This window comes from Macaca mulatta, chromosome 4 (assembly GCF_049350105.2).
Source record: "Macaca mulatta isolate MMU2019108-1 chromosome 4, T2T-MMU8v2.0, whole genome shotgun sequence".
Lineage (NCBI taxonomy): Eukaryota > Metazoa > Chordata > Mammalia > Primates > Cercopithecidae > Macaca > Macaca mulatta.
The window spans coordinates 59,181,959-59,326,137 of NC_133409.1; positions in this window are offsets into that span (position 1 = coordinate 59,181,959).

The following is a 144,179-nucleotide window of genomic DNA, read 5'->3' on the forward strand; positions in this document are numbered from 1 at the left end:
CTTGGAAATCATCTCACAGAGTTACAGCTTTCCCCTCAAGAAGCCTTTCGCTAAGACAGTTCCTGTGGAATTGGCAAAGTGATATTTGGAAGCCCATAAAGGGCTATGGTGAAAAAGGAAATATCTTCAGATGAAATCTGGAAAGAAGCTTTCTGAGAAACTGCTTAGTGTTCTGTTAATTCATCTCACAGAGTTACATCTGTATTTCGTGGATCTCTTTGCTAGCCTTATTTCTGTGGAATCTGAGAACAGATATTTCGAATCCCTTTGGAGACTATAGGGCCAAAGGAAATATCCTCGGATAACAAAGAGAAAGAAGCTTTCTGAGAAACTTCTTTGTGTTCTGTGAAATCATCTCGCAGAGTTACAGCTTTCCCCTCAAGAAGCCTTTCGCTAAGACAGTTCCTGTGGAATTGGCAAAGTGATATTTGGAAGCCCATATAGGGCAATGGTGAAAAAGGAAATATCCTCAGATGAAATCTGGAAAGAAGCTTTCTGAGAAACTGCTTAGTGTTCTGTTAATTCATCTCACAGAGTTACATCTGTATTTCGTGGATCTCTTTGCTAGCCTTATTTCTGTGGAATCTGAGAACAGATATTTCGAATCCCTTTCGAGACTATAGGGCCAAAGGAAATATCCTCCCATAACAAAGAGAAAGAAGCTTTCTGAGAAACTTCTTTGTGTTCTGTGAAATCATCTCCCAGAGTTACAGCTTTCCCCTCAAGAAGCCTTTTGCTAAGACAGTTCTTGTGGAATTGGCAAAGTGATATTTGGAAGCCCATAGAGGGCTATGGTGAAAAAGGAAATATCCTCAAATGAAATCTGGAAAGAAGCTTTCTGAGAAACTGCTTAGTGATCTGTTAATTCATCTCACAGAGTTACATCTGTATTTGGTGGATCTCTTTGCTAGCCTTATTTCTGTGGAATCTGAGAACAGTTATTTCGGATCCCTTTGGAGACTATAGGGCCAAAGGAAATATCCTCCGATAACAAAGAGAAAGAAGCTTTCTGAGAAACTTCTTTGTGTTCTGTGAAATCATCTCACAGAGTTACAGCTTTCCCCTCAAGAAGCCTTTCGCTAAGACAGTTCTTGTGGAATTGGCAAAGTGATATTTGGAAGCCCATAGAGGGCTATGGTGAAAAAGGAAATATCCTCAAATGAAATCTGGAAAGAAGCTTTCTGAGAAACTGCTTGGTGTTCTGTTAATTCATGTCACAGAGTTACATCTTTTTTTTCTTGGATCTCTTTGCTACCTTTATTTCTGTGGAATCTGAAAACAGATATTTCGGATCCCTTTGGAGACTATAGGGCCAAAGGAAATATCCTCCGATAACAAAGAGAAAGAAGCTTTCTGAGAAACTTCTTTGTGTTCTGTGAAATCATCTCACAGAGTTACAGCTTTCCCCTCAAGAAGCCTTTCGCTAAGACAGTTCCTGTGGAATTGGCAAAGTGATATTTGGAAGCCCATAAAGGGCTATGGTGAAAAAGGAAATATCTTCAGATGAAATCTGGAAAGAAGCTTTCTGAGAAACTGCTTAGTGTTCTGTTAATTCATCTCACAGAGTTACATCTGTATTTCGTGGATCTCTTTGCTAGCCTTATTTCTGTGGAATCTGAGAACAGATATTTCGGATCCCTTTGGAGACTATAGGGCCAAAGGAAATATCCTCCGATAACAAAGAGACAGAAGCTTTCTGAGAAACTTATTTGAGTTCGGTGAAATCATCTCACAGAGTTACAGCTTTCCCCCCAAGAAGCCTTTCGCTAAGACAGTTCTTGTGGAATTGGCAAAGTGATATTTGGAAGCCCATAGAGTGCTATGCTGAAAAAGGAAATATCCTCAGATGAAATCTGGAAAGAAGCTTTCTGAGAAACTGGTTAGTATTCTGTGAATTCAGCTCACAGAGTTACATCTGTATTTCGTGGATCTCTTTGCTAGCCTTATTTCTGTGGAATCTGAGAACAGATATTTCGGATCCCTTTGGAGACTATAGTGCCAAAGGAAATATCCTCCGATAACAAAGAGAAAGAAGCTTTCTCAGAAACTTCTTTGTGTTCTGTGAAATCATCTCACAGAGTTACAGCTTTCCCCTCAAGAAGCCTTTCGCTAAGACAGTTCCTGTGGAATTGGCAAAGTGATATTTGGAAGCCCATAGAGGGCTATGGTGAAAAAGGAAATATCCTCAGATGAAATCTGGAAAGAAGCTATCTGAGAAACTGCTTAGTGTTCTGTTAATTCATCTCACAGAGTTACATCTGTATTTCGTGGATCTCTTTGCTAGCCTTATTTCTGTGGAATCTGAGAACAGATATTTCGGATCCCTTTGGAGACTATAGGGCCAAAGGAAATATCCTCCGATAACAAAGAGACAGAAGCTTTCTGAGAAACTTCTTTGAGTTCTGTGAAATCATCTCACAGAGTTACAGCTTTCCTCTCAAGAAGCCTTTCGCTAAGACAGTTCTTGTGGAATTGGCAAAGTGATATTTGGAAGCCTATAGAGGGCTATGGTGAAAAAGGAAATATCCTAGATGAAATCTGGAAAGAAGCTTTCTGAGAAAGTGGTTAGTGTTCTGTTAATTCAGCTCACAGAGTTACATCTGTATTTCGTGGATCTCTTTGCTAGCCTTATTTCTGTGGAATCTGAGAACAGATATTTCGGATCCCTTTGGAGACTATAGGGCCAAAGGAAATATCCTCCGATAACAAAGAGAAAGAAGCTTTCTGAGAAACTTCTTTGTGTTCTGTGAAATCATCTCACAGAGTTACAGCTTTCTCCTCAAGAAGCCTTTCGCTAAGACTGTTCCTGTGGAATTGGCAAAGTGATATTTGGAAGCCCATAAAGGGCTATGGTGAAAAAGGAAATATCTTCAGATGAAATCTGGAAAGAAGCTTTCTGAGAAACTGCTTAGTGTTCTGTTAATTCATCTCACAGAGTTACATCTGTATTTCGTGGATCTCTTTGCTAGCCTTATTTCTGTGGAATCTGAGAACAGATATTTCGGATCCCTTTGGAGACTATAGGGCCAAAGGAAATATCCTCCGATAACAAAGAGAAAGAAGCTTTCTGAGAAACCTCTTTGTGTTCTTGGAAATCATCTCACAGAGTTACAGCTTTCCCCTCAAGAAGCCTTTCGCTAAGACAGTTCCTGTGGAATTGGCAAAGTGATATTTGGAAGCCCATAAAGGGCTATGGTGAAAAAGGAAATATCTTCAGATGAAATCTGGAAAGAAGCTATCTGAGAAACTGCTTAGTGTTCTGTTAATTCATCTCACAGAGTTACATCTGTATTTCGTGGATCTCTTTGCTTGCCTTATTTCTGTGGAATCTGAGAACAGATATTTCGGATCCCTTTGGAGACTATAGGGCCAAAGGAAATATCCTCCGATAACAAAGAGACAGAAGCTTTCTGAGAAACTTCTTTGAGTTCTGTGAAATCATCTCACAGAGTTACAGCTTTCCCCTCAAGAAGCCTTTCGCTAAGACTGTTCCTGTGGAATTGGCAAAGTGATATTTGGAAGCCCATAGAGGGCTATGGTGAAAAAGGAAATATCCTCAGATGAAATCTGGAAAGAAGCTTTCTGAGAAACTGCTTAGTGTTCCGTTAATTCATCTCACAGAGTTACATCTGTATTTCGTGGATCTCTTTGCTAGCCTTATTTCTGTGGAATCTGAGAACAGATATTTCGGATCCCTTTGGAGACTATAGGGCCAAAGGAAATATGCTCCGATAACAAAGAGAAAGAAGCTTTCTGAGAAACCTCTTTGTGTTCTTGGAAATCATCTCACAGAGTTACAGCTTTCCCCTCAAGAAGCCTTTCGCTAAGACAGTTCCTGTGGAATTGGCAAAGTGATATTTGGAAGCCCATAAAGGGCTATGGTGAAAAAGGAAATATCTTCAGATGAAATCTGGAAAGAAGCTTTCTGAGAAACTGCTTAGTGTTCTGTTAATTCATCTCACAGAGTTACATCTGTATTTCGTGGATCTCTTTGCTAGCCTTATTTCTGTGGAATCTGAGAACAGATATTTCGGATCCCTTTGGAGACTATAGGGCCAAAGGAAATATCCTCCGATAACAAAGAGACAGAAGCTTTCTGAGAAACTTATTTGAGTTCGGTGAAATCATCTCACAGAGTTACAGCTTTCCCCCCAAGAAGCCTTTCGCTAAGACAGTTCTTGTGGAATTGGCAAAGTGATATTTGGAAGCCCATAGAGTGCTATGCTGAAAAAGGAAATATCCTCAGATGAAATCTGGAAAGAAGCTTTCTGAGAAACTGGTTAGTATTCTGTGAATTCAGCTCACAGAGTTACATCTGTATTTCGTGGATCTCTTTGCTAGCCTTATTTCTGTGGAATCTGAGAACAGATATTTCGGATCCCTTTGGAGACTATAGGGCCAAAGGAAATATCCTCCGATAACAAAGAGAAAGAAGCTTTCTCAGAAACTTCTTTGTGTTCTGTGAAATCATCTCACAGAGTTACAGCTTTCCCCTCAAGAAGCCTTTCGCTAAGACAGTTCCTGTGGAATTGGCAAAGTGATATTTGGAAGCCCATAGAGGGCTATGGTGAAAAAGGAAATATCCTCAGATGAAATCTGGAAAGAAGCTATCTGAGAAACTGCTTAGTGTTCTGTTAATTCATCTCACAGAGTTACATCTGTATTTCGTGGATCTCTTTGCTAGCCTTATTTCTGTGGAATCTGAGAACAGATATTTCGGATCCCTTTGGAGACTATAGGGCCAAAGGAAATATCCTCCGATAACAAAGAGAAAGAAGCTTTCTGAGAAACTTCTTTGTGTTCTGTGAAATCATCTCACAGAGTTACAGCTTTCTCCTCAAGAAGCCTTTCGCTAAGACTGTTCCTGTGGAATTGGCAAAGTGATATTTGGAAGCCCATAAAGGGCTATGGTGAAAAAGGAAATATCTTCAGATGAAATCTGGAAAGAAGCTTTCTGAGAAACTGCTTAGTGTTCTGTTAATTCATCTCACAGAGTTACATCTGTATTTCGTGGATCTCTTTACTAGCCTTATTTCTGTGGAATCTGAGAACAGGTATTTCGAATCCCTTTGGAGACTATAGGGCCAAAGGAAATATCCTCGGATAACAAAGAGAAAGAAGCTTTCTGAGAAACTTCTTTGTGTTCTGTGAAATCATCTCGCAGAGTTACAGCTTTCCCCTCAAGAAGCCTTTGGCTAAGGCAGTTCTTGTGGAATTGGCAAAGTGATATTTGGAAGCCCATAGAGGGCTATGGTGAAAAAGGAAATATCCTCAGATGAAATCTGGAAAGAAGCTTTCTGAGAAACTGGTTAGTATTCTGTTAATTCAGCTCACAGAGTTACATCTGTATTTCGTGGATCTCTTTGCTAGCCTTATTTCTGTGGAATCTGAGAACAGATATTTCGGATCCCTTTGGAGACTATAGGGCCAAAGGAAATATCCTCCGATAACAAAGAGAAAGAAGCTTTTTCAAAAACTTCTTTGTGTTCTGTGAAATCGTCTCACAGAGTTACAGCTTTCCCCTCAAGAAGCCTTTCGCTAAGACAGTTCCTGTGGAATTGGCAAAGTGATATTTGGAAGCCCATATAGGGCAATGGTGAAAAAGGAAATATCCTCAGATGAAATCTGGAAAGGAGCTTTCTGAGAAACTGCTTAGTGTTCTGTTAATTCATCTCACAGAGTTACATCTGTATTTCGTGGATCTCTTTGCTAGCCTTATTTCTGTGGAATCTGAGAACAGATATTTCGAATCCCTTTCGAGACTATAGGGCGAAAGGAAATATCCTAATATAACAAAGAGAAAGAAGCTTTCTGAGAAACTTCTTTGTGTTCTGTGAAATCATCTCACAGAGTTACAGCTTTCCCCTCAAGAAGCCTTTCGCTAAGACAGTTCTTGTGGAATTGGCAAAGTGATATTTGGAAGCCCATAGAGGGCTATGGTGAAAAAGGAAATATCCTCAAATGAAATCTGGAAAGAAGCTTTCTGAGAAACTGCTTAGTGATCTGTTAATTCATCTCACAGAGTTACCTCTGTATTTGGTGGATCTCTTTGCTAGCCTTATTTCTGTGGAATCTGAGAACAGTTATTTCGGATCCCTTTGGAGACTATACGGCCAAAGGAAATATCCTCCGATAACAAAGAGAAAGAAGCTTTCTGAGAAACTTCTTTGTGTTCTGTGAAATCATCTCACAGAGTTACAGCTTTCCCCTCAAGAAGCCTTTCGCTAAGACAGTTCTTGTGGGATTGGCAAAGTGATATTTGGAAGCCCATAGAGGGCTATGGTGAAAAAGGAAATATCCTCAAATGAAATCTGGAAAGAAGCTTTCTGAGAAACTGCTTGGTGTTCTGTTAATTCATCTCACAGAGTTACATCTTTTTTTTCTTGGATCTCTTTGCTACCTTTATTTCTGTGGAATCTGAAAACAGATATTTCGGATCCCTTTGGAGACTATAGGGCCAAAGGAAATATCCTCCGATAACAAAGAGAAAGAAGCTTTCTGAGAAACTTCTTTGTGTTCTGTGAAATCATCTCACAGAGTTACAGCTTTCCCCTCAAGAAGCCTTTCGCTAAGACAGTTCCTGTGGAATTGGCAAAGTGATATTTGGAAGCCCATAGAGGGCTATGGTGAAAAAGGAAATATCCTCAGATGAAATCTGGAAAGAAGCTTTCTGAGAAACTGCTTAGTGTTCCGTTAATTCATCTCACAGAGTTACATCTGTATTTCGTGGATCTCTTTGCTAGCCTTATTTCTGTGGAATCTGAGAACAGATATTTCGGATCCCTTTGGAGACTATAGGGCCAAAGGAAATATCCTCCGATAACAAAGAGAAAGAAGCTTTCTGAGAAACCTCTTTGTGTTCTTGGAAACCATCTCACAGAGTTACAGCTTTCCCCTCAAGAAGCCTTTCGCTAAGACAGTTCCTGTGGAATTGGCAAAGTGATATTTGGAAGCCCATAAAGGGCTATGGTGAAAAAGGAAATATCTTCAGATGAAATCTGGAAAGAAGCTTTCTGAGAAACTGCTTAGTGTTCTGTTAATTCATCTCACAGAGTTACATCTGTATTTCGTGGATCTCTTTGCTAGCCTTATTTCTGTGGAATCTGAGAACAGATATTTCGAATCCCTTTGGAGACTATAGGGCCAAAGGAAATATCCTCGGATAACAAAGAGAAAGAAGCTTTCTGAGAAACTTCTTTGTGTTCTGTGAAATCATCTCGCAGAGTTACAGCTTTCCCCTCAAGAAGCCTTTCGCTAAGACAGTTCCTGTGGAATTGGCAAAGTGATATTTGGAAGCCCATATAGGGCAATGGTGAAAAAGGAAATATCCTCAGATGAAATCTGGAAAGAAGCTTTCTGAGAAACTGCTTAGTGTTCTGTTAATTCATCTCACAGAGTTACATCTGTATTTCGTGGATCTCTTTGCTAGCCTTATTTCTGTGGAATCTGAGAACAGATATTTCGAATCCCTTTCGAGACTATAGGGCCAAAGGAAATATCCTCCCATAACAAAGAGAAAGAAGCTTTCTGAGAAACTTCTTTGTGTTCTGTGAAATCATCTCCCAGAGTTACAGCTTTCCCCTCAAGAAGCCTTTTGCTAAGACAGTTCTTGTGGAATTGGCAAAGTGATATTTGGAAGCCCATAGAGGGCTATGGTGAAAAAGGAAATATCCTCAAATGAAATCTGGAAAGAAGCTTTCTGAGAAACTGCTTAGTGATCTGTTAATTCATCTCACAGAGTTACATCTGTATTTGGTGGATCTCTTTGCTAGCCTTATTTCTGTGGAATCTGAGAACAGTTATTTCGGATCCCTTTGGAGACTATAGGGCCAAAGGAAATATCCTCCGATAACAAAGAGAAAGAAGCTTTCTGAGAAACTTCTTTGTGTTCTGTGAAATCATCTCACAGAGTTACAGCTTTCCCCTCAAGAAGCCTTTCGCTAAGACAGTTCTTGTGGAATTGGCAAAGTGATATTTGGAAGCCCATAGAGGGCTATGGTGAAAAAGGAAATATCCTCAAATGAAATCTGGAAAGAAGCTTTCTGAGAAACTGCTTGGTGTTCTGTTAATTCATCTCACAGAGTTACATCTTTTTTTTCTTGGATCTCTTTGCTACCTTTATTTCTGTGGAATCTGAAAACAGATATTTCGGATCCCTTTGGAGACTATAGGGCCAAAGGAAATATCCTCCGATAACAAAGAGAAAGAAGCTTTCTGAGAAACTTCTTTGTGTTCTGTGAAATCATCTCACAGAGTTACAGCTTTCCCCTCAAGAAGCCTTTCGCTAAGACAGTTCCTGTGGAATTGGCAAAGTGATATTTGGAAGCCCATAAAGGGCTATGGTGAAAAAGGAAATATCTTCAGATGAAATCTGGAAAGAAGCTTTCTGAGAAACTGCTTAGTGTTCTGTTAATTCATCTCACAGAGTTACATCTGTATTTCGTGGATCTCTTTGCTAGCCTTATTTCTGTGGAATCTGAGAACAGATATTTCGGATCCCTTTGGAGACTATAGGGCCAAAGGAAATATCCTCCGATAACAAAGAGACAGAAGCTTTCTGAGAAACTTATTTGAGTTCGGTGAAATCATCTCACAGAGTTACAGCTTTCCCCCCAAGAAGCCTTTCGCTAAGACAGTTCTTGTGGAATTGGCAAAGTGATATTTGGAAGCCCATAGAGTGCTATGCTGAAAAAGGAAATATCCTCAGATGAAATCTGGAAAGAAGCTTTCTGAGAAACTGGTTAGTATTCTGTGAATTCAGCTCACAGAGTTACATCTGTATTTCGTGGATCTCTTTGCTAGCCTTATTTCTGTGGAATCTGAGAACAGATATTTCGGATCCCTTTGGAGACTATAGTGCCAAAGGAAATATCCTCCGATAACAAAGAGAAAGAAGCTTTCTCAGAAACTTCTTTGTGTTCTGTGAAATCATCTCACAGAGTTACAGCTTTCCCCTCAAGAAGCCTTTCGCTAAGACAGTTCCTGTGGAATTGGCAAAGTGATATTTGGAAGCCCATAGAGGGCTATGGTGAAAAAGGAAATATCCTCAGATGAAATCTGGAAAGAAGCTATCTGAGAAACTGCTTAGTGTTCTGTTAATTCATCTCACAGAGTTACATCTGTATTTCGTGGATCTCTTTGCTAGCCTTATTTCTGTGGAATCTGAGAACAGATATTTCGGATCCCTTTGGAGACTATAGGGCCAAAGGAAATATCCTCCGATAACAAAGAGACAGAAGCTTTCTGAGAAACTTCTTTGAGTTCTGTGAAATCATCTCACAGAGTTACAGCTTTCCTCTCAAGAAGCCTTTCGCTAAGACAGTTCTTGTGGAATTGGCAAAGTGATATTTGGAAGCCTATAGAGGGCTATGGTGAAAAAGGAAATATCCTAGATGAAATCTGGAAAGAAGCTTTCTGAGAAAGTGGTTAGTGTTCTGTTAATTCAGCTCACAGAGTTACATCTGTATTTCGTGGATCTCTTTGCTAGCCTTATTTCTGTGGAATCTGAGAACAGATATTTCGGATCCCTTTGGAGACTATAGGGCCAAAGGAAATATCCTCCGATAACAAAGAGAAAGAAGCTTTCTGAGAAACTTCTTTGTGTTCTGTGAAATCATCTCACAGAGTTACAGCTTTCTCCTCAAGAAGCCTTTCGCTAAGACTGTTCCTGTGGAATTGGCAAAGTGATATTTGGAAGCCCATAAAGGGCTATGGTGAAAAAGGAAATATCTTCAGATGAAATCTGGAAAGAAGCTTTCTGAGAAACTGCTTAGTGTTCTGTTAATTCATCTCACAGAGTTACATCTGTATTTCGTGGATCTCTTTGCTAGCCTTATTTCTGTGGAATCTGAGAACAGATATTTCGGATCCCTTTGGAGACTATAGGGCCAAAGGAAATATCCTCCGATAACAAAGAGAAAGAAGCTTTCTGAGAAACCTCTTTGTGTTCTTGGAAATCATCTCACAGAGTTACAGCTTTCCCCTCAAGAAGCCTTTCGCTAAGACAGTTCCTGTGGAATTGGCAAAGTGATATTTGGAAGCCCATAAAGGGCTATGGTGAAAAAGGAAATATCTTCAGATGAAATCTGGAAAGAAGCTTTCTGAGAAACTGCTTAGTGTTCTGTTAATTCATCTCACAGAGTTACATCTGTATTTCGTGGATCTCTTTGCTAGCCTTATTTCTGTGGAATCTGAGAACAGATATTTCGAATCCCTTTGGAGACTATAGGGCCAAAGGAAATATCCTCGGATAACAAAGAGAAAGAAGCTTTCTGAGAAACTTCTTTGTGTTCTGTGAAATCATCTCGCAGAGTTACAGCTTTCCCCTCAAGAAGCCTTTCGCTAAGACAGTTCCTGTGGAATTGGCAAAGTGATATTTGGAAGCCCATATAGGGCAATGGTGAAAAAGGAAATATCCTCAGATGAAATCTGGAAAGAAGCTTTCTGAGAAACTGCTTAGTGTTCTGTTAATTCATCTCACAGAGTTACATCTGTATTTCGTGGATCTCTTTGCTAGCCTTATTTCTGTGGAATCTGAGAACAGATATTTCGAATCCCTTACGAGACTATAGGGCCAAAGGAAATATCCTCCCATAACAAAGAGAAAGAAGCTTTCTGAGAAACTTCTTTGTGTTCTGTGAAATCATCTCCCAGAGTTACAGCTTTCCCCTCAAGAAGCCTTTTGCTAAGACAGTTCTTGTGGAATTGGCAAAGTGATATTTGGAAGCCCATAGAGGGCTATGGTGAAAAAGGAAATATCCTCAAATGAAATCTGGAAAGAAGCTTTCTGAGAAACTGCTTAGTGATCTGTTAATTCATCTCACAGAGTTACATCTGTATTTGGTGGATCTCTTTGCTAGCCTTATTTCTGTGGAATCTGAGAACAGTTATTTCGGATCCCTTTGGAGACTATAGGGCCAAAGGAAATATACTCCGATAACAAAGAGAAAGAAGCTTTCTGAGAAACTTCTTTGTGTTCTGTGAAATCATCTCACAGAGTTACAGCTTTCCCCTCAAGAAGCCTTTCGCTAAGACAGTTCTTGTGGAATTGGCAAAGTGATATTTGGAAGCCCATAGAGGGCTATGGTGAAAAAGGAAATATCCTCAAATGAAATCTGGAAAGAAGCTTTCTGAGAAACTGCTTGGTGTTCTGTTAATTCATCTCACAGAGTTACATCTTTTTTTTCTTGGATCTCTTTGCTACCTTTATTTCTGTGGAATCTGAAAACAGATATTTCGGATCCCTTTGGAGACTATAGGGCCAAAGGAAATATCCTCCGATAACAAAGAGAAAGAAGCTTTCTGAGAAACTTCTTTGTGTTCTGTGAAATCATCTCACAGAGTTACAGCTTTCCCCTCAAGAAGCCTTTCGCTAAGACAGTTCCTGTGGAATTGGCAAAGTGATATTTGGAAGCCCATAAAGGGCTATGGTGAAAAAGGAAATATCTTCAGATGAAATCTGGAAAGAAGCTTTCTGAGAAACTGCTTAGTGTTCTGTTAATTCATCTCACAGAGTTACATCTGTATTTCGTGGATCTCTTTGCTAGCCTTATTTCTGTGGAATCTGAGAACAGATATTTCGGATCCCTTTGGAGACTATAGGGCCAAAGGAAATATCCTCCGATAACAAAGAGACAGAAGCTTTCTGAGAAACTTATTTGAGTTCGGTGAAATCATCTCACAGAGTTACAGCTTTCCCCCCAAGAAGCCTTTCGCTAAGACAGTTCTTGTGGAATTGGCAAAGTGATATTTGGAAGCCCATAGAGTGCTATGCTGAAAAAGGAAATATCCTCAGATGAAATCTGGAAAGAAGCTTTCTGAGAAACTGGTTAGTATTCTGTGAATTCAGCTCACAGAGTTACATCTGTATTTCGTGGATCTCTTTGCTAGCCTTATTTCTGTGGAATCTGAGAACAGATATTTCGGATCCCTTTGGAGACTATAGGGCCAAAGGAAATATCCTCCGATAACAAAGAGAAAGAAGCTTTCTCAGAAACTTCTTTGTGTTCTGTGAAATCATCTCACAGAGTTACAGCTTTCCCCTCAAGAAGCCTTTCGCTAAGACAGTTCCTGTGGAATTGGCAAAGTGATATTTGGAAGCCCATAGAGGGCTATGGTGAAAAAGGAAATATCCTCAGATGAAATCTGGAAAGAAGCTATCTGAGAAACTGCTTAGTGTTCTGTTAATTCATCTCACAGAGTTACATCTGTATTTCGTGGATCTCTTTGCTAGCCTTATTTCTGTGGAATCTGAGAACAGATATTTCGGATCCCTTTGGAGACTATAGGGCCAAAGGAAATATCCTCCGATAACAAAGAGACAGAAGCTTTCTGAGAAACTTCTTTGAGTTCTGTGAAATCATCTCACAGAGTTACAGCTTTCCTCTCAAGAAGCCTTTCGCTAAGACAGTTCTTGTGGAATTGGCAAAGTGATATTTGGAAGCCCATATAGGGCAATGGTGAAAAAGGAAATATCCTCAGATGAAATCTGGAAAGGAGCTTTCTGAGAAACTGCTTAGTGTTCTGTTAATTCATCTCACAGAGTTACATCTGTATTTCGTGGATCTCTTTGCTAGCCTTATTTCTGTGGAATCTGAGAACAGATATTTCGAATCCCTTTCGAGACTATAGGGCGAAAGGAAATATCCTACCATAACAAAGAGAAAGAAGCTTTCTGAGAAACTTCTTTGTGTTCTGTGAAATCATCTCACAGAGTTACAGCTTTCCCCTCAAGAAGCCTTTCGCTAAGACAGTTCTTGTGGAATTGGCAAAGTGATATTTGGAAGCCCATAGAGGGCTATGGTGAATAAGGAAATATCCTCAAATGAAATCTGGAAAGAAGCTTTCTGAGAAACTGCTTAGTGATCTGTTAATTCATCTCACAGAGTTACATCTGTATTTGGTGGATCTCTTTGCTAGCCTTATTTCTGTGGAATCTGAGAACAGTTATTTCGGATCCCTTTGGAGACTATAGGGCCAAAGGAAATATCCTCCGATAACAAAGAGAAAGAAGCTTTCTGAGAAACTTCTTTGTGTTCTGTGAAATCATCTCACAGAGTTACAGCTTTCCCCTCAAGAAGCCTTTCGCTAAGACAGTTCTTGTGGAATTGGCAAAGTGATATTTGGAAGCCCATAGAGGGCTATGGTGAAAAAGGAAATATCCTCAAATGAAATCTGGAAAGAAGCTTTCTGAGAAACTGCTTGGTGTTCTGTTAATTCATCTCACAGAGTTACATCTTTTTTTTCTTGGATCTCTTTGCTACCTTTATTTCTGTGGAATCTGAAAACAGATATTTCGGATCCCTTTGGAGACTATAGGGCCAAAGGAAATATCCTCCGATAACAAAGAGAAAGAAGCTTTCTGAGAAACTTCTTTGTGTTCTGTGAAATCATCTCACAGAGTTACAGCTTTCCCCTCAAGAAGCCTTTCGCTAAGACAGTTCCTGTGGAATTGGCAAAGTGATATTTGGAAGCCCATAGAGGGCTATGGTGAAAAAGGAAATATCCTCAGATGAAATCTGGAAAGAAGCTTTCTGAGAAACTGCTTAGTGTTCCGTTAATTCATCTCATAGAGTTACATCTGTATTTCGTGGATCTCTTTGCTAGCCTTATTTCTGTGGAATCTGAGAACAGATATTTCGGATCCCTTTGGAGACTATAGGGCCAAAGGAAATATCCTCCGATAACAAAGAGAAAGAAGCTTTCTGAGAAACTTCTTTGTGTTCTGTGAAATCATCTCACAGAGTTACAGCTTTCCCCTCAAGAAGCCTTTCGCTAAGACAGTTCCTGTGGAATTGGCAAAGTGATATTTGGAAGCCCATAGAGGGCTATGGTGAAAAAGGAAATATCCTCAGATGAAATCTGGAAAGAAGCTTTCTGAGAAACTGCTTAGTGTTCCGTTAATTCATCTCACAGAGTTACATCTGTATTTCGTGGATCTCTTTGCTAGCCTTATTTCTGTGGAATCTGAGAACAGATATTTCGGATCCCTTTGGAGACTATAGGGCCAAAGGAAATATCCTCCGATAACAAAGAGAAAGAAGCTTTCTGAGAAACCTCTTTGTGTTCTTGGAAATCATCTCACAGAGTTACAGCTTTCCCCTCAAGAAGCCTTTCGCTAAGACAGTTCCTGTGGAATTGGCAAAGTGATATTTGGAAGCCCATAAAGGGCTATGGTGAAAAAGGAAATATCTTCAGATGAAATCTGGAAAGAAGCTTTCTGAGAAACTGCTTAGTGATCTGTTAATTCATCTCACAGAGTTACATCTGTATTTCGTGGATCTCTTTGCTAGCCTTATTTCTGTGGAATCTGAGAACAGATATTTCGAATCCCTTTGGAGACTATAGGGCCAAAGGAAATATCCTCGGATAACAAAGAGAAAGAAGCTTTCTGAGAAACTTCTTTGTGTTCTGTGAAATCATCTCGTAGAGTTACAGCTTTCCCCTCAAGAAGCCTTTCGCTAAGACAGTTCTTGTGGAATTGGCAAAGTGATATTTGGAAGCCCTTAGAGGGCTATGATGAAAAAGGAAATATCCTCAGATGAAATCTGGAAAGAAGCTTTCTGAGAAACTGCTTAGTGTTCTGTTAATTCATCTCACAGAGTTACATCTGTATTTGGTGGATCTCTTTGCTAGCCTTATTTCTGTGGAATCTGAGAACAGATATTTCGGATCCCTTTGGAGACTATAGGGCCAAAGGAAATATCCTCCGATAACAAAGAGAAAGAAGCTTTCTGAGAAACTTCTTTGTGTTCTGGGAAATCATCTCACAGAGTTACAGCTTTCCCCCCAAGAAGCCTTTCGCTAAGACAGTTCTTGTGGAATTGGCAAAGTGATATTTGGAAGCCCATAGAGGGCTATGGTGAAAAAGGAAATATCCTCAGATGAAATCTGGAAAGAAGCTTTCTGAGAAACTGGTTAGTATTCTGTGAATTCAGCTCACAGAGTTACATCTGTATTTCGTGGATCTCTTTGCTAGCCTTATTTCTGTGGAATCTGAGAACAGATATTTCGGATCCCTTTGGAGACTATAGGGCCAAAGGAAATATCCTCCGATAACAAAGAGAAAGAAGCTTTCTGAGAAACTTCTTTGTGTTCTGGGAAATCATCTCACAGAGTTACAGCTTTCCCCCCAAGAAGCCTTTCGCTAAGACAGTTCCTGTGGAATTGGCAAAGTGATATTTGGAAGCCCATAGAGGGCTATGGTGAAAAAGGAAATATCCTCAGATGAAATCTGGAAAGAAGCTTTCTGAGAAACTGGTTAGTATTCTGTGAATTCAGCTCACAGAGTTACATCTGTATTTCGTGGATCTCTTTGCTAGCCTTATTTCTGTGGAATCTGAGAACAGATATTTCGGATCCCTTTGGAGACTATAGGGCCAAAGGAAATATCCTCCGATAACAAAGAGACAGAAGCTTTCTGAGAAACTTCTTTGAGTTCTGTGAAATCATCTCACAGAGTTACAGCTTTCCTCTCAAGAATCCTTTCGCTAAGACAGTTCTTGTGGAATTGGCAAAGTGATATTTGGAAGCCTATAGAGGGCTATGGTGAAAAAGGAAATATCCTAGATGAAATCTGGAAAGAAGCTTTCTGAGAAACTGGTTTGTGTTCTGTTAATTCAGCTCACAGAGTTACATCTGTATTTCGTGGATCTCTTTGCTAGCCTTATTTCTGTGGAATCTGAGAACAGATATTTCGGATCCCTTTGGAGACTATAGGGCCAAAGGAAATATCCTCCGATAACAAAGAGAAAGAAGCTTTCTCAGAAACTTCTTTGTGTTCTGTGAAATCATCTCACAGAGTTACAGCTTTCCCCTCAAGAAGCCTTTCGCTAAGACAGTTCCTGTGGAATTGGCAAAGTGATATTTGGAAGCCCATAGAGGGCTATGGTGAAAAAGGAAATATCCTCAGATGAAATCTGGAAAGAAGCTATCTGAGAAACTGCTTAGTGTTCTGTTAATTCATCTCACAGAGTTACATCTGTATTTCGTGGATCTCTTTCCTAGCCTTATTTCTGTGGAATCTGAGAACAGATATTTCGGATCCCTTTGGAGACTATAGGGCCAAAGGAAATATCCTCCGATAACAAAGAGACAGAAGCTTTCTGAGAAACTTCTTTGAGTTCTGTGAAATCATCTCACAGAGTTACAGCTTTCCTCTCAAGAATCCTTTCGCTAAGACAGTTCTTGTGGAATTGGCAAAGTGATATTTGGAAGCCTATAGAGGGCTACGGTGAAAAAGGAAATATCCTAGATGAAATCTGGAAAGAAGCTTTCTGAGAAACTGGTTTGTGTTCTGTTAATTCAGCTCACAGAGTTACATCTGTATTTCGTGGATCTCTTTGCTAGCCTTATTTCTGTGGAATCTGAGAACAGATATTTCGGATCCCTTTGGAGACTATAGGGCCAAAGGAAATATCCTCCGATAACAAAGAGAAAGAAGCTTTCTGAGAAACTTCTTTGAGTTCTGTGAAATCATCTCACAGAGTTACAGCTTTCCCCTCAAGAAGCCTTTCGCTAAGAGTGTTCCTGTGGAATTGGCAAAGTGATATTTGGAAGCCCATAAAGGGCTATGGTGAAAAAGGAAATATCTTCAGATGAAATCTGGAAAGAAGCTTTCTGAGAAACTGCTTAGTGTTCTGTTAATTCATCTCACAGAGTTACATCTGTATTTCGTGGATCTCTTTGCTAGCCTTATTTCTGTGGAATCTGAGAACAGATATTTCGAATCCCTTTGGAGACTATAGGGCCAAAGGAAATATCCTCCCATAACAAAGAGAAAGAAGCTTTCTGAGAATCTTCTTTGTGTTCTGTGAAATCATCTCGCAGAGTTACAGCTTTCCCCTCAAGAAGCCTTTCGCTAAGACAGTTCTTGTGGAATTGGCAAAGTGATATTTGGAAGCCCATAGAGGGCTATGGTGAAAAAGGAAATATCCTCAGATGAAATCTGGAAAGAAGCTTTCTGAGAAACTGGTTAGTATTCTGTTAATTCAGCTCACAGAGTTACATCTGTATTTCGTGGATCTCTTTGCTAGCCTTATTTCTGTGGAATCTGAGAACAGATATTTCGGATCCCTTTGGAGACTATAGGGCCAAAGGAAATATCCTCCGATAACAAAGAGAAAGAAGCTTTCTCAGAAACTTCTTTGTGTTCTGTGAAATCATCTCACAGAGTTACAGCTTTCCCCTCAAGAAGCCTTTCGCTAAGACAGTTCCTGTGGAATTGGCAAAGTGATATTTGGAAGCCCATAGAGGGCTATGGTGAAAAAGGAAATATAATCAGATGAAATCTGGAAAGAAGCTATCTGAGAAACTGCTTAATGTTCTGTTAATTCATCTCACAGAGTTACATCTGTATTTCGTGGATCTCTTTGCTAGCCTTATTTCTGTGGAATCTGAGAACAGATATTTCGGATCCCTTTGGAGACTATAGGGCCAAAGGAAATATCCTCCGATAACAAAGAGACAGAAGCTTTCTGAGAAACTTCTTTGAGTTCTGTGAAATCATCTCACAGAGTTACAGCTTTCCCCTCAAGAAGCCTTTCGCTAAGACAGTTCTTGTGGAGTTGGCAAAGTGATATTTGGAAGCCTATAGAGGGCTATGGTGAAAAAGGAAATATCCTCAGATGAAATCTGGAAAGAAGCTTTCTGAGAAACTGGTTAGTGTTCTGTTAATTCAGCTCACAGAGTTACATCTGTATTTCGTGGATCTCTTTGCTAGCCTTATTTCTGTGGAATCTGAGAACAGATATTTCGGATCCCTTTGAAGACTATAGGGCCAAAGGAAATATCCTCCGATAACAAAGAGAAAGAAGCTTTCTCAGAAACTTCTTTGTGTTCTGTGAAATCATCTCACAGAGTTACAGCTTTCCCCTCAAGAAGCCTTTCGCTATGACTGTTCCTGTGGAATTGGCAATGTGATATTTGGAAGCCCATATAGGGCTATGGTGAAAAAGGAAATATCCTCAGATGAAATCTGGAAAGAAGCTTTCTGAGAAACTGCTTAGTGTTCTGTTAATTCATCTCACAGAGTTACATCTGTATTTCGTGGGTCTCTTTGCTAGCCTTATTTCTGTGGAATCTGAGAACAGATATATCGGATCCCTTTGGAGACTATTGGGCCAAAGGAAATATCCTCCCATAACAAAGAGAAAGAAGCTTTCTGAGAAACTTCTTTGTGTTCTGTGAAATCATCTCACAGAGTTACAGCTTTCCCCTCAAGAAGCCTTTCGTTAAGACAGTTCCTGTGGAATTGGCAAAGTGATATTTGGAAGCCCTTAGAGGGCTATGGTGAAAAAGGAAATATCCTAAGATGAAATCTGGAAAGAAGCTATCTGAGAAACTGCTTAGTGTTCTGTTAATTCATCTCACAGAGTTACATCTGTATTTCGTGGATCTCTTTGCTAGCCTTATTTCTGTGGAATCTCAGAACAGATATTTCGGATCCCTTTGGAGACTATAGGGCCAAAGGAAATATCCTCCGATAACAAGGAGAAAGAAGCTTTCTGAGAAACTTCTTTGTGTTCTGTGAAATCATCTCACAGAGTTACAGCTTTCCCCTCAAGAAGCCTTTCGCTAAGACAGTTCCTGTGGAATTGGCAAAGTGATATTTGGAAGCCCATAAAGGGCTATGGTGAAAAAGGAAATACCTTCAGATGAAATCTGGAAAGAAGCTTTCTGAGAAACTGCTTAGTGTTCTGTTAATTCATCTCACAGAGTTACATCTGTATTTCGTGGATCTCTTTGCTAGCCTTATTTCTGTGGAATCTGAGAACAGATATTTCGAATCCCTTTGGAGAGTATAGGGCCAAAGGAAATATCCTCCCATAACAAAGACAAAGAAACTTTCTGAGAAACTTCTTTGTGTTCTGTGAAATCATCTCACAGAGTTACAGCTTTCCCCTCAAGAAGCCTTTCGCTAAGACAGTTCCTGTGGAATTGGCAAAGTGATATTTGGAAGCCCATAGAGGGCTATGGTGAAAAAGGAAATATCCTCAAATGAAATCTGGAAAGAAGCTTTCTGAGAAACTGCTTAGTGTTCTGTTAATTCATCTCACAGAGTTACATCTGTATTTGGTCGATCTCTTTGCTAGCCTTATTTCTGTGGAATCTGAGAACAGTTATTTCGGATCCCTTTGGAGACTATAGGGCCAAAGGAAATATCCTCCGATAACAAAGAGAAAGAAGCTTTCTGAGAAACTTCTTTGTGTTCTGTGAAATCATCTCACAGAGTTACAGCTTTCCCCTCGAGAAGCCTTTCGCTAAGACAGTTCCTGTGGAATTGGCAAAGTGATATTTGGAAGCCCATAGAGGACTATGGTGAAAAAACAAATATCCTCAGATGAAATCAGGAAAGAAGCTTTCTGAGAAACTGCTTAGTGTTCTGTTAATTCATCTCACAGAGTTACATCTGTATTTCGTGGATCTCTTTGCTAGCCTTATTTCTGTGGAATCTGAGAAGAGATATTTCGGTTCCCTTTGGAGACTATAGGGCCAAAGGAAATATCCTCCGATAACAAAGAGACAGAAGCTTTCTGAGAAACTTCTTTGAGTTCTGTGAAATCATCTCACAGAGTTACAGCTTTACCCTCAAGAAGCCTTTCATGAAGACAGTTCTTGTGGAATTGGCAAAGTGATATTTGGAAGCCCATAGAGGGCTATGGTTAAAAAGGAAATATCCTCAGATGAAATCTGGAAAGAAGCTTTCTGAGAAACTGCTTAGTGTTCTGTTAATTCAGCTCACAGAGTTACATCTGTATTTCGTGGGTCTCTTTGCTAGCCTTATTTCTGTGGAATCTGAGAACAGATATTTCGGATCCCTTTGGAGACTATTGGGCCAAAGAAAATATCCTCCGATAACAAAGAGAAAGAAGCTTTCTGAGAAACTTCTTTGTGTTCTGTGAAATCATCTCACAGAGTTACAGCTTTCCCCTCAAGAAGCCTTTCGCTAAGACAGTTCCTGTGGAATTGGCAGAGTGATATTTGGAAGCCCATAGAGGGCTATGGTGAAAAAGGAAATATCCACAGATGAAATCTGGAAAGAAGCTATCTGACAAACTGCTTAGTGTTCTGTTAATTCATCTCACAGAGTTACATCTGTATTTCGTGGATCTCTTTGCTAGCCTTATTTCTGTGGAATCTCAGAACAGATATTTCGGATCCCTTTGGAGACTATAGGGCCAAAGGAAATATCCTCCGATAACAAAGAGAAATAAGCTTTCTGAGAAACTTCTTTGTGTTCTGTGAAATCATCTCACAGAGTTACAGCTTTCCCCTCAAGAAGCCTTTCGCTAAGACAGTTCCTGTGGAATTGGAAAAGTGATATTTGGAAGCCCATAAAGGGCTATGGTGAAAAAGGAAATATCTTCAGATGAAATCTGGAAAGAAGCTTTCTGAGAAACTGCTTAGTGTTCTGTTAATTCATCTCACAGAGTTACATCTGTATTTCGTGGATCTCTTTGCTAGCCTTATTTCTGTGGAATCTGAGAACAGATATTTCGAATCCCTTTGGAGACTATAGGGCCAAAGGAAATATCCTCGGGTAACAAAGAGAAAGAAGCTTTCTGAGAAACTTCTTTGTGTTCTGTGAAATCATCTCACAGAGTTACAGCTTTCCCCTCAAGAAGCCTTTCGCTAAGACAGTTCTTGTGGAATTGGCAAAGTGATATTTGGAAGCCCATAAAGGACTATGGTGAAAGAGGAAATATCCTCAAATGAAATCTGGAAAGAAGCTTTCTGAGAAACTGCTTAGTGTTCTGTTAATTCATCTCACAGAGTTACATCTGTATTTGGTGGATCTCTTTGCTAGCCTTATTTCTGTGGAATCTGAGAACAGATATTTCGGATCCCTTTGGAGACTATAGGGCCAAAGGAAATATCCTCCGATAACAAAGAGACAGAAGCTTTCTGAGAAACTTCTTTGAGTTCTGTGAAATCATCTCACAGAGTTACAGCTTTCCCCTCAAGAAGCCTTTCGCTAAGACAGTTCCTGTGGAATTGGCAAAGTGATATTTGGAAGCCCATATAGGGCAATGGTGAAAAAGGAAATATCCTCAGATGAAATCTGGAAAGAAGCTTTCTGAGAAACTGCTAGTGTTCTGTCAATTCATCTCACAGAGTTACATCTGTATTTCGTGGGTCTTTTTGCTAGCCTTATTTCTGTGGAATCTGAGAACAGATATTTCAGATCCCTTTGGAGATTATTGGGCCAAAGGAAATATCCTCCCATAACAAAGAGAAAGAAGCTTTCTGAGAAACTTCTTTGTGTTCTGTGAAATCATCTCACAGAGTTACAGCTTTCCCCTCAAGAAGCCTTTGGCTAAGACAGTTCCTGTGGAACTGGCAAAGTGATATTTGGAAGCCCATAGAGGGCTATGGTGAAAAAGGAAATATCCTCAGATGAAATCTGGAAAGAAGCTATCTGAGAAACTGCTTAGTGTTCTGTTAATTCATCTCACAGATTTACATCTGTATTTCGTGGATCTCTTTGCTAGCCTTATTTCTGTGGGATCTCAGAACAGATATTTCGGATCCCTTTGGAGACTATAGGGCCAAAGGAAATATCCTCCGATAACAAAGAGAAAGAAGCTTTCTGAGAAACTTCTTTGTGTTCTGTGAAATCATCTCACAGAGTTACAGCTTTCCCGTCAAGAAGCCTTTCGCTAAGACAGTTCCTGTGGAATTGGCAAAGTGATATTTGGAAGCCCATAGAGGGCTATGGTGAAAAAGTAAATATCCTCAGATGAAATCTGGAAAGAAGCTTTCTGAGAAACTGCTTAGTGTTCTGTTAATTCATCTCACAGAGTTACATCTGTATTTCATGGATCTCTTTCCTAGCCTTATTTCTGTGGAATCTGAGAACAGATATTTCGGATCCCTTTGGAGACTATAGGGCCAAAGGAAATATCCTCCGATAACAAAGAGAAAGAAGCTTTCTGAGAAACTTCTTTGTGTTCTGTGAAATCATCTCACAGAGTTACAGCTTTCCCCTCAAGAAGCCTTTCGCTAAGACAGTTCCTGTGGAATTGGCAAAGTGATATTTGGAAGCCCATATAGGGCAATGGTGAAAAAGGAAATATCCTCAGATGAAATCTGGAAAGAAGCTATCTGAAAAACTGCTTAGTGTTCTGTTAATTCATCTCACAGAGTTACATCTGTATTTCGTGGGTCTCTTTGCTAGCCTTATTTCTGTGGAATCTGAGAACAGATATTTCGGATCCCTTTGGAGACTATTGGGCCAAAGGAAATATCCTCCGATAACAAAGAGAAAGAAGCTTTCTGAGAAACTTCTTTGTGTTCTGTGAAATCATCTCACAGAGTTACAGCTTTCCCCTCAAGAAGCCTTTCGCTAAGACAGTTCTTGTGGAATTGGCAAAGTGATATTTGGAAGCCCATAGAGGGCTATGGTGAAAAAGGAAATATCCTCAAATGAAATCTGGAAAGAAGCTTTCTGAGAAACTGCTTAGTGTTCTGTTAATTCATCTCACAGAGTTACATCTGTATTTGGTGGATCTCTTTGCTAGCCTTATTTCTGTGGAATCTGAGAACAGATATTTCGGATCCCTTTGGAGACTATAGGGCCAAAGGAAATATCCTCCGATAACAAAGAGACAGAAGCTTTCTGAGAAACTTCTTTGAGTTCTGTGAAATCATCTCACAGAGTTACAGCTTTCCCCTCAAGAAGCCTTTCGCTAAGACAGTTCTTGTGGAATTGGCTAAGTGATATTTGAAAGCCCATAGAGGGCTATGGTGAAAAAGGAAATATCCTCAGATGAAATCTGGAAAGAAGCTTTCTGAGAAACTGGTTAGTGTTCTGTTAATTCATCTCACAGAGTTACATCTGTATTTCGTGGATCTCTTTGCTAGCCTTAATTCTGTGGAATCTGAGAACAGATATTTCGGATCCCTTTGGAGACTATAGGGCCAAAGGAAATATCCTCCGATAACAAAGAGAAAGAAGCTTTCTGAGAAACTTCTTTGTGTTCTGTGAAATCATCTCACAGAGTTACAGCTTTCCCCTCAAGAAGCCTTTCGCTAAGACAGTTCCTGTGGAATTGGCAAAGTGATATTTGGAAGCCCATATAGGGCAATGGTGAAAAAGGAAATATCCTCAGATGAAATCTGGAAAGAAGCTTTCAGAGAAACTGCTAGTGTTCTGTCAATTCATCTCACAGAGTTACATCTGTATTTCGTGGGTCTCTTTGCTAGCCTTATTTCTGTGGAATCTGAGAACAGATATTTCAGATCCCTTTGGAGATTATTGGGCCAAAGGAAATATCCTCCCATAACAAAGAGAAAGAAGCTTTCTGAGAAACTTCTTTGTGTTCTGTGAAATCATCTCACAGAGTTACAGCTTTCCCCTCAAGAAGCCTTTGGCTAAGACAGTTCCTGTGGAACTGGCAAAGTGATATTTGGAAGCCCATAGAGGGCTATGGTGAAAAAGGAAATATCCTCAGATGAAATCTGGAAAGAAGCTATCTGAGAAACTGCTTAGTGTTCTGTTAATTCATCTCACAGAGTTACATCTGTATTTCGTGAATCTCTTTGCTAGCCTTATTTCTATTGAATCTCAGAACAGATATTTCGGATCCCTTTGGAGACTATAGCGCCAAAGGAAATATCCTCCGATAACAAAGAGAAAGAAGCTTTCTGAGAAACTTCTTTGTGTTCTGTGAAATCATCTCACAGAGTTACAGCTTTCCCCTCAAGAAGCCTTTCGCTAAGACAGTTCCTGTGGAATTGGCAAAGTGATATTTGGAAGCCCATAAAGGGCTATGGTGAAAAAGGAAATATCCTCAAATGAAATCTGGAAAGAAGCTTTCTGAGAAACTGCTTAGTGTTCTGTTAATTCATCTCACAGAGTTACATCTGTATTTCGTGGATCTCTTTGCTAGCCTTATTTCTGTGGAATCTGAGAACAGGTATTTCGAATCCCTTTGGAGACTATAGGGCCAAAGGAAATATCCTCGGATAACAAAGAGAAAGAAGCTTTCTGAGAAACTTCTTTGTGTTCTGTGAAATCATCTCGCAGAGTTACAGCTTTCCCCTCAAGAAGCCTTTGGCTAAGGCAGTTCTTGTGGAATTGGCAAAGTGATATTTGGAAGCCCATAGAGGGCTATGGTGAAAAAGGAAATATCCTCAGATGAAATCTGGAAAGAAGCTTTCTGAGAAACTGGTTAGTATTCTGTTAATTCAGCTCACAGAGTTACATCTGTATTTCGTGGATCTCTTTGCTAGCCTTATTTCTGTGGAATCTGAGAACAGATATTTCGGATCCCTTTGGAGACTATAGGGCCAAAGGAAATATCCTCCGATAACAAAGAGAAAGAAGCTTTTTCAGAAACTTCTTTGTGTTCTGTGAAATCGTCTCACAGAGTTACAGCTTTCCCCTCAAGAAGCCTTTCGCTAAGACAGTTCTTGTGGAATTGGCTAAGTGATATTTGGAAGCCCATAGAGGGCTATGGTGAAAAAGGAAATATCCTCAGATGAAATCTGGAAAGAAGCTTTCTGAGAAACTGGTTAGTGTTCTGTTAATTCAGCTCACAGAGTTACATCTGTATTTCGTGGATCTCTTTGCTAGCCTTATTTCTGTGGAATCTGAGAACAGATATTTCGGATCCCTTTGGAGACTATAGGGCCAAAGGAAATATCCTCCGATAACAAAGAGAAAGAAGCTTTCTGAGAAACTTCTTTGTGTTTTGTGAAATCATCTCACAGAGTTACAGCTTTCCCCTCAAGAAGACTTTCGCTAAGACAGTTCCTGTGGAATTGGCAAAGTGATATTTGGAAGCCCATATAGGGCAATGGTGAAAAAGGAAATATCCTCAGATGAAATCTGGAAAGGAGCTTTCTGAGATATTGCTTAGTGTTCTGTTAATTCATCTCACAGAGTTACATCTGTATTTCGTGGATCTCTTTGCTAGCCTTATTTCTGTGGAATCTCAGAACAGATATTTCGAATCCCTTTCGAGACTATAGGGTGAAAGGAAATATCCTACCATAACAAAGAGAAAGAAGCTTTCTGAGAAACTTCTTTGTGTTCTGTGAAATCATCTCACAGAGTTACAGCTTTCCCCTCAAGAAGCCTTTCGCTAAGACAGTTCTTGTGGAATTGGCAAAGTGATATTTGGAAGCCCATAGAGGGCTATGGTGAAAAAGGAAATATCCTCAAATGAAATCTGGAAAGAAGCTTTCTGAGAAACTGCTTAGTGATATGTTAATTCATCTCACAGAGTTACATCTGTATTTGGTGGATCTCTTTGCTAGCCTTATTTCTGTGGAATCTGAGAACAGTTATTTCGGATCCCTTTGGAGACTATAGGGCCAAAGGAAATATCCTCCGATAACAAAGAGAAAGAAGCTTTCTGAGAAACTTCTTTGTGTTCTGTGAAATCATCTCAAAGAGTTACAGCTTTCCCCTCAAGAAGCCTTTCGCTAAGACAGTTCTTGTGGAATTGGCAAAGTGATATTTGGAAGCCCATAGAGGGCTATGGTGAAAAAGGAAATATCCTCAAATGAAATCTGGAAAGAAGCTTTCTGAGAAACTGCTTGGTGTTCTGTTAATTCATCTCACAGAGTTACATCTTTTTTTTCTTGGATCTCTTTGCTACCTTTATTTCTGTGGAATCTGAAAACAGATATTTCGGATCCCTTTGGAGACTATAGGGCCAAAGGAAATATCCTCCGATAACAAAGAGAAAGAAGCTTTCTGAGAAACTTCTTTGTGTTCTGTGAAATCATCTCACAGAGTTACAGCTTTCCCCTCAAGAAGCCTTTCGCTAAGACAGTTCCTGTGGAATTGGCAAAGTGATATTTGGAAGCCCATAGAGGGCTATGGTGAAAAAGGAAATATCCTCAGATGAAATCTGGAAAGAAGCTTTCTGAGAAACTGCTTAGTGTTCCGTTAATTCATCTCACAGAGTTACATCTGTATTTCGTGGATCTCTTTGCTAGCCTTATTTCTGTGGAATCTGAGAACAGATATTTCGGATCCCTTTGGAGACTATAGGGCCAATGGAAATATCCTCCGATAACAAAGAGAAAGAAGCTTTCTGAGAAACCTCTTTGTGTTCTTGGAAATCATCTCACAGAGTTACAGCTTTCCCCTCAAGAAGCCTTTCGCTAAGACAGTTCCTGTGGAATTGGCAAAGTGATATTTGGAAGCCCATAAAGGGCTATGGTGAAAAAGGAAATATCTTCAGATGAAATCTGGAAAGAAGCTTTCTGAGAAACTGCTTAGTGTTCTGTTAATTCATCTCACAGAGTTACATCTGTATTTCGTGGATCTCTTTGCTAGCCTTATTTCTGTGGAATCTGAGAACAGATATTTCGAATCCCTTTGTAGACTATAGGGCCAAAGGAAATATCCTCTGATAACAAAGAGAAAGAAGCTTTCTGAGAAACTTCTTTGTGTTCTGTGAAATCATCTCGTAGAGTTACAGCTTTCCCCTCAAGAAGCCTTTCGCTAAGACAGTTCTTGTGGATTTGGCAAAGTGATATTTGGAAGCCCTTAGAGGGCTATGATGAAAAAGGAAATATCCTCAGATGAAATCTGGAAAGAAGCTTTCTGAGAAACTGCTTAGTGTTCTGTTAATTCATCTCACAGAGTTACATCTGTATTTGGTGGATCTCTTTGCTAGCCTTATTTCTGTGGAATCTGAGAACAGATATTTCGGATCCCTTTGGAGACTATAGGGCCAAAGGAAATATCCTCCGATAACAAAGAGAAAGAAGCTTTCTGAGAAACTTCTTTGTGTTCTGGGAAATCATCTCACAGAGTTACAGCTTTCCCCCCAAGAAGCCTTTCGCTAAGACAGTTCTTGTGGAATTGGCAAAGTGATATTTGGAAGCCCATAGAGGGCTATGGTGAAAAAGGAAATATCCTCAGATGAAATCTGGAAAGAAGCTTTCTGAGAAACTGGTTAGTATTCTGTGAATTCAGCTCACAGAGTTACATCTGCATTTCGTGGATCTCTTTGCTAGCCTTATTTCTGTGGAATCTGAGAACAGATATTTCGGATCCCTTTGGAGACTATAGGGCCAAAGGAAATATCCTCCGATAACAAAGAGAAAGAAGCTTTCTGAGAAACTTCTTTGTGTTCTGGGAAATCATCTCACAGAGTTACAGCTTTCCCCCCAAGAAGCCTTTCGCTAAGACAGTTCTTGTGGAATTGGCAAAGTGATATTTGGAAGCCCATAGAGGGCTATGGTGAAAAAGGAAATATCCTCAGATGAAATCTGGAAAGAAGCTTTCTGAGAAACTGGTTAGTATTCTGTGAATTCAGCTCACAGAGTTACATCTGCATTTCGTGGATCTCTTTGCTAGCCTTATTTCTGTGGAATCTGAGAACAGATATTTCGGATCCCTTTGGAGACTATAGGGCCAAAGGAAATATCCTCCGATAACAAAGAGAAAGAAGCTTTCTGAGAAACTTCTTTGTGTTCTGGGAAATCATCTCACAGAGTTACAGCTTTCCCCCCAAGAAGCCTTTCGCTAAGACAGTTCTTGTGGAATTGGCAAAGTGATATTTGGAAGCCCATAGAGGGCTATGGTGAAAAAGGAAATATCCTCAGATGAAATCTGGAAAGAAGCTTTCTGAGAAACTGGTTAGTATTCTGTGAATTCAGCTCACAGAGTTACATCTGTATTTCGTGGATCTCTTTGCTAGCCTTATTTCTGTGGAATCTGAGAACAGATATTTCGGATCCCTTTGGAGACTATAGGGCCAAAGGAAATATCCTCCGATAACAAAGAGAAAGAAGCTTTCTGAGAAACTTCTTTGTGTTCTGGGAAATCATCTCACAGAGTTACAGCTTTCCCCCCAAGAAGCCTTTCGCTAAGACAGTTCTTGTGGAATTGGCAAAGTGATATTTGGAAGCCCATAGAGGGCTATGGTGAAAAAGGAAATATCCTCAGATGAAATCTGGAAAGAAGCTTTCTGAGAAACTGGTTAGTATTCTGTGAATTCAGCTCACAGAGTTACATCTGTATTTCGTGGATCTCTTTGCTAGCCTTATTTCTGTGGAATCTGAGAACAGATATTTCGGATCCCTTTGGAGACTATAGGGCCAAAGGAAATATCCTCCGATAACAAAGAGACAGAAGCTTTCTGAGAAACTTCTTTGAGTTCTGTGAAATCATCTCACAGAGTTACAGCTTTCCTCTCAAGAATCCTTTCGCTAAGACAGTTCTTGTGGAATTGGCAAAGTGATATTTGGAAGCCTATAGAGGGCTATGGTGAAAAAGGAAATATCCTAGATGAAATCTGGAAAGAAGCTTTCTGAGAAACTGGTTTGTGTTCTGTTAATTCAGCTCACAGAGTTACATCTGTATTTCGTGGATCTCTTTGCTAGCCTTATTTCTGTGGAATCTGAGAACAGATATTTCGGATCCCTTTGGAGACTATAGGGCCAAAGGAAATATCCTCGGATAACAAAGAGAAAGAAGCTTTCTCAGAAACTTCTTTGTGTTCTGTGAAATCATCTCACAGAGTTACAGCTTTCCCCTCAAGAAGCCTTTCGCTAAGACAGTTCCTGTGGAATTGGCAAAGTGATATTTGGAAGCCCATAGAGGGCTATGGTGAAAAAGGAAATATCCTCAGATGAAATCTGGAAAGAAGCTATCTGAGAAACTGCTTAGTGTTCTGTTAATTCATCTCACAGAGTTACATCTGTATTTCGTGTATCTCTTTGCTAGCCTTATTTCTGTGGAATCTGAGAACAGATATTTCGGATCCCTTTGGAGACTATAGGGCCAAAGGAAATATCCTACGATAACAAAGAGACAGAAGCTTTCTGAGAAACTTCTTTGAGTTCTGTGAAATCATCTCACAGAGTTACAGCTTTCCTCTCAAGAATCCTTTCGCTAAGACAGTTCTTGTGGAATTGGCAAAGTGATATTTGGAAGCCTATAGAGGGCTATGGTGAAAAAGGAAATATCCTAGATGAAATCTGGAAAGAAGCTTTCTGAGAAACTGGTTTGTGTTCTGTTAATTCAGCTCACAGAGTTACATCTGTATTTCGTGGATCTCTTTGCTAGCCTTATTTCTGTGGAATCTGAGAACAGATATTTCGGATCCCTTTGGAGACTATAGGGCCAAAGGAAATATCCTCCGATAACAAAGAGAAAGAAGCTTTCTGAGAAACTTCTTTGAGTTCTGTGAAATCATCTCACAGAGTTACAGCTTTCCCCTCAAGAAGCCTTTCGCTAAGAGTGTTCCTGTGGAATTGGCAAAGTGATATTTGGAAGCCCATAAAGGGCTATGGTGAAAAAGGAAATATCTTCAGATGAAATCTGGAAAGAAGCTTTCTGAGAAACTGCTTAGTGTTCTGTTAATTCATCTCACAGAGTTACATCTGTATTTCGTGGATCTCTTTGCTAGCCTTATTTCTGTGGAATCTGAGAACAGATATTTCGAATCCCTTTGGAGACTATAGGGCCAAAGGAAATATCCTCCCATAACAAAGAGAAAGAAGCTTTCTGAAAAACTTCTTTGTGTTCTGTGAAATCATCTCGCAGAGTTACAGCTTTCCCCTCAAGAAGCCTTTCGCTAAGACAGTTCTTGTGGAATTGGCAAAGTGATATTTGGAAGCCCATAGAGGGCTATGGTGAAAAAGGAAATATCCTCAGATGAAATCTGGAAAGAAGCTTTCTGAGAAACTGGTTAGTATTCTGTTAATTCAGCTCACAGAGTTACATCTGTATTTCGTGGATCTCTTTGCTAGCCTTATTTCTGTGGAATCTGAGAACAGATATTTCGGATCCCTTTGGAGACTATAGGGCCAAAGGAAATATCCTCCGATAACAAAGAGAAAGAAGCTTTCTCAGAAACTTCTTTGTGTTCTGTGAAATCATCTCACAGAGTTACAGCTTTCCCCTCAAGAAGCCTTTCGCTAAGACAGTTCCTGTGGAATTGGCAAAGTGATATTTGGAAGCCCATAGAGGGCTATGGTGAAAAAGGAAATATAATCAGATGAAATCTGGAAAGAAGCTATCTGAGAAACTGCTTAATGTTCTGTTAATTCATCTCACAGAGTTACATCTGTATTTCGTGGATCTCTTTGCTAGCCTTATTTCTGTGGAATCTGAGAACAGATATTTCGGATCCCTTTGGAGACTATAGGGCCAAAGGAAATATCCTCCGATAACAAAGAGACAGAAGCTTTCTGAGAAACTTCTTTGAGTTCTGTGAAATCATCTCACAGAGTTACAGCTTTCCCCTCAAGAAGCCTTTCGCTAAGACAGTTCTTGTGGAGTTGGCAAAGTGATATTTGGAAGCCTATAGAGGGCTATGGTGAAAAAGGAAATATCCTCAGATGAAATCTGGAAAGAAGCTTTCTGAGAAACTGGTTAGTGTTCTGTTAATTCAGCTCACAGAGTTACATCTGTATTTCGTGGATCTCTTTGCTAGCCTTATTTCTGTGGAATCTGAGAACAGATATTTCGGATCCCTTTGAAGACTATAGGGCCAAAGGAAATATCCTCCGATAACAAAGAGAAAGAAGCTTTCTCAGAAACTTCTTTGTGTTCTGTGAAATCATCTCACAGAGTTACAGCTTTCCCCTCAAGAAGCCTTTCGCTATGACTGTTCCTGTGGAATTGGCAAAGTGATATTTGGAAGCCCATATAGGGCTATGGTGAAAAAGGAAATATCCTCAGATGAAATCTGGAAAGAAGCTTTCTGAGAAACTGCTTAGTGTTCTGTTAATTCATCTCACAGAGTTACATCTGTATTTCGTGGGTCTCTTTGCTAGCCTTATTTCTGTGGAATCTGAGAACAGATATATCGGATCCCTTTGGAGACTATTGGGCCAAAGGAAATATCCTCCCATAACAAAGAGAAAGAAGCTTTCTGAGAAACTTCTTTGTGTTCTGTGAAATCATCTCACAGAGTTACAGCTTTCCCCTCAAGAAGCCTTTCGCTAAGACAGTTCCTGTGGAATTGGCAAAGTGATATTTGGAAGCCCTTAGAGGGCTATGGTGAAAAAGGAAATATCCTAAGATGAAATCTGGAAAGAAGCTATCTGAGAAACTGCTTAGTGTTCTGTTAATTCATCTCACAGAGTTACATCTGTATTTCGTGGATCTCTTTGCTAGCCTTATTTCTGTGGAATCTCAGAACAGATATTTCGGATCCCTTTGGAGACTATAGGGCCAAAGGAAATATCCTCCGATAACAAGGAGAAAGAAGCTTTCTGAGAAACTTCTTTGTGTTCTGTGAAATCATCTCACAGAGTTACAGCTTTCCCCTCAAGAAGCCTTTCGCTAAGACAGTTCCTGTGGAATTGGCAAAGTGATATTTGGAAGCCCATAAAGGGCTATGGTGAAAAAGGAAATACCTTCAGATGAAATCTGGAAAGAAGCTTTCTGAGAAACTGCTTAGTGTTCTGTTAATTCATCTCACAGAGTTACATCTGTATTTCGTGGATCTCTTTGCTAGCCTTATTTCTGTGGAATCTGAGAACAGATATTTCGAATCCCTTTGGAGAGTATAGGGCCAAAGGAAATATCCTCCCATAACAAAGACAAAGAAACTTTCTGAGAAACTTCTTTGTGTTCTGTGAAATCATCTCACAGAGTTACAGCTTTCCCCTCAAGAAGCCTTTCGCTAAGACAGTTCCTGTGGAATTGGCAAAGTGATATTTGGAAGCCCATAGAGGGCTATGGTGAAAAAGGAAATATCCTCAAATGAAATCTGGAAAGAAGCTTTCTGAGAAACTGCTTAGTGTTCTGTTAATTCATCTCACAGAGTTACATCTGTATTTGGTCGATCTCTTTGCTAGCCTTATTTCTGTGGAATCTGAGAACAGTTATTTCGGATCCCTTTGGAGACTATAGGGCCAAAGGAAATATCCTCCGATAACAAAGAGAAAGAAGCTTTCTGAGAAACTTCTTTGTGTTCTGTGAAATCATCTCACAGAGTTACAGCTTTCCCCTCGAGAAGCCTTTCGCTAAGACAGTTCCTGTGGAATTGGCAAAGTGATATTTGGAAGCCCATAGAGGACTATGGTGAAAAAACAAATATCCTCAGATGAAATCAGGAAAGAAGCTTTCTGAGAAACTGCTTAGTGTTCTGTTAATTCATCTCACAGAGTTACATCTGTATTTCGTGGATCTCTTTGCTAGCCTTATTTCTGTGGAAACTGAGAAGAGATATTTCGGTTCCCTTTGGAGACTATAGGGCCAAAGGAAACATCCTCCGATAACAAAGAGACAGAAGCTTTCTGAGAAACTTCTTTGAGTTCTGTGAAATCATCTCACAGAGTTACAGCTTTACCCTCAAGAAGCCTTTCATGAAGACAGTTCTTGTGGAATTGGCAAAGTGATATTTGGAAGCCCATAGAGGGCTATGGTTAAAAAGGAAATATCCTCAGATGAAATCTGGAAAGAAGCTTTCTGAGAAACTGCTTAGTGTTCTGTTAATTCATCGCACAGAGTTACATCTGTATTTCGTGGGTCTCTTTGCTAGCCTTTTTTCTGTGGAATCTGAGAACAGATATTTCGGATCCCTTTGGAGACTATTGGGCCAAAGGAAATATCCTCCGATAACAAAGAGAAAGAAGCTTTCTGAGAAACTTCTTTGTGTTCTGTGAAATCATCTCACAGAGTTACAGCTTTCCCCTCAAGAAGCCTTTCGCTAAGACAGTTCCTGTGGAATTGGCAGAGTGATATTTGGAAGCCCATAGAGGGCTATGGTGAAAAAGGAAATATCCACAGATGAAATCTGGAAAGAAGCTATCTGACAAACTGCTTAGTGTTCTGTTAATTCATCTCACAGAGTTACATCTGTATTTCGTGAATCTCTTTGCTAGCCTTATTTCTGTGGAATCTCAGAACAGATATTTCGGATCCCTTTGGAGACTATAGGGCCAAAGGAAATATCCTCCGATAACAAAGAGAAATAAGCTTTCTGAGAAACTTCTTTGTGTTCTGTGAAATCATCTCACAGAGTTACAGCTTTCCCCTCAAGAAGCCTTTCGCTAAGACAGTTCCTGTGGAATTGGAAAAGTGATATTTGGAAGCCCATAAAGGGCTATGGTGAAAAAGGAAATATCTTCAGATGAACTCTGGAAAGAAGCTTTCTGAGAAACTGCTTAGTGTTCTGTTAATTCATCTCACAGAGTTACATCTGTATTTCGTGGATCTCTTTGCTAGCCTTATTTCTGTGGAATCTGAGAACAGATATTTCGAATCCCTTTGGAGACTATAGGGCCAAAGGAAATATACTCGGATAACAAAGAGAAAGAAGCTTTCTGAGAAACTTCTTTGTGTTCTGTGAAATCATCTCACAGAGTTACAGCTTTCCCCTCAAGAAGCCTTTCGCTAAGACAGTTCTTGTGGAATTGGCAAAGTGATATTTGGAAGCCCATAAAGGACTATGGTGAAAGAGGAAATATCCTCAAATGAAATCTGGAAAGAAGCTTTCTGAGAAACTGCTTAGTGTTCTGTTAATTCATCTCACAGAGTTACATCTGTATTTGGTGGATCTCTTTGCTAGCCTTATTTCTGTGGAATCTGAGAACAGATATTTCGGATCCCTTTGGAGACTATAGGGCCAAAGGAAATATCCTCCGATAACAAAGAGACAGAAGCTTTCTGAGAAACTTCTTTGAGTTCTGTGAAATCATCTCACAGAGTTACAGCTTTCCCCTCAAGAAGCCTTTCGCTAAGACAGTTCCTGTGGAATTGGCAAAGTGATATTTGGAAGCCCATATAGGGCAATGGTGAAAAAGGAAATATCCTCAGATGAAATCTGGAAAGAAGCTTTCTGAGAAACTGCTAGTGTTCTGTCAATTCATCTCACAGAGTTACATCTGTATTTCGTGGGTCTTTTTGCTAGCCTTATTTCTGTGGAATCTGAGAACAGATATTTCAGATCCCTTTGGAGATTATTGGGCCAAAGGAAATATCCTCCCATAACAAAGAGAAAGAAGCTTTCTGAGAAACTTCTTTGTGTTCTGTGAAATCATCTCACAGAGTTACAGCTTTCCCCTCAAGAAGCCTTTGGCTAAGACAGTTCCTGTGGAACTGGCAAAGTGATATTTGGAAGCCCATAGAGGGCTATGGTGAAAAAGGAAATATCCTCAGATGAAATCTGGAAAGAAGCTATCTGAGAAACTGCTTAGTGTTCTGTTAATTCATCTCACAGATTTACATCTGTATTTCGTGGATCTCTTTGCTAGCCTTATTTCTGTGGGATCTCAGAACAGATATTTCGGATCCCTTTGGAGACTATAGGGCCAAAGGAAATATCCTCCGATAACAAAGAGAAAGAAGCTTTCTCAGAAACTTCTTTGTGTTCTGTGAAATCATCTCACAGAGTTACAGCTTTCCCGTCAAGAAGCCTTTCGCTAAGACAGTTCCTGTGGAATTGGCAAAGTGATATTTGGAAGCCCATAGAGGGCTATGGTGAAAAAGTAAATATCCTCAGATGAAATCTGGAAAGAAGCTTTCTGAGAAACTGCTTAGTGTTCTGTTAATTCATCTCACAGAGTTACATCTGTATTTCGTGGATCTCTTTCCTAGCCTTATTTCTGTGGAATCTGAGAACAGATATTTCGGATCCCTTTGGAGACTATAGGGCCAAAGGAAATATCCTCCGATAACAAAGAGAAAGAAGCTTTCTGAGAAACTTCTTTGTGTTCTGTGAAATCATCTCACAGAGTTACAGCTTTCCCCTCAAGAAGCCTTTCGCTAAGACAGTTCCTGTGGAATTGGCAAAGTGATATTTGGAAACCCATATAGGGCAATGGTGAAAAAGGAAATATCCTCAGATGAAATCTGGAAAGAAGCTATCTGAAAAACTGCTTAGTGTTCTGTTAATTCATCTCACAGAGTCACATCTGTATTTCGTGGGTCTCTTTGCTAGCCTTATTTCTGTGGAATCTGAGTACAGATATTTCGGATCCCTTTGGAGACTTTTGGGCCAAAGGAAATATCCTCGGATAACAAAGAGAAAGAAGCTTTCTGAGAAACTTCTTTGTGTTCTGTGAAATCATCTCACAGAGTTACAGCTTTCCCCTCAAGAAGCCTTTCGCTAAGACAGTTCTTGTGGAATTGGCAAAGTGATATTTGGAAGCCCATAGAGGGCTATGGTGAAAAAGGAAATATCCTCAAATGAAATCTGGAAAGAAGCTTTCTGAGAAACTGCTTAGTGTTCTGTTAATTCATCTCACAGAGTTACATCTGTATTTGGTGGATCTCTTTGCTAGCCTTATTTCTGTGGAATCTGAGAACAGATATTTCGGATCCCTTTGGAGACTATAGGGCCAAAGGAAATATCCTCCGATAACAAAGAGACAGAAGCTTTCTGAGAAACTTCTTTGAGTTCTGTGAAATCATCTCACAGAGTTACAGCTTTCCCCTCAAGAAGCCTTTCGCTAAGACAGTTCCTGTGGAATTGGCTAAGTGATATTTGAAAGCCCATAGAGGGCTATGGTGAAAAAGGAAATATCCTCAGATGAAATCTGGAAAGAAGCTTTCTGAGAAACTGGTTAGTGTTCTGTTAATTCAGCTCACAGAGTTACATCTGTATTTCGTGGATCTCTTTGCTAGCCTTATTTCTGTGGAATCTGAGAACAGATATATCGGATCCCTTTGGATACTATAGGGCCAAAGGAAATATCCTCCGATAACAAAGAGAAAGAAGCTTTCTGAGAAACTTCTTTGTGTTCTGTGAAATCATCTCACAGAGTTACAGCTTTCCCCTCAAGAAGCCTTTCGCTAAGACAGTTCCTGTGGAATTGGCAAAGTGATATTTGGAAGCCCATATAGGGCAATGGTGAAAAAGGAAATATCCTCAGATGAAATCTGGAAAGAAGCTTTCTGAGAAACTGCTAGTGTTCTGTCAATTCATCTCACAGAGTTACATCTGTATTTCGTGGGTCTCTTTGCTAGCCTTATTTCTGTGGAATCTGAGAATAGATATTTCAGATCCCTTTGGAGATTATTGGGCCAAAGGAAATATCCTCCCATAACAAAGAGAAAGAAGCTTTCTGAGAAACTTCTTTGTGTTCTGTGAAATCATCTCACAGAGTTACAGCTTTCCCCTCAAGAAGCCTTTGGCTAAGACAGTTCCTGTGGAATTGGCAAAGTGATATTTGGAAGCGCACAGAGGGCTATGGTGGAAAAGGAAATATCCTCAGATGAAATCTGGAAAGAAGCTATCTGAGAAACTGCTTAGTGTTCTGTTAATTCATCTCACAGAGTTACATCTGTATTTGGTGGATCTCTTTGCTAGCCTTATTTCTGTGGGATCTCAGAACAGATATTTCGGATCCCTTTGGAGACTATAGGGCCAAAGGAAATATCCTCCGATAACAAAGAGAAAGAAGCTTTCTGGGAAACTTCTTTGTGTTCTGTGAAATCATCTCACAGAGTTACAGCTTTCCCGTCAAGAAGCCTTTCGCTAAGACAGTTCTTGTGGAATTGGCAAAGTGATATTTGGAAGCCCATAGAGGGCTATGGTGAAAAAGTAAATATCCTCAGATAAAATCTGGAAAGAAGCTTTCTGAGAAACTGCTTAGTGTTCTGTTAATTCATCTCACAGAGTTACATCTGTATTTCGTGGATCTCTTTGCTAGCCTTATTTCGGTGGAATCTGAGAACAGATATTTCGGATCCCTTTGGAGACTATAGGGCCAAAGGAAATATCCTCCGATAACAACGAGAAAGAAGCTTTCTGAGAAACTTCTTAGAGTTCTGTGAAATCATCTCACAGAGTTACAGCTTTCCCCTCAAGAAGCCTTTCGCTAAGACAGTTCCTGTGGAATTGGCAAAGTGATATTTGGAAACCCATATAGGGCAATGGTGAAAAAGGAAATATCCTCAGATGAAATCTGGAAAGAAGCTATCTGAAAAACTGCTTAGTGTTCTGTTAATTCATCTCACAGAGTCACATCTGTATTTCGTGGGTCTCTTTGCTAGCCTTATTTCTGTGGAATCTGAGTACAGATATTTCGGATCCCTTTGGAGATTATTGGGCCAAAGGAAATATCCTCGGATAACAAAGAGAAAGAAGCTTTCTGAGAAACTTCTTTGTGTTCTGTGAAATCATCTCACAGAGTTACAGCTTTACCCTCAAGAAGCCTTTCACTAAGACAGTTCTTGTGGAATTGGCAAAGTGATATTTGGAAGCCCATAGTGGGCTATGGTGAAAAAGGAAATATCCTCAGATGAAATCTGGAAAGAAGCTTTCTGAGAAACTGCTTAGTGTTCTGTTAATTCAGCTCACAGAGTTACATCTGTATTTGGTGGATCTCTTTGCTAGCCTTATTTCTGTGGAATCTGAGAACAGATATTTCGGATCCCTTTGGAGACTAGAGGGCCAAAGGAAATATCCTCCGATAACAAAGAGAAAGAAGCTTTCTGAGAAACTTCTTTGTCTTTTGTGAAATCGTCTCACAGAGTTACAGCTTTCCCCTCAAGAAGCCTTGCGCTAAGTCAGTTCTTGTGGAATTGGCAAAGTGATATTTGGAAGCCCCTAGAGGGCTATGGTGAAAAAGGAAATATCCTCAAATGAAATCTGGAAAGAAGCTATCTGAGAAACTGCTTAGTGTTCTGTTAATTCATCTCACAGAGTTACATCTGTATTTCGTGGATCTCTTTGCTACCTTTATTTCTGTGGAATCTGAAAACAGATATTTCGGATCCGTTTGGAGACTATAGGGCCAAAGGAAATATCCTCCGATAACAAAGAGAAAGAAGCTTTCTGAGAAACTTCTTTGTGTTCTGTGAAATCATCTCACAGAGTTACAGCTTTCCCCTCAAGAAGCCTTTCGCTAAGACAGTTCTTGTGGAATTGGCAAAGTGATATTTGGAAGCCCCTAGAGGGCTATGGTGAAAATGGAAATATCCTCAAATGAAATCTGGAAAGAAGCTATCTGAGAAACTTCTTTGTGTTCTGTTAATTCATCTCACAGAGTTACATCTGTATTTCGTGGATCTCTTTGCTACCTTTATTTCTGTGGAATCTGAGAACAGATATTTCGGATCCCTTTGGAGACTATAGGGCCAAAGGAAATATCCTCCGATAACAAAGAGAAAGAAACTTTCTGAGAAACTTCTTTGTGTTCTGTGAAATCATCTCACAGAGTTACAGCTTTCCCCTCAAGAAGCCTTTCGCTAAGACAGTTCTTGTGGAATTGGCAAAGTGATATTTGGAAGCCCATAGAGGGCTATGGTGAAAAAGGAAATATCCTCAAATGAAATCTGGAAAGAAGCTTTCTGAGAAACTGCTTAGTGTTCTGTTAATTCATCTCACAGAGTTACATCTGTATTTCGTGTATCTCTTTTCTAGCCTTATTTCTGTGGAATCTGAAAACAAATAATTCGGATCCCTTTGGATACTATAGGGCCAAAGGAAATATCCACCGATAACAAAGAGAAAGAAGCTGTCTGACAAACTTCTTTGTGTTCTGTGAAATCATCTCACAGAGTTACAGCTTTCCCCTCAAGAAGCCTTTCACTAAGATAGTTCTTGTGGAATTGGAAAGTGATATTTGGAAGCCCATAGAGGGCTATGGTGAAAAAGGAAATATCCTCAGATGAAATCTGGAAAGAAGCTTTCTGAGAAACTGCTTAGTGTTCTGTTAACTCATCTCACAGAGTTACATCTGTATTTCGTGGATCTGTTTGCTAGCCTTATTTCTGTGGAAACTGAGAACAGATATTTCGGATCCCTTTGGATACTATAGGGCCAAAGGAAATATCCACCGATAACAAAGAGAAAGAAGCTGTCTGACAAACTTCTTTGTGTTCTGTGAAATCATCTCACAGAGTTACAGCTCTCCCCTCAAGAAGCCTTTCGCTAAGACAGTTCTTGTGGAATTGGCAAAGTGATATTTGGAAGCCCATAGAGGTCTATGGTGAAAAAGGAAATATCCTCAGATGAAATCTGGAAAGAAGCTTTCTGAGAAACTGCTTCGTGTTCTGTTAATTCAGCTCACAGAGTTACATCTGTATTACGTGGATCTCTTTGCTAGCCTTATTTCTGTGGAATCTGAAAACAGATATTTCGGATCCCTTTGGAGACTATAGGGCCAAAGGAAATATCCTCCGATAACAAAGAGAAAGAAGCTTTCTGAGAAACTTCTTTGTGTTCTGTGAAATCATCTCACAGAGTTACAGCTTTCCCCTCAAGAAGCCTTTCGCTAAGACAGTTCTTGTGGAATTGGCAAAGTGATATTTGGAAGCCCATAGAGGGCTATGGTGAAAAAGGAAATATCCTCAGATGAAATGTGGAAAGAAGCTTTCTGAGAAACTGCTTAGTGTTCTCTTAATTCATCTCACAGAGTTACATCTGTATTTCGTGGATCTCTTTGCTAGCCTTATTGCTGTGGAATCTGAGAACAGATATTTCGGATCCCTTTGGAGACTATAGGGCCAAAGGAAATATCCTCCGATAACAAAGAGAAAGAAGCTTTCTGAGAAACTTCTTTGTGTTCTGGGAAATCATCTCACAGAGTTACAGCTTTCCCCTCAAGAAGCCTTTCGCTAAGACAGTTCTTGTGGAATTGGCAAAGTGATATTTGGAAGCCCATAGAGGGCGATGGTGAAAAAGGAAATATCCTCAGATGAAATCTGGAAAGAAGCTTTCTGAGAAACTGCTTAGTGTTCTGTTAATTCATCTCACAGAGTTACATCTGTATTTCGTGGATCTCTTTGCTAGCCTTATTTCTGTGGAATCTGAGAACAGATATTTCGAATCCCTTTGGATACTATAGGGCCAAAGGAAATATCCACCGATAACAAAGAGAAAGAAGCTGTCTGAGAAACTTCTTTGTGTTCTGTGAAATAATCTCACAGAGTTACAACTCCCCCTCAAGAAGCCTTTCGCTAAGACAGTTCTTGTGGAATTGGCAAAGAGATATTTGGAAGCCCATAGAGGTCTATGGTGAAAAAGGAAATATCCTCAGATGAAATCTGGAAAGAAGCTTTCTGAGAAACTGCTTCGTGTTCTGTTAATTCAGCTCACAGAGTTACATCTGTATTTCGTGGATCTCTTTGCTAGCCTTATTTCTGTGGAATCTGAGAACAGATATTTCGGATCCCTTTGGAGACTATAGGGCCAAAGGAAATATCCTCGGATAACAAAGAGAAAGAAGCTTTCTGAGAAACTTCTTTGTGTTCTGTGAAATCATCTCACAGAGTTACAGCTTTCCCCTCAAGAAGCCTTTCGCTAAGACAGTTCTTGTGGAATTAGCAAAGTGATATTTGGAAGCCCATAGAGGGCTATGGTGAAAAAGGAAATATCCTCAGATGAAATCTGGAAAGAAGCTTTCTGAGAAACTGCTTAGTGTTCTGTTAATTCATCTCACAGAGTTATATCTGTATTTCGTGGATCTCTTTGCTAGCCTTATTTCTGTGGAATCTGAGAACAGATATTTCGGTTCCCTTTGGAGACTATAGGGCCAAAGGAAATATACTCCGATAACAAAGAGAAAGAAGCTTTCTGAGAAACTTCTTTGTGTTCTGTGAAATCATCTCACAGAGTTACAGCTTTCCCCTCAAGAAGCCTTTCGCTAAGACAGTTCTTGTGGAATTGGCAAAGTGATATTTGGAAGCCAATAGAGGGCTATGGTGAAAAAGGAAATATCCTCAAATGAAATCTGGAAAGAAGCTTTCTGAGAAACTGCTTAGTGTTCTGTTAATTCATCTCACAGAGTTACATCTGTATTTCGTGGATCTCTTTGCTAGCCTTATTTCTGTGGAATCTGAGAACAGATATTTCGGATCCCTTTGGAGACTATAGGGCCAAAGGAAATATCCTCCCATAACAAAGAGAAAGAAGCTTTCTGAGAAACTTCTTTGTTTTCTGTGAAATCATCTCACAGAGTTACAGCTTTCCCCTCAAGAAGCCTTTCGTTAAGACAGTCCTTGTGGAATTGGCAAAGTGATATTTGGAAGCCCATAGAGGGCTATGGTGAAAAAGGAAATATCCTCAGATGAAATGTGGAAAGAAGCTATCTGAGAAACTGCTTAGTGTTCTGTTAATTCATCTCACGGAGTTACATCTGCATTTCGTGGATCTCTTTGCTAGCCTTATTTCTGTGGAATCTGAGAACAGATATTTCGTTTCCCTTTGGAGACTATAGGGCCAAAGGAAATATCCTCCCATAACAAAGAGAAAGAAGCTTTCTGAGAAACTTCTTTGTGTTCTGTGAAATCATCTCACAGAGTTACAGCTTTCCCCTCAAGAAGCCTTTCGCTAAGACAGTTCTTGTGGAATTGGCAAAGTGATATTTGGAAGCCCATAGAGGGCTATGGTGAAAAAGGAAATATCCTCAAATGAAATCTGGAAAGAAGCTTTCTGAGAAACTGCTTAGTGTTCTGTTAATTCATCTCACAGAGTTATATCTGTATTTCGTGGATCTCTTTGCTAGCCTTATTTCTGTGGAATCTGAGAACAGATATTTCGGTTCCCTTTGGAGACTATAGGGCCAAAGGAAATATACTCCGATAACAAAGAGAAAGAAGCTTTCTGAGAAACTTCTTTGTGTTCTGTGAAATCATCTCACAGAGTTACAGCTTTCCCCTCAAGAAGCCTTTCGCTAAGACAGTTCTTGTGGAATTGGCAAAGTGATATTTGGAAGCCAATAGAGGGCTATGGTGAAAAAGGAAATATCCTCAAATGAAATCTGGAAAGAAGCTTTCTGAGAAACTGCTTAGTGTTCTGTTAATTCATCTCACAGAGTTACATCTGTATTTCGTGGATCTCTTTGCTAGCCTTATTTCTGTGGAATCTGAGAACAGATATTTCGGATCCCTTTGGAGACTATAGGGCCAAAGGAAATATCCTCCCATAACAAAGAGAAAGAAGCTTTCTGAGAAACTTCTTTGTTTTCTGTGAAATCATCTCACAGAGTTACAGCTTTCCCCTCAAGAAGCCTTTCGTTAAGACAGTCCTTGTGGAATTGGCAAAGTGATATTTGGAAGCCCATAGAGGGCTATGGTGAAAAAGGAAATATCCTCAGATGAAATGTGGAAAGAAGCTATCTGAGAAACTGCTTAGTGTTCTGTTAATTCATCTCACGGAGTTACATCTGCATTTCGTGGATCTCTTTGCTAGCCTTATTTCTGTGGAATCTGAGAACAGATATTTCGTTTCCCTTTGGAGACTATAGGGCCAAAGGAAATATCCTCCCATAACAAAGAGAAAGAAGCTTTCTGAGAAACTTCTTTGTGTTCTGTGAAATCATCTCACAGAGTTACAGCTTTCCCCTCAAGAAGCCTTTCGCTAAGACAGTTCTTGTGGAATTGGCAAAGTGATATTTGGAAGCCCATAGAGGGCTATGGTGAAAAAGGAAATATCCTCAAATGAAATCTGGAAAGAAGCTTTCTGAGAAACTGCTTAGTGTTCTGTTAATTCATCTCACAGAGTTACATCTGTATTTCGTGGATCTCTTTGCTACCCTTATTTCTGTGGAATCTGAAAACAGATATTTCGGATCCCTTTGGAGACTATAGGGCCAAAGGAAATATCCTCCGATAACAAAGAGAAAGAAGCTTTCTGAGAAACTTCTTTGCGTTCTGTGAAATCATCTCACAGAGTTACAGCTTTCCCCTCAAGAAGCCTTTCGCTAAGACAGTTCCTGTGGAATTGGCAAAGTGATATTTGGAAGCCCATATAGGGCTATGGTGAAAAAGGAAATCTCCTCAGATGAAATCTGGAAAGAAGCTTTCTGAGAAACTGCTTAGTGTTCTGTTAATTCATCTCACAGAGTTACATCTGTATTCGTTGGATCTCTTTGCTAGCCTTATTTCTGTGGAATCTGAGAACAGATATTTCGGATCCCTTTGGAGACTATAGGGCCAAAGGAAATATCCTCGGATAACAAAGAGACAGAAGCTTTCTGAGAAACTTCTTTGTGTTCTGTGAAATCATCTCACAGAGTTACAGCTTTCCCCTCAAGAAGCCTTTCGTTAAGACAGTTCTTGTGGACTTGGCAAAGTGATATTTGAAAGCCCATAGAGGGCTATGGTGAAAAAGGAAATATCCTCAGATGAAATCTGGAAAGAAGCTTTCTGAGAAACTGCTTAGTGTTCTGTTAATTCATCTCACAGAGTTACATCTGTATTTCGTGGATCTCTTTGCTAGCCTTATTTCTGTGGAATCTGAGAACAGATATTTCGGTTCCCTTTGGAGACTATAGGGCCAAAGGAAATATACTCCGATAACAAAGAGAAAGAAGCTTTCTGAGAAACTTCTTTGTGTTCTGTGAAATCATCTCAGAGTTACAGCTTTCCCCTCAAGAAGCCTTTCGCTAAGACAGTTCTTGTGGAATTGGCAAAGTGATATTTGGAAGCCAATAGAGGGCTATGGTGAAAAAGGAAATATCCTCAAATGAAATCTGGAAAGAAGCTTTCTGAGAAACTGCTTAGTGTTCTGTTAATTCATCTCACAGAGTTACATCTGTATTTCGTGGATCTCTTTGCTACCTTTATTTCTGTGGAATCTGAGAACAGATATTTCGGATCCCTTTGGAGACTATAGGGCCAAATTAAATATCCTCCGATAACAAAGAGAAAGAAGCTTTCTGAGAAACTTCTTTGTGTTCTGTGAAATCATCTCGTAGAGTTACAGCTTTCCCCTCAAGAAGCCTTTCGCTAAGACAGTTCTTGTGGATTTGGCAAAGTGATATTTGGAAGCCCTTAGAGGGCTATGATGAAAAAGGAAATATCCTCAGATGAAATCTGGAAAGAAGCTTTCTGAGAAACTGCTTAGTGTTCTGTTAATTCATCTCACAGAGTTACATCTGTATTTGGTGGATCTCTTTGCTAGCCTTATTTCTGTGGAATCTGAGAACAGATATTTCGGATCCCTTTGGAGACTATAGGGCCAAAGGAAATATCCTCCGATAACAAAGAGAAAGAAGCTTTCTGAGAAACTTCTTTGTGTTCTGGGAAATCATCTCACAGAGTTACAGCTTTCCCCCCAAGAAGCCTTTCGCTAAGACAGTTCTTGTGGAATTGGCAAAGTGATATTTGGAAGCCCATAGAGGGCTATGGTGAAAAAGGAAATATCCTCAGATGAAATCTGGAAAGAAGCTTTCTGAGAAACTGGTTAGTATTCTGTGAATTCAGCTCACAGAGTTACATCTGTATTTCGTGGATCTCTTTGCTAGCCTTATTTCTGTGGAATCTGAGAACAGATATTTCGGATCCCTTTGGAGACTATAGGGCCAAAGGAAATATCCTCCGATAACAAAGAGAAAGAAGCTTTCTGAGAAACTTCTTTGTGTTCTGGGAAATCATCTCACAGAGTTACAGCTTTCCCCCCAAGAAGCCTTTCGCTAAGACAGTTCTTGTGGAATTGGCAAAGTGATATTTGGAAGCCCATAGAGGGCTATGGTGAAAAAGGAAATATCCTCAGATGAAATCTGGAAAGAAGCTTTCTGAGAAACTGGTTAGTATTCTGTGAATTCAGCTCACAGAGTTACATCTGCATTTCGTGGATCTCTTTGCTAGCCTTATTTCTGTGGAATCTGAGAACAGATATTTCGGATCCCTTTGGAGACTATAGGGCCAAAGGAAATATCCTCCGATAACAAAGAGAAAGAAGCTTTCTGAGAAACTTCTTTGTGTTCTGGGAAATCATCTCACAGAGTTACAGCTTTCCCCCCAAGAAGCCTTTCGCTAAGACAGTTCTTGTGGAATTGGCAAAGTGATATTTGGAAGCCCATAGAGGGCTATGGTGAAAAAGGAAATATCCTCAGATGAAATCTGGAAAGAAGCTTTCTGAGAAACTGGTTAGTATTCTGTGAATTCAGCTCACAGAGTTACATCTGTATTTCGTGGATCTCTTTGCTAGCCTTATTTCTGTGGAATCTGAGAACAGATATTTCGGATCCCTTTGGAGACTATAGGGCCAAAGGAAATATCCTCCGATAACAAAGAGAAAGAAGCTTTCTGAGAAACTTCTTTGTGTTCTGGGAAATCATCTCACAGAGTTACAGCTTTCCCCCCAAGAAGCCTTTCGCTAAGACAGTTCTTGTGGAATTGGCAAAGTGATATTTGGAAGCCCATAGAGGGCTATGGTGAAAAAGGAAATATCCTCAGATGAAATCTGGAAAGAAGCTTTCTGAGAAACTGGTTAGTATTCTGTGAATTCAGCTCACAGAGTTACATCTGTATTTCGTGGATCTCTTTGCTAGCCTTATTTCTGTGGAATCTGAGAACAGATATTTCGGATCCCTTTGGAGACTATAGGGCCAAAGGAAATATCCTCCGATAACAAAGAGACAGAAGCTTTCTGAGAAACTTCTTTGAGTTCTGTGAAATCATCTCACAGAGTTACAGCTTTCCTCTCAAGAATCCTTTCGCTAAGACAGTTCTTGTGGAATTGGCAAAGTGATATTTGGAAGCCTATAGAGGGCTATGGTGAAAAAGGAAATATCCTAGATGAAATCTGGAAAGAAGCTTTCTGAGAAACTGGTTTGTGTTCTGTTAATTCAGCTCACAGAGTTACATCTGTATTTCGTGGATCTCTTTGCTAGCCTTATTTCTGTGGAATCTGAGAACAGATATTTCGGATCCCTTTGGAGACTATAGGGCCAAAGGAAATATCCTCCGATAACAAAGAGAAAGAAGCTTTCTCAGAAACTTCTTTGTGTTCTGTGAAATCATCTCACAGAGTTACAGCTTTCCCCTCAAGAAGCCTTTCGCTAAGACAGTTCCTGTGGAATTGGCAAAGTGATATTTGGAAGCCCATAGAGGGCTATGGTGAAAAAGGAAATATCCTCAGATGAAATCTGGAAAGAAGCTATCTGAGAAACTGCTTAGTGTTCTGTTAATTCATCTCACAGAGTTACATCTGTATTTCGTGTATCTCTTTGCTAGCCTTATTTCTGTGGAATCTGAGAACAGATATTTCGGATCCCTTTGGAGACTATAGGGCCAAAGGAAATATCCTACGATAACAAAGAGACAGAAGCTTTCTGAGAAACTTCTTTGAGTTCTGTGAAATCATCTCACAGAGTTACAGCTTTCCTCTCAAGAATCCTTTCGCTAAGACAGTTCTTGTGGAATTGGCAAAGTGATATTTGGAAGCCTATAGAGGGCTATGGTGAAAAAGGAAATATCCTAGATGAAATCTGGAAAGAAGCTTTCTGAGAAACTGGTTTGTGTTCTGTTAATTCAGCTCACAGAGTTACATCTGTATTTCGTGGATCTCTTTGCTAGCCTTATTTCTGTGGAATCTGAGAACAGATATTTCGGATCCCTTTGGAGACTATAGGGCCAAAGGAAATATCCTCCGATAACAAAGAGAAAGAAGCTTTCTGAGAAACTTCTTTGAGTTCTGTGAAATCATCTCACAGAGTTACAGCTTTCCCCTCAAGAAGCCTTTCGCTAAGAGTGTTCCTGTGGAATTGGCAAAGTGATATTTGGAAGCCCATAAAGGGCTATGGTGAAAAAGGAAATATCTTCAGATGAAATCTGGAAAGAAGCTTTCTGAGAAACTGCTTAGTGTTCTGTTAATTCATCTCACAGAGTTACATCTGTATTTCGTGGATCTCTTTGCTAGCCTTATTTCTGTGGAATCTGAGAACAGATATTTCGAATCCCTTTGGAGACTATAGGGCCAAAGGAAATATCCTCCCATAACAAAGAGAAAGAAGCTTTCTGAAAAACTTCTTTGTGTTCTGTGAAATCATCTCGCAGAGTTACAGCTTTCCCCTCAAGAAGCCTTTCGCTAAGACAGTTCTTGTGGAATTGGCAAAGTGATATTTGGAAGCCCATAGAGGGCTATGGTGAAAAAGGAAATATCCTCAGATGAAATCTGGAAAGAAGCTTTCTGAGAAACTGGTTAGTATTCTGTTAATTCAGCTCACAGAGTTACATCTGTATTTCGTGGATCTCTTTGCTAGCCTTATTTCTGTGGAATCTGAGAACAGATATTTCGGATCCCTTTGGAGACTATAGGGCCAAAGGAAATATCCTCCGATAACAAAGAGAAAGAAGCTTTCTCAGAAACTTCTTTGTGTTCTGTGAAATCATCTCACAGAGTTACAGCTTTCCCCTCAAGAAGCCTTTCGCTAAGACAGTTCCTGTGGAATTGGCAAAGTGATATTTGGAAGCCCATAGAGGGCTATGGTGAAAAAGGAAATATAATCAGATGAAATCTGGAAAGAAGCTATCTGAGAAACTGCTTAATGTTCTGTTAATTCATCTCACAGAGTTACATCTGTATTTCGTGGATCTCTTTGCTAGCCTTATTTCTGTGGAATCTGAGAACAGATATTTCGGATCCCTTTGGAGACTATAGGGCCAAAGGAAATATCCTCCGATAACAAAGAGACAGAAGCTTTCTGAGAAACTTCTTTGAGTTCTGTGAAATCATCTCACAGAGTTACAGCTTTCCCCTCAAGAAGCCTTTCGCTAAGACAGTTCTTGTGGAGTTGGCAAAGTGATATTTGGAAGCCTATAGAGGGCTATGGTGAAAAAGGAAATATCCTCAGATGAAATCTGGAAAGAAGCTTTCTGAGAAACTGGTTAGTGTTCTGTTAATTCAGCTCACAGAGTTACATCTGTATTTCGTAGATCTCTTTGCTAGCCTTATTTCTGTGGAATCTGAGAACAGATATTTCGGATCCCTTTGAAGACTATAGGGCCAAAGGAAATATCCTCCGATAACAAAGAGAAAGAAGCTTTCTCAGAAACTTCTTTGTGTTCTGTGAAATCATCTCACAGAGTTACAGCTTTCCCCTCAAGAAGCCTTTCGCTATGACTGTTCCTGTGGAATTGGCAAAGTGATATTTGGAAGCCCATATAGGGCTATGGTGAAAAAGGAAATATCCTCAGATGAAATCTGGAAAGAAGCTTTCTGAGAAACTGCTTAGTGTTCTGTTAATTCATCTCACAGAGTTACATCTGTATTTCGTGGGTCTCTTTGCTAGCCTTATTTCTGTGGAATCTGAGAACAGATATATCGGATCCCTTTGGAGACTATTGGGCCAAAGGAAATATCCTCCCATAACAAAGAGAAAGAAGCTTTCTGAGAAACTTCTTTGTGTTCTGTGAAATCATCTCACAGAGTTACAGCTTTCCCCTCAAGAAGCCTTTCGCTAAGACAGTTCCTGTGGAATTGGCAAAGTGATATTTGGAAGCCCTTAGAGGGCTATGGTGAAAAAGGAAATATCCTAAGATGAAATCTGGAAAGAAGCTATCTGAGAAACTGCTTAGTGTTCTGTTAATTCATCTCACAGAGTTACATCTGTATTTCGTGGATCTCTTTGCTAGCCTTATTTCTGTGGAATCTCAGAACAGATATTTCGGATCCCTTTGGAGACTATAGGGCCAAAGGAAATATCCTCCGATAACAAGGAGAAAGAAGCTTTCTGAGAAACTTCTTTGTGTTCTGTGAAATCATCTCACAGAGTTACAGCTTTCCCCTCAAGAAGCCTTTCGCTAAGACAGTTCCTGTGGAATTGGCAAAGTGATATTTGGAAGCCCATAAAGGGCTATGGTGAAAAAGGAAATACCTTCAGATGAAATCTGGAAAGAAGCTTTCTGAGAAACTGCTTAGTGTTCTGTTAATTCATCTCACAGAGTTACATCTGTATTTCGTGGATCTCTTTGCTAGCCTTATTTCTGTGGAATCTGAGAACAGATATTTCGAATCCCTTTGGAGAGTATAGGGCCAAAGGAAATATCCTCCCATAACAAAGACAAAGAAACTTTCTGAGAAACTTCTTTGTGTTCTGTGAAATCATCTCACAGAGTTACAGCTTTCCCCTCAAGAAGCCTTTCGCTAAGACAGTTCCTGTGGAATTGGCAAAGTGATATTTGGAAGCCCATAGAGGGCTATGGTGAAAAAGGAAATATCCTCAAATGAAATCTGGAAAGAAGCTTTCTGAGAAACTGCTTAGTGTTCTGTTAATTCATCTCACAGAGTTACATCTGTATTTGGTCGATCTCTTTGCTAGCCTTATTTCTGTGGAATCTGAGAACAGTTATTTCGGATCCCTTTGGAGACTATAGGGCCAAAGGAAATATCCTCCGATAACAAAGAGAAAGAAGCTTTCTGAGAAACTTCTTTGTGTTCTGTGAAATCATCTCACAGAGTTACAGCTTTCCCCTCGAGAAGCCTTTCGCTAAGACAGTTCCTGTGGAATTGGCAAAGTGATATTTGGAAGCCCATAGAGGACTATGGTGAAAAAACAAATATCCTCAGATGAAATCAGGAAAGAAGCTTTCTGAGAAACTGCTTAGTGTTCTGTTAATTCATCTCACAGAGTTACATCTGTATTTCGTGGATCTCTTTGCTAGCCTTATTTCTGTGGAAACTGAGAAGAGATATTTCGGTTCCCTTTGGAGACTATAGGGCCAAAGGAAATATCCTCCGATAACAAAGAGACAGAAGCTTTCTGAGAAACTTCTTTGAGTTCTGTGAAATCATCTCACAGAGTTACAGCTTTACCCTCAAGAAGCCTTTCATGAAGACAGTTCTTGTGGAATTGGCAAAGTGATATTTGGAAGCCCATAGAGGGCTATGGTTAAAAAGGAAATATCCTCAGATGAAATCTGGAAAGAAGCTTTCTGAGAAACTGCTTAGTGTTCTGTTAATTCATCGCACAGAGTTACATCTGTATTTCGTGGGTCTCTTTGCTAGCCTTTTTTCTGTGGAATCTGAGAACAGATATTTCGGATCCCTTTGGAGACTATTGGGCCAAAGGAAATATCCTCCGATAACAAAGAGAAAGAAGCTTTCTGAGAAACTTCTTTGTGTTCTGTGAAATCATCTCACAGAGTTACAGCTTTCCCCTCAAGAAGCCTTTCGCTAAGACAGTTCCTGTGGAATTGGCAGAGTGATATTTGGAAGCCCATAGAGGGCTATGGTGAAAAAGGAAATATCCACAGATGAAATCTGGAAAGAAGCTATCTGACAAACTGCTTAGTGTTCTGTTAATTCATCTCACAGAGTTACATCTGTATTTCGTGAATCTCTTTGCTAGCCTTATTTCTGTGGAATCTCAGAACAGATATTTCGGATCCCTTTGGAGACTATAGGGCCAAAGGAAATATCCTCCGATAACAAAGAGAAATAAGCTTTCTGAGAAACTTCTTTGTGTTCTGTGAAATCATCTCACAGAGTTACAGCTTTCCCCTCAAGAAGCCTTTCGCTAAGACAGTTCCTGTGGAATTGGAAAAGTGATATTTGGAAGCCCATAAAGGGCTATGGTGAAAAAGGAAATATCTTCAGATGAACTCTGGAAAGAAGCTTTCTGAGAAACTGCTTAGTGTTCTGTTAATTCATCTCACAGAGTTACATCTGTATTTCGTGGATCTCTTTGCTAGCCTTATTTCTGTGGAATCTGAGAACAGATATTTCGAATCCCTTTGGAGACTATAGGGCCAAAGGAAATATACTCGGATAACAAAGAGAAAGAAGCTTTCTGAGAAACTTCTTTGTGTTCTGTGAAATCATCTCACAGAGTTACAGCTTTCCCCTCAAGAAGCCTTTCGCTAAGACAGTTCTTGTGGAATTGGCAAAGTGATATTTGGAAGCCCATAAAGGACTATGGTGAAAGAGGAAATATCCTCAAATGAAATCTGGAAAGAAGCTTTCTGAGAAACTGCTTAGTGTTCTGTTAATTCATCTCACAGAGTTACATCTGTATTTGGTGGATCTCTTTGCTAGCCTTATTTCTGTGGAATCTGAGAACAGATATTTCGGATCCCTTTGGAGACTATAGGGCCAAAGGAAATATCCTCCGATAACAAAGAGACAGAAGCTTTCTGAGAAACTTCTTTGAGTTCTGTGAAATCATCTCACAGAGTTACAGCTTTCCCCTCAAGAAGCCTTTCGCTAAGACAGTTCCTGTGGAATTGGCAAAGTGATATTTGGAAGCCCATATAGGGCAATGGTGAAAAAGGAAATATCCTCAGATGAAATCTGGAAAGAAGCTTTCTGAGAAACTGCTAGTGTTCTGTCAATTCATCTCACAGAGTTACATCTGTATTTCGTGGGTCTTTTTGCTAGCCTTATTTCTGTGGAATCTGAGAACAGATATTTCAGATCCCTTTGGAGATTATTGGGCCAAAGGAAATATCCTCCCATAACAAAGAGAAAGAAGCTTTCTGAGAAACTTCTTTGTGTTCTGTGAAATCATCTCACAGAGTTACAGCTTTCCCCTCAAGAAGCCTTTGGCTAAGACAGTTCCTGTGGAACTGGCAAAGTGATATTTGGAAGCCCATAGAGGGCTATGGTGAAAAAGGAAATATCCTCAGATGAAATCTGGAAAGAAGCTATCTGAGAAACTGCTTAGTGTTCTGTTAATTCATCTCACAGATTTACATCTGTATTTCGTGGATCTCTTTGCTAGCCTTATTTCTGTGGGATCTCAGAACAGATATTTCGGATCCCTTTGGAGACTATAGGGCCAAAGGAAATATCCTCCGATAACAAAGAGAAAGAAGCTTTCTCAGAAACTTCTTTGTGTTCTGTGAAATCATCTCACAGAGTTACAGCTTTCCCGTCAAGAAGCCTTTCGCTAAGACAGTTCCTGTGGAATTGGCAAAGTGATATTTGGAAGCCCATAGAGGGCTATGGTGAAAAAGTAAATATCCTCAGATGAAATCTGGAAAGAAGCTTTCTGAGAAACTGCTTAGTGTTCTGTTAATTCATCTCACAGAGTTACATCTGTATTTCGTGGATCTCTTTCCTAGCCTTATTTCTGTGGAATCTGAGAACAGATATTTCGGATCCCTTTGGAGACTATAGGGCCAAAGGAAATATCCTCCGATAACAAAGAGAAAGAAGCTTTCTGAGAAACTTCTTTGTGTTCTGTGAAATCATCTCACAGAGTTACAGCTTTCCCCTCAAGAAGCCTTTCGCTAAGACAGTTCCTGTGGAATTGGCAAAGTGATATTTGGAAACCCATATAGGGCAATGGTGAAAAAGGAAATATCCTCAGATGAAATCTGGAAAGAAGCTATCTGAAAAACTGCTTAGTGTTCTGTTAATTCATCTCACAGAGTCACATCTGTATTTCGTGGGTCTCTTTGCTAGCCTTATTTCTGTGGAATCTGAGTACAGATATTTCGGATCCCTTTGGAGACTTTTGGGCCAAAGGAAATATCCTCGGATAACAAAGAGAAAGAAGCTTTCTGAGAAACTTCTTTGTGTTCTGTGAAATCATCTCACAGAGTTACAGCTTTCCCCTCAAGAAGCCTTTCGCTAAGACAGTTCTTGTGGAATTGGCAAAGTGATATTTGGAAGCCCATAGAGGGCTATGGTGAAAAAGGAAATATCCTCAAATGAAATCTGGAAAGAAGCTTTCTGAGAAACTGCTTAGTGTTCTGTTAATTCATCTCACAGAGTTACATCTGTATTTGGTGGATCTCTTTGCTAGCCTTATTTCTGTGGAATCTGAGAACAGATATTTCGGATCCCTTTGGAGACTATAGGGCCAAAGGAAATATCCTCCGATAACAAAGAGACAGAAGCTTTCTGAGAAACTTCTTTGAGTTCTGTGAAATCATCTCACAGAGTTACAGCTTTCCCCTCAAGAAGCCTTTCGCTAAGACAGTTCCTGTGGAATTGGCTAAGTGATATTTGAAAGCCCATAGAGGGCTATGGTGAAAAAGGAAATATCCTCAGATGAAATCTGGAAAGAAGCTTTCTGAGAAACTGGTTAGTGTTCTGTTAATTCAGCTCACAGAGTTACATCTGTATTTCGTGGATCTCTTTGCTAGCCTTATTTCTGTGGAATCTGAGAACAGATATATCGGATCCCTTTGGAGACTATAGGGCCAAAGGAAATATCCTCCGATAACAAAGAGAAAGAAGCTTTCTGAGAAACTTCTTTGTGTTCTGTGAAATCATCTCACAGAGTTACAGCTTTCCCCTCAAGAAGCCTTTCGCTAAGACAGTTCCTGTGGAATTGGCAAAGTGATATTTGGAAGCCCATATAGGGCAATGGTGAAAAAGGAAATATCCTCAGATGAAATCTGGAAAGAAGCTTTCTGAGAAACTGCTAGTGTTCTGTCAATTCATCTCACAGAGTTACATCTGTATTTCGTGGGTCTCTTTGCTAGCCTTATTTCTGTGGAATCTGAGAATAGATATTTCAGATCCCTTTGGAGATTATTGGGCCAAAGGAAATATCCTCCCATAACAAAGAGAAAGAAGCTTTCTGAGAAACTTCTTTGTGTTCTGTGAAATCATCTCACAGAGTTACAGCTTTCCCCTCAAGAAGCCTTTGGCTAAGACAGTTCCTGTGGAACTGGCAAAGTGATATTTGGAAGCCCATAGAGGGCTATGGTGAAAAAGGAAATATCCTCAGATGAAATCTGGAAAGAAGCTATCTGAGAAACTGCTTAGTGTTCTGTTAATTCATCTCACAGAGTTACATCTGTATTTCGTGGATCTCTTTGCTAGCCTTATTTCTATTGAATCTCAGAACAGATATTTCGGATCCCTTTGGAGACTATAGGGATAAAGGAAATATCCTCCGATAACAAAGAGAAAGAAGCTTTCTGAGAAACTTCTTTGTGTTCTGTGAAATCATCTCACAGAGTTACAGCTTTCCCCTCAAGAAGCCTTTCGCTAAGACAGTTCCTGTGGAATTGGCAAAGTGATATTTGGAAGCGCACAGAGGGCTATGGTGGAAAAGGAAATATCCTCAGATGAAATCTGGAAAGAAGCTATCTGAGAAACTGCTTAGTGTTCTGTTAATTCATCTCACAGAGTTACATCTGTATTTGGTGGATCTCTTTGCTAGCCTTATTTCTGTGGGATCTCAGAACAGATATTTCGGATCCCTTTGGAGACTATAGGGCCAAAGGAAATATCCTCCGATAACAAAGAGAAAGAAGCTTTCTGGGAAACTTCTTTGTGTTCTGTGAAATCATCTCACAGAGTTACAGCTTTCCCGTCAAGAAGCCTTTCGCTAAGACAGTTCTTGTGGAATTGGCAAAGTGATATTTGGAAGCCCATAGAGGGCTATGGTGAAAAAGTAAATATCCTCAGATAAAATCTGGAAAGAAGCTTTCTGAGAAACTGCTTAGTGTTCTGTTAATTCATCTCACAGAGTTACATCTGTATTTCGTGGATCTCTTTGCTAGCCTTATTTCGGTGGAATCTGAGAACAGATATTTCGGATCCCTTTGGAGACTATAGGGCCAAAGGAAATATCCTCCGATAACAACGAGAAAGAAGCTTTCTGAGAAACTTCTTAGAGTTCTGTGAAATCATCTCACAGAGTTACAGCTTTCCCCTCAAGAAGCCTTTCGCTAAGACAGTTCCTGTGGAATTGGCAAAGTGATATTTGGAAACCCATATAGGGCAATGGTGAAAAAGGAAATATCCTCAGATGAAATCTGGAAAGAAGCTATCTGAAAAACTGCTTAGTGTTCTGTTAATTCATCTCACAGAGTCACATCTGTATTTCGTGGGTCTCTTTGCTAGCCTTATTTCTGTGGAATCTGAGTACAGATATTTCGGATCCCTTTGGAGATTATTGGGCCAAAGGAAATATCCTCGGATAACAAAGAGAAAGAAGCTTTCTGAGAAACTTCTTTGTGTTCTGTGAAATCATCTCACAGAGTTACAGCTTTCCCCTCAAGAAGCCTTTCGCTAAGACAGTTCTTGTGGAATTGGCAAAGTGATATTTGGAAGCCCATAGAGGGCTATGGTGAAAAAGGAAATATCCTCAAATGAAATCTGGAAAGAAGCTTTCTGAGAAACTGCTTAGTGTTCTGTTAATTCATCTCACAGAGTTACATCTGTATTTGGTGGATCTCTTTGCTAGCCTTATTTCTGTGGAATCTGAGAACAGATATTTCGGATCCCTTTGGAGACTATAGGGCCAAAGGAAATATCCTCCGATAACAAAGAGACAGAAGCTTTCTGAGAAACTTCTTTGAGTTCTGTGAAATCATCTCACAGAGTTACAGCTTTCCCCTCAAGAAGCCTTTCGCTAAGACAGTTCTTGTGGAATTGGCTAAGTGATATTTGAAAGCCCATAGAGGGCTATGGTGAAAAAGGAAATATCCTCAGATGAAATCTGGAAAGAAGCTTTCTGAGAAACTGGTTAGTGTTCTGTTAATTCAGCTCACAGAGTTACATCTGTATTTCGTGGATCTCTTTGCTAGCCTTATTTCTGTGGAATCTGAGAACAGATATTTCGGATCCCTTTGGAGACTATAGGGCCAAAGGAAATATCCTCCGATAACAAAGAGAAAGAAGCTTTCTGAGAAACTTCTTTGTGTTCTGTGAAATCATCTCACAGACTTACAGCTTTCCCCTCAAGAAGCCTTTCGCTAAGACAGTTCCTGTGGAATTGGCAAAGTGATATTTGGAAGCCCATATAGGGCAATGGTGAAAAAGGAAATATCCTCAGATGAAATCTGGAAAGAAGCTTTCTGAGAAACTGCTAGTGTTCTGTCAATTCATCTCACAGAGTTACATCTGTATTTCGTGGGTCTCTTTGCTAGCCTTATTTCTGTGGAATCTGAGAATAGATATTTCAGATCCCTTTGGAGATTATTGGGCCAAAGGAAATATCCTCCCATAACAAAGAGAAAGAAGCTTTCTGAGAAACTTCTTTGTGTTCTGTGAAATCATCTCACAGAGTTACAGCTTTCCCCTCAAGAAGCCTTTGGCTAAGACAGTTCCTGTGGAACTGGCAAAGTGATATTTGGAAGCCCATAGAGGGCTATGGTGAAAAAGGAAATATCCTTAGATGAAATCTGGAAAGAAGCTATCTGAGAAACTGCTTAGTGTTCTGTTAATTCATCTCACAGAGTTACATCTGTATTTCGTGGATCTCTTTGCTAGCCTTATTTCTATTGAATCTCAGAACAGATATTTCGGATCCCTTTGGAGACTATAGAGCCAAAGGAAATATCCTCCGATAACAAAGAGAAAGAAGCTTTCTGAGAAACTTCTTTGTGTTCTGTGAAATCATCTCACAGAGTTACAGCTTTCCCCTCAAGAAGCCTTTCGCTAAGACAGTTCCTGTGGAATTGGCAAAGTGATATTTGGAAGCCCATAAAGGGCTATGGTGAAAAAGGAAATATCTTCAGATGAAATCTGGAAAGAAGCTTTCTGAGAAACTGCTTAGTGTTCTGTTAATTCATCTCACAGAGTTACATCTGTATTTCGTGGATCTCTTTGCTAGCCTTATTTCTGTGGAATCTGAGAACAGATATTTCGAATCCCTTTGGAGACTATAGGGCCAAAGGAAATATCCTCGGATAACAAAGAGAAAGAAGCTTTCCGAGAAACTTCTTTGTGTTCTGTGAAATCATCTCACAGAGTTACAGCTTTCCCCTCAAGAAGCCTTTCGCTAAGACAGTTCTTGTGGAATTGGCAAAGTGATATTTGGAAGCCCATAAAGGACTATGGTGAAAAAGGAAATATCCTCAAATGAAATCTGGAAAGAAGCTTTCTGAGAAACTGCTTAGTGTTCTGTTAATTCATCTCACAGAGTTACATCTGTATTTGGTGGATCTCTTTGCTAGCCTTATTTCTGTGGAATCTGAGAACAGATATTTCGGATCCCTTTGGAGACTATAGGGCCAAAGGAAATATCCTCCGATAACAAAGAGACAGAAGCTTTCTGAGAAACTTCTTTGAGTTCTGTGAAATCATCTCACAGAGTTACAGCTTTCCCCTCAAGAAGCCTTTCGCTAAGACAGTTCTTGTGGAATTGGCAAAGTAATATTTGGAAGCCCATAGAGGGCTATGGTGAAAAAGGAAATATCCTCAGATGAAATCTGGAAAGAAGCTTTCTGAGAAACTGGTTGGTGTTCTGTTAATTCAGCTCACAGAGTTACATCTGTATTTCGTGGATCTCTTTGCTAGCCTTATTTCTGTGGAATCTGAGAACAGATATTTCGGATCCCTTTGGAGACTATTGGGCCAAAGGAAATATCCTCCCATAACAAAGAGAAAGAAGCTTTCTGAGAAACTTCTTTGTGTTCTGTGAAATCATCTCACAGAGTTACAGCTTTCCCCTCAAGAAGCCTTTCGCTAAGACAGTTCCTGTGGAATTGGCAAAGTGATATTTGGAAGCGCACAGAGGGCTATGGTGAAAAAGGAAATATCCTCAGATGAAATCTGGAAAGAAGCTATCTGAGAAACTGCTTAGTGTTCTGTTAATTCATCTCACAGAGTTACATCTGTATTTCGTGGATCTCTTTGCTAGCCTTATTTCTGTGGGATCTCAGAACAGATATTTCGGATCCCTTTGGAGACTATAGGGCCAAAGGAAATATCCTCCGATAACAAAGAGAAAGAAGCTTTCTGGGAAACTTCTTTGTGTTCTGTGAAATCATCTCACAGAGTTACAGCTTTCCCGTCAAGAAGCCTTTCGCTAAGACAGTTCCTGTGGAATTGGCAAAGTGATATTTGGAAGCCCATAGAGGGCTATGGTGAAAAAGTAAATATCCTCAGATGAAATCTGGAAAGAAGCTTTCTGAGAAACTGCTTAGTGTTCTGTTAATTCATCTCACAGAGTTACATCTGTATTTCGTGGATCTCTTTGCTAGCCTTATTTCTGTGGAATCTGAGAACAGATATTTCGGATCCCTTTGGAGACTATAGGGCCAAAGGAAATATCCTCCGATAACAACGAGAAAGAAGCTTTCTGAGAAACTTCTTTGTGTTCTGTGAAATCATTTCACAGAGTTACAGCTTTCCCCTCAAGAAGCCTTTCGCTAAGACAGTTCCTGTGGAATTGGCAAAGTGATATTTGGAAACCCATATAGGGCAATGGTGAAAAAGGAAATATCCTCAGATGAAATCTGGAAAGAAGCTATCTGAAAAACTGCTTAGTGTTCTGTTAATTCATCTCACAGAGTCACATCTGTATTTCGTGGGTCTCTTTGCTAGCCTTATTTCTGTGGAATCTGAGAACAGATATTTCGGATCCCTTTGGAGACTATTGGGCCAAAGGAAATATCCTCCGATAACAAAGAGAAAGAAGCTTTCTGAGAAACTTCTTTGTGTTCTGTGAAATCATCTCACAGAGTTACAGCTTTCCCCTCAAGAAGCCTTTCGCTAAGACAGGTCTTGTGGAATTGGCAAAGTGATATTTGGAAGCCCATAGAGGGCTATGGTGAAAAAGGAAATATCCTCAAATGAAATCTGGAAAGAAGCTTTCTGAGAAACTGCTTAGTGTTCTGTTAATTCATCTCCCAGAGTTACATCTGTATTTGGTGGATCTCTTTGCTAGCCTTATTTCTGTGGAATCTGAGAACAGATATTTCAGATCCCTTTGGAGACTATAGGGCCAAAGGAAATATCCTCCGATAACAAAGAGACAGAAGCTTTCTGAGAAACTTCTTTGAGTTCTGTGAAATCATCTCACAGAGTTACAGCTTTCCCCTCAAGAAGCCTTTCGCTAAGACAGTTCTTGTGGAATTGGCTAAGTGATATTTGGAAGCCCATAGAGGGCTATGGTGAAAAAGGAAATATCCTCAGATGAAATCTGGAAAGAAGCTTTCTGAGAAACTGCTTAGTGTTCTGTTAATTCAGCTCACAGAGTTACATCTGTATTTCGTGGATCTCTTTGCTAGCCTTATTTCTGTGGAATCTGAGAACAGATATTTCGGATCCCTTTGGAGACTATAGGGCCAAAGGAAATATCCTCCGATAACAAAGAGAAAGAAGCTTTCTGAGAAACTTCTTTGTGTTCTGTGAAATCATCTCACAGAGTTACAGCTTTCCCCTCAGGAAGCCTTTCGCTAAGACAGTTCTTGTGGAATTGGCAAAGTGATATTTGGAAGCCCATATAGGGCAATGCTGAAAAAGGAAATATCCTCAGATGAAATCTGGAAAGAAGCTTTCTGAGAAACTGCTAGTGTTCTGTCAATTCATCTCACAGAGTTACATCTGTATTTCGTGGGTCTCTTTGCTAGCCTTATTTCTGTGGAATCTGAGAACAGATATTTCAGATACCTTTGTAGATTACTGGGCCAAAGGAAATATCCTCCCATAACAAAGAGAAAGTAGCTTTCTGAGAAACTTCTTTGTGTTCTGTGAAATCATCTCACAGAGTTACAGCTTTCCCCTCAAGAAGCCTTTGGCTAAGACAGTTCCTGTGGAACTGGCAAAGTGATATTTGGAAGCCCATAGAGGGCTACGGTGAAAAAGGAAATATCCTCAGATGAAATCTGGAAAGAAGCTATCTGAGAAACTGCTTAGTGTTCTGTTAATTCATCTCACAGAGTTACATCTGTATTTCGTGGATCTCTTTGCTAGCCTTATTTCTGTGGAATCTCAGAACAGATATTTCGGATACCTTTGGAGACTATAGGGCCAAAGGAAATATCCTCCGATAACAAAGAGAAATAAGCTTTCTGAGAAACTTCTTTGTGTTCTGGGAAATCATCTCACAGAGTTACAGCTTTCCCCTCAAGAAGCCTTGCGCTAAGACAGTTCCTGTGGAATTGGCAAAGTGATATTTGGAAGCCCATAAAGGGCTATGGTGAAAAAGGAAATATCTTCAGATGAAATCTGGAAAGAAGCTTTCTGAGAAACTGCTTAGTGTTCTGTTAATTCATCTCACAGAGTTACATCTGTATTTCGTGGATCTCTTTGCTAGCCTTATTTCTGTGGAATCTGAGAACAGATATTTCGAATCCCTTTGGAGACTATTGGGCCAAAGGAAATATCCTCCCATAACAAAGAGAAAGAAGCTTTCTGAGAAACTTCTTTGTGTTCTGTGAAATCATCTCACAGAGTTACAGCTTTCCCCTCAAGAAGCCTTTCGCTAAGACAGTTCTTGTGGAATTGGCAAAGTGATATTTGGAAGCCCATACAGGGCTATGGTGAAAAAGGAAATATCCTCAAATGAAATCTGGAAAGAAGCTTTCTGAGAAACTGCTTAGTGTTCTGTTAATTCATCTCACAGAGTTACATCTGTATTTGGGGGATCTCTTTGCTAGCCTTATTTCTGTGGAATCTGAGAACAGTTATTTCGGATCCCTTTGGAGACTATAGGGCCAAAGGAAATATCCTCCGATAACAAAGAGAAAGAAGCTTTCTGAGAAACTTCTTTGTGTTCTGTGAAATCATCTCACAGAGTTACAGCTTTCCCCTCAAGAAGCCTTTCGCTAAGATAGTTCTTGTGGAATTGGCAAAGTGATATTTGGAAGCCCATAGAGGGCTATGGTGAAAAAGGAAATATCCTCAAATGAAATCTGGAAAGAAGCTTTCTGAGAAACTGCTTGGTGTTCTGTTAATTCATCTCACAGAGTTACATCTTTTTTTTCTTGGATCTCTTTGCTACCTTTATTTCTGTGGAATCTGAAAACAGATATTTCGGATCCCTTTCGAGACTATAGGGCCAAAGGAAATATCCTCCGATAACAAAGAGACAGAAGCTTTCTGAGAAACTTCTTTGAGTTCTGTGAAATCATCTCACAGAGTTACAGCTTTACCCTCAAGAAGCCTTTCACTAAGACAGTTCTTGTGGAATTGGCAAAGTGATATTTGGAAGCCCATAGTGGGCTATGGTGAAAAAGGAAATATCCTCAGATGAAATCTGGAAAGAAGCTTTCTGAGAAACTGCTTAGTGTTCTGTTAATTCAGCTCACAGAGTTACATCTGTATTTGGTGGATCTCTTTGCTAGCCTTATTTCTGTGGAATCTGAGAACAGATATTTCGGATCCCTTTGGAGACTAGAGGGCCAAAGGAAATATCCTCCGATAACAAAGAGAAAGAAGCTTTCTGAGAAACTTCTTTGTCTTTTGTGAAATCGTCTCACAGAGTTACAGCTTTCCCCTCAAGAAGCCTTGCGCTAAGTCAGTTCTTGTGGAATTGGCAAAGTGATATTTGGAAGCCCCTAGAGGGCTACGGTGAAAAAGGAAATATCCTCAGATGAAATCTGGAAAGAAGCTTTCTGAGAAACTGCTTAGTGTTCTGTTAATTCATCTCACAGAGTTACATCTGTATTTCGTGGATCTCTTTGCTAGCCTTATTTCTGAGGAATCTGAGAACAGATATTTCGGTTCCCTTTGGAGACTATAGGGCCAAAGGAAATATACTCCGATAACAAAGAGAAAGAAGCTTTCTGAGAAACTTCTTTGTGTTCTGTGAAATCATCTCACAGAGTTACAGCTTTCCTCTAAAGAAGCCTTTCGCTAAGACAGTTCTTGTGGAATTGGCAAAGTGATATTTGGAAGCCCTTAGAGGGCTATGGTGAAAAAGGAAATATTCTCAGATGAAATCTGGAAAGAAGCTTTTTGAGAAACTGCTTAGTGTTCTGTTAATTCAGCTCACAGAGTTACATCTGTATTTCGTGGATCTCTTTGCTACCTTTATTTCTGTGGAGTCTTAAAACAGATATTCCGGATCCCTTTGGAGACTATAGGGCCAAAGGAAATATCCTCCCATAACAAAGAGAAAGAAGCTTTCTGAGAAACTTCTTTGCGTTCTGTGAAATCATCTCACAGAGTTACAGCTCTCCCCTCAAGAAGCCTTTCGCTAAGACAGTTCTTGTGGAATTGGCAAAGTGATATTTGGAAGCCCATAGAGGGCTATGGTGAAAAAGGAAATATCCTCAAATGAAATCTGGAAAGAAGCTTTGTGAGAAACTGCTTTGTGTTCTGTTAATTCATCTCACAGAGTTACATCTGTATTTCTTGGATCTCTTTGCTACCTTTATTTCTGTGGAATCTGAAATCAGATATTTCGGATCCCTTTGGAGACTATAGGGCCAAAGGAAATATCCTCCGATAACAAAGAGAAAGAAGCTTTCTGAGAAACTTCTTTGTGTTCTGTGAAATCATCTCACAGAGTTACAGCTTTCCCCTCAAGAAGCCTTTCGCTAAGACAGTTCTTGTGGAATTGGCAAAGTGATATTTGGAAGCCCATAGAGGGCTATGGTGAAAAAGGAAATATCCTCAGATGAAATCTGGAAAGAAGCTATCTGAGAAACTGCTTAGTGTTCTGTTAATTCATCTCACAGAGTTACATCTGTATTTCGTGGATCTCTTTGCTAGCCTTATTGCTGTGGAATCTGAGAACAGATATTTCGAATCCCTTTGGATACTATAGGGCCAAAGGAAATATCCACCGATAACAAAGAGAAAGAAGCTGTCTGAGAAACTTCTTTGTGTTCTGTGAAATCATCTCACAGAGTTACAACTCTCCCCTCAAGAAGCCTTTCGCTAAGACAGTTCTTGTGGAATTGGCAAAGAGATATTTGGAAGCCCATAGAGGTCTATGGTGAAAAAGGAAATATCCTCAGATGAAATCTGGAAAGAAGCTTTCTGAGAAACTGCTTCGTGTTCTGTTAATTCAGCTCACAGAGTTACATCTGTATTTCGTGGATCTCTTTGCTAGCCTTATTTCTGTGGAATCTGAGAACAGATATTTCGGATCCCTTTGGAGACTATAGGGCCAAAGGAAATATCCTCCGATAACAAAGAGAAAGAAGCTTTCTGAGAAACTTCTTTGTGTTCTGTGAAATCATCTCACAGAGTTACAGCTTTCCCCTCAAGAAGCCTTTCGCTAAGACAGTTCTTGTGGAATTGGCAAAGTGATATTTGGAAGCCCATAGAGGGCTATGGTGAAAAAGGAAATATCCTCAGATGAAATCTGGAAAGAAGCTTTCTGAGAAACTGCTTAGTGTTCTGTTAATTCATCTCACAGAGTTACATCCGTATTTCGTGGATCTCTTTGCTAGCCTTATTTCTGTGGAATCTGAGAACAGATATTTCGGATCCCTTTGGAGACTATAGGGCCAAAGGAAATATACTCCGATAACAAAGAGAAAGAAGCTTTCTGAGAAACTTCTTTGTGTTCTGTGAAATCATCTCACAGAGTTACAGCTTTCCCCTCAAGAAGCCTTTCGCTAAGGCAGTTCTTGTGGAATTGGCAAAGTGATATTTGGAAGCCCATAGAGGGCTATGGTGAAAAAGGAAATATCCTCAGATGAAGTCTGGAAAGAAGCTTTCTGAGAAACTGCTTAGTGTTCTGTTAATTCATCTCACAGAGTTACATCTGTATTTCGTGGATCTCTTTGCTAGCCTTATTTCTGTGGAATCTGAGAACAGATATTTCGGATCCCTTTGGAGACTATAGGGCCAAAGGAAATATCCTCCCATAACAAAGAGAAAGAAGCTTTCTGAGAAACTTCTTTGTGTTCTGTGAAATCATCTCACAGAGTTACAGCTTTCCTCTCAAGGAGCCTTTCGCTAAGACAGTTTTTGTGGAATTGGCAAAGTGATATTTGGAAGCCCATAGAGGGCTATGGTGAAAAAGGAAATATCCTCAGATGAAATCTGGAAAGAAGCTTTCTGAGAAACTGCTTAGTGATCTGTTCACTCATCTCACAGAGTTACATCTGTATTTCGTGGATCTGTTTGCTAGCCTTATTTCTGTGGAAACTGAGAACAGATATTTCCGATCCCTTTGGAGACTATAGGGCCAAAGGAAATATCCACCGTTAACAAAGAGAAAGAAGCTCTCTGAGAAACTTCTTTGTGTTCTGTGAAATCATCTCACAGAGTAACAGCTCTCCCCTCAAGAAGCCTTTCGCTAAGACAGTTCTTGTGGAATTGGAAAGTGATATTTGGAAGCCCATAGAGGTCTATGGTGAAAAAGGAAATATCCTCAGATGAAATCTGGAAAGAAGCTTTCTGAGAAACTGCTTAGTGTTCTGTTAATTCAGCTCACAGAGTTACATCTGTATTACGTGGATCTCTTTGCTAGCCTTATTTCTGTGGAATCTGAAAACAGATATTTCGGATCCCTTTGGAGACTATAGGGCCAAAGGAAATATCCTCCGATAACAAAGAGAAAGAAGCTTTCTGAGAAACTTCTTTGTGTTCTGTGAAATCATCTCACAGAGTTACAGCTTTCCCCTCAAGAAGCCTTTCGCTAAGACAGTTCTTGTGGAATTGGCAAAGTGATATTTGGAAGCCCATAGAGGGCTATGGTGAAAAAGGAAATATCCTCAGATGAAATCTGGAAAGAAGCTATCTGAGAAACTGCTTAGTGTTCTGTTAATTCATCTCACAGAGTTACATCTGTATTTCGTGGATCTCTTTGCTAGCCTTATTGCTGTGGAATCTGAGAACAGATATTTCGGATCCCTTTGGAGACCATAGGGCCAAAGGAAATATCCTCCGATAACAAAGAGAAAGAAGCTTTCTGAGAAACTTCTTTGTGTTCTGGGAAATCATCTCACAGAGTTACAGCTTTCCCCTCAAGAAGCCTTTCGCTAAGACAGTTCTTGTGGAATTGGCAAAGTGATATTTGGAAGCCAATAGAGGGCGATGGTGAAAAAGGAAATATCCTCAGATGAAATCTGGAAAGAAGCTTTCTGAGAAACTGCTTAGTGTTCTGTTAATTCATCTCACAGAGTTACATCTGTATTTCGTGGATCTCTTTGCTAGCCTTATTTCTGTGGAATCTGAGAACAGATATTTCGAATCCCTTTGGATACTATAGGGCCAAAGGAAATATCCACCGATAACAAAGAGAAAGAAGCTGTCTGAGAAACTTCTTTGTGTTCTGTGAAATCATCTCACAGAGTTACAACTCTCCGCTCAAGAAGCCTTTCGCTAAGACAGTTCTTGTGGAATTGGCAAAGAGATATTTGGAAGCCCATAGAGGTCTATGGTGAAAAAGGAAATATCCTCAGATGAAATCTGGAAAGAAGCTTTCTGAGAAACTGCTTCGTGTTCTGTTAATTCAGCTCACAGAGTTACATCTGTATTTCGTGGATCTCTTTGCTAGCCTTATTTCTGTGGAATCTGAGAACAGATATTTCGGATCCCTTTGGAGACTATAGGGCCAAAGGAAATATCCTCCGATAACAAAGAGAAAGAAGCTTTCTGAGAAACTTCTTTGTGTTCTGTGAAATCATCTCACAGAGTTACAGCTTTCCCCTCAAGAAGCCTTTCGCTAAGACAGTTCTTGTGGAATTGGCAAAGTGATATTTGGAAGCCCATAGAGGGCTATGGTGAAAAAGGAAATATCATCAGATGAAATCTGGAAGGAAGCTTTCTGAGAAACTGCTTAGTGTTCTGTTAATTCATCTCACAGAGTTACATCTGTATTTCGTGGATCTCTTTGCTAGCCTTATTTCTGTGGAATCTGAGAACAGATATTTCGGTTCCCTTTGGAGACTATAGGGCCAAAGGAAATATACTCCGATAACAAAGAGAAAGAAGCTTTCTGAGAAACTTCTTTGTGTTCTGTGAAATCATCTTACAGAGTTACAGCTTTCCCCTCAAGAAGCCTTTCGCTAAGACAGTTCTTGTGGAATTGGCAAAGTGATATTTGGAAGCCCATAGAGGGCTATGGTGAAAAAGGAAATATCCTCAGATGAAATCTGGAAAGAAGCTTTCTGAGAAACTGCTTAGTGTTCTGTTAATTCATCTCACAGAGTTACATCTGTATTTCGTGGATCTCTTTGCTACCTTTATTTCTGTGGAATCTGAGAACAGATATTTCGGATCCCTTTGGAGACTATAGGGCCAAAGGAAATATCCTCGGATAACAAAGAGAAAGAAGCTTTCTGAGAAACTTCTTTGTGTTCTGTGAAATCATCTCACAGAGTTACAGCTTTCCCCTCAAGAAGCCTTTCGCTAAGACAGTTCTTGTGGAATTGGCAAAGTGATATTTGGAAGCCCATAGAGGGCTATGGTGAAAAAGGAAATATCCTCAGATGAAATCTGGAAAGAAGCTTTCTGAGAAACTGCTTAGTGTTCTGTTAATTCATCTCACAGAGTTACATCTGTATTTCGTGGATCTCTTTGCTAGCCTTATTTCTGTGGAATCTGAGAACAGATATTTCGGATCCCTTTGGAGACTATAGGGCCAAAGGAAATATCCTCCGATAACAAAGAGAAAGAAGCTTTCTGAGAAACTTCTTTGTGTTCTGTGAAATCATCTCACAGAGTTACAGCTTTCCCCTCAAGAAGCCTTTCGCTAAGACTGTTCCTGTGGAATTGGCAAAGTGATATTTGGAAGCCCATATAGGGCTACGGTGAAAAAGGAAATCTCCTCAGATGAAATCTGGAAAGAAGCTTTCTGAGAAACTGCTTAGTGTTCTGTTAATTCATCTCACAGAGTTACATCTGTATTCGTTGGATCTCTTTGCTAGCCTTATTTCTGTGGAATCTGAGAACAGATATTTCGGATCCCTTTGGAGACTATAGGGCCAAAGGAAATATCCTCGGATAACAAAGAGACAGAAACTTTCTGAGAAACTTCTTTGTGTTCTGTGAAATCATCTCACAGAGTTACAGCTTTCCCCTCAAGAAGCCTTTCGTTAAGACAGTTCCTGTGGAATTGGCAAAGTGATATTTGGAAGCCCATAGAGGGCTATGGTGAAAAAGGAAATATCCTCAAATGAAATCTGGAAAGAAGCTTTCTGAGAAACTGCTTAGTGTTCTGTTAATTCATCTCACAGAGTTACATCTGTATTTCGTGGATCTCTTTGCTAGCCTTATTTCTGTGGAATCTGAGAACAGATATTTCGGTTCCCTTTGGAGACTATAGGGCCAAAGGAAATATACTCCGATAACAAAGAGAAAGAAGCTTTCTGAGAAACTTCTTTGTGTTCTGTGAAATCATCTCACAGAGTTACAGCTTTCCCCTCAAGAAGCCTTTCGCTAAGACAGTTCTTGTGGAATTGGCAAAGTGACATTTGGAAGCCCTTAGAGGGCTATGGTGAAAAAGGAAATATCCTCAGATGAAATCTGGAAAGAAGCTTTTTGAGAAACTGCTTAGTGTTCTGTTAATTCATCTAACAGAGTTACATCTGTATTTCGTGGATCTCTTTGCTACCTTTATTTCTGTGGAATCTTAAAACAGATATTCCGGATCCCTTTGGAGACTATAGGGCCAAAGGAAATATCCTCCGATAACAAAGAGAAAGAAGCTTTCTGAGAAACTTCTTTGCGTTCTGTGAAATCATCTCACAGAGTTACAGCTCTCCCCTCATGAAGCCTTTCGCTAAGACAGTTCTTGTGGAATTGGCAAAGTGATATTTGGAAGCCCATAGAGGGCTATGGTGAAAAAGGAAATATCCTCAAATGAAATCTGGAAAGAAGCTTTCTGAGAAACTGCTTTGTGTTCTGTTAATTCATCTCACAGAGTTACATCTGTATTTCTTGGATCTCTTTGCTACCTTTATTTCTGTGGAATCTGAAAACAGATATTTCGGATCCCTTTGGAGACTATAGGGCCAAAGGAAATATCCTCCGATAACAAAGAGAAAGAAGCTTTCTGAGAAACTTCTTTGTGTTCTGTGAAATCACCTCACAGAGTTACAGCTTTCCCCTCAAGAAGCCTTTCGCTAAGACAGTTCTTGTGGAATTGGCAAAGTGATATTTGGAAGACCATAGAGGGCTATGTTTAAAAAGGAAATATCTTCAGATGAAATCTGGAAAGAAGCTTTCTGAGAAACTGCTTAGTGTTCTGTTAATTCATCTCACAGAGTTACATCTGTATTTCATGGATCTCTTTGCTAGCCTTATTTCTGTGGAATCTGAGAACAGATATTTCGAATCCCTTTGGAGACTATAGGGCCAAAGGAAATATCCTCGGATAACAAAGAGAAAGAAGCTTTCTGAGAAACTTCTTTGTGTTCTGTGAAAACATCTCACAGAGTTACAGCTTTCCCCTCAAGAAGCCTTTCGCTAAGACAGTTCCTGTGGAATTGGCAAAGTGATATTTGGAAGCCCATAGAGGGCTATGGTGAAAAAGGAAATATCCTCAAATGAAATCTGGAAAGAAGCTTTCTGAGAAACTGCTTAGTGTTCTGTTAATTCATCTCACGGAGTTACATCTGTATTTGGTGGATCTCTTTGCTAGCCTTATTTCTGTGGAATCTGAGAACAGATATTTCGGATCCCTTTGGAGACTATAGGGCCAAAGGAAATATCCTCCGATAACAAAGAGACAGAAGCTTTCTGAGAAACTTCTTTGAGTTCTGTGAAATCATCTCACAGAGTTACAGCTTTCCCCTCAAGAAGCCTTTCGCTAAGACAGTTCTTGTGGAATTGGCAAAGTGATATTTGGAAGCCCATAGAGGGCTATGGTGAAAAAGGAAATATCCTCAAATGAAATCTGGAAAGAAGCTTTCTGAGAAACTGCTTAGTGTTCTGTTAATTCATCTCACAGAGTTACATCTGTATTTGGTGGATCTCTTTGCTAGCCTTATTTCTGTGGAATCTGAGAACAGATATTTCGGATCCCTTTGGAGACTATAGGGCCAAAGGAAATATCCTCCCATAACAAAGAGTCAGAAGCTTTCTGAGAAACTTCTTTGAGTTCTGTGAAATCATCTCACAGAGTTACAGCTTTGCCCTCAAGAAGCCTTTCGCTAAGACAGTTCCTGTGGAATTGGCAAAGTGATATTTGGAAGCCCATATAGGGCAAAGGTGAAAAAGGAAATATCCTCAGATGAAATCTGGAAAGAAGCTTTCTGAGAAACTGCTTAGTGTTCTGTTAATTCATCTCACAGAGTTACATCTGTATTTCGTGGGTCTCTTTGCTACCCTTATTTCTGTGGAATTTGAGAACAGATATTTCGGATACCTTTGGATACTATAGGGCCAAAGGAAATATCCACCGATAACAAAGAGAAAGAAGCTGTCTGAGAAACTTCTTTGTGTTCTGTGAAATCATCTCACAGAGTTACAACTCTCCCCTCAAGAAGCCTTTCGCTAAGACAGTTCTTGTGGAATTGGCAAAGTGATATTTGGAAGCCCATAGAGGTCTATGGTGAAAAAGGAAATATCCTCAGATGAAATCTGGAAAGAAGCTTTCTGAGAAACTGCTTAGTGTTCTGTTAATTCATCTCACAGAGTTACATCTGTATTTCGTGGGTCTCTTTGCTACCCTTATTTCTGTGGAATCTGAGAACAGATATTTCGGATCCCTTTGGAGACTATAGGGCCAAAGGAAATATCCTCCGATAACAAAGAGACAGAAGCTTTCTGAGAAACTTCTTTGAGTTCTGTGAAATCATCTCAAAGAGTTACAGCTTTCCCCTCAAGAAGCCTTTCGCTAAGACAGTTCTTGTGGAATTGGCAAAGTGATATTTGGAAGCCCATAGAGGGCTATGGTGAAAAAGGAAATATCCTCAGATGAAATCTGGAAAGAAGCTTTCTGAGAAACTGGTTAGTGTTCTGTTAATTCAGCTCACAGAGTTACATCTGTATTTCGTGGATCTCTTTGGTAGCCTTATTTCTGTGGAATCTGAGAACAGATATTTCGGATCCCTTTGGAGACTATAGGGCCAAAGGAAATATCCTCCCATAACAAAGAGAAAGAAGCTCTCTGAGAAACTTCTTTGTGTTCTGTGAAATCATCTCACAGAGTTACAGCTCTCCCCTCAAGAAGCCTTTCGCTAAGACAGTTCTTGTGGAATTGGCAAAGTGATATTTGGAAGCCCATAGAGGGCTATGGTGAAAAAGGAAATATCTTCAGATGAAATCTGGAAAGAAGCTTTCTGAGAAACTGCTTAGTGTTCTGTTAATTCATCTCACAGAGTTACATCTGTATTTCGTGGATCTCTTTGCTAGCCTTATTTCTGTGGAATCTGAGAACAGATATTTCGGTTCCCTTTGGAGACTATAGGGCCAAAGGAAATATACTCCGATAACAAAGAGAAAGAAGCTTTCTGAGAAACTTCTTTGTGTTCTGTGAAATCATCTCACAGAGTTACAGCTTTCCCCTCAAGTAGCCTTTCGCTAAGACAGTTCCTGTGGAATTGGCAAAGTGATATTTGGAAGCCCTTAGAGGGCTATGGTGAAAAAGGAAATATCCTCAGATGAAATCTGGAAAGAAGCTTTTTGAAAAACTGCTTAGTGTTCTGTTAATTCATCTCACAGAGTTACATCTGTATTTCGTGGATCTCTTTGCTACCTTTATTTCTGTGGAATCTTGAAACAGATATTTCGGATCCCTTTGGAGACTATAGGGCCAAAGGAAATATCCTCCCATAACAAAGAGAAAGAAGCTTTCTGAGAAACTTCTTTGTGTTCTGTGAAATCATCTCACAGAGTTACAGCTTTCCCCTCAAGAAGCCTTTCGGTAAGACAGTTCTTGTGGAATTGGCAAAGTGATATTTGGAAGCCCATAGAGGGCTATGGTGAAAAAGGAAATATCCTCAAATGAAATCTGCAAAGAAGCTTTCTGAGAAACTCCTTGGTGTTCTGTTAATTCATCTCACAGAGTTACATCTGTATTTCTTGGATCTCTTTGCTACCTTTATTTCTGTGGAATCTGAGAACAGATATTTCGGATCCCTTTGGAGACTATAGGGCCAAAGGAAATATCCTCCGATAACAAAGAGAAAGAAGCTTTCTGAGAAACTTCTTTGTGTTCTGTGAAATCATCTCACAGAGTTACAGCTTTCCCCTCAAGAAGCCTTTCGCTAAGACAGTTCCTGTGGAATTGGCAAAGTGATATTTGGAAGCCCATAGAGGGCTATGGTGAAAAAGGAAATATCCTCAGATGAAATCTGGAAAGAAGCTTTCTGAGAAACTGCTTAGTGTTCTGTAAATTCATCTCACAGAGTTACATCTGTATTTCGTGGATCTCTTTGCTAGCCTTATTGCTGTGGAATCTGAGAACAGATATTTCGGATCCCATTGGAGACTATAGGGCCAAAGGAAATATCCTCCGATAACAAAGAGAAAGAAGCTTTCTGAGAAACTTCTTTGTGTTCTGGGAAATCATCTCACAGAGTTACAGCTTTCCCCTCAAGAAGCCTTTCGATAAGACAGTTCTTGTGGAATTGGCAAAGTGATAATTGGAAGCCCATAGAGGGCTATGGTGAAAAAGGAAATATCCTCAGATGAAATCTGGAAAGAAGCTTTCTGAGAAACTGCTTACTGTTCTGATAATTCATCTCACAGAGTTACATCTGCATTTCGTGGATGTCTTTGCTAGCCTTATTTCTGTGGAATCTGAGAACAGATATTTCGGATCCCTTTGGAGACTATAGGGCCAAAGGAAATATCCTCCGATAACAAAGAGAAAGAAGCTTTCTGAGAAACTTCTTTGTGTTCTGTGAAATCATCTCACAGAGTTACAGCTTTCCTCTAAAGAAGCCTTTCGCTAAGACAGTTCTTGTGGAATTGGAAAGTGATATTTGGAAGCCCATAGAGGGCTACGGTGAAAAAGGAAATATCCTCAGATGAAATCCGGAAAGAAGCTTTCTGAGAAACTGCTTAGTGTTCTCTTAATTCATCTCACAGAGTTACATCTGTATTTCGTGGATCTCTGTGCTAGCCTTATTTCTGTGCAATCTGAGAACAGATATTTCTGTTCCCTTTGGAGACTATAGGGCCAAAGGAAATATCCTCCGATAACAAAGAGAAAGAAGCTATCTGAGAAACTTCTTTGTGTTCTTTGAAATCATCTCACAGAGTTACAGCTTTACCCTCAAGAAGCCTTTCGCTAAGACAGTTCTTGTGGTATTGGCATAGTGATATTTGGAAGCCCATAGAGGGCTATGGTGAAAAAGGAAATATCCTCAGATGAAATCTGGAAAGAAGCTTTCTGAGAAACTGCTTACTGTTCTGATAATTCATCTCACAGAGTTACATCTGCATTTCGTGGATCTCTTTGCTAGCCTTATTTCTGTGGAATCTGAGAACAGATATTTCGGATCCCTTTGGAGACTATAGGGCCAAAGGAAATATCCTCCGATAACAAAGAGAAAGAAGCTTTCTGAGAAACTTCTTTGTGTTCTGTGAAATCATCTCACAGAGTTACAGCTTTCCCCTCAAGAAGCCTTTCGCTAAGACAGTTCTTGTGGAATTGGCAAAGTGATATTTGGAAGCCCTTAGAGGGCTATGGTGAAAAAGGAAATATCCTCAGATGAAATCCGGAAAGAAGTTTTCTGAAAAACTGCTTAGTGTTCTGTTAATTCATCTCACAGAGTTACATCTGTATTTCGTGGATCTCTTTGCTAGCCTTATTTCTGTGCAATCTGAGAACAGATATTTCTGTTCCCTTTGGAGACTATAGGGCCAAAGGAAATATCCTCCGATAACAAAGAGAAAGAAGCTTTCTGAGAAACTTCTTAGAGTTCTCTGAAATCATCTCACAGAGTTACAGCTTTCCCCTCAAGAAGCCTTTCGCTAAGACAGTTCTTGTGGAATTGGCAAAGTGATATTTGGAAGCCCATAGAGGGCTATGGTGAAAAAGGAAATATCCTCAGATGAAATCTGGAAAGAAGCTATCTGAGAAACTGCTTAGTGTTCTGTTAATTCAGCTCACAGAGTTACATCTGTATTTCGTGGATCTCTTTGCTAGCCTTATTTCTGTGGAATCTGAGAACAGATATTTCGGATCCCTTTGGAGACTATAGGGCCAAAGGAAATATCCTCGGATAACAAAGAGAAAGAAGCTTTCTGAGAAACTTCTTTGTGTTCTGTGAAATCACCTCACAGAGTTACAGCTTTCCCGTCAAGAAGCCTTTCGCTAAGACAGTTCTTGTGGAATTGGCAAAGTGATATTTGGAAGCCCAAAGAGGGCTATGGTGAAAAAGGAAATATCCTCAGATGAAATCTGGAAAGAAGCTTTCTGAGAAACTGCTTAGTGTTCTGTTAATTCATCTCACAGAGTTACATCTGTATTTCGAGGATCTCTTTGCTAGCCTTATTTCTGTGGAATCTGAGAACAGATATTTCGGATCCCTTTGGAGACTATAGGGCCAAAGGAAATATCCTCCGATAACAAAGAGAAAGAAGCTTTCTGAGAAACTTCTTTGTGTTCTGGGAAATCATCTCACAGAGTTACAGCTTTCGTCTCAAGAATCCTTTCGCTAAGACAGTTCCTGTAGAATTGGCAATGTGATATTTGGAAGCCCATAAAGGCCTATGGTGAAAAAGGAAATATCTTCAGATGAAATCTGTAAAGAAGCTTTCTCAGAAACTGCTTAGTGTTCTGTTAATTCATCTCACAGAGTTACATCTGTATTTCGTGGATCTCTTTGCTAGCCTTATTTCTGTGAAATCTGAGAACAGATATTTCGAATCCCTTTGGAGACTATAGGGCCAAAGGAAATATCCTCCCATAACAAAGAGAAAGAAGCTTTCTGAGAAACTTCTTTGTGTTCTGTGAAATCATCTCACAGAGTTACAGCTTTCCCCTCAAGAAGCCTTTCGCTAAGACAGTTCTTGTGGAATTGGCAAAGTGATATTTGGAAGCCCATAGAGGGCTATGGTGAAAAAGGAAATATCCTCAAATGAAATCAGGAAAGAAGCTTTCTGAGAAACTGCTTAGTGTTCTGTTAATTCATCTCACAGAGTTACATCTGTATTTGGTGGATCTCTTTGCTAGCCTTATTTCTGTGGAATCTGAGAACAGATATTTCGGATCCCTTTGGAGACTATAGGGCCAAAGGAAATATCCTCCCATAACAAAGAGACAGAAGCTTTCTGAGAAACTTCTTTGAGTTCTGTGAAATCATCTCACAGAGTTACAGCTTTGCCCTCAAGAAGCCTTTCGCTAAGACAGTTCCTGTGGAATTGGCAAAGTGATATTTGGAAGCCCATATAGGGCAAAGGTGAAAAAGGAAATATCCTCAGATGAAATCTGGAAAGAAGCTTTCTGAGAAACTGCTTAGTGTTCTGTTAATTCATCTCACAGAGTTACATCTGTATTTCGTGGGTCTCTTTGCTAGCCTTATTTCTGTGGAATCTGAGAACAGATATTTCGGATCCCTTTGGAGACTATTGGGCCAAAGGAAATATCCTCCGATAACAAAGAGAAAGAAGCTTTCTGAGAAAGTTCTTTGTGTTCTGTGAAATCATCTCACAGAGTTACAGCTTTCCCCTCAAGAAGCCTTTCGATAAGACAGTTCCTGTGGAATTGGCAAAGTGATATTTGGAAGCCCCTAGAGGGCTATGGTGAAAAAGGAAAGATCCTCAGATGAAATCTGGAAAGAAGCTATCTGAGAAACTGCTTAGTGTTCTGTTAATTCATCTCACAGAGTAACATCTGTATTTCGAGGATCTCTTTGCTAGCCTTATTTCTGTGGAATCTGAGAACAGATATTTCGGATCCCTTTGGAGACTATAGGGCCAAATGAAATATCCTCCGATAACAAAGAGAAAGAAGCTTTCTGAGAAACTTCTTTGTGTTCTGTGAAATCATCTCCGAGAGTTACAGCTTTCCCCTCACGAAGCCTTTCGCGAAGACAGTTCCTGTGGAATTGGCAAAGTGATATTTGGAAGCCCATAAAGGGCTATGGTGAAAAAGGAAATATCTTCAGATGAAATCTGGAAAGAAGCTTTCTGAGAAACTGCTTAGTGTTCTGTTAATTCATCTCACAGAGTTACATCTGTATTTGGTGGATCTCTTTGCTAGCCTTATTTCTGTGGAATCTGAGAACAGATATTTCGGATCCCTTTGGAGACTATAGGGCCAAAGGAAATATCCTCCGATAACAAAGAGACAGAAGCTTTCTGAGAAACTTCTTTGAGTTCTGTGAAATCATCTCACAGAGTTACAGCTTTCCCCTCAAGAAGCCTTTCGCTAAGACAGTTCTTGTGGAATTGGCAAAGTGATATTTGGAAGCCCATAGAGGGCTATAGTGAAAAAGGAAATATCCTCAAATGAAATCAGGAAAGAAGCTTTCTGAGAAACTGCTTAGTGTTCTGTTAATTCATCTCACAGAGTTACATCTGCATTTGGTGGATCTCTTTGCTAGCCTTATTTCTGTGGAATCTGAGAAGAGATATTTCGGATCCCTTTGGAGACTATAGGGCCAAAGGAAATATCCTCCCATAACAAAGAGACAGAAGCTTTCTGAGAAACTTCTTTGAGTTCTGTGAAATCATCTCACAGAGTTACAGCTTTGCCCTCAAGAAGCCTTTCGCTAAGACAGTTCCTGTGGAATTGGCAAAGTGATATTTGGAAGCCCATATAGGGCAAAGGTGAAAAAGGAAATATCCTCAGATGAAATCTGGAAAGAAGCTTTCTGAGAAACTGCTTAGTGTTCTGTTAATTCATCTCACAGAGTTACATCTGTATTTCGTGGGTCTCTTTGCTAGCCTTATTTCTGTGGAATCTGAGAACAGATATTTCGGATCCCTTTGGAGACTATTGGGCCAAAGGAAATATCCTCCCATAACAAAGAGAAAGAAGCTTTCTGAGAAACTTCTTTGTGTTCTGTGAAATCATCTCACAGAGTTACAGCTTTTCCCTCAAGAAGCCTTTCGATAAGACAGTTCCTGTGGAATTGGCAAAGTGATATTTGGAAGCCCCTAGAGGGCTATGGTGAAAAAGGAAATATCCTCAGATGAAATCTGGAAAGAAGCTATCTGAGAAACTGCTTAGTGTTCTGTTAATTCATCTCACAGAGTTACATCTGTATTTGGGGGATCTCTTTGCTAGCCTTATTTCTGTGGAATCTGAGAACAGATATTTCGGATCCCTTTGGAGACTATAGGGCCAAAGGAAATATCCTCCGATAACAAAGAGACAGAAGCTTTCTGAGAAACTTCTTTGAGTTCTGTGAAATCATCTCACAGAGTTACAGCTTTCCCCTCAAGAAGTCTTTCGCTAAGACAGTTCTTGTGGAACTGGCAAAGTGATATTTGGAAGCCCATAGAGGGCTATGGTGAAAAAGGAAATATCCTCAGATGAAATCTGGAAAGAAGCTTTCTGAGAAACTGGTTAGTGTTCTGTTAATTCAGCTCACAGAGTTACATCTGTATTTCGTGGATCTCTTTGCTAGCCTTATTTCTGTGGAATCTGAGAACAGATATTTCGGATCCCTTTGGAGACTATAGGGCCAAAGGAAATATCCTCCCATAACAAAGAGAAAGAAGCTTTCTGAGAAACTTCTTTGTGTTCTGTGAAATCATCTCTCAGAGTTAGAGCTCTCCCCTCAAGAAGCCTTTCGCTAAGACAGTTCTTGTGGAATTGGCAAAGTGATATTTGGAAGCCCATAGAGGGCTATGGTGAAAAAGGAAATATCCTCAGATGAAATCTGGAAAGAAGCTTTCTGAGTAACTGCTTAGTGTTCTGTTAATTCATCTCACAGAGTTACATCTGTATTTCGTGGATCTCTTTGCTAGCCTTATTTCTGTGGAATCTGAGAACAGATATTTCGGTTCCCTTTGGAGACTATAGGGCCAAAGGAAATATACTCCGATAACAAAGAGAAAGAAGCTTTCTGAGAAACTTCTTTGTGTTCTGTGAAATCATCTCACAGAGTTACAGCTTTCCCCTCAGGAAGCCTTTCGCTAAGACAGTTCCTGTGGAATTGGCAAAGTGATATTTGGAAGCCCTTAGAGGGCTATGGTGAAAAAGGAAATATCCTCAGATGAAATCTGGAAAGAAGCTTTTTGAAAAACTGCTTAGTGTTCTGTTAATTCATTTCACAGATTTACATCTGTATTTCGTGGATCTCTTTGCTACCTTTATTTTGTGGAATCTTGAAACAGATATTTCGGATCCCTTTGGAGACTATAGGGCCAAAGGAAATATCCTCCCATAACAAAGAGAAAGAAGCTTTCTGAGAAACTTCTTTGTGTTCTGTGAAATCATCTCACAGAGTTACAGCTTTCCCCTCAAGAAGCCTTTCGCTAAGACAGTTCTTGTGGAATTGGCAAAGTGATATTTGGAAGCCCATAGAGGGCTATGGTGAAAAAGGAAATATCCTCAAATGAAATCTGGAAAGAAGCTTTCTGAGAAACTGCTTAGTATTCTGTTAATTCATCTCACAGAGTTACATCTGTATTTGGTGGATCTCTTTGGTAGCCTTATTTCTGTGGAATCTGAGAACAGATATTTCGGATCCCTTTGGAGACTATAGGGCCAAAGGAAATATCCTCCGATAACAAAGAGACAGAAGCTTTCTGAGAAACTTCTTTGAGATCTGTGAAATCATCTCACAGAGTTACAGCTTTCCCCTCAAGAAGCCTTTCGCTAAGACAGTTCTTGTGGAATTGGCAAAGTGATATTTGGAAGCCCATAGAGGGCTATGGTGAAAAAGGAAATATCCTCAAATGAAATCAGGAAAGAATCTTTCTGAGAAACTGCTTAGTGTTCTGTTAATTCATCTCACAGAGTTACATCTGTATTTGGTGGATCTCTTTGCTAGCCTTATTTCTGTGGAATCTGAGAACAGATATTTCGGATCCCTTTGGAGACTATAGGGCCAAAGGAAATATCCTCCGATAACAAAGAGACAGAAGCTTTCTGAGAAACTTCTTTGAGTTCTGTGAAATCATCTCACAGAGTTACAGCTTTCCCCTCAAGAAGCCTTTCGCTAAGACAGTTCTTGTGGAATTGGCAAAGTGATATTTGGAAGCCCATAGAGGGCTATAGTGAAAAAGGAAATATCCTCAAATGAAATCAGGAAAGAAGCTTTCTGAGAAACTGCTTAGTGTTCTGTTAATTCATCTCACAGAGTTACATCTGTATTTGGTGGATCTCTTTGCTAGCCTTATTTCTGTGGAATCTGAGAAGAGATATTTCGGATCCCTTTGGAGACTATAGGGCCAAAGGAAATATCCTCCCATAACAAAGAGACAGAAGCTTTCTGAGAAACTTCTTTGAGTTCTGTGAAATCATCTCACAGAGTTACAGCTTTGCCCTCAAGAAGCCTTTCGCTAAGACAGTTCCTGTGGAATTGGCAAAGTGATATTTGGAAGCCCATATAGGGCAAAGGTGAAAAAGGAAATATCCTCAGATGAAATCTGGAAAGAAGCTTTCTGAGAAACTGCTTAGTGTTCTGTTAATTCATCTCACAGAGTTACATCTGTATTTCGTTTGTCTCTTTGCTAGCCTTATTTCTGTGGAATCTGAGAATAGATATTTCGGATCCCTTTGGAGACTATTGGGCCAAAGGAAATATCCTCCCATAACAAAGAGAAAGAAGCTTTCTGAGAAACTTCTTTGTGTTCTGTGAAATCATCTCACAGAGTTACAGCTTTCCCCTCAAGAAGCCTTTCGGTAAGACAGTTCTTGTGGAATTGGCAAAGTGATATTTGGAAGCCCATAGAGGGCTATGGTGAAAAAGGAAATATCGTCAAATGAAATCTGCAAAGAAGCTTTCTGAGAAACTCCTTGGTGTTCTGTTAATTCATCTCACAGAGTTACATCTGTATTTCTTGGATCTCTTTGCTACCTTTATTTCTGTGGAATCTTGAAACAGATATTTCGGATCCCTTTGGAGACTATAGGGCCAAAGGAAATATCCTCCCATAACAAAGAGAAAGAAGCTTTCTGAGAAACTTCTTTGTGTTCTGTGAAATCATCTCACAGAGTTACAGCTTTCCCCTCAAGAAGCCTTTCGCTAAGACAGTTCTTGTGGAATTGGCAAAGTGATATTTGGAAGCCCATAGAGGGCTATGGTGAAAAAGGAAATATCCTCAAATGAAATCTGGAAAGAAGCTTTCTGAGAAACTGCTTAGTATTCTGTTAATTCATCTCACAGAGTTACATCTGTATTTGGTGGATCTCTTTGCTAGCCTTATTTCTGTGGAATCTGAGAACAGATATTTCGGATCCCTTTGGAGACTATAGGGCCAAAGGAAATATCCTCCGATAACAAAGAGACAGAAGCTTTCTGAGAAACTTCTTTGAGATCTGTGAAATCATCTCACAGAGTTACAGCTTTCCCCTCAAGAAGCCTTTCGCTAAGACAGTTCTTGTGGAATTGGCAAAGTGATATTTGGAAGGCCATAGAGGGCTATGGTGAAAAAGGAAATATCCTCAAATGAAATCAGGAAAGAATCTTTCTGAGAAACTGCTTAGTGTTCTGTTAATTCATCTCACAGAGTTACATCTGTATTTGGTGGATCTCTTTGCTAGCCTTATTTCTGTGGAATCTGAGAACATATATTTCGGATCCCTTTGGAGACTATAGGGCCAAAGGAAATATCCTCCGATAACAAAGAGACAGAAGCTTTCTGAGAAACTTCTTTGAGTTCTGTGAAATCATCTCACAGAGTTACAGCTTTCCCCTCAAGAAGCCTTTCGCTAAGACAGTTCTTGTGGAATTGGCAAAGTGATATTTGGAAGCCCATAGAGGGCTATAGTGAAAAAGGAAATATCCTCAAATGAAATCAGGAAAGAAGCTTTCTGAGAAACTGCTTAGTGTTCTGTTAATTCATCTCACAGAGTTACATCTCTATTTGGTGGATCTCTTTGCTAGCCTTATTTCTGTGGAATCTGAGAAGAGATATTTCGGATCCCTTTGGAGACTATAGGGCCAAAGGAAATATCCTCCCATAACAAAGAGACAGAAGCTTTCTGAGAAACTTCTTTGAGTTCTGTGAAATCATCTCACAGAGTTACAGCTTTGCCCTCAAGAAGCCTTTCGCTAAGACAGTTCCTGTGGAATTGGCAAAGTGATATTTGGAAGCCCATATAGGGCAAAGGTGAAAAAGGAAATATCCTCAGATGAAATCTGGAAAGAAGCTTTCTGAGAAACTGCTTAGTGTTCTGTTAATTCATCTCACAGAGTTACATCTGTATTTCGTGGGTCTCTTTGCTAGCCTTATTTCTGTGGAATCTGGGAATAGATATTTCGGATCCCTTTGGAGACTATTGGGCCAAAGGAAATATCCTCCCATAACAAAGAGAAAGAAGCTTTCTGAGAAACTTCTTTGTGTTCTGTGAAATCATCTCACAGAGTTACAGCTTTTCCCTCAAGAAGCCTTTCGATAAGACAGTTCCTGTGGAATTGGCAAAGTGATATTTGGAAGCCCCTAGAGGGCTATGGTGAAAAAGGAAATATCCTCAGATGAAATCTGGAAAGAAGCTTTCTGAGAAACTGCTTAGTGTTCTGTTAATTCATCTCACAGAGTTACATCTGTATTTCGTGGATCTCTTTGCTAGCCTTATTTCTGTGGAATCTGAGAACAGATATTTCGGTTCCCTTTGGAGACTATAGGGCCAAAGGAAATATACTCCGATAACAAAGAGAAAGAAGCTTTCTGAGAAACTTCTTTGTGTTCTGTGAAATCATCTCACAGAGTTACAGCTTTCCCCTCAAGAAGCCTTTCGCTAAGACAGTTCCTGTGGAATTGGCAAAGTGATATTTGGAAGCCCTTAGAGGGCTATGGTGAAAAAGGAAATATCCTCAGATGAAATCTGGAAAGAAGCTTTTTGAAAAACTGCTTAGTGTTCTGTTAATTCATCTCACAGAGTTACATCTGTATTTCGTGGATCTCTTTGCTACCTTTATTTCTGTGGAATCTTGAAACAGATATTTCGGATCCCTTTGGAGACTATAGGGCCAAAGGAAATATCCTCCCATAACAAAGAGAAAGAAGCTTTCTGAGAAACTTCTTTGTGTTCTGTGAAATCATCTCACAGAGTTACAGCTTTCCCCTCAAGAAGCCTTTCGGTAAGACAGTTCTTGTGGAATTGGCAAAGTGATATTTGGAAGCCCATAGAGGGCTATGGTGAAAAAGGAAATATCCTCAAATGAAATCTGCAAAGAAGCTTTCTGAGAAACTCCTTGGTGTTCTGTTAATTCATCTCACAGAGTTACATCTGTATTTCTTGGATCTCTTTGCTACCTTTATTTCTGTGGAATCTGAAAACAGATATTTCGGATCCCTTTGGAGACTATAGGGCCAAAGGAAATATCCTCCCATAACAAAGAGACAGAAGCTTTCTGAGAAACTTCTTTGAGTTCTGTGAAATCATCTCACAGAGATACAGCTTTGCCCTCAAGAAGCCTTTCGCTAAGACAGTTCCTGTGGAATTGGCAAAGTGATATTTGGAAGCCCATATAGGGCAAAGGTGAAAAAGGAAATATCCTCAGATGAAATCTGGAAAGAAGCTTTCTGAGAAACTGCTTAGTGTTCTGTTAATTCATCTCACAGAGTTACATCTGTATTTCGTGGGTATCTTTGCTAGCCTTATTTCTGTGGAATCTGAGAACAGATATTTCGGATCCCTTTGGAGACTATTGGGCCAAAGGAAATATCCTCCGATAACAAAGAGAAAGAAGCTTTCTGAGAAACTTCTTTGTGTTCTGTGAAATCATCTCACAGAGTTACAGCTTTCCCCTCAAGAAGCCTTTCGATAAGACAGTTCCTGTGGAATTGGCAAAGTGATATTTGGAAGCCCCTAGAGGGCTATGGTGAAAAAGGAAATATCCTCAGATGAAATCTGGAAAGAAGCTATCTGAGAAACTGCTTAGTGTTCTGTTAATTCATCTCACAGAGTTACATCTGTATTTGGTGGATCTCTTTGCTAGCCTTATTTCTGTGGAATCTGAGAACAGATATTTCGGATCCCTTTGGAGACTATAGGGCCAAAGGAAATATCCTCCCATAACAAAGAGAAAGAAGCTTTCTGAGAAACTTCTTTGTGTTCTGTGAAATCATCTCACAGAGTTACAGCTCTCCCCTCAAGAAGCCTTTCGCTAAGACAGTTCTTGTGGAATTGGCAAAGTGATATTTGGAAGCCCATAGAGGGCTATCGTGAAAAAGGAAATATCCTCAGATGAAATCTGGAAAGAAGCTTTCTGAGAAACTGCTTAGTGTTCTGTTAATTCATCTCACAGAGTTACATCTGTATTTCGTGGATCTCTTTGCTAGCCTTATTTCTGTGGAATCTGAGAACAGATATTTCGGTTCCCTTTGGAGACTATAGGGCCAAAGGATATATACTCCGATAACAAAGAGAAAGAAGCTTTCTGAGAAACTTCTTTGTGTTCTGTGAAATCATCTCACAGAGTTACAGCTTTCCCCCTCAAGAAGCCTTTCGATAAGACAGTTCCTGTGGAATTGGCAAAGTGATATTTGGAAGCCCTTAGAGGGCTATGGTGAAAAAGGAAATATCCTCAGATGAAATCTGGAAAGAAGCTTTTTGAAAAACTGCTTAGTGTTCTGTTAATTCAGCTCACAGAGTTACATCTGTATTTCGTGGATCTCTTTGCTAGCCTTATTTCTGTGGAATCTAAGAACAGATATTTCGGATCCCTTTGGAGACTATAGGGCCAAAGGAAATATCCTCGGATACCAAAGAGAAAGAAGCTGTCTGAGAAACTTCTTTGTGTTCTGTGAAATCATCTCACAGAGTTACAGCTTTCCCCTCAAGAAGCCTTTCGCTGAGACAGTTCTTGTGGAATTGGCAAAGTGATATTTGGAAGCCCATAGAGGGCTATGGTGAAAAAGGAAATATCATCACATGAAATCTGGAAAGAAGCTTTCTGAGAAACTGCTTAGTGTTCTGTTAATTCAGCTCACAGAGTTACATCAGTATTTCGTGGATCTCTTTGCTAGCCTTATTACTGTGGAATCTGAGAACAGATATTTCGGATCCCTTTGGAGACTATAGGGCCAAAGGAAATATCCTCCGATAACAAAGAGAAAGAAGCTTTCTGAGAAACTTCTTTGTGTTCTGTGAAATCATCTCACAGAGTTACAGCTTTCCCCTCAAGAAGCCTTTCGCTAAGACAGTTCTTGTGGAATTGGCAAAGTGATATTTGGAAGCCCATAGAGGGCTATGGTGAAAAAGGAAATATCCTCAAATGAAATCAGGAAAGAATCTTTCTGAGAAACTGCTTAGTGTTCTGTTAATTCATCTCACAGAGTTACATCTGTATTTGGTGGATCTCTTTGCTAGCCTTATTTCTGTGGAATCTGAGAACAGATATTTCGGATCCCTTTGGAGACTATAGGGCCAAAGGAAATATCCTCCGATAACAAAGAGACAGAAGCTTTCTGAGAAACTTCTTTGAGTTCTGTGAAATCATCTCACAGAGTTACAGCTTTCCCCTCAAGAAGCCTTTCGCTAAGACAGTTCTTGTGGAATTGGCAAAGTGATATTTGGAAGCCCATAGAGGGCTATAGTGAAAAAGGAAATATCCTCAAATGAAATCAGGAAAGAAGCTTTCTGAGAAACTGCTTAGTGTTCTGTTAATTCATCTCACAGAGTTACATCTCTATTTGGTGGATCTCTTTGCTAGCCTTATTTCTGTGGAATCTGAGAAGAGATATTTCGGATCCCTTTGGAGACTATAGGGCCAAAGGAAATATCCTCCCATAACAAAGAGACAGAAGCTTTCTGAGAAACTTCTTTGAGTTCTGTGAAATCATCTCACAGAGTTACAGCTTTGCCCTCAAGAAGCCTTTCGCTAAGACAGTTCCTGTGGAATTGGCAAAGTGATATTTGGAAGCCCATATAGGGCAAAGGTGAAAAAGGAAATATCCTCAGATGAAATCTGGAAAGAAGCTTTCTGAGAAACTGCTTAGTGTTCTGTTAATTCATCTCACAGAGTTACATCTGTATTTCGTGGGTCTCTTTGCTAGCCTTATTTCTGTGGAATCTGGGAATAGATATTTCGGATCCCTTTGGAGACTATTGGGCCAAAGGAAATATCCTCCCATAACAAAGAGAAAGAAGCTTTCTGAGAAACTTCTTTGTGTTCTGTGAAATCATCTCACAGAGTTACAGCTTTTCCCTCAAGAAGCCTTTCGATAAGACAGTTCCTGTGGAATTGGCAAAGTGATATTTGGAAGCCCCTAGAGGGCTATGGTGAAAAAGGAAATATCCTCAGATGAAATCTGGAAAGAAGCTTTCTGAGAAACTGCTTAGTGTTCTGTTAATTCATCTCACAGAGTTACATCTGTATTTCGTGGATCTCTTTGCTAGCCTTATTTCTGTGGAATCTGAGAACAGATATTTCGGTTCCCTTTGGAGACTATAGGGCCAAAGGAAATATACTCCGATAACAAAGAGAAAGAAGCTTTCTGAGAAACTTCTTTGTGTTCTGTGAAATCATCTCACAGAGTTACAGCTTTCCCCTCAAGAAGCCTTTCGCTAAGACAGTTCCTGTGGAATTGGCAAAGTGATATTTGGAAGCCCTTAGAGGGCTATGGTGAAAAAGGAAATATCCTCAGATGAAATCTGGAAAGAAGCTTTTTGAAAAACTGCTTAGTGTTCTGTTAATTCATCTCACAGAGTTACATCTGTATTTCGTGGATCTCTTTGCTACCTTTATTTCTGTGGAATCTTGAAACAGATATTTCGGATCCCTTTGGAGACTATAGGGCCAAAGGAAATATCCTCCCATAACAAAGAGAAAGAAGCTTTCTGAGAAACTTCTTTGAGTTCTGTGAAATCATCTCACAGAGTTACAGCTTTCCCCTCAAGAAGCCTTTCGGTAAGACAGTTCTTGTGGAATTGGCAAAGTGATATTTGGAAGCCCATAGAGGGCTATGGTGAAAAAGGAAATATCCTCAAATGAAATCTGCAAAGAAGCTTTCTGAGAAACTCCTTGGTGTTCTGTTAATTCATCTCACAGAGTTACATCTGTATTTCTTGGATCTCTTTGCTACCTTTATTTCTGTGGAATCTGAAAACAGATATTTCGGATCCCTTTGGAGACTATAGGGCCAAAGGAAATATCCTCCGATAACAAAGAGAAAGAAGCTTTCTGAGAAACTTCTTTGTGTTCTGTGAAATCATCTCACAGAGTTACAGCTTTCCCCTCAAGAAGCCTTTCGATAAGACAGTTCCTTTGGAATTGGCAAAGTGATATTTGGAAGCCCATAGAGGGCTATGGTGAAAAAGGAAATATCCTCAGATGAAATCTGGAAAGAAGCTTTCTGAGAAACTGCTTAGTGTTCTGTAAATTCATCTCACTGAGTTACATCTGTATTTCGTGGATCTCTTTGCTAGCCGTATTTCTGTGGAATCTGAGAACAGATATTTCGGAACCCTTTGGAGACTATAGGGCCAAAGGTAATATCCTCCGATAACAAAGAGAAAGAAGCTTTCTGAGAAACTTCTTTGTGTTCTGTGAAATCATCTCACAGAGTTACAGCTTTCCTCTAAAGAAGCCTTTCGCTGAGACAGTTCTTGTGGAATTGGCAAAGTGATATTTGGAAGCCCATAGAGGGCTATGGTGAAAAAGGAAATATCCTCAGATGAAATCCGGAAAGAAGCTTTCTGAGAAACTGCTTAGTGTTCTCTTAATTCATCTCACAGAGTTACATCTGTATTTCGTGGATCTCTTTGCTAGCCTTATTTCTGTGCAATCTGACAACAGATATTTCTGTTCCCTTTGGAGACTATAGGGCCAAAGGAAATATCCTCCGATAACAAAGAGAAAGAAGCTATCTGAGAAACTTCCTTGTGTTCTTTGAAATCATCTCACAGAGTTACAGCTTTCCCCTCAAGAAGCCTTTCGCTAAGACAGTTCTTGTGGAATTGGCAAAGTGATATTTGGAAGCCCATAGAGGGCTATCGTGAAAAAGGAAATATCCTCAGATGAAATCTGGAAAGAAGCTTTCTGAGAAACTGCTTAGTGTTCTGTTAATTCATCTCACAGAGTTACATCTGTATTTCGTGGATCTCTTTGCTAGCCTTATTTCTGTGGAATCTGAGAACAGATATTTCGGTTCCCTTTGGAGACTATAGGGCCAAAGGATATATACTCCGATAACAAAGAGAAAGAAGCTTTCTGAGAAACTTCTTTGTGTTCTGTGAAATCATCTCACAGAGTTACAGCTTTCCCCCACAAGAAGCCTTTCGATAAGACAGTTCCTGTGGAATTGGCAAAGTGATATTTGGAAGCCCTTAGAGAGCTATGGTGAAAAAGGAAATATCCTCAGATGAAATCTGGAAAGAAGCTTTTTGAAAAACTGCTTAGTGTTCTGTTAATTCAGCTCACAGAGTTACATCTGTATTTCGTGGATCTCTTTGCTAGCCTTATTTCTGTGGAATCTAAGAACAGATATTTCGGATCCCTTTGGAGACTATAGGGCCAAAGGAAATATCCTCGGATAACAAAGAGAAAGAAGCTGTCTGAGAAACTTCTTTGTGTTCTGTGAAATCATCTCACAGAGTTACAGCTTTCCCCTCAAGAAGCCTTTCGCTGAGACAGTTCTTGTGGAATTGGCAAAGTGATATTTGGAAGACCATAGAGGGCTATGGTGAAAAAGGAAATATCATCACATGAAATCTGGAAAGAAGCTTTCTGAGAAACTGCTTAGTGTTCTGTTAATTCAGCTCACAGAGTTACATCAGTATTTCGTGGATCTCTTTGCTAGCCTTATTACTGTGGAATCTGAGAACAGATATTTCGGATCCCTTTGGAGACTATAGGGCCAAAGGAAATATCCTCCGATAACAAAGAGAAAGAAGCTTTCTGAGAAACTTCTTTGTGTTCTGTGAAATCATCTCACAGAGTTACAGCTTTCCCCTCAAGAAGCCTTTCGCTAAGACAGTTCTTGTGGAATTGGCAAAGTGATATTTGGAAGCCCATAGAGGGCTATGGTGAAAAAGGAAATATCCTCAAATGAAATCTGGAAAGAAGCTTTCTGAGAAACTGCTGAGTGTTCTGTTAATTCATCTCACAGAGTTACATCTGTATTTGGTGGATCTCTTTGCTAGCCTTATTTCTGTGGAATCTGAGAACAGATATTTCGGATCCCTTTGGAGACTAAAAGGCCAAAGGAAATATCCTCCGATAACAAAGAGACAGAAGCTTTCTGAGAAACTTCTTTGAGTTCTGTGAAATCATCTCACAGAGTTACAGCTTTCCCCTCAAGAAGCCTTTCGCTAAGACAGTTCTTGTGGAATTTGCAAAGTGATATTTGGAAGCCCATAGAGGGCTATGGTGAAAAAGGAAATATCCTCAAATGAAATCAGGAAAGAATCTTTCTGAGAAACTGCTTAGTGTTCTGTTAATTCATCTCACAGAGTTACATCTGTATTTGGTGGATCTCTTTGCTAGCCTTATTTCTGTGGAATCTGAGAACAGATATTTCGGATCCCTTTGGAGACTATAGGGCCAAAGGAAATATCCTCCCATAACAAAGAGACAGAAGCTTTCTGAGAAACTTCTTTGACTTCTGTGAAATCATCTCACAGAGTTACAGCTTTGCCCTCAAGAAGCCTTTCGCTAAGACAGTTCCTGTGGAATTGGCAAAGTGATATTTGGAAGCCCATATAGGGCAAAGGTGAAAAAGGAAATATCCTCAGATGAAATCTGGAAAGAAGCTTTCTGAGAAACTGCTTCGTGTTCTGTTAATTCAGCTCACAGAGTTACATCTGTATTTCGTGGGTCTCTTTGCTAGACTTATTTCTGTGGAATCTGAGAACAGATATTTCGGATCCCTTTGGAGACTATTGGGCCAAAGGAATTATCCTCCGATAACAAAGAGAAAGAAGCTTTCTGAGAAACTTCTTTGTGTTCTGTGAAATCATCTCACAGAGTTACAGCTTTCCCCTCAAGAAGCCTTTCGATAAGACAGTTCCTGTGGAATTGGCAAAGTGATATTTGGAAGCCCTAGAGGGCTATGGTAAAAAAGGAAATATCCTCAGATGAAATCTGGAAAGAAGCTATCTGAGAAACTGCTTAGTGTTCTGTTAATTCATCTCACAGAGTTACATCTGTATTTGGTGGATCTCTTTGCTAGCCTTATTTCTGTGGAATATGAGAACAGATATTTCGGATCCCTTTGGAGACTATAGGGCCTAAGGAAATATCCTCCGATAACAAAGAGAAAGAAGCTTTCTGAGAAACTTCTTTGAGTTCTGTGAAATCATCTCACAGAGTTACAGCTTTCCCCTCAAGAAGCCTTTCGCTAAGACAGTTCTTGTGGAATTGGCAAAGTGATATTTGGAAGCCCATAGAGGGCTATGGTGAAAAAGGAAATATCCTCAAATGAAATCTGGAAGGAAGCTTTCTGAGAAACTCCTTGGTGTTCTGTTAATTCATCTCACAGAGTTACATCTGTATTTCTTGGATCTGTTTGCTACCTTTATTTCTGTGGAATCTGAGAACAGATATTTCGGATCCCTTTGGAGACTATAGGGCCAAAGGAAATATCCTCCGATAACAAAGAGAAAGAAGCTTTCTGAGAAACTTCTTTGTGTTCTGTGAAATCATCTCACAGAGTTACAGCTTTCCCCTCAAGAAGCCTTTCGCTAAGACAGTTCCTGTGGAATTGGCAAAGTGATATTTGGAAGCCCATAGAGGGCTATGGTGAAAAGGGAAATATCCTCAGATGAAATCTGGAAAGAAGCTTTCTGAGAAACTGCTTAGTGTTCTGTTAATTCATCTCACAGAGTTACATCTGTATTTCGTGGATCTCTTTGCCAGCCTTATTGCTGTGGAATCTGAGAACAGATATTTCGGATCCCTTTGGAGACTATAGGGCCAAAGGAAATATCCTCCGATAACAAAGAGAAAGAAGCTTTCTGAGAAACTTCTTTGTGTTCTGGGAAATCATCTCACAGAGTTACAGCTTTGCCCTCAAGAAGCCTTTCGCTAAGACAGTTCCTGTGGAATTGGCAAAGTGATATTTGGAAGCCCATATAGGGCAAAGGTGAAAAAGGAAATATCCTCAGATGAAATCTGGAAAGAAGCTTTCTGAGAAACTGCTTAGTGTTCTGTTAATTCATCTCACAGAGTTACATCTGTATTTCGTGGGTATCTTTGCTAGCCTTATTTCTGTGGAATCTGAGAACAGATATTTCGGATCCCTTTGGAGACTATTGGGCCAAAGGAAATATCCTCCGATAACAAAGAGAAAGAAGCTTTCTGAGAAACTTCTTTGTGTTCTGTGAAATCATCTCACAGAGTTACAGCTTTCCCCTCAAGAAGCCTTTCGATAAGACAGTTCCTGTGGAATTGGCAAAGTGATATTTGGAAGCCCCTAGAGGGCTATGGTGAAAAAGGAAATATCCTCAGATGAAATCTGGAAAGAAGCTATCTGAGAAACTGCTTAGTGTTCTGTTAATTCATCTCACAGAGTTACATCTGTATTTGGTGGATCTCTTTGCTAGCCTTATTTCTGTGGAATCTGAGAACAGATATTTCGGATCCCTTTGGAGACTATAGGGCCAAAGGAAATATCCTCCGATAACAAAGAGACAGAAGCTTTCTGAGAAACTTCTTTGAGTTCTGTGAAATCATCTCACAGAGTTACAGCTTTGCCCTCAAGAAGCCTTTCGCTAAGACAGTTCCTGTGGAATTGGCAAAGTGATATTTGGAAGCCCATAGAGGGCAAAGGTGAAAAAGGAAATATCCTCAGATGAAATCAGGAAAGAAGATTTCTGAGAAACTGCTTAGTGTTCTGTTAATTCATCTCACAGAGTTACATCTGTATTTCGTGGGTCTCTTTGCTAGCCTTATTTCTGTGGAATCTGGGAATAGATATTTCGGATCCCTTTGGAGACTATTGGGCGAAAGGAAATATCCTCCCATAACAAAGAGAAAGAAGCTTTCTGAGAAACTTCTTTGTGTTCTGTGAAATCATCTCACAGAGTTACAGCTTTTCCCTCAAGAAGCCTTTCGATAAGACAGTTCCTGTGGAATTGGCAAAGTGATATTTGGAAGCCCCTAGAGGGCTATGGTGAAAAAGGAAATATCCTCAGATGAAATCTGGAAAGAAGCTTTCTGAGAAACTGCTTAGTGTTCTGTTAATTCATCTCACAGAGTTACATCTGTATTTCGTGGATCTCTTTGCTAGCCTTATTTCTGTGGAATCTGAGAACAGATATTTCGGTTCTCTTTGGAGACTATAGGGCCAAAGGAAATATACTCCGATAACAAAGAGAAAGAAGCTTTCTGAGAAACTTCTTTGTGTTCTGTGAAATCATCTCACAGAGTTACAGCTTTCCCCTCAAGAAGCCTTTCGCTAAGACAGTTCCTGTGGAATTGGCAAAGTGATATTTGGAAGCCCTTAGAGGGCTATGGTGAAAAAGGAAATATCCTCAGATGAAATCTGGAAAGAAGCTTTTTGAAAAACTGCTTAGTGTTCTGTTAATTCATCTCACAGAGTTACATCTGTATTTCGTGGATCTCTTTGCTACCTTTATTTCTGTGGAATCTTGAAACAGATATTTCGGATCCCTTTGGAGACTATAGGGCCAAAGGAAATATCCTCCCATAAGAAAGAGAAAGAAGCTTTCTGAGAAACTTCTTTGTGTTCTGTGAAATCATCTCACAGAGTTACAGCTTTCCCCTCAAGAAGCCTTTCGGTAAGACAGTTCTTCTGGAATTGGCAAAGTGATATTTGGAAGCCCATAGAGGGCTATGGTGAAAAAGGAAATATCCTCAAATGAAATCTGCAAAGAAGCTTTCTGAGAAACTCCTTGGTGTTCTGTTAATTCATCTCACAGAGTTACATCTGTATTTCGTGGATCTCTTTGCTACCTTTATTTCTGTGGAATCTGAAAACAGATATTTCGGATCCCTTTGGAGACTATAGGGCCAAAGGAAATATCCTCCGATAACAAAGAGAAAGAAGCTTTCTGAGAAACTTCTTTGTGTTCTGTGAAATCATCTCACAGAGTTACAGCTTTCCCCTCAAGAAGCCTTTCGATAAGACAGTTCCTTTGGAATTGGCAAAGTGATATTTGGAAGCCCATAGAGGGCTATGGTGAAAAAGGAAATATCCTCAGATGAAATCTGGAAAGAAGCTTTCTGAGAAACTGCTTAGTGTTCTGTAAATTCATCTCACTGAGTTACATCTGTATTTCGTGGATCTCTTTGCTAGCCGTATTTCTGTGGAATCTGAGAACAGATATTTCGGAACCCTTTGGAGACTATAGGGCCAAAGGTAATATCCTCCGATAACAAAGAGAAAGAATCTTTCTGAGAAACTTCTTTGTGTTCTGTGAAATCATCTCACAGAGTTACAGCTTTCCTCTAAAGAAGCCTTTCGCTGAGACAGTTCTTGTGGAATTGGCAAAGTGATATTTGGAAGCCCATAGAGGGCTATGGTGAAAAAGGAAATATCCTCAGATGAAATCCGGAAAGAAGCTTTCTGAGAAACTGCTTAGTGTTCTCTTAATTCATCTCACAGAGTTACATCTGTATTTCGTGGATCTCTTTGCTAGCCTTATTTCTGTGCAATCTGACAACAGATATTTCTGTTCCCTTTGGAGACTATAGGGCCAAAGGAAATATCCTCCGATAACAAAGAGAAAGAAGCTATCTGAGAAACTTCCTTGTGTTCTTTGAAATCATCTCACAGAGTTACAGCTTTCCCCTCAAGAAGCCTTTCGCTAAGACAGTTCTTGTGGAATTGGCAAAGTGATATTTGGAAGCCCATAGAGGGCTATGGTGAAAAAGGAAATATCCTCAAATGAAATCAGGAAAGAAGCTTTCTGAGAAACTGCTTAGTGTTCTGTTAATTCATCTCACAGAGTTACATCTGTATTTGGTGGATCTCTTTGCTAGCATTATTTCTGTGGAATCTGAGAACAGATATTTCGGATCCCTTTGGAGACTATAGGGCCAAAGGAAATATCCTCCCATAACAAAGAGACAGAAGCTTTCTGAGAAACTTCTTTGAGTTCTGTGAAATCATCTCACAGAGATACAGCTTTGCCCTCAAGAAGCCTTTCGCTAAGACAGTTCCTGTGGAATTGGCAAAGTGATATTTGGAAGCCCATATAGGGCAAAGGTGAAAAAGGAAATATCCTCAGATGAAATCTGGAAAGAAGCTTTCTGAGAAACTGCTTAGTGTTCTGTTAATTCATCTCACAGAGTTACATCTGTATTTCGTGGGTATCTTTGCTAGCCTTATTTCTGTGGAATCTGAGAACAGATATTTCGGATCCCTTTGGAGACTATTGGGCCAAAGGAAATATCCTCCGATAACAAAGAGAAAGAAGCTTTCTGAGAAACTTCTTTGTGTTCTGTGAAATCATCTCACAGAGTTACAGCTTTCCCCTCAAGAAGCCTTTCGATAAGACAGTTCCTGGGGAATTGGCAAAGTGATATTTGGAAGCCCCTAGAGGGCTGTGGTGAAAAAGGAAATATCCTCAGATGAAATCTGGAAAGAAGCTATCTGAGAAACAGCTTAGTGTTCTGTTAATTCATCTCACAGAGTTACATCTGTATTTGGTGGATCTCTTTGCTAGCCTTATTTCTGTGGAATCTGAGAACAGATATTTCGGATCCCTTTGGAGACTATAGGGCCAAAGGAAATATCCTCCCATAACAAAGAGAAAGAAGCTTTCTGAGAAACTTCTTTGTGTTCTGTGAAATCATCTCACAGAGTTACAGCTCTCCCCTCAAGAAGCCTTTCGCTAAGACAGTTCTTGTGGAATTGGCAAAGTGATATTTGGAAGCCCATAGAGGGCTATCGTGAAAAAGGAAATATCCTCAGATGAAATCTGGAAAGAAGCTTTCTGAGAAACTGCTTAGTGTTCTGTTAATTCATCTCACAGAGTTACATCTGTATTTCGTGGATCTCTTTGCTAGCCTTATTTCTGTGGAATCTGAGAACAGATATTTCGGTTCCCTTTGGAGACTATAGGGCCAAAGGATATATACTCCGATAACAAAGAGAAAGAAGCTTTCTGAGAAACTTCTTTGTGTTCTGTGAAATCATCTCACAGAGTTACAGCTTTCCCCCTCAAGAAGCCTTTCGATAAGACAGTTCCTGTGGAATTGGCAAAGTGATATTTGGAAGCCCTTAGAGGGCTATGGTGAAAAAGGAAATATCCTCAGATGAAATCTGGAAAGAAGCTTTTTGAAAAACTGCTTAGTGTTCTGTTAATTCAGCTCACAGAGTTACATCTGTATTTCGTGGATCTCTTTGCTAGCCTTATTTCTGTGGAATCTAAGAACAGATATTTCGGATCCCTTTGGAGACTATAGGGCCAAAGGAAATATCCTCGGATAACAAAGAGAAAGAAGCTGTCTGAGAAACTTCTTTGTGTTCTGTGAAATCATCTCACAGAGTTACAGCTTTCCCCTCAAGAAGCCTTTCGCTGAGACAGTTCTTGTGGAATTGGCAAAGTGATATTTGGAAGCCCATAGAGGGCTACGGTGAAAAAGGAAATATCATCACATGAAATCTGGAAAGAAGCTTTCTGAGAAACTGCTTAGTGTTCTGTTAATTCAGCTCACAGAGTTACATCAGTATTTCGTGGATCTCTTTGCTAGCCTTATTACTGTGGAATCTGAGAACAGATATTTCGGATCCCTTTGGAGACTATAGGGCCAAAGGAAATATCCTCCGATAACAAAGAGAAAGAAGCTTTCTGAGAAACTTCTTTGTGTTCTGTGAAATCATCTCACAGAGTTACAGCTTTCCCCTCAAGAAGCCTTTCGCTAAGACAGTTCTTGTGGAATTGGCAAAGTGATATTTGGAAGCCCATAGAGGGCTATGGTGAAAAAGGAAATATCCTCAAATGAAATCTGGAAAGAAGCTTTCTGAGAAACTGCTGAGTGTTCTGTTAATTCATCTCACAGAGTTACATCTGTATTTCGTGGATGTCTTTGCTAGCCTTATTGCTGTGGAATCTGAGAACAGATATTTCGGATCCCTTTGGAGACTATAGGGCCAAAGGAAATATCCTCCGATAACAAAGAGAAAGAAGCTTTCTGAGAAACTTCTTTGTGTTCTGTGAAATCATCTCACAGAGTTACAGCTTTCCCCCTCAAGAAGCCTTTCGATAAGACAGTTCCTGTGGAATTGGCAAAGTGATATTTGGAAGCCCTTAGAGGGCTATGGTGAAAAAGGAAATATCCTCAGATGAAATCTGGAAAGAAGCTTTTTGAAAAACTGCTTAGTGTTCTGTTAATTCAGCTCACAGAGTTACATCTGTATTTCGTGGATCTCTTTGCTAGCCTTATTTCTGTGGAATCTAAGAACAGATATTTCGGATCCCTTTGGAGACTATAGGGCCAAAGGAAATATCCTCGGATAACAAAGAGAAAGAAGCTGTCTGAGAAACTTCTTTGTGTTCTGTGAAATCATCTCACAGAGTTACAGCTTTCCCCTCAAGAAGCCTTTCGCTGAGACAGTTCTTGTGGAATTGGCAAAGTGATATTTGGAAGCCCATAGAGGGCTATGGTGAAAAAGGAAATATCATCACATGAAATCTGGAAAGAAGCTTTCTGAGAAACTGCTTAGTGTTCTGTTAATTCAGCTCACAGAGTTACATCAGTATTTCGTGGATCTCTTTGCTAGCCTTATTACTGTGGAATCTGAGAACAGATATTTCGGATCCCTTTGGAGACTATAGGGCCAAAGGAAATATCCTCCGATAACAAAGAGAAAGAAGCTTTCTGAGAAACTTCTTTGTGTTCTGTGAAATCATCTCACAGAGTTACAGCTTTCCCCTCAAGAAGCCTTTCGCTAAGACAGTTCTTGTGGAATTGGCAAAGTGATATTTGGAAGCCCATAGAGGGCTATGGTGAAAAAGGAAATATCCTCAAATGAAATCTGGAAAGAAGCTTTCTGAGAAACTGCTGAGTGTTCTGTTAATTCATCTCACAGAGTTACATCTGTATTTGGTGGATCTCTTTGCTAGCCTTATTTCTGTGGAATCTGAGAACAGATATTTCGGATCCCTTTGGAGACTAAAAGGCCAAAGGAAATATCCTCCGATAACAAAGAGACAGAAGCTTTCTGAGAAACTTCTTTGAGTTCTGTGAAATCATCTCACAGAGTTACAGCTTTCCCCTCAAGAAGCCTTTCGCTAAGACAGTTCTTGTGGAATTGGCAAAGTGATATTTGGAAGCCCATAGAGGGCTATGGTGAAAAAGGAAATATCCTCAAATGAAATCAGGAAAGAAGCTTTCTGAGAAACTGCTTAGTGTTCTGTTAATTCATCTCACAGAGTTACATCTGTATTTGGTGGATCTCTTTGCTAGCCTTATTTCTGTGGAATCTGAGAACAGATATTTCGGATCCCTTTGGAGACTATAGGGCCAAAGGAAATATCCTCCCATAACAAAGAGACAGAAGCTTTCTGAGAAACTTCTTTGAGTTCTGTGATATCATCTCACAGAGTTACAGCTTTGCCCTCAAGAAGCCTTTCGCTAAGACAGTTCTTGTGGAATTGGCAAAGTGATATTTGGAAGCCCATATAGGGCAAAGGTGAAAAAGGAAATATCCTCAGATGAAATCTGGAAAGAAGCTTTCTGAGAAACTGCTTCGTGTTCTGTTAATTCAGCTCACAGAGTTACATCTGTATTTCGTGGGTCTCTTTGCTAGCCTTATTTCTGTGGAATCTGAGAACAGATATTTCGGATCCCTTTGGAGACTATTGGGCCAAAGGAAATATCCTCCGATAACAAAGAGAAAGAAGCTTTCTGAGAAACTTCCTTGTGTTCTGTGAAATCATCTCACAGAGTTACAGCTTTCCCCTCAAGAAGCCTTTCGATAAGACAGTTCCTGTGGAATTGGCAAAGTGATATTTGGAAGCCCCTAGAGGGCTATGGTAAAAAAGGAAATATCCTCAGATGAAATCTGGAAAGAAGCTATCTGAGAAACTGCTTAGTGTTCTGTTAATTCATCTCACAGAGTTACATCTGTATTTGGTGGATCTCTTTGCTAGCCTTATTTCTGTGGAATATGAGAACAGATATTTCGGATCCCTTTGGAGACTATAGGGCCAAAGGAAATATCCTCCGATAACAAAGAGACAGAAGCTTTCTGAGAAACTTCTTTGAGTTCTGTGAAATCATCTCACAGAGTTACAGCTTTCCCCTCAAGAAGCCTTTCGCTAAGACAGTTCTTGTGGAATTGGCAAAGTGATATTTGGAAGCCCATAGAGGGCTATGGTGAAAAAGGAAATATCCTCAAATGAAATCTGGAAAGAAGCTTTCTGAGAAACTCCTTGGTGTTCTGTTAATTCATCTCACAGAGTTACATCTGTATTTCTTGGATCTGTTTGCTACCTTTATTTCTGTGCAATCTGAGAACAGATATTTCGGATCCCTTTGGAGACTATAGGGCCAAAGGAAATATCCTCCGATAACAAAGAGAAAGAAGCTTTCTGAGAAACTTCTTTGTGTTCTGTGAAATCATCTCACAGAGTTACAGCTTTCCCCTCAAGAAGCCTTTCGCTAAGACAGTTCCTGTGGAATTGGCAAAGTGATATTTGGAAGCCCATAGAGGGCTATGGTGAAAAAGGAAATATCCTCAGATGAAATCTGGAAAGAAGCTTTCTGAGAAACTGCTTAGTGTTCTGTTAATTCATCTCACAGAGTTACATCTGTATTTCGTGGATCTCTTTGCTAGCCTTATTTCTGTGGAATCTGAGAACTGATATTTCGGATCCCTTTGGAGACTATAGGGCCAAAGGAAATATCCTCCGATAACAAAGAGAAAGAAGCTTTCTGAGAAACTTCTTTGTGTTCTGGGAAATCATCTCACAGAGTTACAGCTTTCCCCTCAAGAAGCCTTTCGCTAAGACAGTTCTTGTGGAATTGGCAAAGTGATATTTGGAAGCCCATAGAGGGCTATGGTGAAAAAGGAAATATCCTCAGATGAAATCTGGAAAGAAGCTTTCTGAGAAACTGCTTACTGTTCTGATAATTCATCTCACAGAGTTACATCTGCATTTCGTGGATCTCTTTGCTAGCCTTATTTCTGTGGAATCTGAGAACAGATATTTCGGATACCTTTGGAGACTATAGGGCCAAAGGAAATATCCTCCGATAACAAAGAGAAAGAAGCTTTCTGAGAAACTTCTTTGTGTTCTGTGAAATCATCTCACAGAGTTACAGCTTTCCTCTTAAGAAGCCTTTCGCTAAGACAGTTCTTGTGGAGTTGGCAAAGTGATATTTGGAAGCCCATAGAGGGCTATGGTGAAAAAGGAAATATCCTCAGATGAAATCCGGAAAGAAGCTTTCTGAGAAACTGCTTAGTGTTCTGTTAATTCATCTCACAGAGTTTCATCTGTATTTCGTGGATCTCTTTGCTAGCCTTATTTCTGTGCAATCTGAGAACAGATATTTCTGTTCCCTTTGGAGACTATAGGGCCAAAGGAAATATCCTCCGATAACAAAGAGAAAGAAGCTTTCTGAGAAACTTCTTTGTGTTCTGTGAAATCATCTCACAGAGTTACAGCTTTCCCCTCAAGAAGCCTTTCGCTAAGACAGTTCCTGTGGAATTGGCAAAGTGATATTTGGAAGCCCATAGAGGGCTATGGTGAAAAAGGAAATATCCTCAGATGAAATCTGGAAAGAAGCTTTCTGAGAAACTGCTTAGTGTTCTGTTAATTCATCTCACAGAGTTACATCTGTATTTCGTGGATCTCTTTGCTAGCCTTATTTCTGTGGAATCTGAGAACTGATATTTCGGATCCCTTTGGAGACTATAGGGCCAAAGGAAATATCCTCCGATAACAAAGAGAAAGAAGCTTTCTGAGAAACTTCTTTGTGTTCTGGGAAATCATCTCACAGAGTTACAGCTTTCCCCTCAAGAAGCCTTTCGCTAAGACAGTTCTTGTGGAATTGGCAAAGTGATATTTGGAAGCCCATAGAGGGCTATGGTGAAAAAGGAAATATCCTCAGATGAAATCTGGAAAGAAGCTTTCTGAGAAACTGCTTACTGTTCTGATAATTCATCTCACAGAGTTACATCTGCATTTCGTGGATCTCTTTGCTAGCCTTATTTCTGTGGAATCTGAGAACAGATATTTCGGATACCTTTGGAGACTATAGGGCCAAAGGAAATATCCTCCGATAACAAAGAGAAAGAAGCTTTCTGAGAAACTTCTTTGTGTTCTGTGAAATCATCTCACAGAGTTACAGCTTTCCTCTTAAGAAGCCTTTCGCTAAGACAGTTCTTGTGGAGTTGGCAAAGTGATATTTGGAAGCCCATAGAGGGCTATGGTGAAAAAGGAAATATCCTCAGATGAAATCCGGAAAGAAGCTTTCTGAGAAACTGCTTAGTGTTCTGTTAATTCATCTCACAGAGTTTCATCTGTATTTCGTGGATCTCTTTGCTAGCCTTATTTCTGTGCAATCTGAGAACAGATATTTCTGTTCCCTTTGGAGACTATAGGGCCAAAGGAAATATCCTCCGATAACAAAGAGAAAGAAGCTATCTGAGAAACTTCTTTGTGTTCTTTGAAATCATCTCACAGAGTTACAGCTTTCCCCTCAAGAAGCCTTTCGCTAAGACAGTTCTTGTGGAATTGGCAAAGTGATATTTGGAAGCCCATAGAGGGCTATGGTAAAAAAGGAAATATCCTCAGATGAAATCTGGAAAGAAGCTTTCTGAGAAACTGCTTACTGTTCTGATAATTCATCTCACAGAGTTACATCTGCATTTCGTGGATCTCTTTGCTAGCCTTATTTCTGTGGAATCTGAGAACAGATATTTCGGATCCCTTTGGAGACTATAGGGCCAAAGGAAATATCCTCGGATAACAAAGAGAAAGAAGCTTTCTGAGAAACTTCTTTGTGTTCTGTGAAATCATCTCACAGAGTTACAGCTTTCCCCTCAAGAAGCCTTTCGCTAAGACAGTTCTTGTGGAATTTGCAAAGTGATATTTGGAAGCCCATAGAGGGCTATGGTGAAAAAGGAAATATCCTCAGATGAAATCTGGAAAGAAGCTTTCTGAGAAACTGCTTAGTGTTCTGTTAATTCATCTCACAGAGTTACATCTGTATTTCGTGGATCTCTTTGCTAGCCTTATTTCTGTGGAATCTGAGAACAGATATTTCGGATCCCTTTGGAGACTATAGGGCCAAAGGAAATATCCTCCGATAACAAAGAGAAAGAAGCTTTCTGAGAAACTTCTTTGTGTTCTGTGAAATCATCTCACAGAGTTACAGCTTTCCCCTCAAGAAGCCTTTCGCTAAGATAGTTCTTGTGGAATTGGCAAAGTGATATTTGGAAGCCCATAGAGGGCTATGGTGAAAAAGGAAATATCCTCAGATGAAATCTGGAAAGAAGCTTTCTGAGAAACTGCTTAGTGTTCTGTTAACTCATCTCATAGAGTTACATCTGTACTTCGTGGATCTCTTTGCTAGCCTTATTTCTGTGGAAACTGAGAACAGATATTTCGGATCCCTTTGGATACTATAGGGCCAAAGGAAATATCCACCGATAACAAAGAGAAAGAAGGTGTCTGAGAAACTTCTTTGTGTTCTCTGAAATCATCTCACAGAGTTACAGCTCTCACCTGAAGAAGCCTTTCGGTAAGACAGTTCTTGTGGAATTGGCAAAGTGATATTTGGAAGCCCATAGAGGTCTATGGTGAAAAAGGAAATATCCTCAGATGAAATCTGGAAAGAAGCTTTCTGAGAAACTGCTTAGTGTTCTGTTAATTCAGCTCACAGTGTTACATCTGTATTACGTGGATCTCTTTGCTAGCCTTATTTCTGTGGAATCTGAAAACAGATATTTCGGATCCCTTTGGAGACTATAGGGCCAAAGGAAATATCCTCCGATAACAAAGAGAAAGAAGCTTTCTGAGAAACTTCTTTGTGTTCTGTGAAATCATCTCACAGAGTTACAGCTTTCCCCTCAAGAAGCCTTTCGCTAAGACAGTTCTTGTGGAATTGGCAAAGTGATATTTGGAAGCCCATAGAGGGCTATGGTGAAAAAGGAAATATCCTCAGATGAAATCTGGAAAGAAGCTATCTGAGAAACTGCTTAGTGTTCTGTTAATTCATCTCACAGAGTTTCATCTGTATTTCGTGGATCTCTTTGCTAGCCTTATTGCTGTGGAATCTGAGAACAGATATTTCGGATCCCTTTGGAGACTATAGGGCCAAAGGAAATATCCTCCGATAACAAAGAGAAAGAAGCTTTCTGAGAAACTTCTTTGTGTTCTGTGAAATCATCTCACAGAGTTACAGCTTTCCCCTCAAGAAGCCTTTCGCTAAGACAGTTCCTGTGGAATTGGCAAAGTGATATTTGGAAGCCCATAGAGGGCTATGGTGAAAAAGGAAATATCCTCAGATGAAATCTGGAAAGAAGCTTTCTGAGAAACTGCTTAGTGTTCTGTTAATTCATCTCACAGAGTTACATCTGTATTTCGTGGATCTCTTTGCTAGCCTTATTGCTGTGGAATCTGAGAACAGATATTTCGGATCCCTTTGGAGACTATAGGGCCAAAGGAAATATCCTCCGATAACAAAGAGAAAGAAGCTTTCTGAGAAACTTCTTTGTGTTCTGGGAAATCATCTCACAGAGTTACAGCTTTCCCCTCAAGAAGCCTTTCGCTAAGACAGTTCTTGTGGAATTGGCAAAGTGATATTTGGAAACCCATAGAGGGCTATGGTGAAAAAGGAAATATCCTCAGATGAAATCTGGAAAGAAGCTTTCTGAGAAACTGCTTACTGTTCTGATAATTCATCTCACAGAGTTACATCTGCATTTCGTGGATCTCTTTGCTAGCCTTATTTCTGTGGAATCTGAGAACAGATATTTCGGATACCTTTGGAGACTATAGGGCCAAAGGAAATATCCTCCGATAACAAAGAGAAAGAAGCTTTCTGAGAAACTTCTTTGTGTTCTGTGAAATCATCTCACAGAGTTACAGCTTTCCTCTTAAGAAGCCTTTCGCTAAGACAGTTCTTGTGGAGTTGGCAAAGTGATATTTGGAAGCCCATAGAGGGCTATGTTGAAAAAGGAAATATCCTCAGATGAAATCCGGAAAGAAGCTTTCTGAGAAACTGCTTAGTGTTCTGTTAATTCATCTCACAGAGTTTCATCTGTATTTCGTGGATCTCTTTGCTAGCCTTATTTCTGTGCAATCTGAGAACAGATATTTCTGTTCCCTTTGGAGACTATAGGGCCAAAGGAAATATCCTCCGATAACAAAGAGAAAGAAGCTATCTGAGAAATTTCTTTGTGTTCTTTGAAATCATCTCACAGAGTTACAGCTTTCCCCTCAAGAAGCCTTTCGCTAAGACAGTTCTTGTGGAATTGGCAAAGTGATATTTGGAAGCCCATAGAGGGCTATGGTGAAAAAGGAAATATCCTCAGATGAAATCTGGAAAGAAGCTTTCTGAGAAACTGCTTACTGTTCTGATAATTCATCTCACAGAGTTACATCTGCATTTCGTGGATCTCTTTGCTAGCCTTATTTCTGTGGAATCTGAGAACAGATATTTCGGATCCCTTTGGAGACTATAGGGCCAAAGGAAATATCCTCGGATAACAAAGAGAAAGAAGCTGTCTGAGAAACTTCTTTGTGTTCTGTGAAATCATCTCACAGAGTTACAGCTTTCCCCTTAAGAAGCCTTTCGCTAAGACAGTTCTTGTGGAATTGGCAAAATGATATTTGGAAGACCATAGAGGGCTATGTTTAAAAAGGAAATATCTTCAGATGAAATCTGGAAAGAAGCTTTCTGAGAAACTGCTTAGTGTTCTGTTAATTCATCTCACAGAGTTACACTGTATTTTGTGGATCTCTTTTCTAGCCTTATTTCTGTGGAATCTGAGAACAGATATTTCGGATCCCTTTGGAGACTATAGGGCCAAAGGAAATATCCTCCGATAACAAAGAGAAAGAAGCTATCTGAGAAACTTCTTTGTGTTCTTTGAAATCATCTCACAGAGTTACAGCTTTCCTCTCAAGGAGCCTTTCGCTAAGACAGTTCTTGTGGAATTTGCAAAGTGATATTTGGAAGCCCATAGAGGGCTATGGTGAAAAAGGAAATATCCTCAGATGAAATCTGGAAAGAAGCTTTCTGAGAAACTGCTTAGTGTTCTGTTAATTCATCTCACAGAGTTACATCTGTATTTCGTGGATCTCTTTGCTAGCCTTATTTCTGTGGAATCTGAGAACAGATATTTCGGATCCCTTTGGAGACTATAGGGCCAAAGGAAATATCCTCCGATAACAAAGAGAAAGAAGCTTTCTGAGAAACTTCTTTGTGTTCTGTGAAATCATCTCACAGAGGTACAGCTTTCCCCTCAAGAAGCCTTTCGCTAAGATAGTTCTTGTGGAATTGGCAAAGTGATATTTGGAAGCCCATAGAGGGCTATGGTGAAAAAGGAAATATCCTCAGATGAAATCTGGAAAGAAGCTTTCTGAGAAACTGCTTAGTGTTCTGTTAACTCATCTCATAGAGTTACATCTGTACTTCGTGGATCTCTTTGCTAGCCTTATTTCTGTGGAAACTGAGAACAGATATTTCGGATCCCTTTGGATACTATAGGGCCAAAGGAAATATCCACCGATAACAAAGAGAAAGAAGGTGTCTGAGAAACTTCTTTGTGTTCTGTGAAATCATCTCACAGAGTTACAGCTCTCACCTGAAGAAGCCTTTCGGTAAGACAGTTCTTGTGGAATTGGCAAAGTGATATTTGGAAGCCCATAGAGGTCTATGGTGAAAAAGGAAATATCCTCAGATGAAATCTAGAAAGAAGCTTTCTGAGAAACTGCTTAGTGTTCTGTTAATTCAGCTCACAGAGTTACATCTGTATTACGTGGATCTCTTTGCTAGCCTTATTTCTGTGGAATCTGAAAACAGATATTTCGGATCCCTTTGGAGACTATAGGGCCAAAGGAAATATCCTCCGATAACAAAGAGAAAGAAGCTTTCTGAGAAACTTCTTTGTGTTCTGTGAAATCATCTCACAGAGTTACAGCTTTCCCCTCAAGAAGCCTTTCGCTAAGACAGTTCTTGTGGAATTGGCAAAGTGATATTTGGAAGCCCATAGAGGGCTATGGTGAAAAAGGAAATATCCTCAGATGAAATCTGGAAAGAAGCTATCTGAGAAACTGCTTAGTGTTCTGTTAATTCATCTCACAGAGTTACATCTGTATTTCGTGGATCTCTTTGCTAGCCTTATTGCTGTGGAATCTGAGAACAGATATTTCGGATCCCTTTGGAGACTATAGGGCCAAAGGAAATATCCTCCGATAACAAAGAGAAAGAAGCCTTCTGAGAAACTTCTTTGTGTTCTGTGAAACCATCTCACAGAGTTACAGCTTTCCCATCAAGAAGCCTTTCGCTAAGACAGTTCTTGTGGAATTGGCAAAGTGATATTTGGAAGCCCATAGAGGGCTATGGTGAAAAAGGAAATATCCTCAGATGAAATCTGGAAAGAAGCTTTCTGAGAAACTGCTTAGTGTTCTGTTAATTCATCTCACAGAGTTACATCTGTATTTCGTGGATCTCGTTGCTAGCCTTATTTCTGTGGAATCTGAGAACAGATATTTCGGATCCCTTTGGATACTATAGGGCCAAAGGAAATATCCACCGATAACAAAGAGAAAGAAGCTGTCTGAGAAATTTCTTTGTGTTCTGTGAAATCATCTCACAGAGTTACAGCTCTCCCCTCAAGAAGCCTTTCGCTAAGACAGTTCTTGGGGAATTGGCAAAGTGATATTTGGAAGCCCATAGAGGGCTATGGTGAAAAAGGAAATATCCTCAGATGAAATCTGGAAAGAAGCTTTCTGAGAAACTACTTAGTGTTCTGTTAATTCAGCTCACAGAGTTACATCTGTATTTCGTGGATCTCTTTGCTAGCCTTATTACTGTGGAATCTGAGAACAGATATTTCGGATCCCTTTGGAGACTATAGGGCCAAAGGAAATATCCTCTGATAACAAAGAGAAAGAAGCTTTCTGAGAAACTTCTTTGTGTTCTGTGAAATCATCTCACAGAGTTACAGCTTTCCCCTCAAGAAGCCTTTCGCTGAGACAGTTCTTGTGGAATTGGCAAAGTGATATTTGGAAGCCCATAGAGGGCTATGGTGAAAAAGGAAATATCGTCACATGAAATCTGGAAAGAAGCTTTCTGAGAAACTGCTTAGTGTTCTGTTAATTCAGCTCACATAGTTACATCAGTATTTCGTGGATCTCTTTGCTAGCCTTATTACTGTGGAATCTGAGAACAGATATTTCGGATCCCTTTGGAGACTATAGGGCCAAAGGAAATATCCTCTGATAACAAAGAGAAAGAAGCTTTCTGAGAAACTTCTTTGTGTTCTGTGAAATCATCTCACAGAGTTACAGCTTTCCCCTTAAGAAGCCTTTCGCTAAGACAGTTCTTGTGGAATTGGCAAAGTGATATTTGGAAGACCATAGAGGGCTATGTTTAAAAAGGAAATATCTTCAGATGAAATCTGGAAAGAAGCTTTCTGAGAAACTGCTTAGTGTTCTGTTAATTCATCTCACAGAGTTACATCTGTATTTCGTGGATCTCTTTTCTAGCCTTATTTCTGTGGAATCTGAGAACAGATATTTCGGATCCCTTTGGAGACTATAGGGCCAAAGGAAATATCCTCCGATAACAAAGAGAAAGAAGCTATCTGAGAAACTTCTTTGTGTTCTTCGAAATCATCTCACAGAGTTACAGCTTTCCTCTCAAGGAGCCTTTCGCTAAGACAGTTCTTGTGGAATTGGCAAAGTGATATTTGGAAGCCCATAGAGGGCTATGGTGAAAAAGGAAATATCCTCAGATGAAATCTGGAAAGAAGCTTTCTGAGAAACTGCTTAGTGTTCTGTTAATTCATCTCACAGAGTTACATCTGTATTTCGTGGATCTCTTTGCTAGCCTTATTTCTGTGGAATCTGAGAACAGATATTTCGGATCCCTTTGGAGACTATAGGGCCAAAGGAAATATCCTCCGATAACAAAGAGAAAGAAGCTTTCTGAGAAACTTCTTTGTGTTCTGTGAAATCATCTCACAGAGTTACAGCTTTCCCCTCAAGAATCCTTTCGTTAAGATAGTTCTTGTGGAATTGGCAAAGTGATATTTGGAAGCCCAAAGAGGGCTATGGTGAAAAAGGAAATATCCTCAGATGAAATCTGGAAAGAAGCTTTCTGAGAAACTGCTTAGTGTTCTGTTAATTCATCTCACAGAGTTACATCTGTATTTCGTGGATCTGTTTGCTAGCCTTATTTCTGTGGAATCTGAGAGCAGATATTTCGGATCGCTTTGGATACTATAGGGCCAAAGGAAATATCCACCGATAACAAAGAGAAAGAAGCTGTCTGAGAAACTCCTTTGTGTTCTGTGAAATCATCTCTCAGAGTTACAGCTCTCCCCTCAAGAAGCCTTTCGCTAAGACAGTTCTTGTGGAATTGGCAAAGTGATATTTGGAAGCCCATAAAGGGATATGGTGAAAAAGGAAATATCTTCAGATGAAATCTGGAAAGAAGCTTTCTGAGAAACTGCTTAGTGTTCGGTTAATTCATCTCACAGTGTTACATCTGTATTTCGTGGATCTCTTTGCTAGCCTTATTTCTGTGGAATCTGAGAACAGATATTTCGAATCCCTTTGGAGACTATAGGGCCAAAGGAAATATCCTACCATAACAAAGAGAAAGAAGCTTTCTGAGAAACTTCTTTGTGTTCTGTGAAATCATCTCACAGAGTTACAGCTTTCCCCTCAAGAAGCCTTTCGCTAAGACAGTTCTTGTGGAATTGGCAAAGTGATATTTGGAAGCCCATAGTGGGCTATGGTGAAAAAGGAAATATCCTCAAATGAAATCTGGAAAGAAGCTTTCTGAGAAACTGCTTAGTGTTCTGTTAATTCATCTCACAGAGTTATATCTGTATTTGGTGGATCTCTTTGCTAGCCTTATTTCTGTGGAATCTGAGAACAGATATTTCGGATCCCTTTGGAGACTATAGGGCCAAAGGAAATATCCTCCGATAACAAAGAGAAAGAAGCTTTCTGAGAAACTTCTTTGTGTTCTGTGAAATCATCTCACAGAGTTACAGCTTTCGCCTCAAGAAGCCTTTCGATAAGACAGTTCCTGTGGAATTGGCAAAGTGATATTTGGAAGCCCATAGAAGGCTATGGTGAAAAAGGAAATATCCTCAGATGAAATCTGGAAAGAAGCTATCTGAGAAACTGCTTAGTGTTCTGTTAATTCATCTCACAGAGTTACATCTGTATTTCGAGGATCTCTTTGCTAGCCTTATTTCTGCGGAATCTGAGAACAGATATTTCGGATCCCTTTGGAGACTATAGGGCCAAAGGAAATATCCTCCGATAACAAAGAGAAAGAAGCTTTCTGAGAAACTACTTTGTGTTCTGGGAAATCATCTCACAGAGTTAGAGCTTTCCCCTCAAGAAGCCTTTCGCTAAGACAGTTCCTGTGGAATTGGCAAAGTGATATTTGGAACCCATAAAGGGCTATGGTGAAAAAGGAAATATCTTCAGATGAAATCTGGAAAGAAGCTTTCTGAGAAACTGCTTAGTGTTCTGTTAATTCATCTCACAGAGTTACATCTGTATTTCGTGGATCTCTTTGCTAGCCTTATTTCTGTGGAATCTGAGAACAGATATTTCGGATCCCTTTGGAGACTATAGGGCCAAAGGAAATATCCTCCGATAACAAAGAGAAAGAAGCTTTCTGAGAAACTTCTTTGCTTTCTGTGAAATCACCTCACAGAGTTACAGCTTTCCCCTCAAGAAGCCTTTCGCTAAGACAGTTCTTGTGGAATTGGCAAAGTGATATTTGGAAGCCCATAGAGGGCTATGGTGAAAAAGGAAATATCCTCAAATGAAATCTGGAAAGAAGCTTTCTGAGAAACTGCTTAGTGTTCTGTTAATTCATCTCACAGAGTTACATCTGTATTTGGTGGATCTCTTTGCTAGCCTTATTTCTGTGGAATCTGAGAACAGATATTTCGGATCCCTTTGGAGACTATAGGGCCAAAGGAAATATCCTCCGATAACAAAGAGACAGAAGCTTTCTGAGAAACTTCTTTGAGTTCTGTGAAATCATCTCACAGAGTTACAGCTTACCCCTCAAGAAGCCTTTCGCTAAGACAGATCTTGTGGAATTGGCAAAGTGATATTTGGAAGCCCATAGAGGGCTATGGTGAAAAAGGAAATATCCTCAGATGAAATCTAGAAAGAAGCTTTCTGAGAAACTGGTTAGTGTTCTGTTAATTCAGCTCACAGAATTACATCTGTATTTCGTGGATCTCTTTGCTAGCCTTATTTCTGTGGAATCTGAGAACAGATATTTCGGATCCCTTTGGAGACTATAGGGCCAAAGGAAATATCCTCCGATAACAAAGAGAAAGAAGCTTTCTGAGAAACTTCTTTGTGTTCTGGGAAATCGTCTCACAGAGTTACAGCTTTCCCCTCAAGAAGCCTTTCGATAAGACAGTTCCAGTGGAATTGGCAAAGAGATATTTGGAAGCCCCTAGAAGGTTATGGTGAAAAAGGAAATATCCTCAGATGAAATCTGGAAAGAAGCTATCTGAGTAACTGCTTAGTGTTCTGTTAATTCATCTCACAGAGTTACACCTGTATTTCGAGGATCTCTTTGCTAGCCTTATTTCTGTGGAATCTGAGAACAGATATTTCGGATCCCCTTGGAGACTATAGGGCCAAAGGAAATATCCTCCGATAACAAAGAGAAAGAAGCTTTCTGAGAAACTTCTTTGTGTTCTGGGAAATCATCTCACAGAGTTACAGCTTTCCCTCAAGAAGCCTTTCGCTAAGACAGTTCCTGTGGAATTGGCAAAGTGATATTTGGAAGCCCATAAAGGGCTATGGTGAAAAAGGAAATATCTTCAGATGAAATCTGGAAAGAAGCTTTCTGAGAAACTGCTTAGTGTTCTGTTAATTCATCTCACAGAGTTACATCTGTATTTCGTGGATCATTTTGCTAGCCTTATTTCTGTGGAATCTGAGAACAGATATTTCGAATCCCTTTGGAGACTATAGGGCCAAAGGAAATATCCTACCATAACAAAGAGAAAGAAGCTTTCTGAGAAACTTCTTTGTGTTCTGTGAAATCATCTCACAGAGTTACAGCTTTCCCCTCAAGAAGCCTTTCGCTAAGACAGTTCTTGTGGAATTGGCAAAGTGATATTTGGAAGCCCATAGAGGGCTATGGTGAAAAAGGAAATATCCTCAAATGAAATCTGGAAAGAAGCTTTCTGAGAAACTGCTGAGTGTTCTGTTAATTCATCTCACAGAGTTACATCTGTATTTGGTGGATCTCCTTGCTAGCCTTATTTCTGTGGAATCTGAGAACAGATATTTCGGATCCCTTTGGAGACTATAAGGCCAAAGGAAATATCCTCCGATAACAAAGAGACAGAAGCTTTCTGAGAAACTTCTTTGAGTTCTGTGAAATCATCTCACAGAGTTACAGCTTTCCCCTCAAGAAGCCTTTCGCTAAGACAGTTCTTGTGGAATTGGCAAAGTGATATTTGGAAGCCCATAGAGGGCTATGGTGAAAAAGGAAATATCCTCAAATGAAATCAGGAAAGAAGCTTTCTGAGAAACTGCTTAGTGTTCTGTTAATTCATCTCACAGAGTTACATCTGTATTTGGTGGATCTCTTTTCTAGCCTTATTTCTGTGGAATCAGAGAACAGATATTTCGGATCCCTTTGGAGACTATAGGGCCAAAGGAAATATCCTCCCATAACAAAGAGACAGAAGCTTTCTGAGAAACTTCTTTGAGTTCTGTGAAATCATCTCACAGAGTTACAGCTTTGCCCTCAAGAAGCCTTTCGCTAAGACAGTTCCTGTGGAATTGGCAAAGTGATATTTGGAAGCCCATATAGGGCAAAGGTGAAAAAGGAAATATCCTCAGATGAAATCTGGAAAGAAGCTTTCTGAGAAACTGCTTAGTGTTCTGTTAATTCATCTCACAGAGTTACATCTGTATTTCGTGGGTGTCTTTGCTAGCCTTATTTCTGTGGAATCTGAGAACAGATATTTCGGATCCCTTTGGAGACTATTGGGCCAAAGGAAATATCCTCCGATAACAAAGAGAAAGAAGCTTTCTGAGAAACTTCTTTGTGTTCTGTGAAATCATCTCACAGAGTTACAGCTTTCCCCTCAAGAAGCCTTTCGATAAGACAGTTCCTGTGGAATTGGCAAAGTGATATTTGGAAGCCCCTAGAGGGCTATGGTGAATAAGGAAATATCCTCAGATGAAATCTGGAAAGAAGCTATCTGAGAAACTGCTTAGTGTTCTGTTAATTCATCTCACAGAGTTACATCTGTGTTTGGTGGATCTCTTTGCTAGCCTTATTTCTGTGGAATCTGAGAACAGATATTTCGGATCCCTTTGGAGACTATAGGGCCAAAGGAAATATCCTCCCATAACAAAGAGAAAGAAGCTTTCTGAGAAACTTCTTTGTGTTCTGTGAAATCATCTCACAGAGTTACAGCTCTCCCCTCAAGAAGCCTTTCGCTAAGACAGTTCTTGTGGAATTGGCAAAGTGATATTTGGAAGCCCATAGAGGCCTATGGTGAAAAAGGAAATATCCTCAGATGAAATCTGGAAAGAAGCTTTCTGAGAAACTGCTTAGTGTTCTGTTAATTCATCTCACAGAGTTACATCTGTATTTCGTGGATCTCTTTGCTAGCCTTATTTCTGTGGAATCTGAGAACAGATATTTCGGTTCCCTTTGGAGACTATAGGGCCAAAGGAAATATACTCCGATAACAAAGAGAAAGAAGCTTTCAGAGAAACTTCTTTGTGTTCTGTGAAATCATCTCACAGAGTTACAGCTTTCCCCTCAAGAAGCCTTTCGATAAGACAGTTCCTGTGGAATTGGCAAAGTGATATTTGGAAGCCCTTAAAGGGCTATGGTGAAAAAGGAAATATCCTCAGATGAAATCTGGAAAGAAGCTTTTTGAAAAACTGCTTAGTGTTCTGTTAATTCATCTCACAGAGTTACATCTGTATTTCGTGGATCTCTTTGCTACCTTTATTTCTGTGGAATCTTAAAACAGATATTGCGGATCCCTTTGGAGACTATAGGGCCAAAGGAAATATCCTCCCATAACAAAGAGAAAGAAGCTTTCTGAGAAACTTCTTTGTGTTCTGTGAAATCATCTCACAGAGTTACAGCTTTCCCCTCAAGAAGCCTTTCGGTAAGACAGTTCTTGTGGAATTGGCAAAGTGATATTTGGAAGCCCATAGAGGGCTATGGTGAAAAAGGAAATATCCTCAAATGAAATCTGGAAAGAAGCTTTCTGAGAAACTGCTGAGTGTTCTGTTAATTCATCTCACAGAGTTACATCTGTATTTGGTGGATCTCTTTGCTATGCTTATTTCTGTGGAATCTGAGAACAGATATTTCGGATCCCTTTTGAGACTATAAGGCCAAAGGAAATATCCTCCGATAACAAAGAGACAGAAGCTTTCTGAGAAACTTCTTTGAGTTCTGTGAAATCATCTCACAGAGTTACAGCTTTCCCCTCAAGAAGCCTTTCGCTAAGACAGTTCTTGTGGAATTGGCAAAGTGATATTTGGAAGCCCATAGAGGGCTATGGAGAAAAAGGAAATATCCTCAAATGAAATCAGGAAAGAAGCTTTCTGAGAAACTGCTTAGTGTTCTGTTAATTCATCTCACAGAGTTACATCTGTATTTGGTGGATCTCTTTGCTAGCCTTATTTCTGTGGAATCTGAGAACAGATATTTCGGATCCCTTTGGAGACTATAGGGCCAAAGGAAATATCCTCCCATAACAAAGAGACAGAAGCTTTCTGAGAAACTTCTTTGAGTTCTGTGAAATCATCTCACAGAGTTACAGCTTTCCCCTCAAGATGCCTTTCGCTAAGACAGTTCTTGTGGAATTGGCAAAGTGATATTTGGAAGCCCATAGAGGGCTATGGTGAAAAAGGAAATATCCTCAGATGAAATCTAGAAAGAAGCTTTCTGAGAAACTGGTTAGTGTTCTGTTAATTCAGCTCACAGAATTACATCTGTATTTCGTGGATCTCTTTGCTAGCCTTATTTCTGTGGAATCTGAGAACAGATATTTCGGATCCCTTTGGAGACTATAGGGCCAAAGGAAATATCCTCCGATAACAAAGAGAAAGAAGCTTTCTGAGAAACTTCTTTGTGTTCTGGGAAATCATCTCACAGAGTTACAGCTTTCCCCTCAAGAAGCCTTTCGCTAAGACAGTTCCTGTGGAATTGGCAAAGTGATATTTGGAAGCCCATAGAAGGCTATGGTGAAAAAGGAAATATCCTCAGATGAAATCTGGAAAGAAGCTATCTGAGAAACTGCTTAGTGTTCTGTTAATTCATCTCACAGAGTTACATCTGTATTTCGAGGATCTCTTTGCTAGCCTTATTGCTGTGGAATCTGAGAACAGATATTTCGGATCCCTTTGGAGACTATAGGGCCAAAGGAAATATCCTCCGATAACAAAGAGAAAGAAGCTTTCTGAGAAACTTCTTTGTGTTCTTGGAAATCATCTCACAGAGTTAGAGCTTTCCCCTCAAGAAGCCTTTCGCTAAGACAGTTCCTGTGGAATTGGCAATGTGATATTTGGAACCCATAAAGGGCTATGGTGATAAAGGAAATATCTTCAGATGAAATCTGGAAAGAAGCTTTCTGAGAAACTGCTTAGTGTTCTGTTAATTCATCTCACAGAGTTACATCTGTATTTCGTGGATCTCTTTGCTAGCCTTATTTCTGTGGAATCTGAGAACAGATATTTCGGATCCCTTTGGAGACTATAGGGCCAAAGTAAATATCCTCCGATAACAAAGAGAAAGAAGCTTTCTGAGAAACTTCTTTGCTTTCTGTGAAATCACCTCACAGAGTTACAGCTTTCCCCTCAAGAAGCCTTTCGCTAAGACAGTTCTTGTGGAATTGGCAAAGTGATATTTGGAAGCCCATAGAGGGCTATGGTGAAAAAGGAAATATCCTCAAATGAAATCTGGAAAGAAGCTTTCTGAGAAACTGCTTAGTGTTCTGTTAATTCATCTCACAGAGTTACATCTGTATTTGGTGGATCTCTTTGCTAGCCTTATTTCTGTGGAATCTGAGAACAGATATTTCGGATCCCTTTGGAGACTATAGGGCCAAAGGAAATATCCTCCGATAACAAAGAGACAGAAGCTTTCTGAGAAACTTCTTTGAGTTCTGTGAAATCATCTCACAGAGTTACAGCTTTCCCCTCAAGAAGCCTTTCGCTAAGACAGTTCTTGTGGAATTGGCAAAGTGATATTTGGAAGCCCATAGAGGGCTATGGTGAAAAAGGAAATATCCTCAGATGAAATCTAGAAAGAAGCTTTCTGAGAAACTGGTTAGTGTTCTGTTAATTCAGCTCACAGAATTACATCTGTATTTCGTGGATCTCTTTGCTAGCCTTATTTCTGTGGAATCTGAGAACAGATATTTCGAATCCCTTTGGAGACTATAGGGCCAAAGGAAATATCCTACCATAACAAAGAGAAAGAAGCTTTCTGAGAAACTTCTTTGTGTTCTGTGAAATCATCTCACAGAGTTACAGCTTTCCCCTCAAGAAGCCTTTCGCTAAGACAGTTCTTGTGGAATTGGCAAAGTGATATTTGGAAGCCCATAGAGGGCTATGGTGAAAAAGGAAATATCCTCAAATGAAATCTGGAAAGAAGCTTTCTGAGAAACTGCTGAGTGTTCTGTTAATTCATCTCACAGAGTTACATCTGTATTTGGTGGATCTCCTTGCTAGCCTTATTTCTGTGGAATCTGAGAACAGATATTTCGGATCCCTTTGGAGACTATAAGACCAAAGGAAATATCCTCCGATAACAAAGAGACAGAAGCTTTCTGAGAAACTTCTTTGAGTTCTGTGAAATCATCTCACAGAGTTACAGCTTTCCCCTCAAGAAGCCTTTCGCTAAGACAGTTCTTGTGGAATTGGCAAAGTGATATTTGGAAGCCCATAGAGGGCTATGGTGAAAAAGGAAATATCCTCAAATGAAATCAGGAAAGAAGCTTTCTGAGAAACTGCTTAGTGTTCTGTTAATTCATCTCACAGAGTTACATCTGTATTTGGTGGATCTCTTTGCTAGCCTTATTTCTGTGGAATCTGAGAACAGATATTTCGGATCCCTTTGGAGACTATAGGGCCAAAGGAAATATCCTCCCATAACAAAGAGACAGAAGCTTTCTGAGAAACTTCTTTGAGTTCTGTGAAATCATCTCACAGAGTTACAGCTTTGCCCTCAAGAAGACTTTCGCTAAGACAGTTCCTGTGGAATTGGCAAAGTGATATTTGGAAGCCCATATAGGGCAAAGGTGAAAAAGGAAATATCCTCAGATGAAATCTGGAAAGAAGCTTTCTGAGAAACTGCTTAGTGTTCTGTTAATTCATCTCACAGAGTTACATCTGTATTTCGTGGGTATCTTTGCTAGCCTTATTTCTGTGGAATCTGAGAACAGATATTTCGGATCCCTTTGGAGACTATTGGGCCAAAGGAAATATCCTCCGATAACAAAGAGAAAGAAGCTTTCTGAGAAACTTCTTTGTGTTCTGTGAAATCATCTCACAGAGTTACAGCTTTCCCCTCAAGAAGCCTTTCGATAAGACAGTTCCTGTGGAATTGGCAAAGTGATATTTGGAAGCCCCTAGAGGGCTATGGTGAATAAGGAAATATCCTCAGATGAAATCTGGAAAGAAGCTATCTGAGAAACTGCTTAGTGTTCTGTTAATTCATCTCACAGAGTTACATCTGTATTTGGTGGATCTCTTTGCTAGCCTTATTTCTGTGGAATCTGAGAACAGATATTTCGGATCCCTTTGGAGACTATAGGGCCAAAGGAAATATCCTCCCATAACAAAGAGAAGGAAGCTTTCTGAGAAACTTCTTTGTGTTCTGTGAAATCATCTCACAGAGTTACAGCTCTCCCCTCAAGAAGCCTTTCGCTAAGACAGTTCTTGTGGAATTGGCAAAGTGATATTTGGAAGCCCATAGAGGGCTATGGTGAAAAAGGAAATATCCTCAGATGAAATCTGGAAAGAAGATTTCTGAGAAACTGCTTAGTGTTCTGTTAATTCATCTCACAGAGTTACATCTGTATTTCGTGGATCTCTTTGCTAGCCTTATTTCTGTGGAATCTGAGAACAGATATTTCGGTTCCCTTTGGAGACTATAGGGCCAAAGGAAATATACTCCGATAACAAAGAGAAAGAAGCTTTCTGAGAAACTTCTTTGTGTTCTGTGAAATCATCTCACAGAGTTACAGCTTTCCCCTCAAGAAGCCTTTCGATAAGACAGTTCCTGTGGAATTGGCAAAGTGATATTTGGAAGCCCTTAGAGGGCTATGGTGAAAAAGGAAATATCCTCAGATGAAATCTGGAAAGAAGCTTTTTGAAAAACTGCTTAGTGTTCTGTTAATTCATCTCACAGAGTTACATCTGTATTTCGTGGATCTCTTTGCTACCTTTATTTCTGTGGAATCTTAAAACAGATATTGCGGATCCCTTTGGAGACTATAGGGCCAAAGGAAATATCCTCCCATAACAAAGAGAAAGAAGCTTTCTGAGAAACTTCTTTGTGTTCTGTGAAATCATCTCACAGAGTTACAGCTTTCCCCTCAAGAAGCCTTTCGGTTAGACAGTTCTTGTGGAATTGGCAAAGTGATATTTGGAAGCCCATAGAGGGCTATGGTGAAAAAGGAAATATCCTCAAATGAAATCTGGAAAGAAGCTTTCTGAGAAACTGCTGAGTGTTCTGTTAATTCATCTCACAGAGTTACATCTGTATTTGGTGGATCTCTTTGCTAGCCTTATTTCTGTGGAATCTGAGAACAGATATTTCGGATCCCTTTGGAGACTATAAGGCCAAAGGAAATATCCTCCGATAACAAAGAGACAGAAGCTTTCTGAGAAACTTCTTTGAGTTCTGTGAAATCATCTCACAGAGTTACAGCTTTGCCCTCAAGAAGCCTTTCGCTAAGACAGTTCCTGTGGAATTGGCAAAGTGATATTTGGAAGCCCATATAGGGCAAAGGTGAAAAAGGAAATATCCTCAGATGAAATCTGGAAAGAAGCTTTCTGAGAAACTGCTTAGTGTTCTGTTAATTCATCTCACAGAGTTACATCTGTATTTCGTGGGTCTCTTTGCTAGCCTTATTTCTGTGGAATCTGATAACAGATATTTCGAATCCCTTTGGAGACTATTGGGCCAAAGGAAATATCATCCGATAACAAAGAGAAAGAAGCTTTCTGAGAAACTTCTTTGTGTTCTGTAAAATCATCTCACAGAGTTACAGCTTTCCCGTCAAGAAGCCTTTCGATAAGACAGTTCCTGTGGAATTGGCAAAGTGATATTTGGAAGCCCCTAGAGGGCTATGGTAAAAAAGGAAATATCCTCAGATGAAATCTGGAAAGAAGCTATCTGAGAAACTGCTTAGTGTTCTGTTAATTCATCTCACAGAGTTACATCTGTATTTGGTGGATCTCTTTGCTAGCCTTATTTCTGTGGAATATGAGAACAGATATTTCGGATCCCTTTGGAGACTATAGGGCCAAAGGAAATATCCTCCGATAACAAAGAGACAGAAGCTTTCTGAGAAACTTCTTTGAGTTCTGCGAAATCATCTCACAGAGTTACAGCTTTCCCCTCAAGAAGCCTTTCGCTAAGACAGTTCTTGTGGAATTGGCAAAGTGATATTTGGAAGCCCATAGAGGGCTATGGTGAAAAAGGAAATATCCTCAGATGAAATCTGGAAAGAAACTTTCTGAGAAACTGCTTACTGTTCTGATAATTCATCTCACAGAGTTACATCTGCATTTCGTGGATCTCTTTGCTAGCCTCATTTCTGTGGAATCTGAGAACAGATATTTCGGATCCCTTTGGAGACTTTAGGGCCAAAGGAAATATCCTCCGATAACAAAGAGAAAGAAGCTTTCTGAGAAACTTCTTTGTGTTCTGTGAAATCATCTCACAGAGTTACAGCTTTCCTCTCAAGGAGCCTTTCGCTAAGACAGTTCTTGTGGAATTGGCAAAGTGATATTTGGAAGCCCTTAGAGGGCTATGGTGAAAAAGGAAATATCCTCAGATGAAATCTGGAAAGAAGCTTTTTGAAAAACTGTTTAGTGTTCTGTTAATTCATCTCACAGAGTTACATCTGTATTTCGTGGATCTCTTTGCTACCTTTATTTCTGTGGAATCTTAAAACGGATATTTCGGATCCCTTTGGAGACTATAGTGCCAAAGGAAATATCCTCCCATAACAAAGAGAAAGAAGCTTTCTGAGAAACTTCTTTGTGTTCTGTGAAATCATCTCACAGAGTTACAGCTTTCCCCTCAAGAAGCCTTTCTCTAAGACAGTTCTTGTGGAATTGGCAAAGTGATATTTGGAAGCCCATAGAGGGCTATGGTGAAAAAGGAAATATCCTCAGATGAAATCTGGAAAGAAGCTTTCTGAGAAACTGCTTAGTGTTCTGTTAACTCATCTCACAGAGTTACATCTGTATTTCGTGGATCTCTTTGCTAGCCTTATTTCTGTGGAATCTGAGAACAGATATTTCGGATCCCTTTGGAGACTATAGGGCCAAAGGAAATATCCTCCGATAACAAAGAGAAAGAAGCTTTCTGAGTAACTTCTTTGTGTTCTGTGAAATCATGTCACAGAGTTACAGCTTTCCCCTCAAGAAGCCTTTCGCTAAGACAGTTCTTGTGGAATAGGCAAGGTGATATTTGGAAGCCCATAGAGGGCTATGGTGAAAAAGGAAATATCCTCAGATGAAATCTGGAAAGAAGCTTTCTGAGAAACTGCTTAGTGTTCTGTTAATTCATCTCACAGAGTTACATCTGTATTTCGTGGATCTGTTTGCTAGCCTTATTTCTGTGGAAACTGAGAACAGATATTTCGGATCCCTTTGGATACTATAGGGCCAAAGGAAATATCCACCGATAACAAAGAGAAAGAAGCTGTCTGAGAAACTTCTTTGTGTTCTGTGAATTCATCTCACAGAGTTACAGCTCTCCCCTCAAGAAGCCTTTCGCTAAGACAGTTCTTGTGGAATTGGCAAAGTGATATTTGGAAGCCCATAGAGGTCTATGGTGAAAAAGGAAATATCCTCAGATGAAATCTGGAAAGAAGCTTTCTGAGAAACTGCTTAGTGTTCTGTTAATTCAGCTCACAGAGTTACATCTGTATTACGTGGATCTCTTTGCTAGCCTTATTTCTGTGGAATCTGAAAACAGATATTTCGGATCCCTTTGGAGACTATAGGGCCAAAGGAAATATCCTCCGATAACAAAGAGAAAGAAGCTTTCTGAGAAACTTCTTTGTGTTCTGTGAAATCATCTCACAGAGTTACAGCTTTCCCCTCAAGAAGCCTTTCGCTAAGACAGTTCTTGTGGAATTGGCAAAGTGATATTTGGAAGCCCATAGAGGGCTATGGTGAAAAAGGAAATATTCTCAGATGAAATCTGGAAAGAAGCTATCTGAGAAACTGCTTAGTGTTCTGTTAATTCATCTCACAGAGTTACATCTGTATTTCGTGGATCTCTTTGCTAGCCTTATTGCTGTGGAATCTGAGAACAGATATTTCGGATCCCTTTGGAGACTATAGGGCCAAAGGAAATATCCACCGATAACAAAGAGAAAGAAGCTGTCTGAGAAACTTCTTTGTGTTCTGTGAAATCATCTCACAGAGTTACAGCTCTCCCCTCAAGAAGCCTTTCGCTAAGACAGTTCTTGGGGAATTGGCAAAGTGATATTTGGAAGCTCATAGAGGGCTATGGTGAAAAAGGAAATATCCTCAGATGAAATCTGGAAAGAAGCTTTCTGAGAAACTACTTAGTGTTCTGTTAATTCAGCTCACAGAGTTACATCTGTATTTCGTGGATCTCTTTGCTAGCCTTATTACTGTGGAATCTGAGAACAGATATTTCGGATCCCTTTGGAGACTATAGGGACAAAGGAAATATCCTCTGATAACAAAGAGAAAGAAGCTTTCTGAGAAACTTCTTTGTGTTCTGTGAAATCATCTCACAGAGTTACAACTTTCCCCTTAAGAAGCCTTTCGCTAAGACAGTTCTTGTGGAATTGGCAAAGTGATATTTGGAAGCCCATAGAGGGCTATGTTGAAAAAGGAAATATCTTCAGATGAAATCTGGAAAGAAGCTTTCTGAGAAACTGCTTAGTGTTCTGTTAATTCATCTCACAGAGTTACATCTGTATTTCGTGGATCTCTTTTCTAGCCTTATTTCTGTGGAATCAGAGAACAGATATTTCGGATCCCTTTGGAGACTATAGGGCCAAAGGAAATATCCTCCGATAACAAAGAGAAAGAAGCTATCTGAGAAACTTCTTTGTGTTCTTTGCATTCATCTCACAGAGTTACAGCTTTCCTCTCAAGGAGCCTTTCCATAAGACAGTTCTTGTGGAATTGGCAAAGTGATATTTGGAAGCCCATAGAGGGCTATGGTGAAAAAGGAAATATCCTCAGGTGAAATCTGGAAAGAAGCTTTCTGAGAAACTGCTTAGTGTTCTGTTAATTCATCTCACAGAGTTACATCTGTATTTCGTGGATCTCTTTGCTAGCCTTATTTCTGTGGAATCTTAGAACAGATATTTCGGATCCCTTTGGAGACTATAGGGCCAAAGGAAATATCCTCCGATAACAAAGAGAAAGAAGCTTTCTGAGAAACTTCTTTGTGTTCTGTGAAATCATCTCACAGAGTTACAGCTTTCCTCTAAAGAAGCCTTTCGCTAAGACAGTTCTTGTGGAATTGGCAAAGTGATATTTGGAAGCCCATAGAGGGCTATGGTGAAAAAGGAAATATCCTCAGATGAAATCCGGAAAGAAGCTTTCTGAGAAACTGCTTAGTGTTCTGTTAATTCATCTCACAGAGTTACATCTGTATTTCGTGGATCTCTTTGCTAGCCTTATTTCTGTGCAATCTGAGAACAGATATTTCTGTTCCCTTTGGAGACTATAGGGCCAAAGGAAATATCCTCCGATAACAAAGAGAAAGAACCTTTCTGAGAAACTTCTTTGTGTTCTGTGTAATCATCTCACAGAGTTACAGCTTTCCTCTCAAGAAGCCTTTCGCTAAGACAGTTCTTGTGGAATTGGCAAAGTGATATTTGGAAGCCCATAGAGGGCTATGGTGAAAAAGGAAATATCCTCAGATGAAATCTGGAAAGAAGCTTTCTGAGAAACTGCTTAGTGTTCTGTTAATTCATCTCACAGAGTTACATCTGTATTTCGTGGATCTCTTTGCTAGCCTTATTTCTGTGCAATCTGAGAACAGATATTTCGGATCCCTTTGGAGACTATAGGGCCAAAGGAAATATCCTCCGATAACAAAGAGAAAGAAGCTTTCTGAGAAACTTCTTTGAGTTCTGTGAAATCATCTCACAGAGTTACAGCTTTGCCCTCAAGAAGCCTTTCGCTAAGACAGTTCCTGTGGAATTGGCAAAGTGATATTTGGAAGCCCATATAGGGCAAAGGTGAAAAAGGAAATATCCTCAGATGAAATCTGGAAAGAAGCTTTCTGAGAAACTGCTTAGTGTTCTGTTAATTCATCTCACAGAGTTACATCTGTATTTCGTGGGTCTCTTTGCTAGCCTTATTTCTGTGGAATCTGAGAACAGATATTTCGGATCCCTTTGGAGACTATTGGGCCAAAGGAAATATCCTCCGATAACAAAGAGAAAGAAGCTTTCTGAGAAACTTCTTTGTGTTCTGTGAAATCATCTCACAGAGTTACAGCTTTCCCCTCAAGAAGCCTTTCGATAAGACAGTTCCTGTGGAATTGGCAAAGTGATATTTGGAAGCCCCTAGAGGGCTATGGTAAAAAAGGAAATATCCTCAGATGAAATCTGGAAAGAAGCTATCTGAGAAACTGCTTAGTGTTCTGTTAATTCATCTCACAGAGTTACATCTGTATTTGGTGGATCTCTTTGCTAGCCTTATTTCTGTGGAATATGAGAACAGATATTTCGGATCCCTTTGGAGACTATAGGGCCAAAGGAAATATCCTCCGATAACAAAGAGACAGAAGCTTTCTGAGAAACTTCTTTGAGTTCTGCGAAATCATCTCACAGAGTTACAGCTTTCCCCTCAAGAAGCCTTTCGCTAAGACAGTTCTTGTGGAATTGGCAAAGTGATATTTGGAAGCCCATAGAGGGCTATGGTGAAAAAGGAAATATCCTAGGATGAAATCTGGAAAGAAGCTTTCTGAGAAACTGCTTACTGTTCTGATAGTTCATCTCACAGAGTTACATCTGCATTTCGTGGATCTCTTTGCTAGCCTCATTTCTGTGGAATCTGAGAACAGATATTTCGGATCCCTTTGGAGACTATAGGGCCAAAGGAAATATCCTCCGATAACAAAGAGAAAGAAGCTTTCTGAGAAACTTCTTTGTGTTCTGTGAAATCATCTCACAGAGTTACAGCTTTCCTCTAAAGAAGCCTTTCGCTAAGACAGTTCTTGTGGAATTGGCAAAGTGATATTTGGAAGCCCATAGAGGGCTATGGTGAAAAAGGAAATATCCTCAGATGAAATCCGGAAAGAAGCTTTCTGAGAAACTGCTTAGTGTTCTGTTAATTCATCTCACAGAGTTACATCTGTATTTCGTGGATCTCTTTGCTAGCCTTATTTCTGTGCAATCTGAGAACAGATATTTCGGATCCCTTTGGAGACTATAGGGCCAAAGGAAATATCCTCCGATAACAAAGAGAAAGAAGCTATCTGAGAAACTTCTTTGTGTTCTTTGAAATCATCTCACAGAGTTACAGCTTTCCTCTCAAGGAGCCTTTCGCTAAGACAGTTCTTGTGGAATTGGCAAAGTGATATTTGGAAGCCCTTAGAGGGCTATGGTGAAAAAGGAAATATCCTCAGATGAAATCTGGAAAGAAGCTTTTTGAAAAACTGCTTAGTGTTCTGTTAATTCATCTCACAGAGTTACATCTGTATTTCGTGGATCTCTTTGCTACCTTTATTTCTGTGGAATCTTAAATCGGATATTTCGGATCCCTTTGGAGACTGTAGGGCCAACGGAAATATCCTCCCATAACAAAGAGAAAGAAGCTTTCTGAGAAACTTCTTTGTGTTCTGTGAAATCATCTCACAGAGTTACAGCTTTCCCCTCAAGAAGCCTTTCGCTAAGACAGTTCTTGTGGAATTGGCAAAGTGATATTTGGAAGCCCATAGAGGGCTATGGTGAAAAAGGAAATATCGTCACATGAAATCTGGAAAGAAGCTTTCTGAGAAACTGCTTAGTGTTCTGTTAATTCATCTCACAGAGTTACATCTGTATTTCGTGGATCTCTTTGCTACCTTTATTTCTGTGGAATCTGAGAACAGATATTTCGGATCCCTTTGGAGACTATAGGGCCAAAGGAAATATCCTCCGATAACAAAGAGAAAGAAGCTTTCTGAGAAACTTCTTTGTGTTCTGGGAAATCATCTCACAGAGTTACAGCTTTCCCCTCAAGAAGCCTTTCGCTAAGAGAGTTCTTGTGGAATTGGCAAAGTGATATTTGGAAGCCCATAGAGGGCTATGGTGAAAAAGGAAATATCCTCAGATGAAATCTGGAAAGAAGCTTTCTGAGAAACTACTTAGTGTTCTGATAATTCAGCTCACAGAGTTACATCAGTATTTCGTGGATCTCTTTGCTAGCCTTATTACTGTGGAATCTGAGAACAGATATTTCGGATCCCTTTGGAGACTATAGGGCCAAAGGAAATATCCTCTGATAACAAAGAGAAAGAAGCTTTCTGAGAAACTTCTTTGTGTTCTGTGAAATCATCTCACAGAGTTACAACTTTCCCCTTAAGAAGCCTTTCGCTAAGACAGTTCTTGTGGAATTGGCAAAGTGATATTTGAAAGCCCATAGAGGGCTATGTTGAAAAAGGAAATATCTTCAGATGAAATCTGGAAAGAAGCTTTCTGAGAAACTGCTTAGTGTTCTGTTAATTCATCTCACAGAGTTACATCTGTATTTCGTGGATCTCTTTTCTAGCCTTATTTCTGTGGAATCAGAGAACAGATATTTCGGTTCCCTTTGGAGACTATAGGGCCAAAGGAAATATCCTCCGATAACAAAGAGAAAGAAGCTATCTGAGAAACTTCTTTGTGTTCTTTGAAATCATCTCACAGAGTTACAGCTTTCCTCTCAAGGAGCCTTTCCCTAAGACAGTTCTTGTGGAATTGGCAAAGTGATATTTGGAAGCCCATAGAGGGCTATGGTGAAAAAGGAAATATCCTCAGGTGAAATCTGGAAAGAAGCTTTCTGAGAAACTGCTTAGTGTTCTGTTAATTCATCTCACAGAGTTACATCTGTATTTCGTGGATCTCTTTGCTACCTTTATTTCTGTGGAATCTGAGAACAGATATTTCGGATCCCTTTGGAGACTATAGGGCCAAAGGAAATATCCTCCGATAACAAAGAGAAAGAAGCTTTCTGAGAAACTTCTTTGTGTTCTGTGAAATCATCTCACAGAGTTACAGCTTTCCCCTCAAGAAGCCTTTCGCTAAGACAGTTCTTGTGGAATTGGCAAAGTGATATTTGGAAGCCCATAGAGGGCTATGGTGAAAAAGGAAATATCCTCAGATGAAATCTGGAAAGAAGCTTTCTGAGAAACTACTTAGTGTTCTGTTAATTCAGCTCACAGAGTTACATCAGTATTTCGTGGATCTCTTTGCTAGCCTTATTACTGTGGAATCTGAGAACAGATATTTCGGATCCCTTTGGAGACTATAGGGCCAAAGGAAATATCCTCTGATAACAAAGAGAAAGAAGCTTTCTGAGAAACTTCTTTGTGTTCTGTGAAATCATCTCACAGAGTTACAACTTTCCCCTTAAGAAGCCTTTCGCTAAGACAGTTCTTGTGGAATTGGCAAAGTGATATTTGAAAGCCCATAGAGGGCTATGTTGAAAAAGGAAATATCTTCAGATGAAATCTGGAAAGAAGCTTTCTGAGAAACTGCTTAGTGTTCTGTTAATTCATCTCACAGAGTTACATCTGTATTTCGTGGATCTCTTTTCTAGCCTTATTTCTGTGGAATCAGAGAACAGATATTTCGGTTCCCTTTGGAGACTATAGGGCCAAAGGAAATATCCTCCGATAACAAAGAGAAAGAAGCTATCTGAGAAACTTCTTTGTGTTCTTTGAAATCATCTCACAGAGTTACAGCTTTCCTCTCAAGGAGCCTTTCCCTAAGACAGTTCTTGTGGAATTGGCAAAGTGATATTTGGAAGCCCATAGAGGGCTATGGTGAAAAAGGAAATATCCTCAGGTGAAATCTGGAAAGAAGCTTTCTGAGAAACTGCTTAGTGTTCTGTTAATTCATCTCACAGAGTTACATCTGTATTTCGTGGATCTCTTTGCTAGCCTTATTTCTGTGCAATCTGAGAACAGATATTTCTGTTCCCTTTGGAGACTATAGGGCCAAAGGAAATATCCTCCGATAACAAAGAGAAAGAAGCTTTCTGAGAAACTTCTTTGTGTTCTGTGAAATCATCTCACAGAGTTACAGCTTTCCCCTCAAGAAGCCTTTCGCTAAGACAGTTCTTGTGGAATTGGCAAAGTGATATTTGGAAGCCCATAGAGGGCTATGGTGAAAAAGGAAATATCCTCAGATGAAATCTGGAAAGAAGCTTTCTGAGAAACTGCTTAGTGTTCTGTTAATTCAGCTCACAGAGTTACATCTGTATTTCGTGGATCTCTTTGCTAGCCTTATTTCTGTGGAATCTGAGAACAGATATTTCGGATCCCTTTGGAGACTATAGGGCCAAAGTAAATATCCTCGGATAACAAAGAGAAAGAAGCTTTCTGAGAAACTTCTTTGAGTTCTGTGAAATCATCTCACAGAGTTACAGCTCTCCCCTCAAGAAGCCTTTCGCTAAGACAGTTCTTGTGGAATTGGCAAAGTGATATTTGGAAGCCCAAAGAGGGCTATGGTGAAAAAGGAAATATCCTCAGATGAAATCTGGAAAGAAGCTTTGTGAGAAACTGCTTAGTGTTCTGTTAATTCATCTCACAGAGTTACATCTGTATTTCGTGGATCTCTTTGCTAGCCTTATTTCTGTGGAATCTGAGAACAGATATTTCGGATCCCTTTGGATACTATAGGGCCAAAGGAAATATCCACCGATAACAAAGAGAAAGAAGCTGTCTGAGAAACTTCTTTGTGTTCTGTGAAATCATCTCACAGAGTTACAGCTCTCCCCTCAAGAAGCCTTTCGCTAAGACAGTTCTTGTGGAATTCGCAAAGTGATATTTGGAAGCCCATAGAGGTCTATGGTGAAAAAGGAAATATCCTCAGATGAAATCTGGAAAGAAGCTTTCTGAGAAACTGCTTAGTGTTCTGTTAATTCAGCTCACAGAGTTACATCTGTATTACGTGGATCTCTTTGCTAGCCTTATTTCTGTGGAATCTGAGAACAGATATTTCGGATCCCTTTGGAGACTATAGGGCCAAAGGAAATATCCTCCGATAACAAAGAGAAAGAAGCTTTCTGAGAAACTTCTTTGTGTTCTGTGAAATCATCTCACAGAGTTACAGCTTTCCCCTCAAGAAGCCTTTCGCTAAGACAGTTCTTGTGGAATTGGCAAAGTGATATTTGGAAGCCCATAGAGGGCTATGGTGAAAAAGGAAATATCCCCAGATGAAATCTGGAAAGAAGCTATCTGAGAAACTGCTTAGTGTTCTGTTAATTCATCTCACAGAGTTACATCTGTATTTCGTGGATCTCTTTGCTAGCCTTATTGCTGTGGAATCTGAGAACAGATATTTCGGATCCCTTTGGAGACTATAGGGCCAAAGGAAATATCCACCGATAACAAAGAGAAAGAAGCTTTCTGAGAAACTTCTTTGTGTTCTGTGAAATCATCTCACAGAGTTACAGCTCTCCCCTCAAGCAGCCTTTCGCTAAGACAGTTCTTGGGGAATTGGCAAAGTGATATTTGGAAGCCCATAGAGGGCTATGGTGAAAAAGGAAATATCCTCAGATGAAATCCGGAAAGAAGCTTTCTGAGAAACTGCTTAGTGTTCTGTTAATTCATCTCACAGAGTTACATCTGTATTTCGTGGATCTCTTTGCTAGCCTTATTTCTGTGCAATCTGAGAACAGATATTTCTGTTCCCTTTGGAGACTACAGGGCCAAAGGAAATATCCTCCGATAACAAAGAGAAAGAACCTTTCTGAGAAACTTCTTAGAGTTCTGTGAAATCATCTCACAGAGTTACAGCTTTCCCCTCAAGAAGCCTTTCGCTAAGACAGTTCTTGTGGAATTGGCAAAGTGATATTTGGAAGCCCATAGAGGACTATGGTGAAAAAGGAAATATCCTCAGATGAAATCTGGAAAGAAGCTTTCTGAGAAACTGCTTAGTGTTCTGTTAATTCAGCTCACAGAGTTACATCTGTATTTCGTGGATCTCTTTGCTAGCCTTATTTCTGTGGAATCTGAGAACAGATATTTCGGATCCCTTTGGAGACTATAGGGCCAAAGGAAATATCCTCGGATAACAAAGAGAAAGAAGCTGTCTGAGAAACTTCTTTGTGTTCTGTGAAATCATCTCACAGAGTTACAGCTTTCCCCTCAAGAAGCCTTTCGCTAAGACAGTTCTTGTGGAATTGGCAAAGTGATATTTGGAAGCCCATAGAGGGCCATGGTGAAAAAGGAAATATCGTCACATGAAATCTGGAAAGAAGCTTTCTGAGAAACTGCTTAGTGTTCTGTTAATTCAGCTCACATAGTTACATCAGTATTTCGTGGATCTCTTTTCTAGCCTTATTTCTGTGGAATCTGAGAACAGATATTTCGGATCCCTTTGGAGACTATAGGGCCTAAGGAAATATCCTCCGATAACAAAGAGAAAGAAGCTTTCTGAGAAACTTCTTTGTGTTCTGTGAAATCATCTCACAGAGTTACAGCTTTCCCCTCAAGAAGCCTTTCGCTAAGATAGTTCTTGTGGAATTGGCAAAGTGATATTTGGAAGCCCCTAGAGGGCTATGGTGAAAAAGGAAATATCCTCAGATGAAATCTGGAAAGAAGCTTTCTGAGAAACTGCTTAGTGTTCTGTTAATTCATCTCACAGAGTTACATCTGTATTTCGTGGATCTGTTTGCTAGCCTTATTTCTGTGGAAACTGAGAACAGATAGTACGGATCCCTTTGGATACTATAGGGCCAAAGGAAATATCCACCGATAAGAAAGAGAAAGAAGCGGACTGAGAAACTTCTTTGAGTTCTGTGAAATCATCTCACAGAGTTACAGCTCTCCCCTCAAGAAGCCTTTCGCTAAGACAGTTCTTGTGGAATTGGCAAAGTGATATTTGGAAGCCCAAAGAGGGCTATGGTGAAAAAGGAAATATCCTCAGATGAAATCTGGAAAGAAGCTTTCTTAGAAACTGCTTAGTGTTCTGTTAATTCAGCTCACAGAGTTACATCTGTATTACGTGGATCTCTTTGCTAGCCTTATTTCTGTGGAATCTGAAAACAGATATTTCCGATCCCTTTGGAGACTATAGGGCCAAAGGAAATATCCTCGGATAACAAAGAGAAAGAAGCTTTCTGAGAAACTTCTTTGTGTTCTGTGAAATCATCTCACAGAGTTACAGCTTTCCTCTCAAGAAGTCTTTCGCTAAGACAGTTCTTGTGGAATTGGCAAAGTGATATTTGGAAGCCCATAGAGGGCTATGGTGAAAAAGGAAATATCCTCAAATGAAATCTGGAAAGAAGCTTTCTGAGAAACTGCTTAGTGTTCTGTTAATTCATCTCACAGAGTTACATCTTTATTTCGTGGATCTCTTTGCTACCTTTATTTCTGTGGAATCTGAGAACAGATATTTCGGATCCCTTTGGAGACTATAGGGCCAAAGGAAATATCCTCCGATAACAAAGAGAAAGAAGCTTTCTGAGAAACTTCTTTGTGTTCTGGGAAATCATCTCACAGAGTTACAGCTTTCCCCTCAAGAAGCCTTTCGCTAAGACAGTTCTTGTGGAATTGGCAAAGTGATATTTGGAAGCCCATAGAGGGCTATGGTGAAAAAGGAAATATCCTCAGATGAAATCTGGAAAGAAGCTTTCTGAGAAACTGCTTAGTGTTCTGTTAATTCATCTCACAGAGTTACATCTGTATTTCGTGGATCTGTTTGCTAGCCTTATTTCTGTGGAATCTGAGAACAGATATTTTGGATCCCTTTGGATACTATAGGGCCAAAGGAAATATCCACCGATAACAAAGAGAAAGAAGCTGTCTGAGAAACTTCTTTGTGTTCTGTGAAATCATCTCACAAAGTTACAGCTCTCCCCTCAAGAAGCCTTTCGCTAAGACAGTTCTTGGGGAATTGGCAATAGGGCCAAAGGAAATATCCTCTGATAACAAAGCGAAAGAAGCTTTCTGAGAAACTTCTTTGTGTTCTGTGAAATCATCTCACAGAGTTACAACTTTCCCCTTAAGAAGCCTTTCGCTAAGACAGTTCTTGTGGAATTGGCAAAGTGATATTTGGAAGCCCATAGAGGGCTATGTTGAAAAAGGAAATATCTTCAGAAGAAATCTGGAAAGAAGCTTTCTGAGAAACTGCTTAGTGTTCTGTTAATTCATCTCACAGAGTTACATCTGTATTTCGTGGATCTCTTTTCTAGCCTTATTTCTGTGGAATCAGAGAACAGATATTTCGGATCCCTTTGGAGACTATAGGGCCAAAGGAAATATCCTCCGATAACAAAGAGAAAGAAGCTATCTGAGAAACTTCTTTGTGTTCTTTGAAATCATCTCACAGAGTTACAGCTTTCCTCTCAAGGAGCCTTTCCCTAAGACAGTTCTTGTGGAATTGGCAAAGTGATATTTGGAAGCCCTTAGAGGGCTATGGTGAAAAAGGAAATATCCTCAGGTGAAATCTGGAAAGAAGCATTCTGAGAAACTGCTTAGTGTTCTGTTAATTCATCTCACAGAGTTACATCTGTATTTCGTGGATGTCCTTGGTAGCCTTATTTCTGTGCAATCTGAGAACAGATATTTCTGTTCCCTTTGGAGACTATAGGGCCAAAGGAAATATCCTCCGATAACAAAGAGAAAGAAGCTTTCTGAGAAACTTCTTTGTGTTCTGTGAAATCATCTCACAGAGTTACAGCTCTCCCCTCAAGAAGCCTTTTGCTAAGACAGTTCTTGTGGAATTGGCAAAGTGATATTTGGAAGCCCATAGAGGGCTATGGTGAAAAAGGAAATATCCTCAGATGAAATCTGGAAAGAAGCTTTCTGAGAAACTGCTTAGTGTTCTGTTAATTCATCTCACAGAGTTACATCTGTATTTCGTGGATCTCTTTGCTAGCCTTATTGCTGTGGAATCTGAGAACAGATATTTCGGATCCCTTTGGAGACTATAGGGCCAAAGGAAATATCCTCTGATAACAAAGAGAAAGAAGCTTTCTGAGAAACTTCTTTGTGTTCTGTGAAATCATCTCACAGAGTTACAACTTTCCCCTTAAGAAGCCTTTCGCTAAGACAGTTCTTGTGGAATTGGCAAAGTGATATTTGGAAGCCCATAGAGGGCTATGTTGAAAAAGGAAATATCTTCAGATGAAATCTGGAAAGAAGCTTTCTGAGAAACTGCTTAGTGTTCTGTTAATTCATCTCACAGAGTTACATCTGTATTTCGTGGATCTCTTTTCTAGCCTTATTTCTGTGGAATCAGAGAACAGATATTTCGGATCCCTTTGGAGACTATAGGGCCAAAGGAAATATCCTCCGATAACAAAGAGAAAGAAGCTATCTGAGAAACTTCTTTGTGTTCTTTGAAATCATCTCACAGAGTTACAGCTTTCCTCTCAAGGAGCCTTTCCCTAAGACAGTTCTTGTGGAATTGGCAAAGTGATATTTGGAAGCCCATAGAGGGCTATGGTGAAAAAGGAAATATCCTCAGGTGAAATCTGGAAAGAAGCTTTCTGAAAAACTGCTTAGTGTTCTGTTAATTCATCTCACAGAGTTACATCTGTATTTCGTGGATTTCTTTGCTAGCCTTATTTCTGTGCAATCTGAGAACAGATATTTCTGTTCCCTTTGGAGACTATAGGGCCAAAGGAAATATCCTCCGATAACAAAGAGAAAGAAGCTTTCTGAGAAACTTCTTTGTGTTCTGTGAAATCATCTCACAGAGTTACAGCTTTCCCCTCAAGAAGCCTTTCGCTAAGACAGTTCTTGTGGAATTGGAAAAGTGATATTTGGAAGCCATTAGAGGGCTATGGTGAAAAAGGAAATATCCTCAGATGAAATCTGGAAAGAAGCTTTCTGAGAAACTGCTTAGTGTTCTGTTAATTCAGCTCACAGAGTTACATCTGTATTTCGTGGATCTCTTTGCTAGCCTTATTTCTGTGGAATCTGAGTACAGATATTTCGGATCCCTTTGGAGACTATAGGGCCAAAGGAAATATCCTCGGATAACAAAGAGAAAGAAGCTTTCTGAGAAACTTCTTTGTGTTCTGTGAAATCATCTCACAGAGTTACAGCTTTCCCCTCAAGAAGCCTTTCGCTAAGACAGTTCTTGTGGAATTGGCAAAGTGATATTTGGAAGCCCAAAGAGGGCTATGGTGAAAAAGGAAATATCCTCATATTAAATCTGGAAAGAAGCTTTCTGAGAAACTGCTTAGTGTTCTGTTAATTCATCTCACAGAGTTACATCTGTATTTCGTGGATCTCTTTGCTAGCCTTATTTCTGTGGAATCTGAGAAGAGATATTTCGGATCCCTTTAGAGACTATAGGGCCAAAGGAAATATCCTCGGAAAACAAAGAGAAAGAAGCTGTCTGAGAAACTTCTTTGTGTTCTGTGAAATCATCTCACAGAGTTACAGCTTTCCCCTCAAGAAGCCTTTCGCTAAGACAGTTCTTGTGGAATTGGCAAAGTGATATTTGGAAGCCCATAGAGGGCTATGGTGAAAAAGGAAATATCGTCACATGAAATCTGGAAAGAAGCTTTCTGAGAAACTGCTTAGTGTCCTGTTAATTCAGCTCACAGAGTTACATCAGTATTTCGTGGATCTCTTTGCTAGCCTTATTACTGTGGAATCTGAGAACAGATATTTCGGATCCCTTTGGAGACTATAGGGCCAAAGGAAATATCCTCTGATAACAAAGAGAAAGAAGCTTTCTGAGAAACTTCTTTGTGTTCTGTGAAATCATCTCACAGAGTTACAGCTTTCCCCTTAAGAAGCCTTTCGCTAAGACAGTTCTTGTGGAATTGGCAAAGTGATATTTGGAAGACCATAGAGGGCTATGTTTAAAAAGGAAATATCTTCAGATGAAATCTGGAAAGAAGCTTTCTGAGAAACTGCTTAGTGTTCTGTTAATTCATCTCACAGAGTTACATCTGTATTTCGTTTATCTCTTTGCTAGTCTTATTTCTGTGGAATCTGAGAACAGATATTTCGGATCCCTTTGGAGACTATAGGGCCAAAGGAAATATCCTCCGATAACAAAGAGAAAGAAGCTTTCTGAGAAACTTCTTTGTGTTCTGTGAAATCATCTCACAGAGTTACAGCTTTCCCCTCAAGAAGCCTTTCGCTAAGATAGTTCTTGTGGAATTGGCAAAGTGATATTTGGAAGCCCATAGAGGGCTATGGTGAAAAAGGAAACATCCTCAGATGAAATCTGGAAAGAAGCTTTCTGAGAAACTGCTTAGTGTTCTGTTAATTCATCTCACAGAGTTACATCTGTATTTCGTGGATCTGTTTGCTAGCCTTATTTCTGTGGAAACTGAGAACAGATATTTCGGATCCCTTTGGATACTATAGGGCCAAAGAAAATATCCACCGATAACAAAGAGAAAGAAGCTGTCTGAGAAACTTCTTTGTGTTCTGTGAAATCATCTCACAGAGTTACAGCTCTCCCCTCAAGAAGCCTTTCGCTAAGACAGTTCTTGTGGAATTGGCAAAGTGATATTTGGAAACCCATAGAGGTCTATGGTGAAAAAGGAAATATCCTCAGATGAAATCTGGAAAGAAGCTTTCTGAGAAACTGCTTAGTGTTCTGTTAATTCATCTCACAGAGTTACATCTGTATTTCGTGGATCTCGTTGCTAGCCTTATTTCTGTGGAATCTGAGAACAGATATTTCGGATCCCTTTGGAGACTATAGGGCCAAAGGAAATATCCTCCGATAACAAAGAGAAAGAAGCTTTCTGAGAAACTTCTTTGTGTTCTGTGAAATCATCTCACAGAGTTACAGCTTTCCCCTCAAGAAGCCTTTGGCTAAGACAGTTCTTGTGGAATTGGCAAAGTGATATTTGGAAGCCCATAGAGGGCTATGGTGAAAAAGGAAATATCCTCAGATGAAATCTGGAAAGAAGCTATCTGAGAAACTGCTTAGTGTTCTGTTAATTCATCTCACAGAGTTACTTCTGTATTTCGTGGATCTCTTTGCTAGCCTTATTGCTGTGGAATCTGAGAACAGATATTTCGGATCCCTTTGGAGACTATAGGGCCAAAGGAAATATCCTCCGATAACAAAGAGAAAGAAGCTTTCTGAGAAACTTCTTTGTGTTCTGGGAAATCATCTCACAGAGTTACAGCTTTCCCCTCAAGAAGCCTTTCGCTAAGACAGTTCTTGTGGAATTGGCAAAGTGATATTTGGAAGCCCATAGAGGGCTATGGTGAAAAAGGAAATATCCTCAGATGAAATCTGGAAAGAAGCTTTCTGAGAAACTGCTTAGTGTTCTGTTAATTCATCTCAAAGAGTTACATCTGTATTTCGTGGATCTCTTTGCTAGCCTTATTTCTGTGGAATCTGAGAACAGATATTTCGGATCCCTTTGGATACTATAGGGCCAAAGGAAATATCCACCGATAAAAAAGAGAAAGAAGCTGTCTGAGAAACTTCTTTGTGTTCTGTGAAATCATCTCACAGAGTTACAGCTCTCCCCTCAAGAAGCCTTTCGCTAAGAGAGTTCTTGGGGAATTGGCAAAGTGATATTTGGAAGCCCATAGAGGGCTATGGTGAAAAAGGAAATATCGTCACATGAAATCTGGAAAGAAGCTTTCTGAGAAACTGCTTAGTGTCCTGTTAATTCAGCTCACAGAGTTACATCAGTATTTCGTGGATCTCTTTGCTAGCCTTATTACTGTGGAATCTGAGAACAGATATTTCGGATCCCTTTGGAGACTATAGGGCCAAAGGAAATATCCTCTGATAACAAAGAGAAAGAAGCTTTCTGAGAAACTTCTTTGTGTTCTGTGAAATCATCTCACAGAGTTACAGCTTTCCCCTTAAGAAGCCTTTCGCTAAGACAGTTCTTGTGGAATTGGCAAAGTGATATTTGGAAGACCATAGAGGGCTATGTTTAAAAAGGAAATATCTTCAGATGAAATCTGGAAAGAAGCTTTCTGAGAAACTGCTTAGTGTTCTCTTAATTCATCTCACAGAGTTACATCTGTATTTCGTGGATCTCTTTTCTAGCCTTATTTCTGTGGAATCTGAGAACAGATATTTCGGATCCCTTTGGAGACTATAGGGCCAAAGGAAATATCCTACGATAACAAAGAGAAAGAAGCTATCTGAGAAACTTCTTTGTGTTCTTTGAAATCATCTCACAGAGTTACAGCTTTCCTCTCAAGGAGCCTTTCGCTAAGACAGTTCTTGTGGAATTGGCAAAGTGATATTTGGAAGCCCATAGAGGGCTATGTTGAAAAAGGAAATATCCTCAGATGAAATCTGGAAAGAAGCTTTCTGAGAAACTGCTTAGTGTTCTGTTAATTCATCTCACAGAGTTACATCTGTATTTCGTTTATCTCTTTGCTAGTCTTATTTCTGTGGAATCTGAGAACAGATATTTCGGATCCATTTGGAGACTATAGGGCCAAAGGAAATATCCTCCGATAACAAAGAGAAAGAAGCTTTCTGAGAAATTTCTTTGTGTTCTGTGAAATCATCTCACAGAGTTACAGCTTTCCCCACAAGAAGCCTTTCGCTAAGATAGTTCTTGTGGAATTGGCAAAGTGATATTTGGAAGCCCATAGAGGGCTATGGTGAAAAAGGAAATATCCTCAGATGAAATCTGGAAAGAAGCTTTCTGAGAAACTGCTTAGTGTTCTGTTAATTCATCTCACAGAGTTACATCTGTATTTCGTGGATCTGTTTGCTAGCCTTATTTCTGTGGAAACTGAGAACAGATATTTCGGATCCCTTTGGATACTATAGGGCCAAAGAAAATATCCACCGATAACAAAGAGAAAGAAGCTGTCTGAGAAACTTCTTTGTGTTCTGTGAAATCATCTCACAGAGTTACAGCTCTCCCCTCAAGAAGCCTTTCGCTAAGACAGTTCTTTTGGAATTGGCAAAGTGATATTTGGAAACCCATAGAGGTCTATGGTGAAAAAGGAAATATCCTCAGATGAAATCTGGAAAGAAGCTTTCTGAGAAACTGCTTAGTGTTCTGTTAATTCATCTCACAGAGTTACATCTGTATTTCGTGGATCTCTTTGCTAGCCTTATTGCTGTGGAATCTGAGAACAGATATTTCGGATCCCTTTGGAGACTATAGGGCCAAAGGAAATATCCTCCGATAACAAAGAGAAAGAAGCTTTCTGAGAAACTTCTTTGTGTTCTGGGAAATCATCTACAGAGTTACAGCTTTCCCCTCAAGAAGCCTTTCGCTAAGACAGTTCTTGTGGAATTGGCAAAGTGATATTTGGAAGCCCATAGAGGGCTATGGTGAAAAAGGAAATATCCTCAGATGAAATCTGGAAAGAAGCTTTCTGAGAAACTGCTTAGTGTTCTGTTAATTCATCTCACAGAGTTACATCTGTATTTCGTGGATCTCTTTGCTAGCCTTATTTCTGTGGAATCTGAGACCAGATATTTCGGATCCCTTTGGATACTATAGGGCCAAAGGAAATATCCACCGATAAAAAAGAGAAAGAAGCTGTCTGAGAAACTTCTTTGTGTTCTGTGAAATCATCTCACAGAGTTACAGCTCTCCCCTCAAGAAGCCTTTCGCTAAGAGAGTTCTTGGGGAATTGGCAAAGTGATATTTGGAAGCCCATAGAGGGCTATGTTGAAAAAGGAAATATCCTCAGATGAAATCTGGAAAGAAGCTTTCTGAGAAACTGCTTAGTGTTCTGTTAATTCATCTCACAGAGTTACATCTGTATTTCGTTTATCTCTTTGCTAGTCTTATTTCTGTGGAATCTGAGAACAGATATTTCGGATCCCTTTGGAGACTATAGGGCCAAAGGAAATATCCTCCGATAACAAAGAGAAAGAAGCTTTCTGAGAAACTTCTTTGTGTTCTGTGAAATCATCTCACAGAGTTACAGCTTTCCCCACAAGAAGCCTTTCGCTAAGATAGTTCTTGTGGAATTGGCAAAGTGATATTTGGAAGCCCATAGAGGGCTATGGTGAAAAAGGAAATATCCTCAGATGAAATCTGGAAAGAAGCTTTCTGAGAAACTGCTTAGTGTTCTGTTAATTCATCTCACAGAGTTACATCTGTATTTCGTGGATCTGTTTGCTAGCCTTATTTCTGTGGAAACTGAGAACAGATATTTCGGATCCCTTTGGATACTATAGGGCCAAAGAAAATATCCACCGATAACAAAGAGAAAGAAGCTGTCTGAGAAACTTCTTTGTGTTCTGTGAAATCATCTCACAGAGTTACAGCTCTCCCCTCAAGAAGCCTTTCGCTAAGACAGTTCTTGTGGAATTGGCAAAGTGATATTTGGAAACCCATAGAGGTCTATGGTGAAAAAGGAAATATCCTCAGATGAAATCTGGAAAGAAGCTTTCTGAGAAACTGCTTAGTGTTCTGTTAATTCATCTCACAGAGTTACATCTGTATTTCGTGGATCTCGTTGCTAGCCTTATTTCTGTGGAATCTGAGAACAGATATTTCGGATCCCTTTGGAGACTATAGGGCCAAAGGAAATATCCTCCGATAAGAAAGAGAAAGAAGCTATCTGAGAAACTTCTTTGTGTTCTTTGAAATCATCTCACAGAGTTACAGCTTTCCTCTCAAGGAGCCTTTCCCTAAGACAGTTCTTGTGGAATTGGCAAAGTGATATTTGGAAGCCCATAGAGGGCTATGTTGAAAAAGGAAATATCCTCAGATGAAATCTGGAAAGAAGCTTTCTGAGAAACTGCTTAGTGTTCTGTTAATTCATCTCACAGAGTTACATCTGTATTTCGTTTATCTCTTTGCTAGTCTTATTTCTGTGGAATCTGAGAACAGATATTTCGGATCCCTTTGGAGACTATAGGGCCAAAGGAAATATCCTCCGATAACAAAGAGAAAGAAGCTTTCTGAGAAACTTCTTTGTGTTCTGTAAAATCATCTCACAGAGTTACAGCTTTCCCCTCAAGAAGCCTTTCGCTAAGATAGTTCTTGTGGAATTGGCAAAGTGATATTTGGAAGCCCATAGAGGGCTATGGTGAAAAAGGAAATATCCTCAGATGAAATCTGGAAAGAAGCTTTCTGAGAAACTGCTTAGTGTTCTGTTAATTCATCTCACAGAGTTACATCTGTATTTCGTGGATCTGTTTGCTAGCCTTATTTCTGTGGAAACTGAGAACAGATATTTCGGATCCCTTTGGATACTATAGGGCCAAAGAAAATATCCACCGATAACAAAGAGAAAGAAGCTGTCTGAGAAACTTCTTTGTGTTCTGTGAAATCATCTCACAGAGTTACAGCTCTCCCCTCAAGAAGCCTTTCGCTAAGACAGTTCTTGTGGAATTGGCAAAGTGATATTTGGAAACCCATAGAGGTCTATGGTGAAAAAGGAAATATCCTCAGATGAAATCTGGAAAGAAGCTTTCTGAGAAACTGCTTAGTGTTCTGTTAATTCATCTCACAGAGTTACATCTGTATTTCGTGGATCTCGTTGCTAGCCTTATTTCTGTGGAATCTGAGAACAGATATTTCGGATCCCTTTGGAGACTATAGGGCCAAAGGAAATATCCTCCGATAACAAAGAGAAAGAAGCTTTCTGAGAAACTTCTTTGTGTTCTGTGAAATCATCTCACAGAGTTACAGCTTTCCCCTCAAGAAGCCTTTGGCTAAGACAGTTCTTGTGGAATTGGCAAAGTGATATTTGGAAGCCCATAGAGGGCTACGGTGAAAAAGGAAATATCCTCAGATGAAATCTGGAAAGAAGCTATCTGAGAAACTGCTTAGTGTTCTGTTAATTCATCTCACAGAGTTACATCTGTATTTCGTGGATCTCTTTGCTAGCCTTATTGCTGTGGAATCTGAGAACAGATATTTCGGATCCCTTTGGAGACTATAGGGCCAAAGGAAATATCCTCCGATAACAAAGAGAAAGAAGCTTTCTGAGAAACTTCTTTGTGTTCTGGGAAATCATCTCACAGAGTTACAGCTTTCCCCTCAAGAAGCCTTTCGCTAAGACAGTTCTTGTGGAATTGGCAAAGTGATATTTGGAAGCCCATAGAGGGCTATGGTGAAAAAGGAAATATCCTCAGATGAAATCTGGAAAGAAGCTTTCTGAGAAACTGCTTAGTGTTCTGTTAATTCATCTCAAAGAGTTACATCTGTATTTCGTGGATCTCTTTGCTAGCCTTATTTCTGTGGAATCTGAGAACAGATATTTCGGATCCCTTTGGATACTATAGGGCCAAAGGAAATATCCACCGATAAAAAAGAGAAAGAAGCTGTCTGAGAAACTTCTTTGTGTTCTGTGAAATCATCTCACAGAGTTACAGCTCTCCCCTCAAGAAGCCTTTCGCTAAGAGAGTTCTTGGGGAATTGGCAAAGTGATATTTGGAAGCCCATAGAGGGCTATGGTGAAAAAGGAAATATCGTCACATGAAATCTGGAAAGAAGCTTTCTGAGAAACTGCTTAGTGTCCTGTTAATTCAGCTCACAGAGTTACATCAGTATTTCGTGGATCTCTTTGCTAGCCTTATTACTGTGGAATCTGAGAACAGATATTTCGGATCCCTTTGGAGACTATAGGGCCAAAGGAAATATCCTCTGATAACAAAGAGAAAGAAGCTTTCTGAGAAACTTCTTTGTGTTCTGTGAAATCATCTCACAGAGTTACAGCTTTCCCCTTAAGAAGCCTTTCGCTAAGACAGTTCTTGTGGAATTGGCAAAGTGATATTTGGAAGACCATAGAGGGCTATGTTTAAAAAGGAAATATCTTCAGATGAAATCTGGAAAGAAGCTTTCTGAGAAACTGCTTAGTGTTCTCTTAATTCATCTCACAGAGTTACATCTGTATTTCGTGGATCTCTTTTCTAGCCTTATTTCTGTGGAATCTGAGAACAGATATTTCGGATCCCTTTGGAGACTATAGGGCCAAAGGAAATATCCTCCGATAACAAAGAGAAAGAAGCTATCTGAGAAACTTCTTTGTGTTCTTTGGAATCATCTCACAGAGTTACAGCTTTCCTCTCAAGGAGCCTTTCGCTAAGACAGTTCTTGTGGAATTGGCAAAGTGATATTTGGAAGCCCATAGAGGGCTATGTTGAAAAAGGAAATATCCTCAGATGAAATCTGGAAAGAAGCTTTCTGAGAAACTGCTTAGTGTTCTGTTAATTCATCTCACAGAGTTACATCTGTATTTCGTTTATCTCTTTGCTAGTCTTATTTCTGTGGAATCTGAGAACAGATATTTCGGATCCCTTTGGAGACTATAGGGCCAAAGGAAATATCCTCCGATAACAAAGAGAAAGAAGCTTTCTGAGAAACTTCTTTGTGTTCTGTGAAATCATCTCACAGAGTTACAGCTTTCCCCAAAAGAAGCCTTTCGCTAAGATAGTTCTTGTGGAATTGGCAAAGTGATATTTGGAAGCCCATAGAGGGCTATGGTGAAAAAGGAAATATCCTCAGATGAAATCTGGAAAGAAGCTTTCTGAGAAACTGCTTAGTGTTCTGTTAATTCATCTCACAGAGTTACATCTGTATTTCGTGGATCTGTTTGCTAGCCTTATTTCTGTGGAAACTGAGAACAGATATTTCGGATCCCTTTGGATACTATAGGGCCAAAGAAAATATCCACCGATAACAAAGAGAAAGAAGCTGTCTGAGAAACTTCTTTGTGTTCTGTGAAATCATCTCACAGAGTTACAGCTCTCCCCTCAAGAAGCCTTTCGCTAAGACAGTTCTTTTGGAATTGGCAAAGTGATATTTGGAAACCCATAGAGGTCTATGGTGAAAAAGGAAATGTCCTCAAATGAAATCTGGAAAGAAGCTTTCTGAGAAACTGCTTAGTGTTCTGTTAATTCATCTCACAGAGTTACATCTGTATTTCGTGGATCTCGTTGCTAACCTTATTTCTGTGGAATCTGAGAACAGATATTTCGGATCCCTTTGGAGACTATAGGGCCAAAGGAAATATCCTCCGATAACAAAGAGAAAGAAGCTTTCTGAGAAACTTCTTTGTGTTCTGTGAAATCATCTCACAGAGTTACAGCTTTCCCCTCAAGAAGCCTTTGGCTAAGACAGTTCTTGTGGAATTGGCAAAGTGATATTTGGAAGCCCCTAGAGGGCTATGGTGAAAAAGGAAATATCCTCAGATGAAATCTGGAAAGAAGCTATCTGAGAAACTGCTTAGTGTTCTGTTAATTCATCTCACAGAGTTACATCTGTATTTCGTGGATCTCTTTGCTAGCCTTATTGCTGTGGAATCTGAGAACAGATATTTCGGATCCCTTTGGAGACTATAGGGCCAAAGGAAATATCCTCCGATAACAAAGAGAAAGAAGCTTTCTGAGAAACTTCTTTGTGTTCTGGGAAATCATCTCACAGAGTCACAGCTTTCCCCTCAAGAAGCCTTTCGCTAAGACAGTTCTTGTGGAATTGGCAAAGTGATATTTGGAAGCCCATAGAGGGCTATGGTGAAAAAGGAAATATCCTCAGATGAAATCTGGAAAGAAGCTTTCTGAGAAACTGCTGAGTGTTCTGTTAATTCATCTCACAGAGTTACATCTGTATTTCGTGGATCTCTTTGCTAGCCTTATTTCTGTGGAATCTGAGAACAGATATTTCGGATCCCTTTGGATACTATAGGGCCAAAGGAAATATCCACCGATAAAAAAGAGAAAGAAGCTGTCTGAGAAACTTCTTTGTGTTCTGTGAAATCATCTCACAGAGTTACAGCTCTCCCCTCAAGAAGCCTTTCGCTAAGAGAGTTCTTGGGGAATTGGCAAAGTGATATTTGGAATCCCATAGAGGGCTATGGTGAAAAAGGAAATATCCTCAGATGAAATCTGGAAAGAAGCTTTCTGAGAAACTGCTTAGTGTTCTGTTAATTCAGCTCACAGAGTTACATCTGTATTTCGTGGATCTCTTTGCTAGCCTTATTTCTGTGGAATCTGAGAACAGATATTTCGGATCCCTTTGGATACTATAGGGCCAAAGGAAATATCCTCCGATAACAAAGAGAAAGAAGCTTTCTGAGAAACTTCTTTGTGTTCTGTGAAATCATCTCACAGAGTTACAGCTTTCCCCTCAAGAAGCCTTTCGCTAAGACAGTTCTTGTGGAATTGGCAAAGTGATATTTGGAAGCCCAAAGAAGGCTATGGTGAAAAAGGAAATATCTTCACATGAAATCTGGGAAGAAGCTTTCTGAAAAACTGCTTAGTGTTCTGTTAATTCATCTCACAGAGTTACATCTGTATTTCGTGGATCTCTTTGCTAGCCTTATTTCTGTGGAATCTGAGAACAGATATTTCGGATCCCTTTGGAGACTATAGGGCCAAAGGAAATATCCTCCGATAACAAAGAGAAAGAAGCTTTCTGAGAAACTTCTTTGTGTTCTGTGAAATCATCTCACAGAGTTACAGCTTTCCTCTAAAGAAGCCTTTCGCTAAGACAGTTCTTGTGGAATTGGCAAAGTGATATTTGGAAGCCCATAGAGGGCTATGGTGAAAAAGGAAATATCCTCAGATGAAATCTGGAAAGAAGCTTTCTGAGAAACTGCTTAGTGTTCTGTTAATTCAGCTCACAGATTTACATCTGTATTTCGTGGATCTCTTTGCTAGCCTTATTTCTGTGGAATCTGAGTACAGATATTTCGGATCCCTTTGGAGACTATAGGGCCAAAGGAAATATCCTCGGATAACAAAGAGAAAGAAGCTTTCTGAGAAACTTCTTTGTGTTCTGTGAAATCATCTCACAGAGTTACAGCTTTCCCCTCAAGAAGCCTTTCGCTAAGACAGTTCTTGTGGAATTGGCAAAGTGATATTTGGAAGCCCAAAGAGGGCTATGGTGAAAAAGGAAATATCCTCATATTAAATCTGGAAAGAAGCTTTCTGAGAAACTGCTTAGTGTTCTGTTAATTCATCTCACAGAGTTACATCTGTATTTCGTGGATCTCTTTGCTAGCCTTATTTCTGTGGAATCTGAGAAGAGATATTTCGGATCCCTTTAGAGACTATAGGGCCAAAGGAAATATCCTCGGAAAACAAAGAGAAAGAAGCTGTCTGAGAAACTTCTTTGTGTTCTGTGAAATCATCTCACAGAGTTACAGCTTTCCCCTCAAGAAGCCTTTCGCTAAGACAGTTCTTGTGGAATTGGCAAAGTGATATTTGGAAGCCCATAGAGGGCTATGGTGAAAAAGGAAATATCGTCACATGAAATCTGGAAAGAAGCTTTCTGAGAAACTGCTTAGTGTCCTGTTAATTCAGCTCACAGAGTTACATCAGTATTTCGTGGATCTCTTTGCTAGCCTTATTACTGTGGAATCTGAGAACAGATATTTCGGATCCCTTTGGAGACTATAGGGCCAAAGGAAATATCCTCTGATAACAAAGAGAAAGAAGCTTTCTGAGAAACTTCTTTGTGTTCTGTGAAATCATCTCACAGAGTTACAGCTTTCCCCTTAAGAAGCCTTTCGCTAAGACAGTTCTTGTGGAATTGGCAAAGTGATATTTGGAAGACCATAGAGGGCTATGTTTAAAAAGGAAATATCTTCAGATGAAATCTGGAAAGAAGCTTTCTGAGAAACTGCTTAGTGTTCTGTTAATTCATCTCACAGAGTTACATCTGTATTTCGTTTATCTCTTTGCTAGTCTTATTTCTGTGGAATCTGAGAACAGATATTTCGGATCCCTTTGGAGACTATAGGGCCAAAGGAAATATCCTCCGATAACAAAGAGAAAGAAGCTTTCTGAGAAACTTCTTTGTGTTCTGTGAAATCATCTCACAGAGTTACAGCTTTCCCCTCAAGAAGCCTTTCGCTAAGATAGTTCTTGTGGAATTGGCAAAGTGATATTTGGAAGCCCATAGAGGGCTATGGTGAAAAAGGAAACATCCTCAGATGAAATCTGGAAAGAAGCTTTCTGAGAAACTGCTTAGTGTTCTGTTAATTCATCTCACAGAGTTACATCTGTATTTCGTGGATCTGTTTGCTAGCCTTATTGCTGTGGAATCTGAGAACAGATATTTCGGATCCCTTTGGAGACTATAGGGCCAAAGAAAATATCCACCGATAACAAAGAGAAAGAAGCTGTCTGAGAAACTTCTTTGTGTTCTGTGAAATCATCTCACAGAGTTACAGCTCTCCCCTCAAGAAGCCTTTCGCTAAGACAGTTCTTGTGGAATTGGCAAAGTGATATTTGGAAACCCATAGAGGTCTATGGTGAAAAAGGAAATATCCTCAGATGAAATCTGGAAAGAAGCTTTCTGAGAAACTGCTTAGTGTTCTGTTAATTCATCTCACAGAGTTACATCTGTATTTCGTGGATCTCGTTGCTAGCCTTATTTCTGTGGAATCTGAGAACAGATATTTCGGATCCCTTTGGAGACTATAGGGCCAAAGGAAATATCCTCCGATAACAAAGAGAAAGAAGCTTTCTGAGAAACTTCTTTGTGTTCTGTGAAATCATCTCACAGAGTTACAGCTTTCCCCTCAAGAAGCCTTTGGCTAAGACAGTTCTTGTGGAATTGGCAAAGTGATATTTGGAAGCCCATAGAGGGCTATGGTGAAAAAGGAAATATCCTCAGATGAAATCTGGAAAGAAGCTATCTGAGAAACTGCTTAGTGTTCTGTTAATTCATCTCACAGAGTTACTTCTGTATTTCGTGGATCTCTTTGCTAGCCTTATTGCTGTGGAATCTGAGAACAGATATTTCGGATCCCTTTGGAGACTATAGGGCCAAAGGAAATATCCTCCGATAACAAAGAGAAAGAAGCTTTCTGAGAAACTTCTTTGTGTTCTGGGAAATCATCTCACAGAGTTACAGCTTTCCCCTCAAGAAGCCTTTCGCTAAGACAGTTCTTGTGGAATTGGCAAAGTGATATTTGGAAGCCCATAGAGGGCTATGGTGAAAAAGGAAATATCCTCAGATGAAATCTGGAAAGAAGCTTTCTGAGAAACTGCTTAGTGTTCTGTTAATTCATCTCAAAGAGTTACATCTGTATTTCGTGGATCTCTTTGCTAGCCTTATTTCTGTGGAATCTGAGAACAGATATTTCGGATCCCTTTGGATACTATAGGGCCAAAGGAAATATCCACCGATAAAAAAGAGAAAGAAGCTGTCTGAGAAACTTCTTTGTGTTCTGTGAAATCATCTCACAGAGTTACAGCTCTCCCCTCAAGAAGCCTTTCGCTAAGAGAGTTCTTGGGGAATTGGCAAAGTGATATTTGGAAGCCCATAGAGGGCTATGGTGAAAAAGGAAATATCGTCACATGAAATCTGGAAAGAAGCTTTCTGAGAAACTGCTTAGTGTCCTGTTAATTCAGCTCACAGAGTTACATCAGTATTTCGTGGATCTCTTTGCTAGCCTTATTACTGTGGAATCTGAGAACAGATATTTCGGATCCCTTTGGAGACTATAGGGCCAAAGGAAATATCCTCTGATAACAAAGAGAAAGAAGCTTTCTGAGAAACTTCTTTGTGTTCTGTGAAATCATCTCACAGAGTTACAGCTTTCCCCTTAAGAAGCCTTTCGCTAAGACAGTTCTTGTGGAATTGGCAAAGTGATATTTGGAAGACCATAGAGGGCTATGTTTAAAAAGGAAATATCTTCAGATGAAATCTGGAAAGAAGCTTTCTGAGAAACTGCTTAGTGTTCTCTTAATTCATCTCACAGAGTTACATCTGTATTTCGTGGATCTCTTTTCTAGCCTTATTTCTGTGGAATCTGAGAACAGATATTTCGGATCCCTTTGGAGACTATAGGGCCAAAGGAAATATCCTACGATAACAAAGAGAAAGAAGCTATCTGAGAAACTTCTTTGTGTTCTTTGAAATCATCTCACAGAGTTACAGCTTTCCTCTCAAGGAGCCTTTCGCTAAGACAGTTCTTGTGGAATTGGCAAAGTGATATTTGGAAGCCCATAGAGGGCTATGTTGAAAAAGGAAATATCCTCAGATGAAATCTGGAAAGAAGCTTTCTGAGAAACTGCTTAGTGTTCTGTTAATTCATCTCACAGAGTTACATCTGTATTTCGTTTATCTCTTTGCTAGTCTTATTTCTGTGGAATCTGAGAACAGATATTTCGGATCCATTTGGAGACTATAGGGCCAAAGGAAATATCCTCCGATAACAAAGAGAAAGAAGCTTTCTGAGAAATTTCTTTGTGTTCTGTGAAATCATCTCACAGAGTTACAGCTTTCCCCACAAGAAGCCTTTCGCTAAGATAGTTCTTGTGGAATTGGCAAAGTGATATTTGGAAGCCCATAGAGGGCTATGGTGAAAAAGGAAATATCCTCAGATGAAATCTGGAAAGAAGCTTTCTGAGAAACTGCTTAGTGTTCTGTTAATTCATCTCACAGAGTTACATCTGTATTTCGTGGATCTGTTTGCTAGCCTTATTTCTGTGGAAACTGAGAACAGATATTTCGGATCCCTTTAGATACTATAGGGCCAAAGAAAATATCCAACGATAACAAAGAGAAAGAAGCTGTCTGAGAAACTTCTTTGTGTTCTGTGAAATCATCTCACAGAGTTACAGCTCTCCCCTCAAGAAGCCTTTCGCTAAGACAGTTCTTTTGGAATTGGCAAAGTGATATTTGGAAACCCATAGAGGTCTATGGTGAAAAAGGAAATATCCTCAGATGAAATCTGGAAAGAAGCTTTCTGAGAAACTGCTTAGTGTTCTGTTAATTCATCTCACAGAGTTACATCTGTATTTCGTGGATCTCTTTGCTAGCCTTATTGCTGTGGAATCTGAGAACAGATATTTCGGATCCCTTTGGAGACTATAGGGCCAAAGGAAATATCCTCCGATAACAAAGAGAAAGAAGCTTTCTGAGAAACTTCTTTGTGTTCTGGGAAATCATCTCACAGAGTTACAGCTTTCCCCTCAAGAAGCCTTTCGCTAAGACAGTTCTTGTGGAATTGGCAAAGTGATATTTGGAAGCCCATAGAGGGCTATGGTGAAAAAGGAAATATCCTCAGATGAAATCTGGAAAGAAGCTTTCTGAGAAACTGCTTAGTGTTCTGTTAATTCATCTCACAGAGTTACATCTGTATTTCGTGGATCTCTTTGCTAGCCTTATTTCTGTGGAATCTGAGACCAGATATTTCGGATCCCTTTGGATACTATAGGGCCAAAGGAAATATCCACCGATAAAAAAGAGAAAGAAGCTGTCTGAGAAACTTCTTTGTGTTCTGTGAAATCATCTCACAGAGTTACAGCTCTCCCCTCAAGAAGCCTTTCGCTAAGAGAGTTCTTGGGGAATTGGCAAAGTGATATTTGGAAGCCCATAGAGGGCTATGTTGAAAAAGGAAATATCCTCAGATGAAATCTGGAAAGAAGCTTTCTGAGAAACTGCTTAGTGTTCTGTTAATTCATCTCACAGAGTTACATCTGTATTTCGTTTATCTCTTTGCTAGTCTTATTTCTGTGGAATCTGAGAACAGATATTTCGGATCCCTTTGGAGACTATAGGGCCAAAGGAAATATCCTCCGATAACAAAGAGAAAGAAGCTTTCTGAGAAACTTCTT